The sequence below is a fragment of the Macaca fascicularis genome, chromosome 2, assembly GCF_037993035.2.
Source record: "Macaca fascicularis isolate 582-1 chromosome 2, T2T-MFA8v1.1".
In the NCBI taxonomy this organism is placed as follows: domain Eukaryota; kingdom Metazoa; phylum Chordata; class Mammalia; order Primates; family Cercopithecidae; genus Macaca; species Macaca fascicularis.
Window position 1 is genome coordinate 49,240,214 of NC_088376.1, and position 140,811 is coordinate 49,381,024.

General features: G+C 37.2%; 2 protein-coding genes across 15 annotated transcripts; both read right to left on the bottom strand.

The window, feature by feature from the left end:
- Positions 1-34,672: 34,672 nt before the first annotated feature.
- Positions 34,673-68,659, bottom strand: PLSCR2 (phospholipid scramblase 2). Its single transcript, XM_005546024.3, has 6 exons — positions 68,536-68,659; positions 44,930-45,165; positions 43,477-43,519; positions 40,304-40,524; positions 39,048-39,209; positions 34,673-35,048 (listed from the first exon to the last, which is right to left on the bottom strand). The coding sequence occupies exons 1-6, from the start codon at positions 68,657-68,659 to the stop codon at positions 34,827-34,829; spliced, it is 1,008 nt and encodes a 335-aa protein (XP_005546081.3). The 3' UTR covers positions 34,673-34,826.
- An 18,026-nt stretch (positions 68,660-86,685) lies between these two features.
- On the bottom strand, positions 86,686-115,484 carry PLSCR1 (phospholipid scramblase 1). Of its 14 annotated transcripts, none has more exons than XM_045386814.3 (11): positions 115,344-115,484; positions 110,155-110,230; positions 107,480-107,528; positions 107,318-107,343; positions 104,227-104,307; positions 99,451-99,668; positions 96,123-96,165; positions 93,337-93,557; positions 93,049-93,210; positions 88,521-88,682; positions 86,686-87,618 (listed from the first exon to the last, which is right to left on the bottom strand). In XM_045386814.3, exons 3-11 carry the CDS (start codon positions 107,485-107,487, stop codon positions 87,562-87,564), a joined length of 978 nt encoding a protein of 325 aa, XP_045242749.2. In that variant the 5' UTR covers positions 107,488-107,528; positions 110,155-110,230; positions 115,344-115,484; the 3' UTR covers positions 86,686-87,561. The 14 variants fall into 14 exon arrangements, with proteins under 14 accessions (XP_045242749.2, XP_065396151.1, XP_045242747.2 ...); XM_065540079.2 differs by having other exon boundaries at positions 107,480-107,585; XM_045386812.3 differs by having other exon boundaries at positions 110,144-110,230.
- Between the last annotated feature and the right edge of the window lie 25,327 nt (positions 115,485-140,811).

Here is a 140,811-nt window from a genome sequence, read left to right on the forward strand (position 1 = left end):
CTTCTATAAAAGGGTATGATTCGTGGATAGAGCAATGGCAAGAGCACACCTGAACAAGGGAGAGGAAGAGGCTCTTATTCCTGATGCAGATAGCCCCTACTGCTGTGTCATTCCCCTATTGGCTAGGGTTGGACTGCACAGTCTAAGCTAATTCTGATTGGCTATTTTAAAGAGAGCAGGGGTGTTAGTTGGAGTGGTGGGGTGAGTAGTTTGTCAGGAAGGACAGTTACAGAACAGGTGACTCAGGATGATTCAGGTCAGAGCAGGTGAGCAGGGGTGACTCAGAACGGAATAGGTAACCAGGGGAACAGATGTGAACTACTGATTAGAACTGGCGGGAAAGTTGTTTACTGAAACTAGAAGCAAGAGGGCAAAGAGAACCAGGAAGTTAAACTTTAAAATGGAGAACAAAGAATAAGAGAGCTGAACATACTAACATACTGATTCTTTGAAGAGAAACATGAAGTTCACTATATTTAACAGAACCAAGACAGCCCTGAGCAGTGAGCTTGTGGAGTGTTGTTTGGATCCATCTTCCAAAAACATTTGGTGCTCCTGGAACTCTGGGCCTGTGATGGGAGGGGAAGCCTCAAAGCTCTCTGAAATGCCTTCAAGGCCATTCTCCCATTGTCTTGATGAATAGTACCTGGCTCCCTTCTATTTTTACTAATCTCCTTAACAAACCACTGCTTGGCTACACTTTTGGTTTGCTCTCCTAAGCATACCTTTTTACTCTTTATATGGGTACTCTGTGAAATCTCCATAGTTTTCCATTCTGTTTCTCTTTTAATTATAAATTCCATTTTAAGTCATTTCTATCCTCTTGCATCTTACTGAAAGTGGTGAAAACTAATCATGCAGCTCCTTCAATATTTTGCATAGAAATTTCTTCTGCTAGATATCCTCATTCATTATACTTAAATTCTACCTTCCCTAAAGCTCAAGGGCATGGACATAACTCTGCCAAGTTCTCAGCAATTGTATAATAAGTATGGCCTTCACCCCAGTTTGCAACACCTTGTTTTTCATTTCTATCTACGACTCATCAGAATTGCCTTTGCTGTGTATCTTTCTACCAATGCTCTGATCATAGTCACTTAAGTAATTTCTAAGAAGTCTCAGACTTCCTTATAGCTATTCTCTTCTGGGTCCTCACCAGAATCACCCTTAATTTTCCACTGATGGCAATCTAGCCTTTTTCTAGCTTCCTTCTCCAAACTCTTCTAGCCTCTACCCATGACCCAGTTCCAAAGCTGCTTCCACATTTTCAGGTATCAATTTTCTATCTTAGTCTGTTTGGTATTTCAATAAAATAATACCACAGACTGGGTAATATATAAAGAAGAGAGATTTATTTCTAAAGTTCTGGAGGTGGTGAAGTCCAAGAAGGTGGGGCTGGCACCTGGTGAGAGCCTTCCTGCTCCATCATATGGTAGTGGAAGGCATCACATGCTAAAAATGTGTAAGAGAGAGGGGGAGGAAGGAGATCAGATGCATCCTTTTATCAGGAATCCACTCCCACAGTAACTAACCTAACTCCCGAGATAAAGGCATTAATTCATGCATAAGGGAAGAGCCCTCATGACCTAATCACCTCTTAAAGGTTCAACCTGTCAACACATTACATTGATGGTTAAGTTTCCAGCACATGAACTTTGGCGAACACATTGAAACTACAGCAAATATATTAATTCCTCACACTTCAGAGGAAGTTCTTCAGTGCAAGCCTGGATCTGACTCTTCCTTGATTCTCTCAAAATGAGTATCATATGCCTTGTTTGTTGTAATAACATATGGTGTTTCTGTAGTAAATGATCTTTCATAAATTAAAGCAATTTAGTATAAATTCAGCAAGAAAAAAAAAAAAAAAAAAAACAAAGAAAGCATTCTTTTATAATATGCCAAAATGGAAAAGCTTTCATGAGTTAAACAAATCATCAATGCCCATGTTAGTTTTAGAATCGCTAACGCATAAGAAAGGCAATGATAGTACTATTTTTTTTTTGTAACTAGATACTCATTTCCATGCATTTTAGTTTCATCCACATAAAAGAAATACTCATACTAAGTTGAGATAAAGGTAAACAGTTAAATTCTAAAGGACAGTTTAATTTTTCAGACTTGGGAGCACAATTGGACTATCCAGAAACTTACCTGCATTCTGCTTCTATTAACAAAATTTCTGAAGAATTTAGAATTATTGTTTCTCTAAAATACCTGTATTTGAAGAAATCAGGGTGGGCAAACCATTTCAGGAGTTGTACCTATGTTTAGCATACTAAAAGGGCAGGAATGATCCTGAAAGGATCTACTTTAAGAGAAAGCAAAGTATAAGAAAAAAAAGTATTTTTTTCCTTTCCCATGAGAAGACTATTGCTGCATTTACCTTCTCATTATCTAACGACCTTCTATACACTCTCTTCATGTTTGCAAGGTTTAGTTTCCTTAAGAAACACTTTAATTTATGGGGGTTGATCTAACTACAACAAAATAAGTTATAACTTCAAGAATTAATATATCAGTGTGTTTGGTACATACCTCCCAGAGGATCAAAATATTGGCACACTGTTAACTGATTTATCTATTAGAGTAAAAATAAAGAAGGTGGTTATGAAGTACTCAGACTACATTTAAAGCACATATCAACAGATAACTTATTATTTACATTTAGGATATTTAAAGTAATTGATCCATTGTCAACATCTCTGATTTTTTCTGTCACTTGTCTTGTATATCATAGTAATCTAAAATTAAATTTTATTTTACTTCACCATGGAACAGGCAAATGAAAAATTATTATTACAGTCTATAAGGTGTTTTGTGTTGTCTCAATTGTTAACATACTCAATAATTTGGTTAACAAAAATTTAAAATACATATTATAAATATTTTTGAAATTCAGATAATATCTATACTATCATTTGAATATTTTAATATAGTTTTTACCCAAATGTTAAAAGGTTTTATTATATTTATATCATAATTTATGACAAGTTTATAATTAAGCATTGAAAATGTAAACAACCTTTTCAAGAAGTTACATATATACTATTTTATTTTTAAAGTATTACAAAATAAAATGTGGCCAACGATTACAGACAACTAAGTTGTCAAAGTTAATTATTCAAGAGACAATATCACAGGAAATTAAATCAGAATTGACATCATAAGCTTTAATTTAATTGTATTCAATCTAGTACAGAATAAGAGACATTTTCCTAATATTAATGTTTATATTTTACATTTTCATACCAGGCTTCTAATGCACAAGCAATAGATGAAGTGAGGATTCTCGAGGTTAGTATAAGTTACATTCTCAAAATACAATTTCCTATTTTAAAAGTAGGCATTTATTTATTTACTTTATTTTATATTTTGAGACGGAGTTTTGCTCTGTCACCCAGGCTGGAGTGCAGTGGTGCGCTCTCGGCTCACTGCAACCTCCGTCCCCTGGGTTCACCCCATTCTCCTGCCTCAGCCTCCCGAGTAGCTGGGACTACAGGCGCCCACGACCATGCCCGTCTAATTTTTTATATTTTTAGTAAGGACGGGGTTTCACCGTGTTAGTCAGGATGGTCTTGATCTCCTGACCTCGTGATTCACCTGTCTCAGCCTCCCAAAGTGCTAGGATTACAGGCATGAGCCACTGCATCTGGCCAAAAGTAGGTATTTATTTTTAAATGAGATTCCTAGGAAATAAATTTGTAAGTAACAATATTATAATATGTAAAGTGTAAGTTTACTATCTCAATCAAAAATAAAAATTTAAATGTAAATAAAATACAAAAATCTTAGTGGTAAGGTCATAGTATTTTAATCCATAGTCAAAAATGTTTATAACAAATTATATTCTGGAATGATCTAAATTCATGTTATTGTGGATCAAATAAGTTGAGAAGCACATTGCCATACCTGATACAAGTACTCCAATCCAGGTGGACAGCTGGTTATTGTCTCTGGTGTAGACAACCAGGGTCGTAGGTCATAAATAGCCATAATCTGGATTATGTAAGTGCTTTAGAGTATGACAAATTGAAAATATTTAGCCTTTAATATTTAACATCTAACATTATCAAAACGTATTAACTTGGTTAGAGACAGGAATATACAACTACAGTTTTAGCTTTTCTACATTTAATGGCGTAAACATGATTCATCTCTTATTTTATAAATTGTTTTTAATATATGTGGCTTTATATATGAAGTCCGTCTCTTATGAAGTATCAAAAAGGAATTTTAGGAGTACAAGTATCAGTTAATACAGTCATGATAAACTGAGTGCAAATTGATATTCCCATGTGACTTTAATCTATTTAAACAAAATTAAATCTTTATGTTTCGGAATCATTTGAAAATGGCTGGATTTTACCCACACCAATCTTGAAGAATGAGCATTGGTGAACATGGAAACATTGTATCCAAAGTAAAGACAAGATAAATCATCTTAAAATGAGGTTTGAGTAGGTCTCTGTCTCCAGCACCACGATTCTAACAAAATTAGAATGAATCTCTATGGAGCCAAATTTTCTAATTGGCCCTAATTAGGATTTTTTTTATTCTCTGTGTTTTCCTTAGGTTGCTCAGAATAAAACTTATAAAATAAATCCATCTACAAACCCTGTTTCCAGCTCAAAATTTAAGGGGAGGATTTTAACAGTGCCTATAAATACATTGAAAATATTGCAGAACCTGCATTATTTTGTGGCAAATATTGTATGAGCTACTCTCAAATAGCTACAAGAAAAAAAAAATTGAACTTTTAACTAAGAGGCCACAACACGTAGACAAGAGACGAATATAAATAATGACAAAGAAGAAAACATACTTTTGAAAAATGTTTACTGCCAAAAACAAGAGTAAATTTTAAATAGCAGGTTTGCATTCCAAACATACTGACTATGAAATAAGAGGTGAGGTAAAGAGAAGTAAAGAAAGAATCCTAGCAAAAGAGAGGATGATACAAACTTAAGAGTTACTATTGTTATTATTTTAGATGGGTCAGATAGCAACTGTATGTTTAAATTTATGAGAAACTGCTAAATGTTTCCAAAGTGGCTACTCCATTTCACAGGTTCTAATGTTCAAAAGGAAAGCTTGCTGACTTTAGTTAGCAACATGTGTTGTATATTTCAAAGTAGTTAGAAGAGAGGATTTGAAATATTTTCTACATAAAGAAATGATAAATATTCAGGGTGATGGATAACTCCAAATACCTTGAACTTTATCATTACACATTCTCCGCATTTAACAAATACTCACATGTACCATCTAAATATGTAAAATATTAAGTATCAATTTAAAAATTCAGCACAAATGTATTGCTTTACAATTTCTGGTGGTCAGAAGTCTGCGATGGGTCCTCAGGGTTGCCTTCGTGCTGGAGGCTGTAGGAATTATATTTTTCTTTCTCTTTTCTAGTTTTACCTTCTGATCTTGTATTCTCTCATTAGGAGCCTTTTAATGACATTTGATCCACTCAGATAACACAGGATAATTTGCCCTGTGTTAAAAGATCTTAAGATCCTTAATGTAATTATGTTTGAAAAATACCTTTTTTCATCTAGGTAATATATCTATTGGCTCTCTGGATTATGATATAGGTATGTTGGGGAACCATTGTTTCATCTACAATAGTTCTCTCTTGGTTCCCCCAAAGGAACAGTTATCCCACATGCAAAGCATACAAACCCCATATCAAATCTCCAAAATCTCAACACTTTCCAGTATCTACTTAAGTCCAAAATCTCAAATAAACCTCATCAGCTTAAACATCCAAAATCTCACCATGTAAATCTTGTATCAGTTGTGACTGTGGGTATGATCCATTATGGGTCAAAATTTCTGTTCATACTTTGACTTGTAAAATAAGAACACATGTTACTCTTTTCATAACACACTGGTAGGACAGGCATAGTTTCCCTGTTAGAGGTATTTCTGTTCAAAGAGGGAGAATACAGAATGAAAAAAGGAATCATTAACCCAAATAATTTTGAAATCCAGCACGTGAGGTTCTATTAGGTTTTGAGGACTTGAAATAATCCTGTGGCTGTCAGTGTCACCTTCTGGCTTCAGGATTCTGCCCTCTTGTCCTGCAGCTCTGCTCTCAGAATCATTCTTCATTTTTCTTAAGGGGAAGCATGTGTTTTCAGCTAAGTAATATTATTAGGCAGTTTTCATTTGCAATTCTAGTTAATTTATTTTATTTCTTCCTTTCCCTGTCATTTGCTCCTCCATTGATATTTCCTTCATAATGCCAACTTCCTTCCTGGTTTCTGCTTAGATCCAAAAGTCACACACCTAAATTCTTCAAAGAGTCCTTTGCGTGATTGAATACTCTGAAATATTGCTACTTCAGAAGCACTAGCAGAAGATTGTCCAGCCACTCCCTTTGCCTTCTCTCCAGAGCACAGTTTCCTGACATTGAATGTGCTCATTTTAGTGTCGTGTGCAATCTGGATAAGATGAAAATCTTCTAAATCATCAAGTCCTGATTCCTTTTTGCTTAATATTCTCTCAAGATTTTTTTCTCTCTCTCTCTTCTTTTTTTTATCCCCCACATTGTGCTATAAGCAAAAGGAAGAAACCAAACCACAATTTCAACACTTTGCTTGGAATTTCAACTAAAAATCAAATTTATCTTTCAAAATAACATTATGACACAGTTCAGCTAAGCATTCTATCATTATATAAGAATACAGTTTGTTCATGTTTCCTGTAACTTCCTTCTGATCTCTCACATACAATACTGTTAATAAATATATTTCCACTAACAGTCTTGTAAAATAATCCAGGAATGTTCCATTATGCTCCTCAAAGTTCTTCCAGCTTTAACCCGTTACACAATTACAAAGCGACTTATGTATTTTTAGGTACTTGCTACAGCAAACAATGTCCCACTTCCAGGTACCAAAACCTGTATTCATTTCCTATTGCTGCTATAACACATCACTACACTACATACTTAGTGGCTTAAAACAACACAGGTATGATATTGCAGTTATGAAGTTAAGAAATCTAAATTGAATCAGCAGGACTCTGTTCTTTCTAGGGCCTCTAAGGAAAGAAAAACTATGTTTTGTTGCAGGTTTTGTTTTGTTTTGTTTTGTGGCCTTATCCATCTTCCAGAGACTGCCTGCATCCCTTGGTTTGTGGCCCCCTTCCTCCATCTTCACAGTCAGCAGCATAGTGTCTCCTTCCCTCTTTTACTTTCTGCCTTCATCCTGTAAGGATACCTGTGATTATATCAAGGCCTCATAGATAATACAAGATAATTTCTCCATATTAGGAGCCTTAACTTAATCACACATGCACAGTTACTTTTGTCATTTAGGACAAAGTAATTATAGCTTTGGGGGATTGCGATATGCACATCATTGGGGACCATTATTCTATCAGTCACATCTTGGCTACTGTGACTTCAAAGTAGTTGATTTTCAAGGCTTCTGTAATGCTGAGGAGAAGGTGATGAAAATAAGGTAAATCAAAATGTTACAAAGCTCACTCTTCTTACTGAGATTTTCCCATTTTTCTTGAATAAATCTTCTTCAGATTGTTGCAAGCCTTTGGTTAATTTTCCAAGTTCTGAAAATTGATGTTGACAAGTTTTACCAGTGTTCTGATTGCTTTTATTGAGGAGCAGATTTTCAGATACCCTCACTCTAAATTTGTGTAAAATAATCAACATATGTAGGGAGACTATTACTAGGAAACAAATCAAAATATAGCATCTGTGTGCACTGGTTAATATACAAATATATAAATGACAAATACACTTCTAAAAATTTTCAATTACCCACTTATTAATTTTTCTATATTTTCAATAAATGTATTGGTTTCATACAGTATAATATTGTATATATATATAGTTGTATATGTACATATAAATATATGTGTTTTTAATGTTTGCTAAGTAACGCTGTGTTGATTTTTTTAACACTCGTAACCAAGCAAAAAGATATAAAGCAATCATGCTGATAAATTGGTTATCTTTCAAATGTTTTCTCAAAGAATCTCAACTTTAAATTGTTGCTCTAGTATTGATTATCTCTAGTTTAATAAAGCAATATATTGCTGCTGGTGAACATTAAATACAAACAATTTTTAAACATTGTCATGATTTAAATACTTTCTATGTCATGGATCTTCAACAACAATGATGATCACATAATTATATAAAATGGATAATTTACCTGAATCCTTAGAGAGAATAGGCATATTGTATTATGCTTCAGCCAAATTATAGGTTTGTTAATTCTAGAAGAAAATTCTGGCTGAATTCATGAAATCTCATACATACAAACAAGATTTGTAGTTGGTTCAGTGTGGGACCTTATAGATTATTCCTAGTTCAACTCTCATCTCAGTTTAATAGATCAAAAACATAACCCTTAGATATATTGTGTGGTCACTTAGATTTATTAATGGAAGAGCTAAAAAGAGAACTCAGATATCCTGAAGAGAAACAGCAGAAGCAGCTGTGATGGGTCATGGAAGAAGAGTGGGGAGTATAGATGGAGAAAATGTATCAAGGCAGGAAAAAAGAGGCCTGTACATATATATTTTACACAAATGTTTAATCATAAATCAGAAGAAAGATGGGGTTGAAGGCTTTTTTACTCTGCATCTATGTTGTTTATTTCTGTGTTCCCTAGATACAAACATAAATGTCTGCTTCCTACTTTGTATACCAAAGATATATGTGGGTGTCTCATATTTATAGTATATTAAACCCAGAAACCTAGGCATATTCTACAAAAAAAGAGCAGGATTTTATCTCATATTAGATCAGCAGCAATGAAGCATCAGAAAGGTTATAGATTCTTTAGCCTGAAGACTACTATTTCTTGGTGCGAGTTACATAAAATCTCAATTAGATCAGAAATGAAAAGGACTATAGACATAAACACAGGGTAGTTGTCAGTTATGGACATCAACATTTGAAACAGAATAGTTTCTGGAAACTACATATGGAATTGGGTACCTGACAGGTAAGTTGAAACGCGTTGGTCCTCTGCCTGGCCCACAACCCACTGTGTCTCAAAGTTGCTGTTAGGAAGAGTCTAAGATGGGCCGATCCAAGCAACCACAACAATAAACATTCCATTCAGAATTTTGAAGGTAATTAGTTCTATGAATACTTGCATGTGTTTTTAAGTCATCTGCTCCTGAAAGTAGTGAATGGGTGGGACAACACAATTGGTAGGTCAGTGCAAATGGGGACCTTTGGGTCAAATCAGGCCAGAACAGGTGAGGGCTTAGCCAGAAAAATAGTTTTGTGTCTTTGTTTTTAATTTGAGGGACATTAGCTGAGCTGCACTTTCAGTGTCCTACCTTTGTTATTCTTGTCTGTCTTTTAAGACATCTACAGTATCGTGTATTTATATTATTTGCCTGGCCCCAGCAGGCAGCTGAGTCATGAGCCCTGGCTAACAGATTCAGTTCTGGTCAATATGAGTCATAAAACAAAGCTCTCAGAGACATACAAGTGCACAGATATAAGATATTGTCTTTAATCTTCTATTGGCATCAGGGTTACCTTGTTCTACCCATTCTGGCTGGCACCTCCATGAGGAGTTTCTCTGAGAGAATCTTGTTCACATCATTCATGCCTAGAAGTCAGAGTGTGATCTGGAATGGGTAATATTAAACAAGAAAACCAATAGGAATCTGTAGGAATTGCTTGAGAATTCAAGTGTCCAGGGTGATATTTTAGACTCCAGGGTGATATTTTAGATTTTGAGTCACAGATTAGAAAACTGGCCAATGAATGTAGCTGATCCAAATCCCACACAAAGTGTTTTTGTGGTTTTTTTTTTTCTTTATTTCTTATTTATATAAATTGTGACTCCTTTTTCTCCACCCACCCAGCCTGCAGGTGACTGAAATTCCTGGTAAATAGAGAGGACAGGGACAGCAACCTAAGTGAAGACTGCTATGACTGATGTTATCACAGTCATCAGAAAATAAACTTTCATCATTCCAGTTTCCGGGTTTCCCATTGATGGAACTGGTTATACATGGTTCCACTTAGCAGACCAAGTTGGAACAGCTATGCACTGCATAATTTATAAGCTACACTGGTTCTGACTTGAGCCAGCAAGAGAAAAAAGAAGACTGAGATTCTTAGTGAGCAAGCCGGTCAATGCACTTGACATGTTTCAAATTATTTATTCTCTTTCTTCATTTGTAGAGCAAATTTCTCCTAAGACCTTCCTCCAACGGAACACAAATAAGTCCACATGTGGCTGTAACTCAAAATTGCTCTTCACTTCAGTGCATATAAGTCTCCAAATATTAAATCCCAAAACCTAGAAGCATAGGGGTAGACCTGGTATAATAACAGGTTTGTGATCTGTGAAATAAAGCAGGACACTGCCACAAATGAAGCCGAAAATAAAAATGGATCACCCTTTAGATAAATCAGAGGTCTATATTTCTTATAGTATTTATAATGCTATGATATTGTAATATTTTGCTTATTAGGATGTCAGCAGTGTGTGTGGGCATCCTATTTGGAGGGTCTGTGGGAATGAAGTTTGCATATATTTAGCTGTGACTGAGACCTAAGCCCAGATTGGCTAGACTCCCACTGGATTCTTATGTCCTTACACTATTGTGGGCTCAAGAATGCAAACATTCTTGATTCTTTGGTTCTGTCTCTTTCCTCTCCTTATTGTGCATCTCTCTCTCCCTGGTTAGATTCTCACGAGAAACTTAATACTAACTCTACTTAGTTAACAGTATTTTAACTTGCGAGTAAAATTGATAACTTTTTCTACTTCTGTTCAATATCAGTTATTTCATTTGCCTCAATACTATCTATAACACATTACTTATTTAGGCTCCACTAATGTTAGGTATGACTGTAAAATAAAGATTATTCTAAAAGTCACATAAAGTAGTCATTCATTTGATCCACACACACAAAATATTCAAACTTCACACTTAAAACATATGCTTTTCATCATTATTTTCTAGTAAAGAGCTTTAATATCCAATGACTTATAATATGATTTGTGTACCTTAAAATATTTTAGATAATGCTAATCAGGTACCCTTAAAGTAGGTAGATTATCCTGCATCATTCAGGTGGACCAATGTAATTCCAAGCTTCCTCTGAATGTGGGAGAGGAAAGTAGAAGAATTGAAGTCAGGGAACAGAAATGTTGCAGTGGAAGCATTTTCTGGTTTTGAAGATGGAAGGAGGATCAAGAAATAGAGGTGGCCTCTAAAAGTTGAAAAGATAAGGAAACAGATTCTTCCCTAGTGCTTCCAGAAATAACGAAACTCTTCCAATAAGTTGATGTTAACCCAATATATTAATCTTCTCAGGCTGCCCAAATAAATTACCACAGACCAGAGAGCTTAAACATAGAAGTTTAGTTTCTCACAGATCTGGACGTTGGAAGTTCAAGATCAAGGTATCCTAATGTAGGTGACAGGTTGATGGGTACAGCAAACCACCACGGCATGTGTATACCTATGTAATGAAACTGTACATTCTGTACATGTAACCCAGAACTTAAAGTATATATATAAAAAAAAGATCAAGGTATCAGCATGGTAAGTTTCTGGTGAGATCTCACTTCTTGATTTATACATGACCACCTTCTCACTATGTCCTCTCTTGGTCTTTCCTTGGTGCTTGTGCCCAGGAAGTGACAGAGCTCTCTGGTGACTCTTCTTATAAGGACAGTAACCCTTTGGGATCAGGGTCCCATCCTTATGACCTCATTTAATCTTACTTCCTTCCTTATAGGCTCCATCTCCAAATACAGTCACATTGGAGGATTGGGCTTCAACATCTGAATTTTGAGGGAGCACAGACATTTCGTCCATTACACCATGTAAGACTCATTTTAGACTTTTGACCTCAGAAATCATAAGACAATACATTTGTTTTATTTAAAGCCACCAAGTTTGTGGTAGATGGTTATGCCAGCAATAAAATCCTAATATAAATCTTGGTACAGGAATTCCAGCTTTTCTGCTGTTTTGCTTTCTATAGTTTCAGTTACCAGCACGATCAACTGAGGTCCAAATATATTAAATGAAAAATTCCAGACATAAACAATTCATAAGTTTTAAATTATATGCCAGTCTGAGTAGTGTGTGAAAATCTTGAGCTGTCCTTGTGGGATGTAAATAATCTCTCTGTCCAGCAGATCCACACTATCTCCACCATCCTCCCATAAGACATTTTCATTATCAGTTTGACTGCCATGTAGCACAGTGGTTGTTTTCAAATAACCCCTGTTTTAATTAATAAGGGCCCTAAAGTGCAAGAGTAGTGATGCTGGCAATACAGATATGATAAAGGGAAGACATAAAGTGCTTCCTATAAGTGAACAGGTAAAAGTTCTCAACTTAAGAAATAATATATATGTGGGTATATATATGTATACACACATATCTGTGTGTGTGTATATATATATAAAGAACCTCAGTGTATATATATACTAAGAACAAATCTTCTATCCATGAAATTATAAGGAAGGAAAAATAAATTTGTGTTTGTTTCACTGCTGCACCACAAACTGTAGAAGTTACAGCCATAGTGCATGATAAGTGCTTAGTTAAGATAGAAAAGACATTAAATGTGTTGCACCAGAAAGCGTTGAAGACTCCAGCAAGGGACCCCCTGAAATGAATGACATCAAGTCATTTATTGCAAGTTAGAGGCTGTATCTGCCCATTAAGAAGCCGCTACCACATTTCCGGAGGAGTTAAAGAAGTTAAGGGGAAAGTATACCACCCAAATGTGGCTCTTCTGGAAGAAGATGCCTGAAAGAAACTACATTCATAAAAGTGCAAAAAAGGTACCAGGACATAAACCATGAAAGGACATATTAACTCTGGTCCTATGTGGCAAGCCATATGTAGAGTTTGGTACTATCCACTATTTGGGGTTTCCACCATGGGTGTGGCTTGGGTTTCCTGCAGACAAGAGGGTGGCAACTGTATCTGGAAGTGGGGTGCTGCATTTAACAAATATCTAAAAATGTCAAAGTAGCTTTGGAATTTGGCAATGGGCCAGGCTGAAAGGATTCTGGGGAGTATGATAGAAAAAGTAAAGATGGCTTAAACAGATATCTCATATAAATATGATGTTAATGACTGCTGGTCAGTACTCGGAAGAAGTGAGGTTCATGAAAATAAAATAAGTACTATTTTAAATAATATGTCATCATGAGCAGACTGATGATAGAAATATGGAGCTAAAGGCATGGAAGGGGTACAGGCTCAGATAAAGATGAAGAACCTATTATTTGAAACTGGAGAAAAGTGGATTTTTGTTATATAATGGCAGAAAGATGAGCTAAATTTTGTGCTGCATTAAAGTTATTACTTTATTCTTTGTAAATTAACAAGTATCTTATTGAGTGCTGCTTTAAGACAATGTAAATACACTTTTACTCCTCGAACTTTCCACTACTGATTATAGAAGCCATTTATGATTTATTGCTAGAATGAAATTGTTGTCATGATTGCCAACTGAGAATTTTTTGAATTCAATCATTTCTTCTACTTCTAATTAGCTTTTCTGCAAACAAAGGAGCATTCTATTTTTTTCCCTATTCCTCCCCTCTCTGTCTCCCCCCTTTATTTCCTTCCTTCCTTCCTTTCTTCCTTCCTTCCTTCCTTCCCTCCTTCCCTCCTTCCCTCCCTCCCTCCCTTCTTTCCTTCCTTCCTTCCTTCCTTCCTTCCTTCCTTCCTTCCTTCCTTCCTTCCTTCCTTCCTTCCTTCCTTCCTTCCTTCCTTCCTTCTTTCCATCAAAATCATACACGAAAGTGTCTGATTATTCTACCTATTCAACTGCTGGTGAATATTGCTTTTATTGTCAAACAAAGAACTTCAGAGGAAGTCAAGATAGGCATTCCCTTAACTGATCTTTACTTACCCAAATTATGGGTTGACTTTGTAAACTCTTTATAAAACCAACCCATGATGCCCAAATTACACTGAATGTGTGTGACTAGTACATGAAATTTGTCCCTTTCATTCTCTAATTGTGAGGGTACATCTGCCCTAACAAGTTAAGTTCTACACCTACAAAGAGTGATTTGTATTTTTTCTTAAACCAGTTTATGCAAAACATATTCATTAATATTACAGAAAGCAGATAAATATTATTTAGTACTTTAATTAAAGATTAATTTTAAAATATTTTCTACAAGAACTAACCTGAAGTCTTTGAAAACACCTATTAAAGCTAGTTGCTAAAGTTGATATGAAACACTAGAAAATGGTAGTAAAGATCTAGTATTATGTGTCTTTAAATTCTGGTTCCATTTATACAAAAATAAAACGTGTACCTTTATGGAAGAAAGACAAGGTAGAACAGCAGGTCCACACTTGGCCTTTGGTCCTACATCCAAAGACTAGAAAATAAATAAATGATATAAAAAGAATAATAATAGTAGTAGTAGTAAACTTCACCCTAAATTTATTTAAAAGAATGCATGCATTTAAAAATATTATTCTTCACTTTTTATTGATATTTTATTTAAACAAGTGCTTATCTCAATATTTTCACATAAATGGACTTTGACAACTTTGAGAAATTTCAAGATTTGCAATACAAATCAATTCACCCTATAAATTTGAAAGATGGATAATTCAACAATTTTAGGCCATATACTGTGTATCCAGTTTTAGCATGTTCAAAAAGAACTTCTCTAAGTCTAGAATCTATACTAGTTCCTAGAGAACAATTAGTCAAGCCATGGTGCTAAAGAAAAAGGTACAATTTCAGACAAGCCCACCATCAAGATTTCTAGAGACTGAAAGAGAGCTACATGGAGGAGGAAACACTTGATTTGATCTTTCAGGAATGGTTGGAAGATCTAGGAAAGTCAGCAGTCAAGAGAAAGAGCATGAATAAGATGGATGAACTTCTTAACATGGCTAACAAGGCACTGCATAATCTAGCCTTCCTTCACATGCCTCACCTCCCTCCCTGTCTAGCACCTGCAATGCACACAAGAATACAAAGCTATTGGTCCAGCCACATTGCAGAGGACCGATGTGAATTCTGTCCAAGTTCTTTCCTCTGTCTAAAATTATATTCTCCCCAATTCACTTGTGCTGAGCAAACTTTCTGTCTTAGTTTAAAAGTCACCATTCTGTCTTAATTTAAAAGTCACCATCCACAGGAAGAATTTCATTAAAATTGAGTTCAGCATTCCTAATACTTAGTTTCTATATAGTTTTAACTCGATCATAACACTTTTCACATGTATGCCTGTACTTAAGTACCTTGAGGATAATTTTGGTTCATTATTGAGGCCAATATACCTAACAAAACCAGCAGCCCAGAGCAATATCTTTGTATATATTTATTAATTGATTGATAATCAACTTTATCTCCTTTAAATCTATCAATTTTATATTTTTATATTGGTTTCCCCCTCAGTTCTCATGGAATAAATGCCACAAATGCATTTATATGAGTGACTATCTTTTCACACACACACAAAAATTAGATCTGCAAAACAAAGGATTTTGCAAATAAATCTACTTCTGCTGGTGATTAGCAACAATGGTGAGAAAATTCTGGCAGTACAATTTAAAAGAAATGTACTTAGAAGGTACATGGTAGATCCAACTTAGGGTATCTGAGGGTATCTGAAACATAATTTCTCTGGATTATCTCTGAATTACTACTGTCTCTTGGCAATATTTGATTCAAGTTGAAATGTTTCTTAGCAACTGATTCTCAAAAGAAAATGCAGTTTTAGGAAGAAATAAACCAATATTTGTTTCCTATCTCTGCCAGACAGAAATAACCTCAATATGTTAATGACAAGAGACCAGAATCCACAGGCAGAAACAAATTGCCATTAGTAGGCAAGTAGATTTCAAGTATCAGTTTTCCAAATCTAGTTCATTTCCAAATTAGATAAATTTATAACCTGTCATTAATAGGATATTTTCAGCCACAGAAGTGATAATGTTAGATTAAAATTTGACTTCAGTGCTTTGTTTGTGGGAATAGTAAGTTCAGAGCTCTGTGTATTGTTTATCATTCTATAGCCCTCCCACCTTGTAAATCCCGAGTTCAAACCCTATATTGTTCAGTTATGTTTCATCTGGCTTTAGGGTATGAGATTGTTACTACCTCAGACAATGGCTTCTGCATTTTGATACTACGAGGCTAACAAAAAACAGTCTCTAGCCCAGATGCTAGTTTACACTTCCGTGAGATGAGAATCATTCCTTAGTTTGGCATCTTGCATAAAGACTTATTTTCTCTTCTGAGAGGATAATCAATATTCATTGTAGGGTTCAGAATGGTTTTGTATCCATTAAAAGTTGCAAAACAGAAATTTAATGTAGCCCAAATATTCCACATTGACTTTGAGTCACCTCCCTGTGTTTTAAAAACTGTTGATCTTTACCAACACACAGTCCTTTTTATTTTCTATGTTTGTTCTGCCGCAGGAACCTTCTCACGTCCCTAAACCCGTATTAGATCACTAAATCTTCACACTGACCTTATGAGGTAGTGTATTAATCCATTTTGCATTGCTTTAAAAGAATACCTGAGGCTGAGTAATTTATAAAGAAAAGAGGTTTGTTTGGCTCATGGTTCCGCAGGCTGCACATGAAGCATAGTGCCAGCATCTGCTTCTGGTGAGGCCTCAGGCAGCTTACAATCAAGATGAAAGGTGAAGGGAACCAGCATGTCACATGGCAAAGGAGAGGGCAAGAGTTTGGAGGGCTCAGAAGAAGACAAGAAGACAAGGGAAATTTGGAACTCCTTAGGGACTTGCTAAGTGGCTGTGACCAAAATGCTGACGGAAATACAATCAGCGAAGGTCAGGCTGACAAGGTCTCAGAAGGAAATGAGGAATTTATTGGGAACTGGAGCAAAGGTCACCATGTTATGCCTTAGAAAAAAGAACTTAGCTGCATGGTGTCCATGTCCCTGGAATTTGTGGAAGGTTGAACTTAGGAGTGATGACTGAGGGTATCTAGTGGAAGAAATTTCTAAGCAGCAAAGCATTCAAGATTTACCCTGGCTGCTTCTAACAGCCTACACAGATGTGGGAGCAAAGAAATGACTTAAAATTGGAATTTATTTATTTATTTTTATTTTTTGATGAAGCCTCCCTCTGTCGCCAAGGATGGAGTGCAGTGGCATGATCTTGGCTCACTGCAAGCTCTGCCTGCCTGTTTCATGCCATTCTCCTGCCTCAGCCTCCCAAGTAGCTAAGACTACAGGTGCCCATCACCATGCCTGACTAAGTTTTTGTATTTTTAGTAGAGACGGGGTTTCACCATGTTAGCCAGGATGGTCTCGATCTCCTGACCTCATGATCTGCCCGCCTCATCCTCCCAAAGTCCTGGGATTACAGGCATGAGCCACCGTGCCCAGCCAGAATTTATATTTAAAAGGGAGGCAAAGCATAAAAATTTGAAGTATAGCCATGTAGAAAGAAGGAAAAAGCATTTTCAGAAGAGGAATAAAAGAGGGCTGTAGAGCCACCACTTGCTAGATAGATTAGCATGACTAAATGGAAGCCAAATAAACCTTTTTTTCTTTATAAATTACCCAGCCTCAGGTATTTTTTGTAGCAACACAAACAGACTAATACAAGTACACACTATTATCAATGACAACTATACTATTGAAAATTAAGGAAAATTAAGGCACAGGGAGAAACACAGAGCTTGAAAGAGATAGGGCCAGGTGCAGGAAGGTTCTAGGAAAGTCAGGCTGCTATTGCATGGTGGGTAATAACAAGGGCAGGGGTAGGGCAGGACTTGGAGAGAACTTCTGTGCATTCTTCTGGCACTTCATAGCAACAGTAGCACTTAATTGTGCCCAGAGCCATTTAAAATCATTCCATCCTTAAATGATAGCAGTAATTCTCTATTGAGTTTTTTCTAATTACACTAATGTTACAGTAGCTCCTGTTGGGCCCAAACTCAGCTAAAACTTTAACACCTAAGCTGTAGAGAGATGCTAATTAACTTGATACCAGGAGTCCACACAGTGATTTTCGGCAATTTAACTGCCTATATATTCTTTTTGGTTCCTGTTCTCAGTCTTGTCTCCAGTCTACACTTTCACTTTCCTCGACCCCCAAGTCTCCTCCAAGAGGTACTCAGGTCAGGCAGTCACATCTCTTAGCCTTGTCCTTTCCCGCCTCTTTATTCTCCCCTTTCCCCACTGATCCATGTCCCCAGAAATTCCTTCCCAAGACAAAACACAGCTCCATCCCCCAGCCATCACAACTCCTCCTCCTCAATGTTACTCCTAGTCAGGGATACCCACTGACCTTCCATTCACTGTTACAACCACCCCACAGTGACACAGGTCCTAGCATGAGGCAAGCACCCAAACTTTTCTCCTGGGTGTTAGACCTTCATGGAACAAGAAAAGAAACGTCTCACTCATTGCCTTCCCCCTCAGGTCAAGGATGCTTGACTTCCGGGGAAGGGGTGGGAGCAAAGAGGGGCGAGAGAAGGAAGGGCTGTGTAAAGGAGGCACTTTCTGTCCTAGGATAATAGTAGAGACAATACTCTAAGCAGTTTCTCCCCACTAAACCACTTAAGGGAAGGGACCATGAAAAGGAGCTTTCTCAGAACTTTTTTACTCTAGTTTTTTCTACCCCAAATCACTACATCTGCCTGCTTGTTCATTATCTTTTGCCTGAAAGTTTTATCAACTTTCTCTTCTCCATCCCACAACTCCCTTCACATAAACATACCCAGACACAACTCAGACTTTTAGCCAGCACTGGCCTCTTAGTGAACGCTTGCTGCATGATGACACGATTAAAGCAGCAAGTTGGCCAAGACCCTACAGTTTCTGACTTCAGGATCACATTGAATTGGGGTGTGCCTGCTTAAGAGGAAGGCTTAAACCAAAACATCCGGGAATATTCTGTCCCCCATCTCCCACCACCAGCTAACTAACTAACAATAATTAAGTGGAAAGAACAGTGAATTACAGCTAAGAATAACACAAGATACAGATTATCTCCAAGGAGCAAACATGCGGTAAAACCCTCTGGCAAAGTAGCCTACATCTTGAATAAAAGTTATCACTAAAAGAATATGAAGGCTGGGGTGCAACAAAGGTTAACTATACAACATACTTGAAACTAAGTCAAGCTATGGACTGCATAAACACAATTCGCAGGCCAAAAGGTTTACCACAAGGACAGACAAGCTCATCAAGCATTAAAAAAAAAAAAAAGACTTTATTATCTTCTTTCATGTACACATCAAGATCCATGTAATGCTGTGTCCTAGTGCATCCTATTAGGTGGTACTTGATTTTAATTGATCCCGTTACTGATGTTTACTTTAATCATTTTGCTTTAAATTTACTTTAATGGAGTTGGCTGCTAGACATTCACTAAAATGTTACTCATTTTCCCTCTGAAATTGAAAGAATTTGAGGGAAAATAAATTGAAACCTTGTATATCATGGTCTTCATCAAACCTTTAATTAACTTGTAAGAATATCTGTATGAACTTACCATGTCCAATTTTATTCAGGAAGTAAGAATATTCTAAATTTTGTCCGGGAGAGCCCTTTCAAGTTCCTTCCTTTATCCTTTTGACATGTCAGCATCATTACTTGAGCATCTTCTTGATTTTCCACAAGTTGTACAAAGTTTGTCTTGTACCTTTCCCTACCAAAATCCTGGGATCAAGCATTCTCAAAACAAGCCCAGCTGATTTGAGTGGAAAATAGTATCTAGAAGCCAAGATTTAGGACTTGGTGGGCAAAATGGTGGCCTGATATGTGATGCATTTCCTTTGCTTTTTCAAGGTAGGAAAGATGGGCAAAGTGAGCCACTGCTGGGAATGAGCCTAGGACACCATATCTGCATAAGTCACAGCATGCTGAAGGAAAACATTCCTGCAGTGGTAAGGTATCAAAGGCAGGTATGGGAAAATGGGGGGCAAGGACAAAAGTACTTTTACAGAATCTACCTTTTTGTTCTAAATCCTTTGGTTCTTTTAAATGCCTGCTATTAAAGTGTGTTGAATTTGATTAAACATTGCTGGTGAGGTAGAAAAAATAATAAACTAGAATGTGGGTATATCACGGAAGTTAAGCCACGGAAACCATTCTATTACTACCTAACAATGTCTTCCATATACCAGCTATGTAATAATTGTTTTTTGAAAAATAATCATAAGTATGTCATTTTCATTCATTTTTGTCTGCTTTATGGTAAATCTATTTATTTAAAGACTACAGTATGTCTTTACTGCAAATACATTTTTTTACATTAAAAATATATTCTCTTGCCTCCATCTGATTTCTGCTTCTGGAATTCTTATTGTGCATGAATTGAAATTGACATATTTGTTTGCTAGGTCTTAACTTTTTTTCTTTATATTTAGTGTTTAATCTTACTTCTGGCAGAGTTTCCAAAACCTATTTTTCATTTATTGTGTTAGCTATCTACTTTATGCAAACTGTTGTTCTAGTGCCTCCATCATACTTTAAAATATGGTCATCATATTTTTCAATTTTATTAAAATTTGGCACATCAGAATGTTCTTTTTTCTCTCTGCCTGTTTCAGAAACAAATACACACCATTCTGTCAAATCTCACTAAGATTCAAATTAAGCCTTTTTTGCAATTCCTAGTATTTTTATTAATTGACTTGATAATTGATGATGTTTGATGATTTTTCTCCATGTAAATATTCAATGCAAAAATGTTTATCTAGTATTTGAATTTAAATGAGTTCCACAGATAGTGTGCGAGTTTTTCCTTATGTCTTCCTTGCGCAGTAGAAGAAGGAAGAAACCGTTTCGATCAGTTATAGTTTCATTTTGCCTAGCCAAAGATCCGGAATCCTATGCAGAGAGAGAAGAAAGGAAAGTAAGATATGGTTGTAAAAGAGATAATGTCAGTACTTCTAATCCTCATTTTGGGTTGGTTTTGCATTTGACTGCCATATTTGCAAGTCCTCCCCTTCTCTAACTGGCACAACTAAAGGCACATACAAATACCTCAACTTGACTTGGCATACTGTCTATACTAAGCATATGCTAGACATGAGTGCCCTGGGTACCCTTCATCATTGGAATCTGGCATCTGATGAATTATTTAGGCTGCTGGGAGGTCATCTAGACATTGCTTTTTCTGTAGCTCCACTGCCATACCAATGTTCTCATCCATCATTTGCCATTTGGGGTTATTGGCCTTGGTAGAGTTCTGCTGGTGGTAACACTTATGGGGAGAGTGGCTGTTGGAAGAGTTTGCTGAAGATGAAAGGGATACCCTTATTTCCTAAGCACACTTTTCCTTTGCATGAAGTAAATTGTGGGTTGGCCGTCCCCTCTCTCAATTCAATCTTTCCACAAAACAAATTACAAATGCCTTTAAGTTTCTGACAGCTGGAAATCCTAGTTTCCAACACTGGTACAGATTTTACTACAAAATATTATAAGTCTTCCCTTTCTTTTTTAATGCTGAACTTTATTGAAAGTGAGATAATAAAAAATTTAAACTATGTCAGGATAACATATCTCACTGTATTGGAAACCACACAAAAATATAATAATATATACCCAATGGCTCAAGGCAACTGAATACTGTTCTAAATTGCTGATGGGAATTCACAGAGAAATAAATTCTATGGAGGATAATTTGAACAGATATTCCACTTTTCAAATCACTTCCAAATATGCACTAGGAAAAATATAAAATATGTATGCCTGTTTATTCATGAAAGCTTACTTGGAATAGTAAAAAATTTCAAAGAAAGTGAAAGTCCAATTGTAGGGAATTGTTTGAAGAAACTGACATAGCCACTTAATGAGATACTATGCAACTAGTAAAAGGAATGAAAACATCTCTATGTACTTATGTAGAATTTTATATGTATCTTACAATATAACTTTGCCCTGAAAACTTATAGGTCCTTAATATATACAAAAATAAAATTAGAAGAGAAAATTCAATCCCTAAAAATTAAGAACAAATGGAAACAAATGATTTTATTTATTTTTACAAGAAAGTCATTTCATTTTGTTTTATTTTCAATAGTGATTTAGTGATTAAATTTTTCTTTTGCTGCTCTTTTTAAAGGTGATTTTATTTATTATTATATTTTAAGTTCTAGGGTACATGTGCACAACATGCAGATTTGTTACATAGGTATACATGAGCCATGTTGGTGTGCTGCACCCATTAACTCGTCATTTACATTAGGTATATCTCCTAATGTTATCCCTTCCCCCTCCCTCCACCCCACAACAGGCCCCGGTGTGTGATGTTCCCCATCCTGTGTCCAAGTGTTCTCATTTGTTCTCAATGTTCAGTTCCCACCTATGAGTGAGAACATGTGGTGTTTGGTTTTCTGTCTTTGCTATCGTTTGCTCAGAATGATGGTTTCCAGCTTCATCCATGTTCCTACAAAGGACATGAACTCATCGTTTTTTATGGCTGCATAGTATTCCATGGTGTATATGTGTCATGTTTTCTTAATTCAGTCTGTCATTGATGGACATTTGGGTTGGTTCCAAGTCTTTGCTATTGTGAATAGTGCCGCAATAAACGTAAGTGTGCATGTGTCTTTATAGCAGCATGATTTATAATCCTTTGGGTATATCCCCAGTAATGGGACAGCTGGGTCAAATGGTATTTCTAGTTCTAGATCCTTGAGGAATCGCCACATTGTCTTCTACAATGGTTGAGCTAGTTTACAGACCCACCTACAGTGTAAAAGTTTTCCTATTTCTTTACATCCTCTCCAGCATCTGTTGCTTCCTGACTTTTTAATGATCACCATTCTAACTGGTGTGAGATGGTATCTCATTGTGGTTTTGATTTGCATTTCTCTGATGGCCAGCAATAATGAGCATTTTTTCATGTGTCTGTTGGCTACATAAATGTCTTCTTTTAAGAAGTGTCTGTTCATATCCTTTGCCCACTTTTTGATGGGGGTCGATTGATTTTTTTCTTGTGAATTTGTTTAAGGTCTTTGTAGATTCTGGATATTAGCCTTTTGTCAGATAGGTAGAGTGTAAAAATTTTCTCCCATTCTGTAGGTTGCTTGTTCACTGTGATGGTAGTTTCTTTTGCTGTGCAGAAGCTCTTTAGTTTCATTAGATCCCATTTGTCAATTTTGACTTTTGTTGCTGTTGCTTTTGGTGTTTCAGTCATGAAGTACTTGCCCATGCCTATGTCCTGAATGGTATTGCCTAGGTTTTCTTCTAGGGTTTTTATGGTTTTAGGTCTAACATTTAAATCTTTAATCCACCTTGAATTAATTTCTGTATAAGGTGTAAGGGAGGGATCCAGTTTCAGCTTTCTATATATGACTAGCCAGTTTTTCCAGCATCATTTATTAGAGAATCCTTTTCCCATTTCTTGTTTTTGTCAGGTTTGTCAAAGATCAGATAGTTGTAGATGTGAGGTATTATTTCTGAGGGCTCTGTTCTGTTCCATTGGTCTGTATCTCTGTTTTGATACCAGTACCATGCTGTTTTGGTTACTGTAGACTTGTAGTATAGTTTGAAGTCAGGTAGTATGATGCCTCCAATTTTGTTCTTTTTGTTTAGGATTGTCTTGGCAATGTGGGCTCTTTTTTGGTTCCATATGAACTTTAAAGTAGTTTTTTCCAATTCTGTGAAGAAAGTCATTGGTAGCTTGATGGGGATGGCATTGAATCTATAAATTACCTTGGACAGTATGGCCATTTTCACAATATTGATTCTTCCTATCCAAGAGCATGGAATGTTCTTCCATTTGTTTGTGTCCTCTCTTATTTCGCTGAGCAGTGGTTCACAGTTCTCCTGGAAGATCCTTCACATCTCTTTAAGTTGGATTCCCAGGTATGTTATTCTCTTTGAAGCAATTGTGAATGGGAGTTCACTCATGATTAGGCTCTCTGTTTGTCTGTTATTGTTGCATAGGAATGCTTGTGATTTTTGCACATTAATTTTGTATCCTGAGACTTTGCTGAAGCTGCTTATGAGCTTGAGGAGATTAATATTGTTATGTGTGAATGATCCTGTCATTATGATGTTAGCTGGTTATTTTGCTCATTAGTCGATCCAGTTTCTTCTTAGCATTGATGGTCTTTACAATTTGGCATGTTTTTGCAGTGGCTGGTACCGGTTGTTCCTTTCCATGTTTAGTGCTTCCTTCAGGAGCTCTTGTAGGGTAGGCCTGGTGGTGACAAAATGTCTCAATATTTGCTTATCTGTAAAGGATTTCATTTCTCCTTCAATTATGAGGCTTAGTTTGGCTGGATATGAAATTCTGGGTTGAAAATTCTTTTATTTAAGAATGTTGAATATTGGCCCCCACTCTCTTCTGGCTTGTAGAGTTTCTGCCAAGAGATACACTGTTAGTCTGATGGGCTTCCCTTTGTGGGTAGCCCATCCTTTCTCTCTGGCTGCCCTTAACATTTTTTCCTTAATTTCAACTTTGGTGAATCCAACAATTATGTGTCCTGGAGTTGCTCCTCTTGAGGAGTATCTTTGTGGCATTCTCTTTATTTCCTTAATTTGAATGTTGACCTGACTTGCTAGGTTGGGGAAGTTCTCCTGGATAATATCCTACAGAATGTTTTCCAACTTGGTTCCGTTCTCCCCATCACTTTCATGTACACCAATCAGATGTAGATTTGGTCTGTTCACATAGCCCCATATTTCTTGGAGGCTTTGTTCGTTTTTTTGTTTTTGTTTTTGTTTGTTTGTTTGTTTGTTTGTTTTTGTTTTTTTACTCTTTTTTCTCTAAACTTCTCCTCTCACTCCATTTCATTAATTTGATCTTCAATCACTGATACCCTTTCTTCCACTTGATCAAATCGGCTACTGAAGCTTGTGCATGCATCAAGTAGTTCTCATGCCACAGTTTTCAGCCCCATTAGGTAGTTTAAGGTCTTCTCTATGCTGTTTATTCTAGTTAGCCATTCATCTAATCTTTTTCAAGGTTTTTAGCTTTTTTGCAATGGGTCTGAACATCCTCCTTTATCTCAGAGAGGTTTGTTATTGCTGATCGTCTGAGACCTTCTTCTCTCAACTCGTCAAAGTCATTCTCCATCCAGCTTTGTTCCATTGCTGGCAAGGAGCTGCATTCCTTTGGAGGAGAAGAGGTACTCTGATTTCTAGAATTTTCAGCTTTTCTGCTCTGGTTTCTCCCCATCTTTGTTGTTTTATCTACCTTTGGTCTTTGATGATGGTGATGTACAGATGGGTTTTCGTGTGGATGTCTTTTCTGTTTGTTAGTTTTCCTTCTAACAGCCAGGACCCTCAGCTGCAGGTCTGTTGGGAGTTTGCTTGAGGTCCACTCCAGATGCTGTTTGCCTGGGTATCACCAGAGGAAGCTGCAGAACAGCAAATATTGCAGAATGCAAATGTTGCTGCCTGATCCTTCCTCTGGAAGCTTCATCTCAGAGGGGCCCCCAGCCATATGAGGTGTCAATTGGCCCCTACCGGGAGGTGCCTCCCAGTTAGGCTACTCAGGGTTCAGGGACCCACTTGAGAGGCAGTCTGTCCATTCTCAGATCTCAAACTCTGTGCTGGGAGAACCACTACTCTCTTCAAAGCTGTCAGACAGGGGCATTTAAGCCTGCAAAAGTTTCTGCTGCCTTTTGTTCAGCTATGCCCTGTCTCCAGGGGTGGAGTCTACAGAGGCAGGCAGGCCTCCTTGAGCTGCAGTGGGCTCCACCCAGTTTGAGCTTCTTGGCCGCTTTGTTTACCTACTCAAGCCTCAGCAATGGCAGATCCTGCTCCCCTAGCCTTGCTGCCACCTTGCAGTTTGATCTCAGACTGCTGTGCTAGCAGTGAGTGAGGCTCCATGGGGTGGGACCCTCTGAGGCAGGTGTGGGATATAATCTCCTGGTGTGCTGTTTGCTCAGTTGGAAATGCAGAAATCACCCATCTTCTGGGTCACTTACGCTGGGAGCTGTAGACTGGAGCTGTTCCTGTTTGGCCATCTTGGAACCTCCTCCTTAAAGGTGATTTTAAAGGAGGTAAGTGTGTATGGTCTAAAATGCCACCTGGATGGATTATCCAGTTTTGTTAATAACAAAAATAAAATATGCAAAAATTATATCAATAAATTTTATTTTAGGAATTTGATTTTTGGCATCAAATAACCTAAGACCACTGATGAAATATGCTTTGTAAAGATACACATTTTTTTATTTCATTTACACCTGATTAATCTTGTAACTAACATATTCTGGGAATGATAGAATACAGGAGCCATGTGATAATAAATAACTTCAAAAGTGATAACAATACCAAATTTTAGAATGAGTCTATCTTTTGGATAGACTCACATAGTCATGTCTGTCTTTATTTACTGAAAACCATAAAAAATTGTTAATTTATCATGTAATCATTATGAAAATCTTATTTATAGTACTACTTAGCTGATAGGAGAAGTTAAATATAGTGTGCTTTCCTGAAGATTAAAAAATACTTCAGCCTGGGTGACAGAGTTAGACTCCATCTCAAAAAAAAAAAAAAAAAAAAAATTCACATTTACTTTTGCTTGAGAATATGCATATTAAATATTTAGCATGGTAAAAGAGACTGAAATTGTGTCAATTTTAAGTTGTTTTCTGAGTATACAGCATTTGCATATTAATTTTTACTATAAAATAAATTATAACTAGCTTTAAAATGTAAAATATAATGATACATTAAAACTCCTTTAATAAGCCTTTAATTTTTGCTCATAAAATGGAAACTCAGACTATAATTCAAGTTGTCTTTCAAAGGAGGTTTGTGTCTAAATTTAAAAATTCCTATATTCTTTTCCCCAAATATACAATGAATAATCTAATAAAATATATAAAACATTTATAACCCACTGATAAAATATATGTTAGAATTTGAAAAGTGAAATTATGTACTCAGAGCTACAAACATCACAGCTTAACTCACACAGGTGTAAGTCATTTAAGTAAAGAAAGAAAAAACACTGAATTTTTCTTTTAGATAACCCTAATCAACATACAGACTTCAAATTTTCTGAGGAGACTTACATTAATCCACTCCCACACTCTGACATTCCAGTGATTACCTAGTTCTTTCAAAAAACATGTAGTCCTAGATAAAAACAAAAATACAGAAATGAGTTCTCAGAAACCAGAGATCAGACGCAGAAATGCTAAGGGATCTGATGAAACACAGTTAAGTGTCCATTAAATAAGAAAAATTAACTATAATAAGTAATGGGAGAAAAGTCTACAGGCATAAGATCTCTACCTTCAGCTATCTATTTTAATAGAAATTAAAACCTATAATCCTATGTATTTATTGACACCTGCATTAATTTAATTAATCCTATGTCAATTTCTGTAAGTGTCACTTTTATCCTCCTGAAATCTTTCTTATTTAATGTTTTGCAGTCCTTCTCTAGTAATATAACTCTTCTTGTAATTTGAATTCATTCCATGTACAACAAATTAAGAAAATAATTCCACTTACAACAGCATCAGAAAGTATTAAATACTAAGGAATACGTTTAACCAAAAAGGCAAACATTCTATATACTGAAAACTATAAGACAATCTGAAGAAGGCACAAATAAATAGAAAGATATTCTGTGTTTCTGGATTGGAATAATTAATATTGCCAAGATGTCCATACTACTGAAAGGGAACTACAGATTCAATGTCATCTCTCTCAAAATACCAATGAATTTTTCACAGATGTAGAAAAAAATCATAAAATTTGTATGGAATCACAAAAGACCCCAAATAGCCAAGCAGTCTTTAGCAAGAGAAACAAAACTGGAGGCATCACACTACCTGATTTCAAAATACATTACAAAGATATAGTTATCAAAACAGCTTGATACTGGCATAGAAACAGACACACTGACCAATGAACAGGAAAGGAAGCACAGAAATAAACTCAAACATTTATAATCAACTGATTTTTGACAAAGGTGCCACCACCACACAATGACACAATGAGGAAAGGACAGTACCCTTAAATAATGGTGTTTTGAAGACTAAATATACATACAGAAGAATGGATTTCGACCCTTATTTCACACCATACACGAAAGTAAAATTAAAATGAATTAAAAACTTAAATGTAAAACCTGTACTGTAAAACAACTAAAAGAAAATATAGGGGGAAATCTCCATGAAATTGGTTTGAGGAATGATTTCTTGGATATGACCCAAAAAGCACAGACAGCAAAAACAAAAAGAGACAAAGGGAATTTCCTCAAATTAACAAGCTTCTGTGCAGCAAAAGAAGCAATAAACATAGGAAGGAGACAGCCAATGGATTGGGGGAAAATATATGCAAACCATATATCTGATAAGTGGCTATATCCAAAACGTATGTTGAACCATTTTTGCTTATCTGGAATAAATCCCACTCAATCATGGCAAATGATCTTTTTGATGTATTGTTGATTTTGACTTGCTAGTATGTTGTTAAGGATTTTTGGATCAATGTCCATCAGGGATATTAACCTGTAGTTTTCTTTTTTAAATATGTCTTTGGTTTTGGTATCAGCATAATACTGGCCTCATAGAATAAGTTTGCATGTATTCCTTCCCCCTCTATTTCTCCATAACTTGAGTAGGATTTGGTATTCATTCTTTAAATGTTTGGTAAAATTCAGCACCGAAGCCATTGGGTCTTGGGTTTTTCTTTGCTGGGAGACTTTTTATTATGGCTTTGATCTTATTACTTACTGTCTGTTCAGGTTTTACATTTTTTCATGGTTCAATCTTGGTAGATAATATATGTCTAGAAATTTATCCATTTCTTTTAGATTTTCCAACTTATTGGCATACAGTTGTTGATAGTAGTCTTTAATGATTCTTTGAATTTCTGCAGTATCAATTAAAGTGTCTCCTTTTTCATCTCTGATGTTATTTATTTGGGTCTTCTCTCTGATTTCTTAGTTCCTCAGGCTAAAGCTTTGTTGATTTTATTTATCTTTCCAAAAAAACAATTTTTACTTTGTTGATCTTTTTGTATTTTTTTATTTCAATTTTATTTATTTATTTTTGCTCTGAACTTTATTATTTATTTTCTTCAACTAATTTTGAGTTTGATTTGCTCTTGCTTTTCTAATCCTTTAAGATTCATTATTAGGTTATTTATTTGAACTTTTTTCTACATTTTTGATATGGGAGCTTATTGCTATAAACATTCTTCTTGGTACTGCTTTTGCTGTATCCCACAGCGTTTGGTATGTTCTGTTTCCATTATCATTTGTTTCAATTAACTTGTTAATTTCCTTCTTTGTTTCTTCATTTACCCACTGGTAATTTAGGAGCATATTGTTTAATTTCCATATGTTCTTTTTTGTTGTTTAATTTCCACAAGTTAATTTCCACAAGTTCTTCTTCTTATTGATTTCTAGTTTTATTCCATTGTCGTCAGAGGAGATATTTAATTTAATTTCATTTTTTAAAGAATCTTTCAGACTTTTTTTGTGGCCTAACATATAGTTTATCCTCAAGAATGAGCCATATGCTAAGGAGACAAATGTGTATTCTATAGGCATTGTATTAACTGTTCTGAAAATATCTTTTGGGTCCATTTGGTTTATAGGGCAGATTCGATTTGATGTTTTTTTTTGTTGATTCTCTGTCTGGAAGATCTGTCCAGTGCCGAAAGTAGGGTGTTGAAGTCTCCAGCTATTATTGTATTGGGGTCTATTTCTCCCTTTACCTCTAATAATATTTGCTTTCTACATCTGAGTGCTCCAGTATTGGGTGCATATATATTTACAATTGTTACATCTTCTTGCAAAATTGACCCCTGTATCATTACATAATGCCTTTGTTGCCTCTTTTTACAGTTTTTCTCTTGAAATCTATATTGTCTATGTATAACTAGTCCTGCTCTTCATTTTCATGGAATTTTTTTCCATCTTTTTTATTTTCAGTCTATGTGTGCCTTTAGAGGTGAAGTGTGTTTCTTGAGGGCAACAAGTGGTTGGGTCTTGTTTTTGTTTTTGTTTTTTTTTCCCATTCAATCATTCCATGTCTTTTGATTGGAGAGTTTAGTCCATTTATATTCAATGCCATTATTGATAAGTAAGGACTTATTCCTGTCATTTTGTTATTTTGTTTTCTGGTTATTTTTGTGATATTCTCTTCCTTCTTTCCTTCCTTCTTGTCATCCTTTTAGAGAAAGGGATTTTCTCTGGTGGCCTGTTTTAATTTCTTGCTTTTGATTCTGTATGTATCTTTTCTATGTTTTTGATTTAAGATTACTCTGAGGCTGGCAGATAATATCTTACAACCCATTATTATAAACTCATGGAAACTTAACACTGATTGCATGAACAAACAAAGAGAAACGTAATAAAAAAATCTACACTTTAATTTCATCATCCCATTTTTAAATTTGTTGTTGTTTCTATTCATATGTTATTATACTGTCTATGTCTTAAAGAGTTGTTGCAATTTTTATTTTTAATAGGTTTGTATTCTAGTCTTTCTACTTACCATGTGAGTAGTTTGCACACTACAATCACAGTGTTATAATATTCTGTGTTTATCTGTGTACTTACTATTTATTACCAGTGAGTTTTGTACCTTCAGATGATTTCTTGTTACTCGTTAACATCTGCTTTCAGATTGAAGAACTCCCTTTAGCATTTATTGTAGGACAGATCTGGTGTTAATGAAATTACTCAGCTTTTGTTTACCTGGAAAAGTCTGTATTTCTCCTTCATGTTTGAAAGACAATTTTGTTGGATATACTATTCTATATAAACATTTCTTTCCTTCAGCACTTTAAATATGCCAAGCCACTCTCTTCTGACCTGAGAAGTCTGCTGCCAAATGTATCGGATCTTGCTTTTATGTTATTTATTTATTTTTTTTCTCTTGCTGCTTTTAGGATCCTTTCTTTATCATTAACATTTGGGAGTTTGAATATAAAATGCCTTGAGGTAGTTTTCTTTGGGTTAAACATGCTTGGAGTTCTATAACCTTCTTGTATTTGAATATTTATATCTTTCTCTAGGTTTGAAAAGTTCTCTGTTATCCCCTTGAATACACTTTCTACTCTTGTCTCTTTCTCTACCTTCTCTTTACGACAAATAACTCTTAGATTTGCCCTTTTGAGACTATTTTCTGGATCTTGCAGGCAAGCTTCATTGTTTTTTTTATTTTTAATTTTTGTCTCCTCTGACTGCATATTTTCAAATATCCTGTCTTTTTTTTTTTTTTTTTTTTGAGACGGAGTCTCGCTGTGTCTCCCAGGCTGGAGTGCAGTGGCGTGATCTCGGCTCACTGCAAGCTCTGCCTCCCGGGTTCACGCCATTCTCCCGCCTCAGCCTCCCAAGTAGCTGGGATTACAGGCGCCCGCCACCACGCCCTGCTAGTTTTTTGTATTTTTAGTAGAGACGGAGTTTCACCATGTTAGCCAGGATAGTCTCGATCTCCTGACCTCGTGATCCACCCACCTCGGCCTCCCAAAGTGCTGGGATTACAGGCTTGAGCCACCGTGCCCGGCCTGAAATATCCTGTCTTTAAGCCCACTCATTCTTTATTCTGCTCCATCAGCTCTACTGTTTGGAGACTCTGGTGCATTCTTCAATACATCAACTGCATTATTCAACTCCAGAATTTGTGCTTGTTTCTTTTTAGCGATTTCAATCTATTTGTTAACGTTATCTGATAGGATTCTGAATTGCTCCTCTGTGTTAACTTATATTTTGTTGAGTGTTCTCAAAACAACTATTTTGAATTCTCTGTCCATAAGTTCACATATCTCTGTCTCTCCATGATTGGTCCCTGGTGCCTTATTGAGTTCATTTGGTGAGGCCATGTTTTCCCAGATGGTCTTGATGTTTGTGGATGTTAATTCATGTTTGGGCATTGAAGAGTTAGGTGTTTACTGCAGTGTTTGCAGTCTGGGCTTGTTTGTACCTGTCCTTCTTGGGAAGGCTTTCCAGGTATTCAAAAGAACTTGGGTGTTTTGATCTAAGTTTTGGTTACTGCAGCCATATGTACTTCTGTGGATACCCCAAACCTAGTAATGCTGTGGCTCTTGGAGACTCATAGAAGTAATCCCTTGGCAGTCTTGGGTAAAATCCAGAAACACTCCCTGCGACACCAGCAGACTCTTGTTCTCTTCGCTGACTTTCCCCCAACAAGGAGCATCTCTGTGCTGAGCTGCCTAGATCTGAGGGAAGGGTAACACAAAAACCCCTGTGACCACCACCACTGGAACTGCACTGGGTCAAACTCAAAGCCAGCACAGCACCGGGTCTTGCCTAAGTCCTGCAATGACCGCTACCTGGCTACCACCTATGTTCACTCAAGTCCCAAGAGCTCTACTATTGGCAAGTGTCAAATCCAGTCAGGCTTGTATCCTTTCTTTCAGGGCATCAGGTTCCCTCCTGATCCTGGGTAGGTCCAGAGATACTATACAGGAGCCTGAGTCTGGAGTCAGGAACCTTAGGAATCTACTTGGTGCCATATTCTGTGGCTGAGCTACAACCCAAGTTGCAGGGAAAAAATCTTCACATGATTTTCTTCCATTTCCTTAAGAAAAAGTGTCTTTCCCCTTGGCCACCACCACCCCAGGCCCATAATATATACTGTTTAGCTGCCATTGATGTTAAGTATTACCTAGCTACCACTGATGTTCACTCAAGGCCCAAGGGCTCTTCAGTCACCTTGTGGTGAATTATGCCAGTCCTGAATATCTCCCTTCATGGCAGCAGGCTCCCCTCTGGCCCAGCACAAGTCCATAAATGCCATCCAGGAGCCACGGCCTGGAATCATGGACACTAGAGCCCACTTGGTGTTCTCTCCCACCGTGGCCAAGCTGGTATACAAGCTGCAAGACAAAATCTTCTGTCCTCTTTCCTCTTCTTTCCTCAGGTAGGAGGGTTCGGGCATTGAAGAGTTAGGTGTTTATTGCAGTGTTTGCAGTCTGGGCTTGTTTGTACCTGTCCTTGGGAAGGCTTTCCAGGTATTCAAAAGGACTTGGGTGTTTTGATCTGTTTTCGGTTACTGCAGCCATATGTACTTTCCCATATCTCCCCATATCTGCCATAGCTGGGAATGTGCTGGGCCATACCTGAAGTAAGCATGTCTTAGAGTCTCCCCTAATGCCCACAGCAAGTACTGCCTGGCTACCAACAGGACAGACATTAGGATCCAAGGGCTCTTTAGTCAGCAGGCAATAAATCCTAGCAGGACTGGGTCCTTCCCTTCAAGGCAGTGGGCTCTCTTCTGGCCTGCAGTGTGTTTAGAAACATTGTCTGGGTGCTAGGGGTGGTATCCAAGTTGCAAGAAAAAGACTTCTTTATTCTCTCCTCCTCTCTCCTCATGAAGAGGGAAGGAGTCTCTACTGGAACTGCAAGCTGTGCTGCCTGGAGTTGGGGAAGGGGTGATAAAGGCACTCCTTGTGCTGCCCTGGCTGGTGTCTCACTAGGTTATAGGCACCGTAAGTCCAGTGGCTCCATGCCCAGCACAGCACAGCACCGGGACTTGCCCTGGTATTGTAGTCCTTGTGGCTTAGAGTGTCTTTCAAGTTTATTTAGAAGCCCAGAGCACTTTAGCTCATGGTAGCAAGGTTTGTCAGAACTCAGGTTCTGAATGGTGGGATGAGCAATGCCCCTCTGGCTAAGGCTGGTTTATATGCTGTCTCCGTGAGTGCTATGCCACATGTTACCTTCTGCTATGACAGGGAAGCACAGAGTTCCAATGCAAAGTCCCACAATCACTGTGTTCTCCCTCCCCCAAACACACGGATTCTGTCTCTCCACCAGATAGCCACTGCCAGGTATGTGGGAGGAGTGGTTTAGGCAATTCAAGACTCTCTGTCCTACCCTCCTCAGTGCCTTTTTTTAAATGTGATCTTTAAACCAGGTACAATGATCAGTCAAATGACTGATTTTTAGTTCTTATGAACTTGCTTTCTGTTGTGTGGACAGTTGTTCAATTTGGAGTTCCTGCAATGGGGATAATTCTCAGAGCCTTCTATTCAGCCATCTTCATCAGCTTCCCCTGTTTAACTTTATCCCATTATTTTCATTGCCATTTACTTGTTGAAGGAGCTGGGTCCTTTTTGCTGTATGTTCTCTGTTAAGGTTTTCTGATTATATCACCAAATTAATGTTTAAGATATCTATCTGGCGTTTCAAACCTTGATTGAATATTGGAATCACCTGGGAGCTTTAAACAGCTTGAAGTCTTCATCCTAACTCCAGAGATTTTAGTTTAGTAAATTTGGATGGACGTGAGGAGTTTGAAAGTTACCCAGGTGTTTCTACTGTGCAGCTAAAGTTGAGGACCATTGCGCTGTTTCCATAAACCTCAACTTTGGCTGCATGTTCGTATCATCTGGGGCACTACACAAACTTCTGACTCTGAGCTTCTTGTTTAGTTGAAGTGGGGAATGGCCTGGTACGTGAGGGCTTTCAAAAAGTGTCCAGATAATTCTAATATAAATATACATTCAGAATCACCGCTTTACCCTATGTATTTCCTGTAAACTGGTAGTTAGGTTTAGAGGCTTGATTGAATGTATACTCTTATTGCACTTTATAATCCCATGTTAGATGTTTTAATTTAATGAGTCAGGATGAAATTTCTGTGTTTCACTGAGTTTTATTCCACGTAAGACTAGCTTCAGATTTTTCTCCTAATAATATATTTGATTTTTTAATAACCCTCCCCCAAACCAGAGCTTCTTCTTAGCATATAAAGTTATTCTCTTGCCATTTGAAAGTGTGTAGACTCCTCAGACATAAACTAACTGCCTATAAGTCCGGAGAATCAGAATCAAATATAATTTCAGTGCTGGGATTAAATGAGAACATTTTATAAAAACTTTATACTCTAAATGGTTATCTTACAATGTATAATTTATTAAATTATTTCAGAATGATTCTAGAGAAAACATCTGTAACCAAGATTAGCAGGAATAGACTTACAATGAGGAAACAGGCACCAATCATCACGGCTTTCATTTTAACATCAAGGTCTCTAGGGAATTGGATTCCAAAGTTGTCAGCATCTGTAAATGCCTCTCTTAAAAGCCCAGACCAGTGCTTAGAAATCCTGCCAACCACTATTTGTTCATCAAGAGATGTAATCTAAATTGTAAAAAAAAAAAAAAAAAAAAAAAAAATCTTAAAAATTTATAGAAAACTTATAGCAAAAGTACTTTTAAAGTTGGAGTAACAGGAAGCATGTATAATTATGAGCATACAGTTAATATGTTACATTAGATGCATATAGACTCCTGTATATTTATAGATACATAAAAAAACTGTTCTATTTTATAGAAAACTTACATAAAAGTAGTTTTACTGAAATTTTTAACATTTTCTATTTTATATTAAGATAGACATTAACATATGTTTTATTTATCTGAATTGACCCCAAACAAAATTTAAGCAGAAAAGGATATAAATTTGAAGTATTTCTTTGATATAATTTCTAGAAGCCATCAGTAAGGAAATAAATGAAACTCCTATTAGACTTCTGCTTTTTAGAGACGCACAGAGCGTTTACACAGCTGAACGTTTAAATATGAAGAGAGGCCTCACTACCACCCACTGTCAGTAGGAAAACATAAAATGCTAAGAGCCTAGAAAAGAAGAATGACAGTTTGAGTGAAGAAGCAACCAATAAGTAACTTGATGGGATGCCTCAAGTCAAGGGTGTGGGCAAGACCAGATAACTAGTGGGGTGTGAAGACCAAAAAAAAAAAAAAAATAGGTAGAAAAGATCTCCAACGTAAAACTTTTCTATTTTTGTGAAAAAAAAAAATAAAGGTTGTAAAAATTCTGCTGAGGAAACCTGGGGGTCATCATTAGAGTTGAAAAGAGCGTGCTCAGACAAAAACACCTCACCAGATGGGCAGGTAGTGGCTGAATATAGCTAACATTCACCAAACTACATGTAAGAGTTATGTCAACCCAAGTCAGGAATGTCGTTTGCAAATTTGAACACAGGATCAGAAATATAAATAATGACCTACATATGCAGATCATTATAAAGTCTAGATAATTTTTATGAAAAAAAGTTATAAAGTCTAGATAATTTTAGCTAAATTCTGTATAACATTTTAAAAACAAAACAGAAAATAAGGTAAAATTACTTCAACCTCTGGAAATAATACATTGGTATTTACAATATCATAAGAACTATACATTAAGTTTTTTTTCTTTGTTTTTGTTTTTGTTTTTTTATTTTTGGTTTTTATTTTATTTATTTTTTTAGACAAAGTCTCACTCTTGTCCCCCAGGCTGGAGTGCAATGGCACTATCTCCACTGACTGCACCCTCCGCCTCCCAGGTTTAAGCGATTCTCTTGCCTTCAGCCTCCCAAGTAGCTGGGATTACAGGTGCCTGCCACCATGCCCGGCTAATTTTTGTATTTTTAGTAGAGACGGGGTTTCACCATATTGGCCAGGCTGGTCTCGAACTCCTGACTTCAGGTGATCCGCCCGCCTCGGCCTCCCAAAGTGCTGGGATTACATAAGCCACCACACCCGGCCTACATTGAGTTTTTATCCCTGCTTCCTGACACAGAATTTCTAAAATTCTCTTAACTTTCTAAGTTACTAGGGGTAATAGAAGAGTCTTGCTTTAATATTTGGTGTTTGTCCCAGATTGCTGGCACACAGCTTCAAAATCCTTAGAATCTTCTAAACAATAAGTCTTTTGTATACTAAGATGACTAGTGGTTTTTGGTTGGGGTTCCTGATAGCTTCAGTATTAGGCTGGACACCAGAAAAACCAAGCAATGCTTAGAGGATTGAACCATTCAGTCCTGTCCCCAACTTCCAGAGATGAGAGTAAGGCTGGAGTTCGTTATTTACCAACAGTCAATGGTTTAAATCAGTTATGCCTACATAATGCAACTTCCTAAGAACTCTCAACAACAGGTTCAGAGGCTTTCTGGATTGGTGAACTCACGTGCCATGAAAGTGGCTTACCCCAGTTCCACAGGGACAGATCCCCCTTTGCTCAGGACTCTTCCAGAACTCATTCTATTAACCTCTTCATCTGGCTATCCATCTGTATCCTTTATAATAAATCAGCAAACATAAATAAAATGTGTTCCTACATTTTGTATATAGTTTTAACAAATTGTCAAACCCATGGAGGAGGTTGTGAGAACACTGATTTATAGCCAGTTGGTTAGACGTACAGGAGATCTTGCATTTGTGGTTGGAGTTTGAAATACGGAACAGTTTTGTGGGACTGAGACCTTAACCTGTGGTGTCTGCATTAACTCCAGGTGAGTGAGTGTCAGAATTGACCTGAGTTGTAGGGAACCCAGTAGATATCTGTAGAGAAAGAGAATTGGTTGACACTGGGAAAAAATATCCACACATTTGGTATCAGAAGTATGAGTAAAAAAAGAATTGTAGTGTATTATATTAGCATGAAATTTATAAGTCTGTAAATTTAATACTAATAATTGGTAAAGATAGTCTAAAAAAACTAAATATTTATTTGCAATGTAAATTATAAATGCAAAAAATACAAATAGGCCACTAGCACATAGAACCTAGGTAAACACCAAAAATAATATATTAAAATAATGTGTAAGATACTAGAGGAGCTACATAAGTCAAAACATATAATTTATGAAAGATTACTGAAAAGGTATTTTTAAATTACAAGCTCAAAATTGCTATAAAATTTACTATATGCATTATTTTCCTGCATTCTCAAATCATATGACTTTTAGTTACTCTTAGAATCTGGTGTCTGCAGACATAGAGAATTGAAGAGCTACTGAATGAAATCTAAATTTTTAGTATTAAGAATGTTTCACAATTTGTTAGTGATTTACTCATTTCTTAGGAATAAATTATATTCCTATTAGACTTTTATTAATATCATTCCTAGAAGGAGAAATAATCTTTCACTTGTCTGGATTTTTATGGGCATGAAAAGAGAACTATTATTATACATATCCCTACATAAGTTTCCTGTACATACATATTACACACTCACATACCCACACACCCATATACATCCACACACATGCGCATATATCCAATGCATATTATCATACATTTTATATACACATATTATCATACATTTTATATACATATATATATATCCTTTTATAACAGCATTTTAAGTCTCTACAACACATGTGTTTTCTTAGAATTTCCCATCTCTGTCATCAGATTATGAAGTTGAAAAGGGGAAGCATTCATTTTTATATAACTAAATTCTAATAGAGAAATTAAAAATCATATTATTAGAGAAGAAAGGATGCAACAGAATGAAACTGGATAGTGCAAAACCTTAGAAAGATGTGGGGACACTGTCAGAGTTCCCACATTTTATCATAAGTGAGGTAGCCCTACTCAACTTTAGGATTTTTATTCCTTATTTTGTGGAATTGTGGGCCTAGTTTACCAAATTTTCTGATTTTCCAAGAGAATCAGGAAATCAAGATTAAGTTATAAAATCTTCTGATGGTTAAATATTTGCAGCTAAATGATTTGATTATAAGGCTAGGCTGTCTGTTGGAGAACTGCTGTAATGAAATTTCTGCAGGAATTTAATATAGAGACATATTGTGGTTTCCAATGACCTAATTTAATACAGGGTTAGAGAAGAGACCACAGAGAAGTATAATTGGGTAATACATATTACACTGACTTTCTTAAAACTATCTTTGCATGATTGGGCTTTCTGTAGGAACTCAAAGATGTCAGAACTTCTGGACATGGCCTGGAGCACTGGCAGCCTATATTTCAGATTAAGGAAGGATCCATATGCTTTGGCAATCAGAATTAGATGACAAGGTTAAAGTTTTATTTATAATGGATAATATATAGTGTCACCACACAGAAACCAACATGTTTAAGTGTTAGATGATTTGCTTATTTTTATTTGACTACAGAGCTCTGCTTCTTTTTTCATCCATTTATCATTATCAATACTGACCTTTAGTCAGTAATAACCCCCCCTCTGATCAAAGTTAAATATATGGGAATATTATCTTGCTATTGAGACATCAGTACACAATACTAATTTAAGGCATTCATAACATTCTGCAAAATTATATTCTTCTTATATTAAACAAGCAAATTCTATAAACATTATGACATCTCTTACCTCAAAATCAACACCTGCAAAACAGCTGCACACAATACATGGACCACTAATTTTTAGTACATCCTCTCCTTTCTGATTTTTAATTGTAAACTTTGTTAGAAATGGGTGCCAGGTCTGAGTAACATAACCTACTGGTACACCAGGAGGAGCTTGGATTTCTATCTACAAAAGTAAAATATGTGTGAATATAATAAATCATCATACTAAAAATATCTAATAATAGCTCTAATTTACTGAGCATTTCCTAAGTGCCAGACATTGTAAGTGAGGACTTCCTAGGACTTTTTAAAAAATGATCAAACAATGTAACATATTTTAATGTGCTATTCAAATTATAGAGCATTTCCCATCAAATTCTCAGTTTTTCCTCAGATAGATATTCTTACAAATATATAATTATACCTAACCTAAATGGCATGGAAAACAAAGCAATTCACTAATAATAACTTCAATTATCCTCTCAAAATAAGTACAGTATTAGACTTTAGATAAGTCTATGCCTTTATCTCTATCTGTGTGATGTTCTCACAGCAATCTGTATGCAAGACTAAGTTACTCAGGCAGATATGGTGTTGGGCCAGTGGGATCCTGGAAAAGGCCAACCTTCCTAAAACATCTCTGAACCCCAGTGTCTTCCCTGAAATCGTATTCTCTAGGAGTAGGCTGCCATGCAATATGAAACAGAGATATCTGGTCTTTACAGAGCTGAAGATACTCCCATTTAGGACATCCCTTTTGCAGATGACACAGATATATAGGTTTTTATTTTGAAAAGGAGAAATGAAAAACATAGGAGATAAGACTTTGTCCTAGGTTTGTCCCTTAGTAGGTTGGCCAAAATTATGAGATGAACACATCTGTTCTTTCCTTCATTCTTTTGTCTCCATGATCCTAGAATGCTATTTTAGGATATTTTCAATGGTGCAACTCTGCTGGTTTCGACCATGCCTCTTGTAGTCATCTCTAAAAAATGATTTGAAAAAGGTGCCCTATCTGACCTTCCCTTGAATATCAAGAACTCTCATATCTGAGCAGTTGCTCAACCCCATGAGGCAGACTGCTGCAGGACACGAGGCTAACTATTCCCTGTTGTTTACTTGCCTTCCTTCCCTTCTTATACAATTGATTCAGAAGCCCAAACATATAGCTCATGGAGCCATATTCCTTTAAATCTCATTTGATTATACAGATTCAATGAAAGGGCGGAAATCCTTGCTGAACTACTTTACGAAAAGCTCTAGTAATTGCTCACATACCTCCTGAAGGCAGCAGGGGCAACAACAACAGTTACATCTTAGTGGTCTTTCCAGAGTTATGACTTCTTGACCCACATTATCAGTAATCCTCAAAGTAAAAGGTCTAGACCGCCCACAGCAATTTCGGGTACAGAAATTAGTATCTTCTGCTGCAAAATAAATCCTCTGCCCAAAGCTGTTCTTGATTTCATACACGTTACTACTTTCAAAACTGAATAGGACTAAAAATGAAAATAAAATCAGTTGCCTTTATGTTAAAATTATTGAACCTATCTTAAGACATTATAATATCTAGCTAGTTTTAGATGATGCTCCAAGTATCATAGAAAGAATAAAAAGGAATGATATTTGGAATTGATCAGGCAGAGGAAAAAGGCAAAGGGAAAGGAGGAAGCTAGGCTATTAATGCATGGAGAAATTGAGTCCTTCTGTGAGACATGGAAAAGAAAGCAAGTCATATTTTTCTAATCCCATAGACTCCTGTGAGAAGAGACATTTCACTGCTGAGGGTTGGGGCAATGCTGCAGGTAAGCACAGTGGTGCTAGGTGTACGGATAAAACGTCCATTTATTTGGTATAGTTATCGCATATTATGGAGAGGAATATAGGATGATTGCAAAAAATATATTAAATCAATTGGTTTAAGATTTCGTTTTATAAGCCACACTTATGTCTTGTTTGTTTGCACTGTTTGATGAAAGGCAATAGGAGGGTTAATTCTCAAGACACATGCATAAAAAGTGAGAGGCAAAAATGGAAGGCAAATTAGAACATCACATTGGGCTCAGGGCACCCTTATTTAGCTCTGCAGTAATTTGAAAGTAAGAGATGAATATTAAACAAATGGGGAAGGTGCTTGGCAATCAGGGCTTCAACTCAGAATATCTAGACTGTGAGCATCCTAAGTGAACTCTGTACCTTAGACAGGCTAACGTCTTGGGGAAACAGAAGAACGCAAAATGCTGACGCTCACATGGTATCTTACCAAGGACTTCCATATTGAACCACACATTGGAAACCTCTCCTTGTTTAAAGCCATGAAGGAGCAATGAATTGTCCCACTATCCACAGAAGGACATCACACAGAATTGTTCCTCACAAGTCCTATTACCATAAACTTCCTTAAGAATCTATGGTGGGACTCAAACAGGTCCTGGACTGTGCCTATATAGGAACTGCACTTGACCTCAACATCTGCCATAGACAAAAGTTTGTGAAAAAATTGTAAATCGAATTTAAAAAAATTAATTCATGTGTGGGCATCTGTTATCCAACTAATTGTTTAATTACGTAACTTGCTTGCAAAAAATCTTAAGCTCGTTTATCTATAAAATGAGATCAATGGGGTTACACAATCTTGAAGTTTCCTTCAAGTTACTTGAAAAATGGAGACAAAACAAAAGACTGCAGCAATTATATTTTTAGAATCTATTAACTTTTCAGTCATGGTAAGGTATAAGTACTTGTCATAGTCTCAGGTGCTAAAAATAAACTGAGTAATCATCTTTTTATATGCCTTGATGTTAGCAAACAATATAGACTTTCAATTTGAGAAAAAAAGAAAAGAAAATTAAAAATGTCTTTTTAAAAAATTAAAAACTGGTAAATGTGGAACTTTGTATTTTTCAATGAAGCACATATATTGTGCAAATATATATAAAGCTTATAAATCTAAAAATTGTAAACATAACATTGTATAATGTATACTGTCTGGCCTTTTGGATTTTATAATCTCTATTATATATTCCATAAAATAAAACATTTTAAATAATTCAGAATACAAACTATTACAGAACATAGTGCTCCTTTCCAGAGCAAACTTAATTTAGCAAAACTACAAAAAACCAAGAACATTACAAATATCTAATCACGTATTTTAAAAGCAGTTTAAATGTAATAGGTAACAATTGTATATGTTAATGAAATTCATTACTCTGCTTGTACAATTCAAGTTATAATTTCAACCAGTTAAAGCAACTGCAGCTATGCAAAAATGAATTTATTTAACAGATATTTTCTAAAAACCAGCAGTTTTTATAATACATAGAAGAAGTAACTTTATTATATCAGAGGGAAGACACGGTGGTTCATAACTCTACCTAGGCTCTCATTCCCCTAGCGGCCGTTCTGAAGCATGTAGAGGCTTACTGAACTTATTCTTGCACCTAGGAAGCACTGGACCCAAGAAAATATCTGGTGGCATCAGGAATATTCAGCAGGAGCAGGAGTGCTCTTCTAAGAAGACAAGCTGGAGGCCTGCTGGTCAGCATCCTCCAACACTGCAGTGCCCCTGCACCCTGGCTAGTAATCTACAGTGCATGGAACAAAGATTCTACTGGATTCATCTGAACTCCCAAGAGAAACTGTGGGCAGGAACAACAATTTTTCAAAACACTCCCATCCAAATTCAAAAAGTTTACTCACTTGGAAATGTACTAAGGTAACTAAAATATTGGATGTGGCTCTGTGCCATTCTCAAGGTGATCACAAATTGGAGAGAAAAGAGCTGAAGTGGTAGAAGTCAGGTAAAGTGATTGAATCCCTTAAAGTTATTTGGAGAGAGACAAGAGAGCAAAAGTAAGTCTTGGCTGTATTCTTTCTACATTAGAGTTTATAACATCAGGACAGATGCTTATCGTAATAGTGCAGTCATCCCACAGTATCCGTGGGAGATTGGTTCTAGGACCTCCTGTGAATAATAAAATCCTAGGCTTCTCAAGTCCCTGATATAAAATGGCGTGGTGTTACTATATAACTTATGAACCTCCTCCTGTATTATTTAAATCATCTCTAGATTACTTATAATACGCAAATACAAGGTAAATGCTATGTAAAGAGTTGTTATATTGTACTGCTTAGGAAATAGTGACAAGGAAAAAGAAGTCTGCACATGCTCAGTACAGGTACAATTTCTAAAAATATGGTTTTGATCCATGGTTGATTGAATTCACACAGGTGGAACCCACAGATAGGAAGGGCCAACTGTATTTTACCATTTCACTTCTAATGTTCAGAAATAGACTACTGATTTCATTATTGTTAAGATAGATATTTGTAAATAATCAGGTTTACCATCCCACATCCCTCGGAATGCTATATTTATAGTTTTTGATATATCTTTATTTGCATAAACTTCTCTTTTTAGATATATAAGCAATACAATTAATACATACCTTCCAGAAGTTCAATTTGCTGATGAATTAGTATCATATCTATCTATTATAGTAAAAAGAAAATTAAGTTGTATGTTAAATATTTTATAGAGAACCAATTACTATTCATGTTTTTATTGTTTAATACTGCATATAATCAGTTATTGACATTTATCATTATCAACTCTTAATAAGTTTGTTACCTTTTATTGTAAAACTAAAGTTAACATATTCTTAATTAAAAATGCTGTATGTTTATTGAAAGCATTCACTACTAATATTGTAAACTTAGGTAAAATAAACTAATATAGTGGAATCCCTATAAAAGTTAGAAAACAATGTTCTTCCTAAATGAGGATTTAAAATATAAAGACTTTTTTATCAATTTAAATAAGTTTTTATTGTAAGTCTCAGTTACTCATTTTATGTCTACTTCATATAATCATTTTATAGTAACTGACAATTTCTTCTATATATTTTTGAGACTCTCATTAAAAAAACTAGGGTATTTCTTAGAGAAATATGAACTACTACTAAACATTCTTATAATATTCACTGTGCAAGTACATTGTGGGAAATTAAGTTATAAAGAGTAAAAGAGAGATAATTCATTTCCTGAAAACTCATTGACTATCACAGAAATACTTGTTTATAGATTGGAGATATAAAACTTTATATTCCTATTTTACCAATCCGTTCTCTAAGACGAAACCAATACTAAACCTCGGTTTGCTGAGGTAAGCTATCATGTAGTACAGCAAAATCCAGGACTTTTTTTTTCCTTATTGGTGACATTTGTAAAATTGGATCTTCCAAAAAATAAAAGCATCATAAAAATGTAATTTTACTAATTGGAAGAAAAAGATGACTCAAATCCCACACAACAATATTAAGTCATTTTTGGTACTACTTACTAAAACTCAACTCTAAACTTTAGATGTCTTTTAAATGTCAAGAAAATTATTCAGTATTGGAATTAAAAAGTACAGAATCCAGAATCAGGGTACCAGCCCCTGATTGGTGATGAACACGGCACCCCCAGTTCATTAGGTTTTTAATCCTGGGTAAGTTATGTAACTGCTCTGGACCTCAGTTTCCTCTTGTGTAGGGTGATGATGATTACAACGCCTACACATCATAGAGATTCTGGAAAGAGTAAGTGAGGTAATACATGTATAATGCTTAAAAACAAAACCTAGAAAATAGTGCTTAATAAATTTTGACTTTGGACTATTATCACATTATATAAAAAATCTTAGAAAACAATCACCTGTGACATTCATATTTTGATTTAACAATGAATCGAACCCAAAAGAACCAGTAACTTGTTAACAGAATGTGTTGTTTACCATTTCTGACATTAATTAATTAATAAGCAGTAAATAAATAAATATCACTCAACCAAAATTACTATGGTTCAAAAACCAGAAGCACAGTTTTATTTTTTCTGAGTATTTTACGTATTTGAAATTACCTGACTTAAGTATTCCAATCCTGGTGGACAGTTTAATGGTGGTGGTGGTGCTGGCATCCATAGGGCCCCTGCAGGTCTACCTGGCTGATTTTGAACAGGAATGCCAGCTGCGCCAGCAGGTGGGACTAGGTAGCTATGCTGACGTCCAGGGTAGAAGGCCTGGGAGCCCAGGTGGCCAGCCTGTTTCCCAATGTGTCCAGCCTGGTGCTTAGGGTAGACAGTATGTCTGGGAGGTCCTGAAATAGGAGCAAGTAAAATAATTTGTCATCAATCCTTTTTAGAATAACCCTAGTTATCTACAAACTGACCTCTCAACTCAGAAGTCTTATATCTGTGAAGCTTGAGGTATGTTTTCATCTTCAGATATGTTTCAATGAAATATCTGTGGTTCCACATTCACTTCTATATTGAGGGTGGTTCGCTGTGAATAGTGTCGGCCCAGAGCTTTATCCTTACTATTTAAAACTCAGATAGAAAATATGCTTTTATACCTGTGAAAGTGAAAGTAAATCCACTGATCTAAAGTGACCTATATGAAGATTCTGGCATGCCTTCATGGAAAAGAGAGATGAAATTTGAAAAAAAAAAAACAAACCAAAAATAATGGCTATGTTTCAGCATTCCCAGAGCCCAAAAGCACCCTGTGAAAAATTATAATTGTGGAATTATAACAAATGACATATCCTATATGTATAGAAGTCAATGGGGAGGGGGGTTGACCCATGAAGGGATATTTGTCAAGGTCTGGATCCATTTTTAGTTGTCGCAACTGGAGGAGAGACTGATATTACCACCTGGTTGGTGGAAGCCAGGGATGCTGCTAACATCCTCAAATGCCCAGAACATCCCCGTGGAAACAAATAATTATCCACCCCAAAATACTACAGTGCTGAGAAACCCTAATACAGAGGTAAAATCATGTCATTCCTCCTAGCAGTTTTCAGATGCTTGTCTGGGCCAACAGGTTACCAGGAGTTTTAATCTACAGCGTATTTCTCTCCTGTTTCCCTTGATAATTTTCTTAAAACATCAATTATGATATTGCAGTTACAAAATTAAATTTCACAATTTGTCACTCTTAGATCTTTAGAACATACAATTTGATAAAATTCAACAAAACAAAAGTAAAAAAATCAACAGACTTTGAAGCAAAACATTGAACAGATGAAAAGTTCTAAAGTATTTAGCAGAATAGAGAAAAATGTAATAAGTATAATCTTTATATTACATGCAAATGTACATTGCAATGATGCTTCATAAGCTTATTTGTATAGTCCACAGTGTAGTGATTCCATAGGAATGGAAAATAATTTCAAGGGACTATGTTCCTCAATATTTTAAATGAATACTTAATGCCACATAAAATATAATACTTAGAATAGGCAGTACATTTAAGTGGAACACTGGTGACAGGCTCATATACTAATAAAAATAAGGCTTAGCAAACAGATTTAGCCTAGTACTAATGCACTGTAAATACAGCTTTTATAATTTATTCCTCCTACAATTAATGAATATAGATGATGCATGATGTGATTGGCTGTGTTGCGGAATCAGGGGATACAGCTATCAAAAAGTCAATATGCTGTCAATGAGCTTACAGTCAACTTCTGGAGGAAATAAACTAATTTTTTTATTAAAAAAACTTCATATTGGTATGATGGGGAAAACCTGGGAGAAAGGGCAGAGGAAGATGGATATAATTTATGTTGAAATCAAAAAGATGAGAAGGGGAAAGCTTTATGTGAAGACCTGCAGAGAATGCTACAGGAGGAAGGAAAAGCCAATGTAAAAACCCTGACTCTGTAAGGAATTTAGCATGTTCATGAGAGAGGAGAGTCATAAGAAAAGAAGAGTATGCATGGCTGTCACCAAAGCAATAGGAAGAAGTTCATCTAGGGAGACCCTTAGTAAGGAGTTTGGATTTTATCCCAGGTGTCATTGGTAATTACTGGAGGAATTTAAGCAGAAGAGTTAACCATGATCTCGTATATATCTTGCAAAGTTTTTAGGAGTGCCCAGTACTGGGATTTGCAAAGGAAAACATAGCTACAAATAATATCCTTTCGTAAGCTAAAAAAAATACAACAAAGAACAAGTCAACAACACATTTAGTATTATAGGGAGGAAATTAAACACTTAGTAACTTACTTTTATTGTTCATGGATTGAAATAGTTCTGAAAGAGACCTAATATTAATATGTTGTCTATACATTTGTAGGTCCAGTATAACTGTTGGAACAAGATATTCTAAAACAATACAGTCACATTCACGGGATATTCCTCTTTATTCATCGAGTAGAGCCTTATCTGGCCATTTAAATCCTTTGGGCTTGACCTCATTCCCCTTGCTGTTTTCACAGTAGAATTTATTATTATTTTATATAGAGACAGGGTCTCATTATGTTGCCCAGGCTGGTCTCAAACTCCTGGACTCAAGTGATCCTCCTGTCTCGCCCTCCCAAAGTCTTGGGATTACAGGCACAAACCGCTGCATGTGGCCTCGGTAGGAATGTAGAAATTGTTGGTCAGCCCATGATGATGAACGCTTTCTTTTTTTTTTTTTTTTTTTTTTTTGAGATGGAGACTTGCTCTGTCACCAGCCTAGAGCGTACTGGCATGATCTCGGCTCACTGCAACCTCTGCCTCCTGGGTTCAAGCGATTCTCCTGCTTCAGCCTCCTGAGTAGCTGGGATTACAGGCACACGCCACCACACCCAGCTAATTTTTGTATTTTTTAGTAGAGACAGGGTTTCACCATGTTGGCCAGGCTGGTCTCGAACTTCTGACCTCGTTATCTGCCCACTGCGGCCTCCCAAAGTGCTGGGATTATAGTCGTGAGTCACTGCACTTGGCTGATGGTGATCATTTTCTAGAAGACTTTAGGAAGAGAGTCTAATCAGGAAGAAATGCTGCGAGCTAAGACCCCAAAGGGTAATTGAGCTAAAACTTCAGTCTTCACGGCCTGCACAACCTAAATGAAGTGTGTGGTTCATTTCCAAGCCTCTGGGCTTGGGCTCCAGGAATGGTCCAGGTAAAGAGCAAGAAAGGTTAATTATCAGATCACACCACTGCAATTATCTCGTAAAATTTCAGGTCCTGTGGACCTGTCATTCCAATCCTGACCTGTAAATTTGAGAAGTTGTGACATTACTCTGTTCATTAAGAGATGTATTTTTTTTTTTTTTTTTTAATCAGAGAACCCAGTCTCAGGAGTTGTCAGAGCTATAGCTGCCACAGCCTCCGGAGTAGCTGGGACTACAGGCACCCGCCACCACGCCCAGCTAATGTTTTTGTCCGTGCTAGCCAGGATGGTCTTGATCTCCTGACCTCGTGATCTGCCTGCATCGGCCTCCCAAAGTGCTGGGCTTACAGGCATGAGCCACCGCTCCCTGCCTGTACTTGGTATTTCTATAGAAACATAAAGGACAGCAAATATTCTACTCAGTAATTCTGCCTTCTGATGCCTTGACCCCATCCTAGTCTTTCCCACTACTATCCAGTCACTATTTTCTCCATCTACTGTAGATCCCTGTGCTTTTCATGACTGTTAATTACAATGAACACATCAGGCAAATCTCCATTACCCAACATTTTTATCTTTGACCCATATGCACTAATGCAAACTGCCCTCCCACTTCTCAGGCCCACTCTGGTGTTGGCTGCCCTTTCACCAACTCCTCCTACTGTGCAATCCTAAGTGGCAAATAAGTCAACTGATCCCTCCACATCCTCAAATAAAATATAGAGTTCTCAAGAAGAAACCACCTCCTTCCTTGCCATTTCAAAATTATTTTTTATGATTACCAACTTTAAGCACACATTTTCATAATATAGTGAAACTCTTAAGAATGCTCCAATTACAGTCACCTCTTAGTTACATCTAAGAAGTTCAGCAAAGGTTGAATAATTCCAAGTGGGTTTATTTGTCCCTGAAATAAATCAAAAGATGTATTTGTGTTACTGATTTAACTTCCTGGATTGTCTTAGAACAATAGGAATCCAGTTTGCGTTAACTGGTCAGAAATCAATGCTGTGGACCTCATCAAGTCAGAAGAGTAGAAATATTAAATCATATTTTTCTGCAATTAATCTATAAGGTGAACAATAAGCTAGTAAACATGTGTAACTAGGGTAGACTAACTAAGGTGGACCAGTAGCTTTCCTGGGTCTCCAGTTTACAGACTTCTAATGTGGTGGGACTTTTCGGCATACAAAATTGCATGAGCCAATTTTTTATAATACATCTCTTCGTGTGTGTGTATATATATATGTGTGTGTGTATATATATATATATCTCCATCCTAGTTCTGTTTCTTTAGAGAATTCTGACTAATATGATGAGTCTATTCCAAGAAATGACATAACTCAGTTTGGGAAATGATTGGGCTGTGTCCTGAATAAATTAGCTAATTAATCTAACATGATAACTTTAAATCATTGCTTCCAGCACTTTTACTAAAAGGTAAATTTCAGAAATAACTTCAGAGTAAAGGAAAATCATATTTTTATGCTGTACTAAAAGAAAATAAATGTTCGTGATAAAGTCATATTATATATTGTACCATTTGAATTATAGTTACTCCAAAACAAACACAGAACTTCAAGTTACAATCTGATTACTACACACTTCTTTCTAACTCTCTGGTAAGTGATAAATTTGGAGTAAATTGAGGTAGCACATACTATATACACATTAGTACATCTCTTTTAAAGTAATTCTATCAGAAATCATGTCTTCATTGCTGCTCTGGACTATTTGATAATTATAAACCTCCGCACTCAGGGAAAGGGAGAAGCAGCACAGAGGATTTCCAGTTCTGACTTCACAATTTGTATTACAGTTGTTAAATATTAACAACTGTATAGGACGACATCGATTTGGTTTGAGCTCCTGCACTAGGCTTCAACAGATCAAATCAAAATGCAGTAACTAATGCTAAAGTTCCGCATTAGCAAATTGAAACTAAGTTGTTTATTTGACCTTCCAAGAAATCAGGAGAGAAATGAAAGTCTAGCCTCCAAACAGGGCAGTTTCAACCTACATAATAAAGAAGTTCCCACACTTTAGCCCTTATAAAGAGAGTAACCTGAACTAATTTAATGTTAACTAATCCACTTTTTGTATTATGCTATTTCTTCATTGCTGCTCAAGGTACCTTATAAAAACTGACTATTCTGCAATGCCCCATGTAGCATCTCTCTATTTTTAGATAAGATGCTGTCATATTCACGAATTCCTAACATAAGTTAATTACATCTTTAAATTTGTTGTAATTTATCTTTTGACACAGCTAAAGCCTTTTGACCCATTTCTTAAGGTCTGAAATTTTTGTCTTACTGCTTTCAAACATAACTAAAGTAAAACCTGGACCCCACAGGGAAGTCATACTTAATTCTGGAAGATCCTAAAATTACTATGCCTGTAACATAGACAATTAACAAATAAATTCAGATTAATAACCTAAATCTAGTTATGCCTAAGCACAACTCTCTCTAGCCACATTCACCCACAAAAAAAAAAAAAAAAAAAAAAAATCACAATATAGAACAGTTCACATTCTTCTCAAGCCCCAAGCAGAGACATAGGTTCTGAATGATTTTAGTAAAATTCTACCGTTCTGAAAACGATCACAAGAATTCTAGGTGCCTAACTTCCTACCAGTAAGTAACAATGAGACATTATGCTATGCCAGAGAGGAACTGTGAATAGCCCAGGGAGAAGGCAACATTTATTGAAGTAAGTCACAAATTAAATAGCTTTCATGTAATTCAGTTACATGATATGTAAATTTTATGCACATAAAAGATTTGGTTACTATCTAAGAAGACAAACATTTCATCCGTTGAACTGTGGTTTCAGTCAAAGTAAAGCAGAGCAAGCAGAGATGCATTTATACAAATATGTGGGGCAAGAAGATGGTGAGCCTTTGAGTACAAAGCCCACCATATCTGTGAGGTATGAGATTGAAGTAGGGTGACTGAGGCCAGTTATTAATGCAAAGTACCTCGTAACCAGGAGTTTTACCATAAAAATCCACTTCAGCATATAGGCTCAAGAAAACAAAACACATATGCTTAGAACCAATGTAAGATAGCCTTTTACAGTTTTGTTTGTTTGTCTTTTGGTTTTATTGAGACAGAGTCTCACTCTGTTGCCTAGGCTGGAGGCCAGTGGCATGATCTCGGCCCACTGCAACTTCTGCCTCCCAGGTTCAAGCAATTCTCGTGACTCAACCACCGGCATAGCTGAGATTATAGGCATATACCCCCACACCTGGGTAATTTTTGTATTCTTAGTAGAAATGGGATTTTCCCATGTTGTCCGGGCTGGTCTCAAGTTATCTGCCTGCCTTAGCTTCCCAGAATGCTGGGATTACAGGTGTGAACCACTACACCTGGCCTATAGAATTTTATATGAAACCTTGAATCAAAATGTAGATACTATATCAACTAGACCCAACTGAAACTGTAGTAGTAAAGTGTTCTACAAAACTAACAAGTAAACCAAGGAGACAAAAGAAACAAAAATGAGTCTTAAAGTCAGTTATTCTCATTTGATTGCTTTATTACTGCTCAAAAACCTTTCCTTACAATGCAGACCTCCCTCACAAATCTGAGTTTTCCTTTCTTCTTTATAAATGAGAAAACTAAGCCCATAAAGATAAAGTGTTTACTTAATGCTGTACAGCTCACTGACTAGCTGAATTGAAATTATTCATGATTCGTATCTGTTGCACTCATGTTCCCATTTCGTTGAATAAAAAGAAAAAAAACAACCCCACATTCTTCCAATGTGCCAAATTTCAGTGAAAGCTGTTAGAGGTTATCTTTAAGGTATCTTTCTTATGTAAGATAGAACTATGTTGAATTTCAATTTAGTCTCACAACCAATTAGTTTTTAACTAGGATAGGCAAAATTTTTTTAAAAGCAGTTTTTAGCAACAAAATTTGAGAAATGAAAAGCACAGTTGTTACTACTGATTAACAAGTGCTTTGGCTTTTAAATTTAGCACTGTTCAAGGCAGTGCTATAGAGCGTGTGTATAGGTACACATATGTGTACCTACATATATCCACATATATGTACACATATATAAATATGTAAGTACATAAATACTTAACATAAAGCTTATTTTGTTTTTCAAGGAATATTAATCAAAGGCATAGAGCATGAAAGGCATTATACAGGCACTAAAAATGGAGGAGACGGGCAGCTAATACAATTAAATATATTCCAGCACATCATATTAATTAAATTCATTATAAATATATTATGGATAACACATATATAACAATACAAATGTATTTGTATATATACAAATATATTAAGTACTATGAATACAAATAATGGTGCAATAAAAAGGATATGGAGTCATTGATTTAGATGGAGTAGTGATGGCATTGTCAGGAAAGTCAGAGCAGAGAGCTGAAAAAATTCTAGAATCAGCCAGACCATGGAGATGTGTGAGGTGCGGGGTAGGGCCTCGAGAGGGCCTTATAGAGAGAGGGAAATTCACTGGTAGAAGTCCTAAGCTGCAGGAAACAGGGCTCATTCGGGAAATGAAAATCTATGAAATTACAGAGCAAAAGATGGAGAGACCCTCAGAGATGAGGATGGAAAGGTGCACAAGGGCCAGTTCATAAATGTTTAAAGTCGCTCTACCTGCACTTTAAGCCCTCAAAGGCCAGAGCTTGGTTTGTCTTGTCCAAGACAGGCCACTTAATCTGTGTTGGTTAATTCAACAATAAGTGGACAGTATTATTTTGTTCTTTTCAGTCAGTAAGAATAGTTCCCTTAAAGATCTGAAGGCTGCTTGATGTACAGTGAGACCCAGGTATTTTACGCTTGTCTATCCAACTGCAGCAATCCACTCATTTTCCTTTGTATGTGTTTTTCATTTCCTTGTGCTTGTCCATTGCTCAAAACCCTTCTACTGTAAACATCAGGGTGGCAATAAGAGAAAGGTTTGCTCTTAGGAAAAGTTCAAGAAAGAAAGGAGCCCCCAAACCTCCTGACACTTCTAAGTGTCACTGGTACTAATCATGTATCTCAATGTGATAACCTGGAAGAAACAACGACTGCCTGTTCCTGGAACTGGGAAGTGGCCATGGCAAGAAGTCCAGAAATAACAGTGCATGAATGAAACCACATGGGAACCAGAGAGTCAGTTTGCAGAAGCAGAGACTTTGTCAAATATTTAAAATAATAAAAGCTAACTTTCACTGAGTACTTTCTGTAGTGCCAGGCACTGCTCTCAGAACTTTACATTAACACATGTAATACTCTGTAGCTCTTTTAACAGTTACACAGTTTCAGAGATGAGGCAATGGAAAGAACATATATGAAGAAATTGGCTGACAGTCCACAGATGGGAACCAGTAGAGGCCGAATTGTCTTAGCAACCGTGCTAGATACCGCTATCTTTTCCAAGCTGGTATTGTAGAGGGCCTAGCATAGATGTGGGCTCCAGGCGGACTTCAGTGAATACTTACTGATAAACGACAGCTTGCAGGCTGTCTTAACCGTCCCTTCTAATAGCGCCACTATACTAGCACATGGTCCTGAGCCCAGCCTCTGCCCAGGATTCAGGGCCGCTCTCTGCCTATAAAGCAGTGTAGCTAAGGGGAAGCCGAGCCCCGCGAGGCGTTTTCAGGCAGGACACCCCTTTTCATTCGAATGGTTCTGGGGTGAGCCCGGGTGCCGCTGGGCCGCCTGAGGCCCCTTGCCGAGTTCCTGTTCCACTTCAGGTGTCGGTTCCCGAGGCCCATCGACCCTTGCCTCGCCCTCTGACGCAAACACAGTTATGGGGCGGAGCGTCGTCCCCACAAGCCGCGCACACCCCAGTCCCATAAGGAGGCGACTAAGAAAGCCTCCCCCCTACCACACCACCACCCGCGGCTGCAGCTGTTTCCGCACAGCCCTGAGCGAGCCGAGGTCCTAGTATGGCTTCCTCCCCTCCGCCCCTTGACTGCCAGGCCCACCTGTTGCACAATCCTCCCTGAAGTTGGCGGGAAAGCGGCCTGGACCAGCCTCAGAATCTACACCTGCAGCAGCCCCTCGTTTAGCTTTCTGGATACCAAGGGTACAAGGCTTCCCTCCCCTGGCCCCTGCGCGGGCACACGGGATCCGGCTTTGCTGCTGGAGGGCGGCCGAGCTGGGGGTACGACTGAACCCACCACCCCGTGTGCGGCGCGGAGCTGCCCTCCAGCCCGTCCCGTCTCCCCCTCCCCATCCCCGTCCCCTTTCTTGCTCTTCCGAGAGGCTCCGGATACGTTTGTCCGGTGGTTAAGGGCAGAAGGGCAGAAGGGCAGAGATGAACTGGGACCTCGACACCAGCTGGAACTGGAAAATTATCAGGCAGGGAGTGGCCTCCCCCGGGAACTTCCTTAACTCTGGTCTTGACCTGCATCCCTCAGAAGCCTGCGGCTTTTCAAGGTGAGGGAGCTTAGACTACAAATGAGGAGCGGTCGAGATTATTTTGTTTGTAGCCTTTACCCTCTTCCCTTTTCTTTCCATCAAAAGGCATTTTTAACCTGTTTTAAGAGTGAAAATGATGAGGTGTGTGGAATGTTTAATTTTTCAGGGCGTGCCTTTGATTTTTCAGGGTGTGCCTTCAACTGGCACACCCTCATGCAATAAATAAATACATATTGTTCTGACGTTTTTACTGATTTTTAAAAAATTTATTTACACGCCTGTAACCCTAGCACTTTGGGAGGCCAAGGCAGGCGGATCACTTGAGGCCAGGAGTTCAAGACCAGTCTGGACAACATGGCGAAACCCCGTCTCTACTAAAAATACAAAAATGAGCCGGGTGTGGTGGTGTGCCCCCGTAATACCAGCTACTCAGGAGGATGAAGAAGGAGAAAAATCGCTTGAACCCGGAAGGCAGAGGTTGCAGTAAGCCAAGATCGTGCCATTACACTCCTGCCTGGGAGACAGAGCAAGACTCGTCTCAAAAAAAAAAAAAAAAAAAAAAAAAAAAAAAAAAAAAAAAAAGTAGCACGTGGTCTTCCAAACAATAACACCATATATGGAGAAAAATGAAACCTCACCCTCTCCATTTTCTCCCGATTACCCTGCTAACCAAGGTTGACACAGACATTTGAAGACATACTAAGAGGTGGGAGGAGGGAAGAAAAAAGGGAATGGAAGGCAGGAAGGTGGAGAAAGAAATTGAGAAAATAAGATACAAAAGGGAAGAAGGAAAATCAAGCTACCTGAATTTGAATTCTTCCTTTTTTACTTCCTGTGCCTGTGACTTGTGAAAAATTACTTGACAATCTTTGTGCCTGTTTTCTAATAGTTAAAATGAGAGTAGTAATGGTGTCTACCACATAGGATTTTTATGATGATTAAGGAAGTTAAAATATATAAAGAATTTAGAATGATGCCCGCCATAGAGTAAGCGCTCAGTAAATGTTATATACATACAGATATGTATATACACAGCTACACAGTATTTTGTTTGTGTGTTTTTTGTTTGTTTGTTTGTTTTTACACAAAGAGGATTATTTTACACAACTCTTCTCTGATGTGTTTTTCACCTAACTATGCATCTTGGAAATCTCTATCCCTCTAATACAGAACTGTATCATTGATCTAATAATCTAGGTGCTGTTTCTAAGTTTTATCAATTATAAATTATGCTCTAGTCATCATCTTTGCACATATCTTTCTGTATACAATACAAAAAACCATATCATTTTATTCTTTTACCAATAAGTCATGAGATTGATAATTTTTCCACATCTCTTCAATTCTCAAATACCAATTCTAAATGTTTCCTACTGTGAATGGCAAGTATTATATTATTTTTTGTTTGTTGATTCTGATTGTTAATGAGAATGAGGACTTTTTCATATGATTACTAATTATTTTACAGTTTTATTCTGTGATTTGTCTGAAATATAATGCTCATTTGTTGTTGTTATTGGATTGGGATTTTTTTCCCTCTTGCTGATTTGTTAGTGTTCTTTATATATTGTGGGTATGTTAAATAATATACAATTCTTTTTTTTTTTTTTTTTCTTTTGAGACAGAGTTTCACTCTGTTTCCCTGACTGGAATGCAGTGGCATGGTCTCAGCTCACTGCACCCTCCACCCTCTGGGTTCAAGAAATTCTCTTGCCTCAGCCTCCCAAGTAGCTGGGATTATAGGCATATGCCACCATGCCCTGCTAATTTTTGTATTTTTAGTAGAGATGGTGTTTCCCCATGTTGGCCAGGCTGGTCTCAAACTCTTCACCTCAGGTGATCCACCCACCTTGGCCTCCCAAAGTGCTGGGATTGCAGGCATGAGCCACCATGCCTGGCCAAGATACAATTCATTTGCCCACTGGGTCTCTGGCTTGAACCTTATTTGAGGTTGCTTTCACCATATAGAAATTTTTATTTTCAGTGATTTTTACTTTGATTTTTTCATTTTGACTTCTGGTCTTTGAATCTTATTTTAAACTGCCTGCTGTACCCAGGACATTTTTATATTTCTTCCTTGATGTCTGTTCATTTCCTTATTTCCAAGTAGTTGGGAATGTCTAGTTGTCTTTTTATTATTTGTAATTTTATTGTAGTGCACGCACATGCTGTGTATGGTTCCAGTCATTTGAAATTTTTAAGACTTACATTATGACCTTTTGGCACACAGTCAATTTTTATCAATATTTTATATGAGAAATAGGTGTATTCTGCAGTTGTGTATGAGTGATGTATTTTTGTTCTAATGGGCTGGGTCAGTTTATTAATTTTGCTGTTACTTTAACTAAATATTTGGCTTGATTGATCTATCAATTATTCAAAGAAGTATTAAAATTGAGAAAGTATCTATTTATATTTTGACTTCTTTTCATGTAGTTCATTAGGGCAACTAAAAGAAAATACTATAGCCTGGGTAGCTTATAAACAACAGAAAGTTATTTCTCATAGTCCTGGAGGCTGACAAATCCAACACCAAGGTGCCAGGAGATTCAGTGTCTGCAGAGGGCCTATATTCTGACACATACATGGCATCTTCTTACCGTGTCCTCACAAAGGGGAAGGGACGAGGGGTCTCTCTAAGGTGTTTTATTCTTTCTTTTTTTTTTTTTTTTTTTAAGGGTATTAATCCCATTTATGAGAGTTCCATTCTCTTGACCTAATCTCACAAAGGCCCCATTTCCTAATATATCACATTGGTGATTAGGCTTCAACGTATAAATTTTGAGGGGACAAAAACATTCAGACAATAGCAACATCTGTCTTAGTTCCTGTTGCAAGAGCAAAATAGCATAGTCTAGGTGACTTAAACAACAGACATTTATTTCTCACAGTTCTAGAGTTTGAGAAGTCCAAGGACAGGGAGCCAGTAAAATCACCATCTGTTGAAGGCTCTCCGATTGGCTTGTAGACAGTCCCTTTCTTGCTAGGTCCTCACGTGGCAGAGAGAGGAGGAGCTCTGGTTCTTCCTCTCCTTATAAGAACACTGATCCCATCATAGAATTTTAACCTTTCCTTAATTTGGCATCACCAATCCCTCCTTCTCTCTGGGGTACCGTGGAAATAAATTGGATCTCTTTATTATATCTGTCTAGACACCCTTTGTGACTTCCTGTGTCTTGCAAAATGATTTGCCACATCTACCTTTTTTCATATTCTCAAATTAGTTGAAATCTTATGTCCTGCTATACAATCTCATCTTTCTGTCATACTTGGCTTGGGTTTTGTTTGTTTTGACTTTCGTCACTTTCATTGTATTATAATCCTGAAGAAAAGCACTATCTTTTTTTTTTTTTTTTTTTTTAAGACAGTGTCTTACTCTATCATCCAGGCTGTAGTGCAATGGTACGATCTTGGCTCACTGCAACCTCTGCCTCCCGGGTTCAAGCAATTCTCCTACCTTAGCCTCCCAGAGCTGGGATAACAGGCTCCTGCCACCATGCCTAACTAATTTTTGTATTTTTAGTAGAGATAGGGTTTCAGCATGTTGGTCAGGCTGGTTTCGAACTCCTGACATCAGGTGATCCACTCATCTTGACCTCCCAAAATGCTGAGATTACAGGTGTGAGCCACTGTGCCTGGCTGAAAAATACTATCTTAAATTAGAACACATCTCGGTATAACATAAACACACTGTTGGTTGACTAACCAAAACTCAGTATCTGCTCTTATGTGGTAAAATAGTGGTTTTCAAATTTTAGTATCCCTCAGATTCACCTGGAAATCTTGTTAAAACTCTATATGTGTTCCCCACATTCAGAGTTTCTAATTCAATATATTTGAAATGGGGCTTGAGAATTTGCTTTTCGAATAAATTCCCATGTGACGCTGATGATGGTTTTCCAGGGACTTCACTTTAAGAACCATTGCTAAGTGTTCTATTTTGTTCAGTTCTTGAAGAACAATGTGTTCATAAAAGGAATGTCCTAACCCAAAGAACAAATATTGGTTAGTTGTCAATCATAATGAATCCAAGCTCCTTTCTCTGTTATTGGCATGCATTTGGTTATATTACTTACATTTGGCTAAAGAAGAGTCATATTGGGAATTTCTAGGAGTTTCCTGCTTACTTTTGTATATGTATGTGAATGTATTAATATGTATCTGTGATGTGCGTAAGTACATGTACATGTACAGCCCATATGTACACTTATGTGAAGACTGACTTATGGCTATAGAATCTATGAGGATATTTATTTTTGTTCTTTCCACAATTTCATACTCAAAACATGCCTTTTTTTTTTTTTTTTTTTTTTTTTTTTTTTTTTTTTAACCTGTTGTCCTCTTCTACATGGAGGGTTTTATTTCTTTTCAAAAGCTCCAAGACTTCCACAGCACCGAGGGGTAACTGGTATAACACAGCTTTATGGGAAACAGTAGCAGAGGACGATTTCACTTTGCATCATGGTTCTAACATGTGAGTTAAAACTCTGGGTTGGAAATTCTTTTCTTTAAGAATGTTGAATATTGGCTCCCACTCTCTTCTCACTTGTAGAGTTTCTGCTTAGAGGTCTGTTTTTATCTGATGGGCTTCCTATTGTAGGAGAACAGGCTGTTCTTTCTGGCTGCCCTTAGTAGTTTTTCCTTCATTTCAACCTGGGAGAATCTGATGATTATATGTCTTGGGGTTGATCTTCTCATGGAATATCTTAATGGTGTTCTCTGTATTTCCTGAATTTTCATGTTAGCTTGTTTTGCTAGGTTGGGGAAATTCTCCTGGATGATGATATTGTGAAGTGTGTTTTCCAGCTTGTTTTCATTCTTCCTGTCTTCTCCTGGTACTCCAATCAATTTTAGATTCAGTCTTTTTGTAAAGTCCCATATCTCTTGGAGGCTTTGTTCATTTCTTTTCACTCATTTTTTTCTCTATTCTTGTCTGCATGTCTTATTTCAGTAAGGTGGATTTCAAACTCTGATATCCTTTCTTCTGCTTGGTCGATTTGACTATTGATACTTGTGTATGCTTCATGAAGTTCTCATGCTGTGTTTTTCAGCTCCATCAGGTCGTTTTTGTTCCTCTCTAAACTGGTTATTCTAGTTAGCAATTCCTCTAACCTTTTATCAAGGTTCTTAGCTTCTTTGCATTGAGTTAGAACATGCTCCTTTAGCTCAGTGTAGTTTTTTATTACTCATCTTCTGAAGCCTACTCCTGTCAATTCATCCATCTGATCCTCCGTCCAGTTTTGTGCCCTTGATGGAGAGATGTTGCAATCATTTTGGGGAGAAGAGGCACACTGGTCTTTTGGGTTTTCAGTATCTTTTCATTGATTCTTTCTCATCTTCATGAGTTTGCCTAGTTTCAGTCTTTGAGGCTGCTGACCCTTGGATGGGGTTTTTGTGGGGGCCAATTTGTCGGGGCCATTTTTGTGGGGACCATTTTTGTTGTTGTGTCAGGTCCCTCTTCTGTAGGGCTGCTGAAGTTTGCTGGGGGTTCACTTCAGGCCCTATTCATCTTCCATTCCTACTTCTTTACATGCTTCATAACTTGTTGAAAGCCATATATTTAGAATAATATAATATGACAACTCTGGAAACTGTATTTGCCTCTTCCCCAGGCTTTGTTGTTGGTGGGGTCTTTCCTATTGTGCATTTGTTTGGTTACTTTCCTCAACTAATTATATTAATCTATATTCTTCATTATGTGTGACCACTGACATCTCTTCAGTTAGCTTAGTGGTCATTCAATAAATGGATATCGTTTTCCTTAAATATGCTGCATAAGTGTATCTCCCAGCCTTTTCCAAAAGGTCGTTTGTGTGTTTGTGGGCACTATTTCAAAGATCCAATAGATGATTTGCAATACTGGCTTAGCTTTCTCTCATTGCTTGCACAGAAACTTAAGGTCAGCCAGAGGAGAGAGATTATTTCTTTTTCAGGTCTTTTCTGGGTATGTGTACAGTTCTGTACAGGTATATTTCCTTCTAAATTTTCAGGAATATGTCAGAACTTTTAAAAGCCCCTATTAATATCTCATTCTCCAGATTGTCTTTTTAAGAGATTTTGGTCAGCTTCTTCTATGCCCCAACTATTATTAAGGCCTCATTCAATTGTCATGTTAAACAATTATCACTAATTATTTCCCAAAACTGTTATATAGCATGGGTAGGTGAGGGCAGGGCCAAGATGGCTGACAAGAAGCAGCTGCAACCAAAGGATCTCACCGAGAAGAACCAAGACAGTGTGTGAATCCTGCACTGGGAACCAAGATACCTCCAGGTTCTATCAGGACTGACTAGGCAGTTGGTGTGACTCACAGGAGCAAGGAAATGCAGGGTGGTGCATTGCCTCACCTGAGAGCCACATGGGGCAAGGGGAGCTCCCATGCCCCAGCCAAGGCAGGCGGTGAGTGATCATGCTACCCAGCCTGGAGATCTGTGCTTTTTCCATTGATCTGTGCAACCCATGGATCATAAGATCCCACTCATGAGCCCATGCTACCAGGGCTTTGGGTCTCAATCACAGAGTTGCATAGATTCTCAACAGCTATTTAGTTGGCATCTGCCTAGGACTGCTAAGTTCCCAGGGGGAGGGGAAGCCTTCATCCCTGCAGCTGCCTGCTGCCTAAGACAACTGAGCTCCCCAGGAAAAGGACAGCAGCCCACACTGCAGCTGCCAGGCGCCTAAGATACTGAACTACTGGGAGGAAAGGGTGGCAGCCATCACTACAGCTCCAGCCCACCGTATTTCCCCTGCTGGTGCCTGGGAGACTCAAAAGGCATTCCCCACAGTGCAGCACACCAGCTGTGACAGATCATGGCCAGATTGCCTCTTTAGGCCATACCCTGATGCATCCTTCCTTAATGGGTGGGGCCTCCCTGCAGAAACTTCAGCAACTCCAGCAAGGGACTTAGGGCCAAAATTCTGGTCTCCCTGGGCCTGAGCCCCTAAGGGGAAGGGTAGCCATGGTCTCCATGGACTAGCTGACTTAGTCTGTCCCCCTGCTAGCTCTGAGGAAACCAGGCAGCCCAGATGATTGAGATTCCCCCTAGAAGAGCACATCTGTTTGACAAAGGGACAGCCAGAGTGCTCTGTTAAGTGGGTCTCAGATCCCGTGCCTCCCAACTGGGTGAGAACCACCACCAACAGAGGTCACCAGGCACCTTACACAAGAGTGTTCCTGGAGTTTCGTTCCAAGATGGCCAAATAGGAACAGCTCCAGTCTGCAGCTCTCAGAGTGATTGACACAGAAGGCAGAGGATTTCTGCATTTCCAACTAAAGTACCTGGTTCATCTCACTGGGACTGGTTGGACAGTGGGTGTGGCCCATGGAGGGTGAGCCAAAGCAGGTCAGGGCATCGTCTTACCTGGGAAGCACAAAGGGTCAGGGGATTTCCCTTTCCTGCCAAGGGAAGCCATGACAGACTGTACCTGGGAAAAGGGACACTTCCTCCCAAATACTACACTTTTCCCATGGTCTTAGCAACCGGCTGACTAGGAGATTCTCTCCTGTGCCTGGCTTGGCAGGTTGCACACCCATGGTGCCTTGCTCACTGCTAGCACAACAGTCTGAAATCGACCTGCAAAGCCACAGCCTGGCTAGGGGAAGGGTGTTCACCACTGCTGAGGCTTGACTAGGTAAACAAAGTGGCTGGGAAGCTTGAACTGGACGGAGCCCACCGCAGCTCAGCAAGGCCTACTGCCTCTATAGACTCCACCTCTGTGGGCAAGGCATAGCTGAACAAAAGATAGCAGAAACTTTTGCAGACGTAAATGCCCTGTCTGACAGCTCTGAAGAGAGCAGTGGATCTCCCAGCATGGCATTTGAGCTCTGAGAATAGACAGACTGCCTTTCAAGTGGGTCCCTGAACCCTGTGGAGCCTAACTGGGAGACACCTCCCAGTAGGGGCTGACACACACCTCATACAGGCAGGTGCCCCTCTGGGATGAAGCTTCCAGAGGAAGGATCAGGCAGCAATATTTGCTGTTCTGCAATATTTGCTGTTCTGCAGTCTCCACTGGTGATATCCAGCCAAACAGGGTCTGGAGTGGACCTCGAGCAAACCCCAGCAGACCTGCAGCTGAGGGACCTGACTGTTAGAAGGAAAACTAACAAACAGAAAGGAATAGCATCAACATCAACAAAAAGGACATCTACACTGAAACCACATCTATAGGTCACCAACATCAAAGACCAACACAAAGATGGGGAGAAACCAGAGCAGAAAAGCTGAAAATTCTAAAAACCAGAGCACCTCTTCTACTCCAAAGGATTGCAGCTCCTCATCGGCAATGGAACAAAGCTGGATGGAGAATGATTTCTACGAGTTGACAGAGGTAGGCTTCAGAAGGTCTGTAATAACAAACTTCTCTGACTTAAAGGAGCATGTTCTAACCCATCACAAGGAAGCTAATAAAAACCTTGAAAAACGGTTAGATGAGGTTTGATGCCCTGAAGGATTTGACTGTGTTATAAGTTGGGTTTAGCAATTGGCTTCATTTCTGAATGCTTACATGGTGCCAAGGCTCTGATCAGCACTTCTCAGCTGTATGTTCTGACATTACTGACCTGGAAACAGGCCTTTAGTTTTACATGCTGGCCCCTTGAGATCAAGTACTCACTGCATTGGAGAGGCTGAGGTGTTCCCAGTCCACTGGCAACAATACTCTGCAGAAAACTAATGAAGCTATTCAGGACTTAAACTGAACACTTCACCAAACAGATGTAACAGACATCTACAGAACACTCCACCCAATAACAACAGAATATACATTCTTCTCATATCCACACAGCACATACTCTAAGATCGACCACATACTTGTGCATAAAGCAATTCACAACAAATTAAAAAAAAATCATACCACAGTCTTGGACTACAGTGCAATAAAAATATAAATCAATACTAAGGAGATACATACAAACCCTACAATTACATGGAAATTAAACAACTTACTCCTGAATGACTTTTGGGTAAAGTATCAAAAAAAAAAAAATTGAAACTAATGAAAACAAAGTTAAAACACACCAGAATCTCTGGGACACAGTTAAAGAAGTGTTAAGGGGAAAGTTTATAGTGCCAAACACGTACATCAAGAAGTTAGAAAGTACTCAAATTAACAACCTAACACACCTGAAGGAATTAAAAAAAAAAAAAAAAAAAAAAGAGGAAACCAATCCCAAAGCTAGCAGAAGAAAAGAAATAACCAAAAACAGAGCTAACTGAATGAATATGAGATGTGAAAAACCATACAAAAGATTAACTTAGACCAAAACTTGGTTTTTTAAAAGAAAAATCAAGCTTGCTTTGATAGACCACCAGCTAGATGAATAAAGATAAAAAGAGAAAATCTAAATAAACTTAATCATAAATGACAAAGGGGACCTTACTATGGACCCTACAGAAATACAAAAATACTCCAAGACTGTTACAAACCCCTTCTACGTACACATACTAGAAAATCTAGAAGAAATAAATAAATTCCTGGAAATATATGACCTCCCAACATTAAACCAGGAAGAAATTGAAATCCTGAACAGACCAAAAACAAGATCCAAAACTGAGTCAGTAATAAAAAACCTACCAAGAAGAAAAAGCCTTGGACTAGCCTATTTCTACAAGATACATGAATAAGAAATAATAACAGTCGTATTGGAACTATTGCAAAAAATTGAGGAAGAGGGCATATCTTCTAACTCATTTTAGGAGGCCAGCATTATTCTCATACCAAAACCTGGCAGAAACACTACAAATGAAAATCTTCAGGCCAATATCCCTGTTGTAAAGCCCCTCAACAAAATAAGCAAACCAAATCCAGCAGCACATCAAAAAACTAATCCACCATTATTGAATAGACTTTAATCCTGGAATGCAAGATTGGTTCAACATATGCAATTCACTAAATGTGATTCATCACATAAACAGAACTAAGAACAAAAACCACATGATCATTTCAATAGACATAGAAAAGGCTTTTGATAAAAATTCAATATTCCTTTGTGTTAAAAACCCTCAACAGCTAGGCAGTGAAAGAATATACCTCAAAATAATAAGAGCCATCTATGACAAACCCACAGTCAACATCCCACTATTAACAAAAGAGCAAATGCTGTAGTCATTCCCCTTGAGAACCAGAACAAGACAAGGATGACCATTCTCACCACTCCTGTTCAAAATAATATTGGTGTAATTCCAACAGTTTGGGAAGCTGAGGAATTGCTTGAGCCTAAGAGTTTGAGGCCAGCCTGGGCCACATGGCAAAACCCCATCTCTACAGAAAATGCAAAAATTAGCTATTATTGTGGCATACACCTATAGTCTCAGCTACTTGGGAGGCTGAGGTGGGAGAATCATCTGAACCTGGGAAGTTGAGGCTACATTGAGCCATGATTGCACCACTGCACTCCAGCCTAGACAACAGAGAACAATCTGATCTCAAAACAATAAAAATTTTACTGGAAATCTTAGCCAAATCAATTAGTCAAGAGAAAGAAATAAAAGACATTCAAGTAAGAAGAGGGGAGGCCAAACTATCTCTCTTTGCAGATGATATAATTCTATGCCTATAAAACCCCATAATATCGGCCCAAAGACTACTAAAACTTAAAAAAAAAAAAAAAAAAGAGTTCAGTAAAGTTTCCAGATACAAAATGGATATATAAAAATCAGTAGTATATCTATACATCAATAATGACCAAGCTGAGAGTCAAATCAAGAGCACAATATCATTTACAAATATCCTAATAAAGAATAAAATACCTAAGAATACAGCTGACCACAGAAGTGAAAAAATCTCTACAATGAGAATAAAAAAACTCTGCTGAAAGAAATCAGAGATGACACAAACAAATGGTAAAATACTCCATGCTCATAGCTAGGAATAATTAATATTGTTAAGATGGCCATACTGCCCAAAGCAATTATAGATTCAATGCTATTCCTATCAAATTACCAATGTCATTTTTCACAGAATTAGAAAAACCTATTCTAAATTTTATATGGAACCCAAAAAGACCCTGAATAGTCAAAGCAATCCTAAGGGAAGAGAACAAACCTGGAGACATCATGCTATCTTACTTCAAACCATATGATAAGGCTATAATAACCAAAACAGCATGGTACTGGTACAAAAACAGGCACACAGACCAATGGGCCAGGTTAACGAACTCAGAAATAAAGCTGCACACTTATAACCATCTGATCTTCAACAAAGTCAACAATAAAATGCAATGAGGAAGGACTTTCTATTCAATATTGGGTGCTGGGTCCACTGGCTAGCCATATGCAGAAGATTGAAACTGGATCCCTTCCTTTCACCATATAAAAAAGTAAACTCAAAATGGATTAAAGACTTCAATGCAAAACCAAAACTACATGCCCTGGAGGAAAACCTAGGAAATACCATTATGGATATAGGCCTTGGCAAAAATTTTATGGAAAATACTTCAAAAGCAATTGCAACAAAAACAAAAATAGACAAGTGGGACATAATTAAACAGCTCCTGCACAGCACAGCAAAAGAAACTGTCAGCAAAGTAAACAGACAACCTATAGCATAGGAGAAAAATATTCACAAACTACCTTGCATCTGACAAAGGTCTAATATTCAGAATCTATAAGAAACTGAAATCAACAAGGAATTAACAAATGACCCCATTAAAAGTGGGCATTTTTATGTAAATGTAAGTGGGAGCTAAACACTGAGTGTACATGGACACAAAGGCAGGAACAACAAACACCAGAGCCTACTTGAAGGGGGAGGCTTGCGGGAGGGTGAGAGTTGAAAAACTACCTATCAGGCAATATACTTACTACCTGAGTGACAAAATCATACCAAACTCCAACAACATAAAATTTACACATGTAATAAACATTCACATGTATCCCCTGAACCTAAAATGAAAGTTGAAAAAAAAAAGTAAGCTTGTGTTTTCAGCTGAGTAATTTTATTAGGAAATATTCTGTTTATACAATTTTGGTAGTCCAGTGAATTTCTTTCATTTCTTCTTTCTGTTTTTGTCTTTCAGTCCAAGGTGGCAATTTTTTTTTTTTTTTTTTTTTTTTGGCAATTGTAAAAACTTTAAGAACATTGTGTCTCTAAAGTATATGTCACTGGATTCATTCAATTAGACATTATGTTGACATATATGATAATGTATAAGATAATATGTTTATGGTTTTGGGAAATATGACACACACACCTTTAGGTGGAATTTTTCTGTTGATTACATTATGGCTACTGTGACTACAAAGCTGTTGGTTTGCAAGTCTTCTGTGAATCTGGGGGTTGGGGGATGGAATTAGAACAAGTTGAAATTCCACAGCTCACTGTTCTTATGATAGTTTCACAGTTTTCAAAATGACCTTTATATTGTTTGAGATCACTGCTTAATGTTCAGAGTTCTAAAATTTTGGTTTTGCCCATTTTTTCCTGGATTCTTACTGCTTTCTTTGAGGCACAGATTTTTGGAGCCCTTACTCTGAATTTTTTTGTGCATGTGAAATTGTATATAGACAGAGACTATTATTTGAAATGAAAACAAATAAGAACTACATCAAATCTATGTACATTGGTAAGTACATAAATATTTCATATACATGAATGACAATGTACTTAATTTAAAAATCCCAAATATGTATTTATTAATTTTTATGTTTTATTAAGTATATTACTGTTTTCCATATTGTCTACATGTGTGCATATATAGTGCATATATGTATACATGTTTTAATACTTGCTAATAAGTATAACTATATTGATTTTTAAACATACATGTCACCAGACAAAATATATAATTATGCCAGACAAACAGGTGGTCTTCTAGTTATTTTGCCAAATAATCTCAATGTTACATTGTTGTATTATTCATAAATCTATTTAATTTGATAAAGTAATATATTGCTGTCAGTGAACCTAAAATACAAACACTGTTTATAAACACTCATGGTTTAAATACTTTCTAAATCACAGATCATCAAAGAATAGTAATAATCACACAATTATATTAGTTGGAGAGTTCTCCTGAAGTCTCAGAAGGAAAATGCATTTTGCATTATGCTTCACCCAAATATATAGGTGTCTTAATTTTGGGAAGAAAATTCAGACTTTCCATCGTGAGGTCTCATACTTATGAAACATTCTCTCTCCAGAAGCGTTTTCTAGTGGGTTCACCTAGTAGAAACCTGCAGATCATTTGTAGGTTACCCTTCATCCCAGTTTCACAGATCAAAATATGAGCCTCAGAGATGTTGTGTTATCCATTAGATTTATATATGGAAGAGCTATAAAGTGAATCCAGGTATCCTAAAGAAGAGGAATAGCAGGGATAGTTGACATAGACAATGGATTAGGAAAGAGGGGTATCAATTAGAGTAGGAGAGAAGAGGGTCATTCAGGGTCAGATATACTTCATGTACATGGTGATTTTCAAGTTAGATGTGAGGTGAATTTGGAGGCTTTGTTACACTCCAACTATGGCATTCGTTTTTGTTCTCTCTAGAGAGGAACATGAATGTCTTCTTCCTAGTTTTGGATACTTTGTACTGAGTGGTAGCTTAGAGATTCGTCCCAAACCTGGAGTCCTAGGCAATGTCTCTAAAAATACATAAAAATATTCTTTTGTATTATATGTGCAGCAATGAAGCATCAGCAAAGTAATAAATTCTGAATACTACAGTTTCCCAGTCCAAAGGACTGAATACACTCTGGAATTAATATGTTAAAGTCCTAACTCCCAGTGGTTTTAGGAAGTAGGGATTTTGGCAGATGATTAGGTCACAAGGGAGGAGTTCTCAGAATTGGGAGTAATGCCCTTATAGAAATAGATCCCAGAAAGATCCCTCCCCGTTTCTGCCCTGTGAAGTTACAGTAAGAAGTTGGTCATCTGTGAGGAAGTGAACCCTCATCAAACACCAAATCTGTTTAATTTTGGGCTTCCCAGCCTCCAGAAGTACAGAAACCAAGAGAAAGAGAAACAGAAACAGAAACCCCCAGTTTATGTTACTATAGGTCACCCAGTCTATGGTATTTGTTGCCCCAGCTCAGACTGTTTAACATACCGAGTATGAGTTTAAGGCCCCTATTAGGTAGTTCATGAATGGGAACATATACATAAACAAAAGGGAGTACGTAGTAGTTATAGAGACCAACATTTGAAGCACGTTAGTCTCTGGAAACTACATGTCATTGGCTACCTGGGAGGCGAATTTGAAAAGGCTTCATTCTCCATTCAGCCCACAATCCATAGTCTCTCAAAATTATTGCTAGGAAGAATCTAAGATGGGCAGATACAAGCAACCACAACAATATACATTCCATTTAGAACTTTGAAGCTAACTAGTTCTATGGATAATTGTATGCATACCAGGATATAAAGCTTATAATTCTCCCATGGTTTTGGAATGGCAGTAAAGGCTCAAAGCAGTGGCCATGCTTCCTGCAAGCAGTGTGCCACCTCAAAGCAGTGTTCACACCTCAAAGCAGTATGTCACACCTCCTATATTCCAATAATTGATCAATTGGAGCCAGTTCCACATGAAGTTTCTGATACCTAAGGCTTTACCACTACACGTTAAACAAAAAAATGGAACAATAAAATAATTATATGATGGTGCATAAAATGGTTTCAGAGCATTGTACGTTGTCCTCTGTTGTACTAGTTTCATTACCTTGCACTTTGTGCAAGAGGACACTGTTACTGAGAGATCTTCTCAGTCATATAGAAAGAGAGAAAGCCTAAGTGGAAAGTAAATTAGAACATTATGTTTTGTAGTAGGGTTTGAGTAAGAGGAAAGTACCTCTTTGGTATCTCAAAATAGGAGGGAAAAGTATTCACAATATATGAAAGATGAAACAACCTGGATACATTTCGATTACAGGCTCTAGAAGCAGAGTGGTAAGGATACTATGGTAAGTCACTCTCTTGTGTGAGCCGATTTGCCAAGCTTAGCTATGGACAGCACAATAGCCTTGGGTGTTTGTAATCCCCTCTGAACAAAGTGAAGGGATCTGGCCTCCTGTGAAGGTACATGGGCATGAAGTTACTTCTTCCACTGACCATGATGTCAGTGAAACCCAGGGTGGTGGTGGGGGAGTTGCATTTCCTGTGAATAAGGGCACAGGTTTCGCACCTCACAGCAGCAGCTGGTCAAGACAGATAAGAACCTACTGGCATTAATCAATGGAAACAATAAAGGGTAAAGGCTGCCACTTCATGAAAGATGAGCTTAGCCTGTCCAAAATAAATTGTGTAACTTCCCCATGGAGAAGACAAGAGAGGTCAAATAGATCACAGGCAAATAGCAGTCTCATAAGCCCTCAGCCAGATTAGCATGTTGGAAACCTCCCCTTTATCTGGATCAGTAAAGAGCAAATTAGCCTCCCAGAACTGGGTCCTCTTGTACCCACTAACTTAGGATATAGGTTTCAGAACACTGACATAAAAGTGATGAAATGAAATATGGAAACAACAGTGTCTCACTCCCACAACTAGTATATTCAGATTTTTTAAAGAGAAAGTGCCTCAAAAGCTTCTTCACCCAAAACTGCCCTTTTACTTTTCTCTTTTTTCAGTCACCGAAAAGAATATTGTATGTTCTCTGTTTTTACCAGAATCATGAGGTAATATAGACACCTCAAAGTCCAGAATATACAATGAGTAATATTAATATAATGAGTTTTAACATTAACTTAGTAACATTAAAACTTCAGTTTTTGTATTTATAAATTATACTGCAGGGTTTCTTCTGGTAATAAAATTCTCTGGTAGTGCATATAATCCCAAACACTCTTTTTTTTTGAATTCTAAAGGAAGTGATCATATTTTGATATATAGATATTAAACTGAATTAAAATTGTAAGCTTACAATTTTAGACAAAACAAAAAAACTAAAATTTGGAAATCTAAAATTGGAAAGCAGAGCTGAAGCATGTGTCTGTTGTTAAGTAAGTAGATATACACACAAATAAATGCTTTTCATTACATATCAAGACCTGAAATTATGTCACAAACCTGCACCAGTAGTTGAAGAGAGCTCTTACCTCCTCAGAAGGAAAATGCTAGATTAGATATATCCAATACCAAGAATGAATAAATATTCTTTTAAAAAATTATTCATCAGTTAGAGTACTACCTACGTTATATGAAATTAATAAAAAATGGTTTGCAGCATAATGTCATCTAAGTAGAACTGAAAATTAATGGTGCATTAATAATAAAAATAAGAAGAATAATGGTAAAACATGCTTACTTTATCCTAATAAAAACTTTAAAATGAAGAAGTTATTATCCTACTTTTAGAGGTAAGAAAACCAAAGCTTAGATAACCTTTATTAATATTTTTGTTCAAATTGAGCTACAAAGTTCAGGTGCCTGAAATCAAATCCTTGTCATATTTGGATTTCAGAAGCAACAATGATTTACTTTTACTTATTTCTTATGGTCGATAATATAATCAAATTTAATTATCCAGCACTTACTTTTGCTACAGATGGATGAAATCAATTTATTATTAGAAAAGTAGTTTGATTAATAATTTTCAAAATGCCGTTCAGAGGCAAGGAGGTGAACTGGGTACTTATTTCTTCAATTGGAAAAGCTGGATCAGTTACAGATTTCACATGAGTTTTATGACCTGTACAATAAAACAGAATGGTGCCCTAAACCAAGAAACTAACAAAAATGGACCACCTTTTAGATTAATTGGGCTTCACAGTTCTGTTTGTTTAAAGCTGATATCCTGTGATCTTGAATGGGAGATGTGGGAACATTGTCTGATGACTTGGCAGAATCCTAGGACATACTGTTTTACAATTTGGCCACATGGAAACACCTAGATTATTTTATGTTCTGAGACACTCTATACATTAACAGTGAAAAGAATTAATTCCTTCTCTTAAGAATGTAGTTGCTTCAATAAAACATACCTATATTTTCAGCAAGATAAGAAAGTATAATATGATTTTATTACATTTTATTACATTTGGTGAGTTCATGGGTTTAAATCAGACAGTAGCTCGAATCACCCAGTTTTTCAAAGTTCAAATACTAGTTCCCTCTCACTTTTTATAAAAGAAATAATAGCTGGGTGAAGTGGCTCATGCCTGTCATCCCACTTTGGGAGGCCAGGGCAGGCGGCCTGGGAGACCTGAGGTGGGGAGTTAGAGACTAGCCTGACCAACATGAAGAAACCTCATCTCTACTGAAAACACAAAATTAGCCAGACGTGGTGGCACATGCCTGAAATCCCAGCTACTCCGGCGGCTGAGGCGGGAGAATTGCTTGAACCGGGGAGGCAGAGGTTGGGGTAGGCCGAGATCGCGCCATTGCACTCCAGTCTGGCCAAAAAGAGTGAAACTCCAAAATTAGAGCATTATGTCCCTGGATATGAGTACTTCACTGCCAGTTTTACCACAAAGGGAAGTTCAAATAAATCTTTCACATGTTATCTTGCATTTTAACTTATGCACATCTATACGTAAGAAAAACTCAGTTACAAAATACAAGCTCGCTCATTAGTGTTTTGATTGGCCCTCCTCTTCCTTACATTATTTACTATTACTATGCCACTAATAGTTATTAAAGTTTTCATATTACATGGCTTTATATTCTTTCCAATTATACTGTTAAAGGAAAATACTCTTCATTAAAATAAAATCTCAAAAATCTCATATACATACACAATCACGCACCTGGAAGCCAGAAAAGTTTTCTGTTTATTCATTGTTTTATTTTTTTTCCCAGACCTTTACCAAGGTGAGCAGGGGCCAGGAACGGGCACGAAGGAGGTCATCCAGGAAGGCTTCCTGCCCCAAATGAACAGTGATTACATACATATCTGTCAGACAAGGGTGAATGAGTTAATTAGTCATTTCAAGAAATTAAAAAATCCCATGTTTATGAAATAAAATATTTTTTAAACATGCCAATGATGGCAATTTAGAAATGTTATATGAATATTAAACATCCTACATATTCATACTACATGATTATTTAATGTCTTTTTAAATGCACAGTAAATGATAATTTTATATATCTATTAAATTATATATGTGAATGTGGATGGATGTATATATACACACATAGAGGAGTAAATTTACTGTTTACCTTTTCAAAATTCTTTACCAAACAAACATTGGATGTCATTTGCTAAGACAATGGTTCTGAAGTCTGGTCTCCAGATCAGCAGAATCAATATCACATTAGAAATTGTTAAAATGCAAATAAATTCTCTGGGAAAATCTGATACCCACTCAGTCAGAAACGCTGTGGATGGGCCCAGCAATCTTTATTTTATCAGGTTCTCCAGGAAATTTATATATATTGTAAAATTTGACAACAATCCCTGTGCCAAAAGATCCCTAGCTTATAGGTTACGTGTCATGGATATACTTGCTCCAAATTTTAACTAGAAATGATATTTTAAAATAAGTTTTAAAGGCAAGTGGTTAAATGATTTCAGAATAACTGAACTCTGTATCTTAATTTGTTTTGTGTTGTTGTAACAGAATACCACACACTGGGTAATTTATAAACAAATAGAAATGATTTCTCATAGTTCTGGAGTCACAGAAGTCCAAGATCAATGCATTGGCAGGTTTGCTGTCTGGTAAGGGCCTAGTCTCCACTTCCAAGATGGTACCTTGAACCCTGCATAATCTGGAGAGGAGAAACGTTGATTCTTATGAGACAAAAGAACAGAAGAGAGAAAATCTGTTCCCACAATCCTTTGTATAACAGCATTAATTCATTCATGGGAGCTCCATCCTCATGACCTAAACACTTTCTAGTAGGCCCCACCTTCTAATACTGTTGTACTAGGGGTTAAGTTTCAATATGAGTTTTCAGGGGACAAAACATTCGGACCATAACATTATGCAAGTATGATACTCAGATATCAAACAGACTTTCACTTTAAAGGGGAAAAGTGAGTAACATAATAATAGATAATGTCATTGTGCTGCTTGCTATCAATATGCCAGACATGGCTCAAAGGAGTTTTCATATCAAAACTCATAAAATTCTTAAAACAACCCTTTGAACTGTATTGAAACTATTTAGAAGTATGGCCTCTGCGGACTAGTTGGTTCCCCCTGTTAACAGGCCTATTTTACAGATGGGAACATTAAGACATAGAAAAGTTATGTGACTTGCCCAAAGCACAGAACTGCTCAGAGGAAACTGAAGCACAGAGCTCAAATGCGGCAGAGCTGAGATACTAATTCTAATGGGACATTTCCACAGTCTCCACTTTCAATCATGAGAAAATGCTGATGTTTATAATAAATCATTTTAAAGACTTAAATTTTATTCATGAACCATTCTCTTCTGAGGAGCATTTTATGGATATGACAAAACTACTGGTAGGTGGGTACAAATGGAGACATTTAGGACTAGTTAGGCCAGACTACATTTGAGAATTTGGCCAGCAAAGTAGCCTGCTTGTGTGTTTTTAATTTGAGAGACATTAGCTGGGCTGCAGTTTTGGTTCTCTACTGATACGGTTTGGAAGTATGTCTTCTCTCAATCTTATATTAAAATGTGACCTTCAGTATTGGAGGTGAACCCAGTGCAGGGTGTTTGGATCATGAAGGCAGAACTGTCTTAAATGGCTTTGTGCTATCCTCGTGGTAATGAATGAGTTCTCACTCTATTAATTCACATGAAAGCTGGTTGTTTTTTATGCCACCTTCTCCTCTCTCTCTCTTACTCCCTCTCCTACCATGTGACATACCTACTCCCTCTCTGCCTTCCACCATGAGTAGAAATTTCCAGAGGCCTCACCAGAAGCTGAGCAGATACTGGTGCCATGTTAGTATAGCCTGAAGAACTATGAGCCAAATAAATCTCTTTTCTTTATAAATACCCAGTCTCAGATATTTCTTTATAGCAATGTAAAACAGACAAACGCACCTACCTTCCCTCATTCCTGGATGTCTTATACCTGTAGTACTATGCATTTATCTTACTTGTCTGGCCCAAGCAGGAAGTTGAGTCATGAGTCTTGGTTATCAGGTTTAGTCCTAGTCAATATGAGTCCTAAAACAAAGCTCACAGAGACATACAAGTTCATGATGGGATATATCTCCTTTATTTTTTTACTGGCATGGGATTACTTTGTTCCCTTCTCACCCCTACCCATATGAGGAGTTTCTCTGTGAGAACTTCACATCATTCTCCTTAAAGTCAGAATGTAATCTGCTATGAGTTATGGCGAACAAGAAAACAAATAGAAATCTGTAGGAGTTGCCTGATAATAATTCAAATCCCCAGGGTATACATTTTCCATTTGAGTCACAGATCAGAAAATGATTCAATAAATACAGTTGATGCAAATCTCAGGCAGATTTTTTTTTTCTTTTTTCTTTTTTAATAGTCTACTAAGCTTTGTTAACTGAGATTCCCTGTTCTCCAACTACCCAACCCATAGGTGGCCTGCAGCACCTGGTAAACAGAAAGGATAGATGTAATTGAAGGACTCCTTTTATTGCAGAGCAATTGACAAAAGTGACTAGAAAATAAATTCCCACCATTCCCAAGTGAAGGGATTTCAATCTGGTGGAACAGGCTAGACTACATGGAACTATACTGATTCTGATGTGACTCAGCAGAGAGAACAAAAGGCCTGAGATACTCAGAAACTTTAGTGAGTATACAAGTCAAGATGCTTTACATATCTCAAATTCTTTTTTTACTTTCTCAGCCTTCATTTGTGAAACAAATTTCTCCTAAGACCTTTCTTTAGTGGGGCACCAGTAAGTCCACCGGTGGCTACAACTGTAAATACGCTTGAATTCAGTGCACATGGATTTTCCTTATTATAACATCAGCAGTGTGTGGTTGGTGACTCATTTGCAGAGTCTGCGGGAGTGCAGGGGCTCGTGCAGACTCAGCTGTAACTGAGACTTAAACCCAGCTTGGCTAGACACCCACTACATTTTTACCTCACTACACTGTTGTGGGCTCAAGACTGAGTCTCGCTCTGTCTCCCAGGCTGGAGCACAGTGGCGCCATCTTGGCTCATTGCAAGCTCCACCTTCTGGGTTCACGCCATTCTCCTGCCTCAGCCTCCATAGTAGCTGGGACTACAGGCTCCCGCCACCACACCCGGCTAATTTTTTTTGTATTTTTAGTAGAGATGGGGTTTCACCATGTTATCCAGGATGGTCTCGATCTCCTGACCTCGTGATCTGCACCGCCTCGACCTCCCAAACTGTTGCGATTACAGGCGTGAGTCACCGAGCCCGGCCGAATGCAAACAGTCTTGATTCTGCTTCCTTTCCCTCCTTGTTTTTTGTCTCTCTGACTATATTCTCTTTGATAGCATATTTAATATTTACTCAGTTTAATTAAGCATATTTTAATTTACTTGTAGGTTAAGTTGATCCCTAGTTTTGTTACTGGAAAGGGGTCCTGATCTAGACCACAAGAGAAGAGTTCTTGGACCTCACTCAAGAAAGAATTAGAGGCAAGCCCATAGACTAAAGTGAAAGCAAGTTTATTAAGAAACTAAAGGAATAAAACAATGGATACTCCATAGACAGAGCAGTGGCATGGGCTACTTGACTTAATATTCTTATAGTTATTTATCAATTATATGTAAACAAGGGGTGGATTATTCATGAGTTTCCTGGGAAAGAAGCGGGTAATTCCCAGAACTGAGAGTTCCTTCCCTTTTTATATCATGTAGGGTAACTTCCAGATATTGCCACAGCATTTGTAAACTGTCATGGTGCTGGTGGGAGTGTCTTTTAGTTTGCTAATGCATTATAATTAGCATATAATGAGCAGTGAGGAAGGCCAGAGATCACTTTCCTTGACATCTTGGTTTTGGTGGGTTTTGTCTGGCTTCTTTATGGCAACCTGTTTTATCATCAAGGTCTTTGTGACTTGTATCTTGAGATACCTCCTGTGTCTTCCTTTGACTAAGAATATCTAACCTCCTGGGAATGCAGCCCTATAGGTCTCAGACTTACTTTATCCAGCCTCTATTCAAGATAGAGTTGCTCTGGTTCAAATGCCTCTGACAGTTTCGTATGACAGTGACTCTCCCACCTGCATCAGTTCATTCTATAAAACATTACTTGTTTAGGCACCACTTGTATTAGCTAAGTAGGTAAAATAAGAAAGTATTCTACAAATTATATAAACTAGTCATTTGTTAGGCCCACAAAACTTCAATACTTAACCCTTACCCTTACAACTTCAGCTTTGTATCTTTTTTTTTTCTATTAAAAAGCTTTAAAATCAAGTGATTTAAAAACATGCATAGTATATCCTAAAATATTTTACATTAAATTAAAAATGTTGAGTAGGAATGTATGTTAATTACAAGATTAGATGCATCTTTAAAGTCTTATTTTTCCTCCCACATTTCTTCTTTACTACAATATAACTAGCTTGTTTACAAACAAAACCAAGATCACTAAATAAATAATATATAGCTGTTAAAATACTAAAGGTTGATCTATTTTTTCAGGATATTAAATGAACTTTGTATCTTGCTCCTTCCCTTTGCCTGTTTTATGTTCCATCAATAAAATGCAGCTGTTTAAAGAGACCGGACCAGAATAATATTCAAGAGGAAATACGTTGTCAGGAATGTTTGAAGGGAATTGTTTATACAAAAATATTGAACAATAGAATAGGAGAGGAAGCTTGAAAACAGATCTACAAATCCATGAAAAGTTAATAGCTGGCAAAAGTAGCATTACAAATCAGTAGAAAAGATGAACTCTTTGCTGTTATTGGAGTGATTAGCTATTTATATACAATAAAATTGGATATCTACTTATAACATACATTTAAAAAGTTCCAAGTGCAATAATGACCTGTGTATGAAAAATAAACCTGCAAAACAAAAGAAAAAAAATACAAACCTTGAAAAAATTGATAAATATGATGATTTAAAATTTCTCTATACAACAAAAATATTATTTCACAAATAAAGTGAATTGAAAGCCATATCCTGAGAGAAGATATTTACAATGCATACAAACTTATAAAAGATTTGGTTGCATAAAAAGAAACTCCTACAAATTAATAAGAAAGTTGACAGCAAACAAATACAAAAATTATTAAAGTATGCAAAAAGATGATTCACATTAGAGGAAACATGAACGTCTAATTAACAAATGAAAACATACTCAACCTCACCATTTCATGCAGATGAAAACAAGAATGAGATTCCCAGTTAAAAATATTGGAAATTCACCAAAACAAAACATAACCTAACAATACCAGATCTGATGGGAGATGTAAAGCTGTAGTGATGGTCATACACTGGTGTTCAGACCATAAATTGGTATTATTTATTTGGAGAGCAATATTACAATATTTCATAATGATGTTTAGACCCTTAGAAGCAGCAATTTTACTCATAAGGATAATGATAAATGCTTTTTTTTGACATGAGCAAAAGGATACATGTAGAGAAATATTCACTGAAGTTGATTATAGAGGAAAGTTGGTATATTATTCAAGGTTCTCCAGAGAAAGAGAACCAACAGGGGAAAAAAAAAGTGAATATATACCGTGTGTGTGTGTGTGTGTGTGTGTGTGTGTGTGTGTGTGCGTAAACAAAAACTGTGGGCGGTCATTGATTTGGAGTGAGCTCACGCACTAGACTCCAACAAACCAGATTAAACCACAGCAGAGTCAGTCATGCCAAATGTCACGTAATCATACTGCAACTTTAAGGAAGCAGATAGATCCCAAGCAGACCATTTTTTTTTTCCTGAAAACAGGAAATTTCAATCTGATTGAGTCAGCATAATAAGGAAGTTGCTCTGCTTTAACCCTTACAAAAAAGTAACCTGAAGTAACCTAATGTTAACCAATCTTTTTTTTTTTAATTGTTCCATTTCCTTGTTCCCACTTTACAAGGTCCATTGTCCTTTTATTGTCTAGTCAATGAGAATGATGAGAGTTTATTTTCTGGTGACATTTGTAAGTTGGCCTACAATAAGAGGAGTAGCATCAGCCTTCAATTACATTGCTATCCTTTCTGTTTACCAGGAGCCACAGGCCACCTGTGGATTGAGTAGCTGGAGAACAAGGAGTCTCAGTTAACATAGATTAGTTGATTATTAAAAAAAATTTAAAAAAACTGCATGAGGCCGGGCGCGGTGGCTCAAGCCTGTAATCCCAGCACTTTGGGAGGCCGAGGCGGGCGGATCACGAGGTCAGGAGATCGAGACCATCCTGGCTAACACGGTGAAACCCCGTCTCTACTAAAAAAAATACAAAAAGAAATTAGCCGGGCGTGGTGGCGGGCGCCTGTAGTCCCAGCTACTCGGGAGGCTGAGGCAGGAGAATGGCGTGAACCCGGGAGGCGGAGCTTGCAGTGAGCCGAGATCGCGCCACTGCACTCCAGTCTGGGCGACAGAGCGAGACTCAGTCTCAAAAAAAAAAAAAAAAAAAAAAAAAAAAAAAAAAAAACTGCATGAGATTTGCATCAGGTATATTCATTGATTCATTTTCTAGTCTGCGACTGCACTGTAACGTACTTCATTTTCAGGAGCCAATGTTTCTCTAATGATCGTAACAAACTTTTTGCTAGAATAAATTCTTTAAGACTGAATTCTGATTCTTTTGATTATTTCAGATTGACAGAGCTAAAGACAATGGAAACAGTATCAATAGAAAGAAAGCTACAGGACTTCTTACAGGCCACAGTACCAGAACATCAAGCTATTTGGCTGCAGATGTGTACTACTCTTCAAGATAAGAAAAAGCAGTAATCCTGAAGGCAATTCGGAGGTCATCAGGTCTGCCTCCTTGGTTTTCAGTGGGGGAGAGAGCCATTGCCTTGGTTTCAGCAGGCTAGACAATGGCAGCCTGGAGCCTGGAGAATGAGAATTCCACTCAGCTGAGCCTTGGGAGTGGATGTGACTCTCACATTGCAGAGCTTTGAGGGCACAACCCCCACCCGAAAGAGCCTTGCAGGACATGGGTCTCGAAGACAGAGCATCAAACTAAAAAGAATTATTCTTGAGCCTCAAGATCTAATGGCATTTGTTTGCTAGGTTTTGAACTTGATTTGGATATGTTACTCCTCTCTTCCTCCCAACTTCTCCATTTTGTAATGGGAAAGTCCATTCTATGCCTGTCCCACTATTATAATTTGCAAGTACATAACTTATTTGGTTTCACAGGCTCACAGCTGGAAAGAAATTTTGCCTCAGGATGAATTTGTACCTTGAGTCTCATTCATATCTGATTTAGATGTTTCTTAAGTGAGATTTTGAAGTTCAGAGTTGATGATAGAATGAGTTATGGATTTTGGTACTATTGGGATAGAATTAATACATTTTACATGCAAGAAAGACATGAATGATGGGGGCCAGGGCTGGAATGTTATGAACTAAATGTTTGTGTACCTCTCCTGCCAAATTCATATGTTGAAACTCTCACCCCTAATGTGATGATATTTGGAGTCAAGGCCTCTGGAAGTTAATTAGGTTTATAAAGGTGGGGGTCTCATGATGGGATGAGTGTCCTTATAACAGGAAGAAGAGAAACCAGAGCTTGGACTCTGCCATATGAGAACACAATAAGAAGCTGGCTGTCTCCAAGACAGAAAGAGGTCCCTCACCAGAAACCAGGTCTGCTGGTACTTTGATTTTGAACTTCCCAGGCTCCAGAACTGTGAGAATCAAGCATCTCCTGTTTAGGACAGCTTATGATATTTTGTTGTAGCAGCCTGTGCCGACTAAGACAAGACTGAAGAGATATGGGTGTCAATGACTGTTGAGTCCACAAAAGGAAGTGAGGAGCATGGTGTGTATTTTCTCTAAGAAAATGTTGATCATCTTAGAGAAGATTTACATCAACATGAAGAGACCTATGGTAGAAAAATACAGAATTAAATGCACTGCAGGTGAAAGTTCAGATGAGTGCCAAAAAAAACTTGTTTTTGGAAACTGGAGGAATGGAGATCTTTTCCATGTCATGGCAGGCAGCTCAGCTGAATTGTATCATGCAGTAAATGTAAAGTTACTTACTATTTTATTCTTTTGAAATAAATAAGTATCTTATAAGAAGCTACTTTGAGACAATGTAAGTACTGCATACTGCTTTTCCTTAAAGGATCATCACTAATTTTAGCAGCCACTGATGTTTCCTTGCTGGAATAAAATTATTGTGATGATGACTGTCAAATGGTCTTTTCCTACCTTCATCATTTCTTCTATATTTTTTAGTTGACTTCTACTGCAACAAACAAACAAAAACCCCTTTTCTTTCTTCTTTCCTTTTCATCTAATCCCTCCCTTTCTTCTTTCCTGCTTTCTCCTTTACTTTTTGGAGCAGATAAGTTCTTGAGGGAGCCATGAATCATATCAAAAAAGTGTCATATTATTTTAGCTACTGGATTGATGGTGACTATTGTTTTCCTTGTCAGAAAATAATTACTAAAGAAAGTAAAATATAGACACTCTCTTAACTGATCTTAATTTACCCAACTCCTTGGATTGACATTTCCTATTCTGTCGGTAAGACCTAATTATTAGCTCAAATTATGCTGAATGCGCTTGACAATTACATCAAGAGAGTCCCTATTGATTCTCTAGTTCTAGGGTACATCTACTCTCTCAAAAGTTCTACACCAAATAAAGGTGATTTGTATTTATTTGTAAATCAGTTTATACGAAAGATTATTGTAGTTACAGAAAGGAAATATTTTTACTTGCTTTGATTAAATATTAACATAAAAGATTGTTTCTATGTAAATCATAGTAAAAATTTATTGTTTTACACTAAGATACCTTTGAAAGTGTCTTAGAATTCGGACTCTATTGAAACAAAAATAAACTGTGTATTTTTATACAAGAAAGACAATGCAGAATAGTAGACCCACACTTGGCCCTTGCCCCTACTTAAAAGACTGATAAATAAATAAATGATAATAACAAAATAATAAAATTTACCCTTAATTTATTTTAAGTATATTCATCTTTTTTACAGATATGCTTCTTCATCTTTTGTTGACTTTTTTACTTACACAACTAATTACTAATACCAATCTCCTCAGATAAATGAACTTTGGTTATTTTGATAGCTTTCAGGACCTGAAATGTATTATCAGCTCACACTGTAAATTTGAAAGATAGATAATTCAACAATTTTAGGCCATCTACCATGTATACAAGTTTTTGGTGATGAGGGAGATACCAAATCACCATGAGAAAATTTCTGTGTAGACAAAGTAACTTTTCCATCTGAAAAGGCTAGACTAGTTCCTAGAGAATAATCAGGTAAGCCATGCTGCTGGGGGCGGGGGGGGGGGGGGGGGCGGGAAGGAGCTTTAGAGAAGTCTGCCACCAGGATTCCTAGAGACTGAGAGAGAGCTATGAGGAGGAAAGGACACTTGATCTTTCCCACCTCAGCCTCTCAAAGTGGTGGGATTACAGGTGTCAACCACCACGTCTGGCCCCAACCTGAACTTCTTAATGTGACTAGGGCACTGTATGATGTAGCCACTCTTTAGATGTCCCACCCCCTGCATGTCTTTCACTCATGAAGGAACACAAAACCAGTGGCCTAACCACATTTCAGACCCCTGAGGTGACTTCTGTTTATGTTCTTTCCTTTCCCTGAAATAATCTTCTCACTTCCCTTTTGTCCAGCAAGCTTTCTTAGTTTAAAAGTTACTTCCCCTAATTTCCTGACCATTAAAACTGAGTTCAGTGTCCCTACTAACTCTCTCCATAGTACTCTGAATCCTATAATCACACATTCCATAGGTATAATTGACCTTAAGCACCTTGTAGAAAATAATTTTTGTTGCTTATTGAGACATCGTACCTAGCATAACTCTTGGCCCAGTGTAGAAGCTCTGTATGTACTTGTTAAATAGTTGATGAGCAGTTTCAGTGCCCCTAAATCAATCAGCTTTACATTTTTTATATTCATTTCCTCAATTATAAAGTTTACAAATACATTTATGTGAATTATTTGAGCGAATCTATCTTATTCATAAAAACCAAAATAGATTTGCAAAAAAAAAAAAAAGACTTTTGTGAGTAAATTATCTTCTGCTTGTGACTTGCAATAATGGGGAGAGAATTCAGACAGTATGATTGAGCAGAAATGTGCTTAGTAGGTGCCATGGTTTAAAGGCATGTGTCCCCCCAAATTCATTTGTTGGAAACTAAGACCCATTTTGACAGTATTCAGATATGAGGTCTTTAGGATGTGATTAAGTCATGAGGGCAACATTCTCACGAATTGGATCGGTGACGTTTTAAAAGGGCTCGGTTGGGTCCCTGTTGACCTTCTGCCTTCCACCATGTGAGAATGCAGTAACAAAGTGCCATCTTGGAAGCAGAGAGCAGCCCTCACTACACACCAGAATCTGTTGGTGACTTGATCTTGGACTTCTCAGCTTCATGAACTATAATTAACAAATTTTAGTCATTTATAATTACACTGTCCCTGTCTAAGGTGTTTTGGTATAGAAGCCCGAGCGGACCGGGTAGTAAACTAAGATCTAATTAACTCTGTAAAGTCAATATAACTGAGAATTTCTCTAAGATATTTCCAGGTGGTTGCAGTCTATTGGCAATGCCCGATTAAAGCTGAAATTTTACCTAGCAACTAACTCCTTTGCTGAAATAAATAGGTCAATGTTTGTTCCCTATCACTGCCAGACAGAATAACCTCAATGTGTTAATGATGGAAAACTCCCAGAATCCACAGGTAGAAACAAATTGTCCTTAGTAGGCAAGCAGATCAATTTTCCAAATCTAGTCAGAATTCAATGTGGGTAAATTTATAATCTGCATTTTGGCATAAATCTGATGTTTCCTACCGTATAAACATTAACAGTAGATTAACGTTAACTTGAATGCTTGATGTGTGTGTCTGTGTGTCGGGGGTTGTTAAGTGCAGAGCTCTGTGACCAGCTGTACTTATTGCTTATCATTCTATGGCCCTCTCAGTTTGTAAATCATGAGTTCAAACCCTGTATTGTCAGTTGTTTCATCTGGTTTCAGGGACCCAGATTATTGTTCCTCTCTCTCTCTTTTATTTTCTTGAGAAGCAGTTTCACTCTTGTCACCTAGGCTGGAGTGCAATGGCGTGATCTCGGCTCATTGCAACCTCTGCCTCCCAGGTTCAACCAATTCTCCTGCCTCATCCTCCCCAGTAGCTGGGATTACAGGCGCCCGCCACCATTCCCAGCTCATTTTTGTATTTTTAATAGAGACGGGGTTTCACCATTTTGGCCAGGCTGGTCTTGAACTCCTGACCTCTGACCTCAGGTGATCCACCTGTCTTGGCCTCCCAGAGTGCTGGGTTACAGGAAAGAGCCACTGAGCCCAGCTACTGTCCCTCTCTTAAAATGGCTTGCCACATTTTGACACTATAAGGCTAAGAAAAAAAAAAAAAAAAAAAGGACTCTAACGCAGAAGCCAGAGACTGTGTTCTCCCCATGCCTTAATTTCCTTTAATCTACACTTCTGTGAGATGAACATCATTCCTTAGCTTGGCATCTTGCATAGACATCTTTTTTTTTTTTTTTTTTTTTTTTTGAGGAGATAGTATTCTTCCTAGGGTTTAAATGAATTTTATTTGCTATTCAAATCATAACACAGAAATTTAATTTAGCCCAAATCTTCCTCATTGGCTTTGAGACACTTCCCTGTGTTTCGAAACCCATTGATTTTTATCAACACATAGCCCTTTTCATTTTTTACACTGGTTCTACTGCAGGAACCTGCTCAGGTCTCTGAACCTGCATTAGAATACTGAATCTTCACACTGACCTTATAAGGTAGATAACATAATCAATTGACAACGATACTATTGACTATTGAGGGAAATGAAGGCATAAGGAGGAGCACAGAGCTTGAAGAGACAGTGCCAGGTGCAGGAACGTGGTCCTAGGAAACTCAGGCAGTGTATGCTGGGCTAGGGACAGGAAAGGAGAGAGGCAGCATATGGAGGGAAACCCTGTACACTTTTCTGGCACTTTAAGCACTCGGAGCACTTCATTGTGCCCAGAGACATTTTAAATCATTCCATTCTTACTGATGGCAGGGATTCTCTACAGAGTCTTTTCTAGTTACCCTAAAGTTACAGTCGCTCTTTTAGCCCAAATGCAGTTAAAGCTTTAGTACTTATGCCTAGAGTAGCTAGCTAACTTGATGCTGGGAGCCCAGACACCGATTTTCTGGCAACTTAATTGCCTGTGGCTGGTGCTTTTTGTTTTTTCCTCTCCCAGCCTTGTCTCTGCTTTCACTTACACGCCCCTCACTCTTCAACCCTCCCCCAAGAGGTACATAGGAGAGGTACTGACATCCCTTAAATCTTGTCTTCCTCCTCCCTCCCCATTCTCCCCATTCCTCACTGACCACCTACCTAGAACTTTCTTCCCAAGACCAAAAATACAGCTCCATGCTTATCCATTGCAGCTTTTCCTCCTCAACATTTTCCCTAGTCAGGCACACGCAGTGACTTTCCATTCACTGTTATAACTCACATAGCAGAAATAAAAAAATATGCAACATTTCCTCAAATCTCTCATTAAGATTACAGTTAAACTTTGAAAAACAATTCCTGGTATTTTCTTAATTAAATATCGATTTTTTCATGTGTGATTATTTTTCTCTATGTAATTATGCAATGATAAGATATTTGTCTAGTATAGGTTCTGCAGAAAATATGTGGGGTTTTGCTCAGATCTTCTTTGCAGAGTTGAAGAAAAAAAATGTTTAGATCAGTTTAGTTTTATTTTACTTAACCAAAGATTCAGAATCCTGTTTAGAGAGAGACAAATAATGAAAGTAAGATGTAGCTGTCACAGAGATAATGTCAGTACTCTAAGCCTTATTTTGGGTCAGTTTTGACACATTAGGGCCAGTTTGGAAATCCTATTTCCACTCTCTTCTGTAACTGGCGTAACAATGCCATTGGGATTCAGCTATGCAAGTACCTCCACTTTTCTTGACATGCTATCTCTACCAAGCACACGCTCTGAGTGAGTTCCATGGGTACACTTCATCACTGGAATGTGGCATCTGGCGATTTGTTTAGGCTTGTGGGAAATCATCTAGACTTGGCTTTTCTTGAAGATCTCCTGCATACTAATGTTCTCACCACTTGCCATTTGGAGCTATTGAGGTCTAGGGCACTAACACCATGAGGAGAGCTGCTGTTATAAGAATTGTGCTGACTATGAAAGAGAGACTCTTCCACATGCCCTTATCGCTTAAGCACACTTTTCCATTGCATGAGGAATATTGTGGGTTGTTCATGTCATCTTTCAACTCAATCTTCATTACAAAAGAGATTACTAAATTCTTACCAGCTTCTGACAGGTGGAAAACCTAGTTTCCAACTCTGGTACAGATTTTACTACAAAGTGTCATGTACTTGCTCCTTTTTAAAGGAGATTTGAAAGGAAAAGGCAGTTAAACATGATGGGGACAGGAGGCAGAGAAATTCTAGGCAGAAAAGGGTGAGTCCCCAGTGAAAACTCTACCTCCAAGCTGAAATGCCTGAAACCCTGGCCCAAAGTGAGAATTTATATCCATGTTTTTCTCCTTGAATGTTGCCTTTTCCTAAACTGCCCATGGCTCTCCCTGCCCGCAATCCTGTGCCTACAAAGACCCCAGACTCAGTCAGAGAGGAGTGGAGACTATGGCTGGACATTGGAGAGAAGCAGCTTGACTTCAGAGGGATAGCTTGACAGTGTAACTTCAGAGAAGAATCCAGCTGGAGATGGCTAGACTTCAGGGGAAGATCACCTACCCCACTGTCCCCTTTTCAGCTCCCTTTTCCACTGAGAGTCACTTTCCTCAGCAATAAAATCCCCGCATTTACCATCCTTCAGTTGTTTTTGTGACCACATTTTTCCTGGACGCCGGACAAGAGCCTGGGAGCCATGAGTGCAGATATAAAAGGCACTAACACTCGCCCTTTGCCCTTGCTGGTGGAGGGCAGCTGTCCCACGTGACAAGACAAAGGGCTCACGGAGCTGTTAACACTTAAGCTGTCCACAGACTGCAGAGCTAAAAGAGCACCGTAACACACCTTCTGGGGCTTCAGGAATCGCAGGCAACCGCACCTGGTTGCTACCACAGGGCGTGCACGGAGTTTGCTCTTGCCCGTGCCAAAGCGGTCAGCCAGTTCCAGTGCTTGTGCACTCCAGTTCCTGCCTTGTTTGCCTGCGCACTCCCTCCCAGGAGGAGTTGAGAGTGGCAGGCTGAGTAAACAAGACACCCCTTCTCGAGTCCCAGGAAGGGGTCAGGGAAATATCCTGCTTCAAATGTACCATCATTTAACTGAATGAGTGTTCAAAATACCATCTGAACACATTTTGTTTAAAAACAAAAGTCAAATATACAAAAAAATCAAGTTTTTATTTCAAATATTTGAATCTAATAGATCATTATTTAGGTTTATTTTCTGTGAATATATATATATATATAATATTATATTTAATTAACATCTGAAAATTACCATTTTCTAGAAAGGATAGAGTATAAAAGCTATACATTTCATATATAAATATTAACTTTCAAAATTTATAATAGTACGAGTTTTAGAGTGAAGGAGTGTTTAAAATGTGCCTTTCTTTGGACAAGAATCATTTTGTTCTTTATTTTGTTCTTTATTTAACAATAATTTAAAAACTGGTAATTTAATATCTTGTGAACATGAATGTATCATTTATGGTACAGCTTAGCTTCTAGGAGAAGTTAAGTGTAGCATGATTTCTTGAAGATTAAAAAAATACATTTAACTTTTTAAAGATAATATACATATTGAATATTATTTGAACATAACAGTAAAGAAAATTATCTTTGAACTTTTTTGAATATATGGCATTTGCAAAATAACATTAGCTATTATGCATGAAATAAATTGTAACTAGATTTAAAATATAATTTATATAAAAATTAATAAGGCCTTAGTTAATATTCGGTAGTAAAATGGACAGTGGATCAGAGATCATAATTCAAAGCAGTTTTTTATAGGAAGTTTCATTAATAAATGCAAAAACTCAGATGCCCTTTTTCTCAAATTCACAATGAGTATTAAAAAATGTACAAAAACCTTTATAAATCAGTTATACAGAAGATAAACTATAATTTGAAAAGCAAAAGTATACAACCAGAGCTACAGGCATTACAGCTTAATTCACACAGGTATGAGTTTAGATAGTCTCAATCAATTTACGGACTTCAGATTTCCTGAGGAGACTTTCACTAATCCACTACCACACTCCTGATTTTTGTTCCTGGCTGCCAGTGCTTTCAAAAAACATGAAATCCTAGATAAAAACAAAAATATACAAATGAATTTTCAGCAACAAAACAGAGATCAATGATCAGATGCAGAAATACTAAGGGATCTAGTGAAACACAGTAACATATCTGTTAAAAAAATTAAATGTAATAAACACAGAAAAGCTCTATAGTTATATAAGTTCTACCTTTAGCTTTCCATTTTAATAATAAATTTTATAATTCTATTCATGTATTGATACCTGTATGAATTTAATTAATCTTCCGGTTATTTTCTCTAAATGTGACTTTTTCTCTATCCCCATAATTCTCATCTGTGGCTGCATATTGGAACCACCTGGAGCACTATACGAACTTCGAAGTTTGACTCAGTTGAACTGAGGTATGGACTAGTACTTACAGTTTTTAAAGGTCCCTAAGTGATTCTAATGTGAAGGCAATTTCAGAATCACTGGTATATCCGATTATCTCCTGTAATTTGGTAGTTAGGTCTACACACTTGAGTGAATGCACACTCTTACTGTAGTTCATACTCCTATATTAGATGGTTTAATTTAATTACTATGAGTCATGGTCAAGTTTCCTTGTTTCACTAAATTTTTTCCACATATGCCCGCTTTCAATTTCTTCAAAGCATGTAGGAGATGGCTGATTTAAGGGGAGACTAAAATCTCTCCTCAGTACGCCTCCTTAGTCCCTCTCTTGCCATGTGAATATTCATAGACTCTTCAGACAGAAACTAGTCACCCCAGAGTGTCAGGATCAAATAGAATTTCAGAGCTAGGATTAAATGGGAATCCTGATTTAAAAATCTATAAATTTTAAAAAGTCATTTTGAAATATACACTTTACTGAATCATTTCAGAATGATTAGTAGAAAGCATATAGAGAAAGCATCTATAATCAAGATTAATAAGAACAAACTTACAATGAGGAAACAGGCACCAATCATTACAGCTTTCATTTTAACATCAAGGTCTAAAGGGAACTGGATTCCAAAGTTATCAGCATCTGTAAATGCCTCTCTCAAAATTCCAGTCCAGTGCTTGGAAATTTTGCCAACCACACACTGTTCATCAAGAGATTTAATCTAAATTGAAAAAAAAGTATTACATATTTTTAGGAAACTTATAGCAAAAGTACTTTCAAATTTGAAGATGAAACAAATATGGTATTAAAATTATGTACCATATGTAACCATGAACATGTAACCCTCATTAGATAACTAGAGGCTCCGGTATCTATTTATAGATATATGAAAAAAACTGTTTCATTATATAGAGAAATTATATGAAAGTAGTTTTTCTGAAATATTTAACAATTTCTATTTTATATTAATAGACATTAATAAATTATTTGAATTGACCCAAAATAAAATTTAGGCAAAAAAAGGTATAAATATGAAATGTTTATGTGATGACATTTCTAGAAGCCATCAGGAAGGTAATGAACAAAATTCCTATTAGACTTCTGCTTTAGGAGAAGCACAGTTTACACAGACCGAAAGGTTAAATATGATGAAAAGGCTTATTACCACCCACTGTGAGTTACCAAACATGAAATGCTAAGCGCCTAGAAAAGATCAGCAGTTTGGAGTAAAGGCAAATACCAGTAAGTAACTTGATGAAATGCCTCACGACAAGGGCTGAAGTAACAGTGGGTAACTAGTGGGGTGTGAATAATAAAAGACGAAGAGTGTATAAACAAATGAGCTCCAAAGTAGCAATTTTCTAATTTCACAATTCTGCCTGAGGAAAGCCCAGGGCCATCATATAGGGTTGAATGGACTGTGCTCAGACTAAGGCAACTCCTCTAGGAGGGCAGGTGGGGACTGAATGTAGCTGAAATTCACAAAACTAGGCGCATCTATAGTTGTGTTTAACAGAGGAGTGTCCTTTTCAGCTAAATATATGTGGGGAATCTAAAAACACTTGACTCACTTTATTTTAGTACAAGTGGAGAGTTTGTAAAATACCAGAAATAAACATCTAATATGAAACTGATAGCATAATACTGTTCATCAAATATTCATTTCATTCCCTTACCTTCTGTATGGCCAGTATACTTCCTGTTCCTTCATAATTAGGCTTGGCCATGTTACTTGTTTGAACAATGGATGTTAGCAGATATGACATGAGTAGTGTCCTTAAACTGGGCTAAGTGCTTTGGCCTGGCTTATGATCTTCAGTGACAAGCCACTAGAAAAGCATGACTCAGGTAGCTGCTGCTGCTACAGCCACAGAACAAACATACCTGGAGCAGACTGAGGTTAACATGCAGCCCAAATCACTACTTAAATACATCCACTGAAATACAGTTGACCTGCACACCCCTAAGCATGAGCATAAACGCTTGTTGCAAGCGGCTGAGTTTTAGGGATTATGTGTAATGAAATACTACTGTGGAAAAATAAATGAATACAAATCCTTTCTTGTACATGTTAGTATTTTTCTGCTAATAGCTGTCATTGAAGCATTTGAAGCTAGTAATGAAAACTCTGGTTTATTTTTTAATTCTGAAATTTAAAAAAAATGAAAAATGCAGCTGACAACTTACTAGCCACTGTAAACCTAACACTATACAAAGATATTAACATTTGCCCTTTTTGATTACTACAGCAAGAAATTTAAAGAAGTAGAGAATACATTTTTTTATGGCAAGGATAAGAAATGCAAATAATGATCTTCAACCAATAAATTATCAGGACTAGATAATTTTTAGCTAAATTGTAGACATTTTGGAATAGAAAATTACTGTAATAAAATTTCAACATTTGGAAATAATAAATTGGTATTGTATAATGTTAAACTTTTAAATCCATAAACGTAATACTAATTGGTAAATCATTCTAAAAAGAAAACCATAGATTCATCTCACAATGCAAATATAAATGCAAAATACTGAAATATAACGACAGTATATAGGATCTAGTTATGTAGCAAAGAAATATAAGTGTATCGTGAGTATATTAATAGTTGCTGGTAAGCTATTTTATTTACTTGCTAATTATTTATTTATTTACTGTTATTACACCCAATTTTCATGTAAAAAAACTAAAGCAAAGAGAAGTGAAAGAATTTGTTGAAAGTCACACAGGTAAGTGTTATGAAGATGGGTTTCAAACCTGGGTATCTGGCTCCAGTGTCTATACTCTTGACCATTATGATTGCCTGCTTTTTAAAAACATATTTATTGAATACTAATGAAAATCTAGTTGAGAGGGCAGGAAAAAAAATCTGTGGGCTGTAGTTGACCATATAGAATTTATTACCACTCAGGATCAATTTCTGTATTTTGAGATTCCTGAAACACAACAGTGGCAGGAATTCAAGCTCATAGACAGAAGTGACTTGGTATGTCAGTTTCGTGTGGCCATATTTTTCCCCTACCAAGAGTCCTTGAAGGAGACAGACTCTCTTATTATCTATATTGGATAAAAGGTCTACTAGGCTCTCTCTTACTCACCATTGAGATAACCTTCTTAGAGATTCAATTACTATCTGTTTGCTGAAAACTCTCCATTCTTTTCCTCTACATAACTAAAATCCAACATGACTGTAATTCAAGTCATTAACTTCCCATATATATTTTATATAATCAACTAGAGCCCATTGATTACATTTTGCTGGTCCCTGACCTAGATGTGTATTAGTATTTGATACCTTACTTTTTAAAAAGCAGACTATCATAATGGTCAAGAGGACACAAATCAAGTGTTTTTCCTCCAAGATTCTTAACTTGGCCAATGTAATATCAGAATAATAACACATCAAGTTTATCTCCAAAATTTTTTTCATCCTCAATTGACATCAAATCCATGAATTAGTTCCACATAGTACACCGATAAAATGCCTCTTGAGTTATTCTCTGTTTTAGAATGACTCCTGCCCCTGCTGTGGAACAGGATTTTATCTCTTTTATTATTCCAAGTTTCCATGCCCAGTGGCACCCTGGTGGATTTCCTGTTCCTTAGTGGTCCCTCATACCAATAATTTCTGCTTTGAGGTGTCACAGTTTCCATTGTCAACCCTACGGAAAATTCTTCAAGTGACTATTTCTCAATTCTTTCCATGAGAGTACCTTGATATCATCATTCTGGATAAATAGAAGAAAAGTTAATTTATTACATGGAATGGATGCTTCAAGGTATCCATCAAGGAAGGCTGCTACATGAAACATAAATTCTTTAGTATCAAATATAAGGATTACACAATGCTTTTCCAGTGTTTACATTTATTTACTAAAAGTAAAATATATGCCAGCCAAACTTCTGTCAATATTGTTCCTTGAATGAGAAATTACTTTTCACTTCTCTGGATGTAGGATAGAGATTCCATCCCTTACATGAAGAACTGCTATTATGCATACCCCTATATAAAATTTTATACATGCATATTATGCACACATATACATACACACACTATACAATCCCTTTATAAGAGCCTTTTTAAAGTTTCTACATCACCTCCTCCTTAGAACTGCAAATCTCTGTCATTAGATTATTAAGTCAATGAGGGAAAAGGATTCATCTTTACATAGCTGAGGTCTGACAGAGGAATCAAATACCATATGATTAAAGAAGGCAGACAGATCATGTAAAGGAATGACACTGGATATTGAAAAACCTCAGTAAGGGGTGGAGACAGTGATAGAGTTCCCATGTCATTATTACAAGGGGCAGCCCCACACATCTTTAGTAGATTTTTGCCCTTTCTGTGGAAAGGTGGGACCAGTTAACCCAGTTTTCTGATTTTCCAAGAGAAACAAGAAATCAAGATTAAGTCATAAAACCTTCTGATTTTTAAACATTTGCAATGAAAAAATTTGGATTGTAAAAGTAGACCATCTGTTGTTGAAGAACTACTGCAATGAAATTCTACAATATATTACAGTAAATATACAAATATTAATATGTTGCAGCTTCCAGTGACCTAATTTAATATAGGGAAAAGCAGAGAACACAGAGAAGCATAATTGGGTAGTATATATTATACTAATTTTCTCAAAACTATCTTTGCATAATTGGGTTTCTAGTAGGAATTCAAAGATGTCAGACATTCTGAACATGGCCTTGAGCACTGGCAGCTGATATTTCAGATTTAAGAAGGATCCATATGCTTTGGCAATCAGACTTAGATGACAAGGTTAACATTCTGTTTAAAATGGATAATATACAGTGTCATCACACAGAAACCACCACATTTAAGTGTTAGATGATTTGCTTATTTTTATTTGACTACATAGGTCTGCTTCTCTTTTTTCCATTTATCATGACCAACAGTGACTTTTAATCAAGAGTGATAACTATCATTCTGACCAAAGTTAAATATATGAGCAAATTATCTTGCTGTTGAGACATTGGCACACAATACTTATTTAATGCATTTATAATATCCTGCAAAATTACATTCTTCTATTAGGAAAGCAAATCTTACAAACATTATGACATCTCTTACCTCAAAATCAACATCTCCACAACAGCTGCACACAACACATGGACCACTTATTTTTAGTACATCCTCTCTTTTCTCATTTTGAATTGTAAACTTTGGTAGACATGGGTGCCAGGTCTGAATAACATAACCTACTGGTACACCAGGAGGAGCTTGGATTTCTATCTACAAGGCAAAATAATATATGTAAATGTAATAATCGTAATGCCTATGTTTGATGAAAGGTTCAATGACAGGGTAGAAATTCTTGCTGAACTACTTTACAAAATGCCCTGGTAATTGCTCACCGACCTCCTGAAGGCAGCAGGGACAACAGCAGCTGTTACATCTTAGTGGTCTCTCCAGAGTTATGACTTCTCGACCCATATTATCAATAATCCTCAGGGTAAAAGGTCTAGATGGCCCACAGCAATTTCGGGTACAGCAATCAGTATCTTCTGCTGCAAAGTAAACCCTCTGTCCAAAGCTGTTCTTAATTTCATATTTGTTATTAGTTTCAAAACCTGTTAAAACTAAAAACATAAAAGACGAAATCATAATCACCTCTATGTTAAAAATATTGAATTTATCCAAAGATGATATAATATCTAGCTATGCCAGTTTTAGATGATACTCCAAGTGGCATAAGGAGAAGGAGAAGACATGATGTTCATAGATGATCCAGGCAGAGAAAAATGGCAAAAAAAAGGAGGAGGAGAGATTACCAATGTATAGAGAAATTAAGTCCTTATGTGAGACACAGGAAACAAGTTATATTTTCCTAATTCCATAAATGTCTGTCAGAAGAGAGACTTTTCTGCTGAGGGTTGGGACAATGCTGTGGGTGGGCACAGTGGTGCTAGGTGCATAGATAAAATGTCCACTAATGCATGATAGTTTTTGTGTAATGTGGAGGGGAATATAAGAGGATTGCTGTTTATGTGCTATGAAATTTTATATTAAATCAATCGGTTTGAGACTGTCTCATAAACCATACTTGTCTTATATTTTGCAATGCTTTTGAAAGAAGGCAATGTACGTGCATAAAAACCGAGGGAGTGAAAAATGAAAGGTGAATTAGAATGTCACAGTGGACCCAGGGCATCCTTATTCAACTCAGCAGTAGTTGTTCAGAAGTGGGAGGTGGGTATTAGACAAAGAGTGTTTGGCAACCAACACTTCAACTCACAGAATATCTAGACCATGGGAATCTGCACCTTAGCTGGGCTAATCTCTTCATGAGTGAAACAGATGGCTGCAAAATGCTGACGCTCACATGCTTTTGTATCAAGGGCTTTCCATATCTAACCACACACTGGAAAGAAACCTCTCCGTATTTAAAGCCAGAAAGGAGCAATAACTGTTCCACTTGTACATAGCCCTCAGTAACTGGGGTCATGGATGTCAGAAGCCTGACTACAATAATGAGTGATTAAAATAAATATATGGAGGAAAAGTCACTCTACAATGCCTATGTGGAAAGACTCTGAGTCAGAGAAAGATGGCCTTCACAAGTCTTAGCACTATGAATGCCTTTAAGAGTCCTTGGTGGGACACAGACAGACCCTGTACTCTGCATTTATAAGAACCACTTCTGATATCAACATTTGAAATAGTCAAATGTTTAATGAGAAAAAAGTTAAGCTGATTTTGAGAGGGCATTTATTATCTAATTAATTGTTTCATTAAGTAGCTTAATCTCAAAAATCTCCAGCTTATTTGTAAAACAACATTGCTTTACATAACCTTTAAGTTTCTTTTCATTTACTTAAAAATACAAATTGTTTATGTCTTTATTGTCTTCTGTGTTTTGAACTGAGAAAAAAAGTAAGTGCCTATTTTATGCTCAGATTCTAAAACACTGAGTAATCTTCGTCTTTTTTATATCACTCACGAAAAAATAACATAGACTTTCAATTTTGGAGAAAAAGAAACAAAAAAACCTTGAGACATTTCTTTTTTGAAAAATAAGCATAATTAAAAACTATTAGATTTGGAACTTTCTATTTCATAATTAACACATTATTTAACAATATCTATAAAGCCCATAAACCTACAAAAAAAGATCAATAGTGTGCTGTGTAATGTTTGGTTATATGTCTGTTTGGATTTTATAGCCTTATTAATATATACTATAAAACATAAAAAATTCAGAATACAAAGCTGTCTTCCAGAGAAAGCTTTGTTTACATACACTAAAAAAAAAAATCAAGTAAATTATAAATATCTAATATTGTGCTTTATAAATAACTTCAATGTAATAGATGACAATTGTATATTTTAGCCAAATCCATTATTTTGCTTATACAATCCATGTTCTAATTTTTACCAGTGGAAAGAAACTTTGGAGACAGGTGAAAACGAATTTAACAGACATATTCCTAAAAACTGGCAGAGTTTTTACTAAACCTTTTATATCTAGAAGGAAAACACTATGGTTCATAAATCTACCCGGGGTCTTCTTCCCCTGGCAGTCATTATAAAACATTACTGGCTTCCTAAGTTTATTCCTGCACCTAAGGAGCCCTGGACCCAAGGAAATGCCAGGCCATTCAGCAGGAGCAGGAGTGCTCTTCTATGAAGCCAAGCCTGCAGGCTAGTTGGTCAGCATCCTCCAACACTGCAGTGTCCTGCATCCGACCTGGTATACAAAGGTTTTATAGCATTCATCTTAACTCCCAAGAGAAACTGTGGGCACAAATGATAATTTTCCCAAACTTCCTCATCCGAATAAAAAAGATAACTTACTTTAGAATGTGGCTCTGTGCCATTCTTAAGCTGATCACAATTACGGAGAAAATAGCTTAAGTGGCAGAAGTCAGAAAAAAAGTGATGTATGAAGACAGGAGCAAAATAAGGGTTTTGATTATTTTTCTTCTAACTTAGTGTCAATATCCTGAGGGCAGGTGCCCAACATAATAGCATTTTACCTTTTGATTCCTAAATTTTAGAAACGGATTGCTGATGTTTATTACTGTAAATAACCGGCTTAACTGTCCCATATAAGTGAGAGTGTTATATTTGTGGAGGTTTATGTGCCTTTACCTGCATAAACTTCTACTCTGTATAGAAACAGGATTAAAACAATGAATACATACCTTCCAGAAGTTCAATCTGCTGATGAATCAGTATCTGATCTATCTGTCACAGGAAAAAAAAAAATGAGTGGTAAGTATATGTCAAATGAAGGTTTTTATAAGCTAACCAAATTAAAATTCATGTATTTATATTTTTTAAAGTACATGTAATCAGTTATCAATATTTAATAGCTTATATTACTTTTTAGTATAAAACTGAAGTTAATATTTTTAATTAATAAAAGATTTATTGTGTTCATTATTAATGTGGAAAAATTCAGGTCAAATATAATTGATTTACACTGGAGTATCTTTAACAATTAGTAAATTGAGGTGGCTCATGCCTGTAATCCCAGCATTTTGGGAGGCCAAAGTGGGCAGATCACGAGGTCAGGAGATCGAGACCATCCTGGCTGACATGGTGAAACCCTGTCTCTATTAAAAATACAAAAAATGAGCTGGGTGTGGTGGCAGGCGTCTGTAGTCCCAGCTACATGGGAGGCTCAAGCAGGAGAATCACTTGAACCCAGGAGGCAGAGGTTGCAGCGAGCCGAGATTGTGCTATTGCACTCCAGCCTGGGCAACAAGAGCGAGACTTCGTCTCAATAAATAAATAAATAAATACATACATACATACATACATACATAGATATAAATGGCCAGTAAGTTTATGAAAAAATGCTCAACATCACTAATCACCAGAGAAATGAAATCCAAACCACAATGAGATATTATCTTTGTCCAGTTAAAATGACTATTATCAAAAAGACAAAAAAATAACAAATAATGGTAAAAATGTGGAGAAGGGGAAATCTGTTGGTGGGAAAGTAAATCAGAGCAGCCATTATGGAGAACAGTGAAGAGGTTCCTCAAAAACTAAAATTACAGCCACCATATGATTCAGCAATCCCACTACTGTTTTTTTAAAAAAGGTATTTTTTCAAATTTTTCGAAATTTTCAGAACAAAAATTTTAAAGGACAGGAAATCAATATGTCAAAGAGGTATCTGCAATCTCATGCTTATTGCAGCATTAACAGTCAACATATAGAATCAACCTAAGTGTTCAATAGATAAATGAATAAAGAAAAATTCATTCTTGATACACACAATGGAATAAAACTCAGCCATAAAAATGAATGAAATCCTATCACTGGCAGCAACATGGATGAGCCTAAGGGACATATTATTATTATTATTACTATTATTTATTTATTTATTTTTTTGAGACGGAGTCTCACTCTGTCGCCTGGGCTGGAGTACAGCGGCCGGATCTCAGCTTACTGCAAGCTCCGCCTCCCGGGTTCCCGGGTTCACGCCATTCTCCTGCCTCAGCCTCCCGAGTAGCTGGGACTGCAGGCGCCCGCCACCACGCCTGGCTAGTTTTTTTGTACTTTTTAGTAGAGATGGGGTTTCACCCGGTTAGCCAGGATGGTCTCGATCTACTGACCTCGTGATCCGCCCATCCTGGCCTCCCAAAGTGCTGGGATTACAGGCTTGAGCCACCGCGACCGGCCAGGGACATATTATGTTAAGTGAAATAAGCCAGGCACGGAAAGAAAAATACTGAATGTTCTCACACATAAGTGGAAGCTTAAAAAAATTGATTTCTTAGAAGTAGAGAGTAGAGGCTGGGCACGGTGGTTCACGCCTGTAATCCCAGCATTTTGGGAGGCCAAGGCAGGCGGATCACAAGGTCAGCAGTTCGAGACCAGCCTGACCAATATGGTGAGACTCCGTCTCTACTAAAAATACAAAAACGAGCTGGGTGTGGTGGGGCGCGCTTGTAGCCCAGGTACTTGGGAGGCTGAGGCAGGAGAATCGCTTGAACCTGGGAGGCGGAGCTTGCAGTGAGCTGAGATGGCGCCACTGCACTCCAGCCTGGGCAACAGGGCAAGACTCCATCCAAACAACAAAAAAAAGTAGATAGTAGAATACTGGTTACTAGAAACTGTGAAGGGTAGAGAGGAGAGTTATAAAGACAAGTTGGTTAATGAATACAAAATTACATTTAGATAGGAGGAATAAATTCTAGTGTTCCACAGCTATGTAGGTTGACTATAATTAACAATTTATTGTATATTTTCGAGAGGATCTGGAATGTTTTCGACACTAAGAAATGATAAATATTGAAAGTGATAAGTATGCTAACTATCCTTATTTTTCATTACACATAGTACATGGGCATTAAAATGCCACACTGTACTCTATAAATATGCACAATTATTATGTGTCAAAAACAATTTGAAAAGTAGAAAACAGTCTTCCTTCTTGAGGAGGCTCAAGAAATATTGATAACTTCTTTAGCCATCAAAGAGATTTTTTTACAAGTTTCAAATTTGTATTAAGCATACTTAATATCAGCCTTTGTCATATGTGATAACATCCTTTATGTATTTTATGAGACCCTGATTTTTAAAATATCTATTTCTGTGTATTTCTTGCATAATACAATAATGACCCAAAATTCCTATGATTGTGCCACTTAAGTGCATTGTGGGAAATTAAGTTACTAAAGATAGTGCAAGAAAGAAGTGATTTATGAAATGAAAACTGGCTGGACACACGGAGTTTCTTGTTTCTATTTGATCTACCTGATTTTTAACACCAAATAAATGTTAAACCTCTTATTGCTGAGATTAATTATAATTCAGTGCAACAAAATCCAGGACTTTTTACTCCTTTATTAATGGCATTTATAAAATTGGGTCTTCCAAAGAACAAAAGCAGCATCATAAAAATGCAGTTTTATTAGTTACAATAAAAAGGTGAGTTGTATTACACATAAAATATTAACCCCTTGTTTGGTGCCACTTATTGAAACTCAAAAATAAACTTAATTTAAATTTTATTTCAAATTATAAAGCAATTATTCAGTATTGAGATTAAAGAGCACTTTGCTCAGTACCAAAGTTTGGGGATTAAAAAAACAGTCTCAACTCTTTAGGTTCTCACCCCAGAGGGAGCTATATAACTTCTCTGGACCTCAGTTTCTTCTTTTGAAAAATGGAGATAACTGTAGCACCTATACATCATAGACTTTCTATAAGGATTAAATGAGTTAATACATGTATCAGGCATACAACAAAGACAGGAAAACAGTGTTAATTAAATGTTTGTTATTGGCCATTATCATAGATTGTATTTAAGATCACAGAAAGTACAATTTTCTAAGGCATTTGTGTTTTGCTTTAAAACTGAACCTGACCTAAAAGAATGAGAGTAATCTCTTAGCAGAATATATAGTTTTGCCATTTCAGACTTTGGTGAATTATTCATTTGTTAATCTGGTTAAGCAAGCTGGAAGCACAGTTCTGTTTTTTATGAGTATTTTGTGTCTTTGAAATTACCTGACTTAAATATTCTAATCCAGGTGGACAGTTTAATGGAGGCGGTGGTGCTGGCATCCATGGTATCCCTGCAGCTCCACCTGGCTGATTATATACTGGCTGATTATACATTGGCTGATTTGGGACAGGAAAGCCAGCTGGGCCAGGACCTGAATGGCCAGCTGGTGGGGGTGGGTAGCCAACCTGGGGCCCAGGGTAGCCATTATATCCTGGAGGTCCTGAAATACAAACAAGTGAAATGATTTATAACTGCACCAAAGATGGAATCATCAACCATTTTAGGGTTACGCCATCTATCTATAAGTTGACATTTCAGCATAGAAATCTGTATCTGTGATGTTTAAGATATGCTTTTATCTTTCTGAGATTTTTCAATGAAATATCTGTGGTTGCATATCCACTTCTGTTTTGAGGATAGCAGGCAGTGAATAGCCTTACCCTTACCATTCAAAACTCAGATGGAAAATATGCTTTAATATCTGAGAAAATGAAAGTAAATAACCATGATCTACAGTCACCTACATAAAGATTCTGGCAAGCCTCAAGGGAAACAGACATGGCATTGGTAGAAGGCCCAAAATAATGGCTTTGAGTCAGCATTTCTAGGGCCAAAGTACCTTGTGAAAAATGATAATTCTGAAATTCTAGCAAATGACTTATAATGTATGTATAGAACTGGGGGTAGTTTTGCCCCCTCTCTGCCAGGGATATTTGACAAGATTTGCAGACTCTTTTTGGTCACAACTGGAGGGGAAGATAATACTGCATCTGGTGGGTGGCGGCCAGGGCTACTGCTACACATCTTCAAAGACTCAGAACAGCTCCCTAACAATGAAGAATTATCCAGCCCAAAATATTATAGTGCCACTGTTGAAGGTGAAAGCATGTCATTTCTTTCAGTACATTCCAGATACCTGCTTGAGTTAATCCTTTGCATTATGTTTTAATCCATAATGTATTGCTTTCCTAAGTCCTTCTTCATTAAAAGAAAATTTCATTGTAATATTTAGGTTAGAAATTTAAATTTCACAATTTAAGATCCTTTGGTCTCTGGAAAATATAATTTGAGAAACAAGGATGGGAAAAAATTGTAAGAGGCAGAGTAGAGGCAGAAATTTAATAAGAGTAAGTGTACTTCATATTCTCTATGAATATGTGATTACAATGAAGATTTATATGCCTGTTTGGATGGTCCACAAAATTCCATAGCAGTGGAATATAATTTCAAAGGACTGTGTTTCTCAATATTTTAACATTAAAGCCTATGCAAAATGCAATACTTAGAATAGGAAATGTATACATTCTTTTAAATGGAACATTTATGACAAAATTCATTTGCCTTTAAAAAATAAGGCTTAGAAAAACAGATTAAACCTCACAATAATGCATCATAAATAAAGTTTTTATAATTTATTCCTTTATGATGAATGAATATTTACAAATGATCCATAATGTGACTGGCTATGTTGTAGAATATGAGGACACAAATCTCAAGGAGGCATCCTGCTGTCAGAGAGCTTACAGTCAACTTCTGAGAGAAAGAAAACACATTTAGAACAAAAAAAATTCATATGAATGTGATGGAGAAGAATGTATGTCAGGGAGGGCAGGGCATGAGGCAGTTACTTTAGGTAAATATAATTTCCATCAAAGTCTAAAAGATGAGAAAAGCTTTATATGAAGATCTAGTGAGAAATGCTTCAGGAGGAAAGAAAGGCAAATAGAATACCTCTGACTTTGTAATGAATCTGACATGCTGTTAGCAAAGCAATAGGAAGCTGTTCATCAAAGGAGGCCTTAGTAAGGAGTCTGGATTTGGTTCCAATTATGATTGGCAAGTACTGGAGGATTCTGAGCAGAAGAATGAGTTCCATGGTCTTATTTATATCTTACAAAATTTTCAGGAGTAGAAAAGTATTAGAATTTACAATGGAAGACACAGATGCAATCCCTGTCCATCATTGTTTAATGAGAGAGACAACTTTAAATCCCCACTTATTCTAGGGAGCTATAATACCAGAGTAATTAATTGATTAATTAGAATAAGAGATAAATGCTTTCAAGTAAGAGACCACGGTTTTATGACTAGAGATGTCAAAGGTCGCTATTGAGATGGGAAGAGAAAAAGGGAAGGAGTAGGAACAGCTGCCCTGAGGGGTCACCTTTACGCTGAGATCTGAAGGATGCACAGGAGTTCAGGAGGCCAGAGTCATAGAAAGAACATTTCAGAGCAAAGTCCTGGGACAATAACTAACATAGGCCTTTAAAAATCTGAAAAATAGCCTGTCTAGCTGAATAGCAGCAAGCCAGGCTCAAGAGGAGGTTAAAGAGAGAGCATGGAAAAGGCCATCCTGGGTTTAGTGTTACCCTTTATCCTAAAAGTAATAGGACACTAATAAAATAGGGGTTATACACTCTCTGTAATATGAGCAGATTTACATTTTTAAAGATCACTGGCGTCAGCACGGAACCCAGACCATAGGCAGACCAGTGGGTATGTGGAGATGTGATTTAATTTCTCACATTTTTAACATCATCATAATTTCCCCCAGACTCTGAAAATATGATTGATTACTCATCAAATGAATGAATTAAGCATAAAGAATTACCTGAAATTTGAATACTAGTATCATTTATGTAAAGACTAATTGATTTAAAATATTTTAAATATGTTAGCAAATACTTGTCATTTCTTATTTGCAAGCATTGTGCTCAGTGTTTTACATATACTCTCATTTACTCTACAAAGCAACCTACATTGAAAATATCACCCTCATTTATAGATAGGAACACTGAGGCTTCGAGGTACTGCAACTTGTTTAAGACTACCACATAAGTATCAGTAAAGAAGGCAGAACCTAGTTTACCAGCACATTTACCTATACATTTTTTTTTTTTTTTTAAAGCAGGCAGAACCTGAAGTCTGATCCAAACTCCCTATGCCTCAGCTTTCCCACATACACAATGGGGATAACTAACAATATTTACCTCATAAGAGTATTCTGAGAATTAAATGTATTAATCCACATTAATTCCACATTTAAAACAATAACTAAAGCATGGTAAGCTCTCAATTTTAAATTATCCTTACTGTTAGCATCATTGTTATCTTAAGACTTGTGCTATATGTAATCCTGGACTTGAGAAACAAAATAAAGCTGTAGAGTGATATATATATATCAGCAAACTCTCAAGTCTGATTATATCTGAACTGTATTATTTATGTATATCCACTTTTAATTTAGTGATAGGGTGGATTACGTAATTCTCTTAAGTGCCTTGGATGACTATTATAGACTTACTAATGATTTTCCAAACAGCAACCCTGTAAGAATTTGGAGCAGAGGCTCTCAACCCTGGCTTCACATTAGAATGACTTCGGGTGTTAAAAGATTACTATTCCTTAAGTTCCACCACCAGAAGCTATGATTTAATTTTTCTGGAATAGTGCCCTGGCACTACTATTTTGAAGTGGTTCTGGGTGATGATACTTCAGTGCAGGCATGGTTCCCATGAGCCACCACCTGAGAGTCTTTGAGCTTATCTAGCTCATATTCTTTTAGTTGCAAACATCTGGATGAGATCCGGGACGCAGGGAGGTTTCTTGCTAGGCAATTAAACATGACATTCAGCTCCTAAGCACATTTGTTTACTCAGGGAAGAGCATACAATGGGTACATCCTTCTATCCAACCCACATTCCCTTTGATCCTAAATCCCCAGGATGCTCTTTCAAGATCTGGGTAGCCTGCCTGCTTGTAAATCTGGACATGCTATGGCCTTTGCTATTTTTAAAGTTCTAGTATTTTGGATAACTGCATTTGCCTAAATGAAAATCTCTGAATTCTTTCAGGCATTGGTTGAAAAGAAAAAATGTACTCAATTGCATACGTAGTCAAATGACTCAATTATTTTTCTTAGAAATACAGGGCTGAATCAGTATATATACAAAAATAAAGCTTTCGGCCGGGCGCGGTGGCTCAAGCCTGTAATCCCAGCACTTTGGGAGGCCGAGACGGGCGGATCACGAGGTCAGGAGATCGAGACCATCCTGGCTAACACGGTGAAACCCCGTCTCTATTAAGAAATACAAAAAACTAGCCGGGCGAGGTGGCGGGCGCCTGTAGTCCCAGCTACTCGGGAGGCTGAGGCCGGAGAATGGCGTAAACCCGGGAGGCGGAGCTTGCAGTGAGCTGAGATCCGGCCACTGCACTCCAGCCTGGGTGACAGAGCGAGACTCCGTCTCAAAAAAAAAAAATAAATAAATAAATAAAGCTTTCATATATATTATAAAATTAAAATGAGAATTATTCCCACGTAACTGAATTTCTATTACTTCCAGTTTTAAGCAGTCTTATCATTTTGATGTGACTCTCACTGAACACATGCCAAGCTACATGACTCAATTTATCAGAAATAAATTTCCTAAATGTGATTAAATGATCATAATTTTCAGAACAGATGGAGGATCAATAAAATATTTTACTTAACATTTGTGTTTTGGATGTGCAGTCTTGTATTTCATTTGCTAAATTTAAACCTAATGCTGTTTTTACTAGCTTTCTTTATACCTTTACTGTCCTCTATAAATAAAAATTACTTCTATGGAAAATGTATAGCCAAATAAAAATAATCAAGAACAACTAGGCTGCCAAAATTTCATTAATATAGTTTTAAAAAAAGAGCAACTAAAATAAAAACAAATGCACAATTCTCTCTCTCTCAAGAGAGACTGATTGATTAACTTTCATTTTTCTTCTTTAATCAACTACTTTACCTTGGAACGCTGTCGGTGGATACTGAGGAGGATACCCAACTGGCAAGTTTGTTTCAGGGTGAGAAGCATTCATCTGTGTGTCTGCAATTCAAGGAGAGGTAAATAGATGTCTGATTAAATAAAATACATATTAGAAAGAAACAATGTATTGTACTCAGATAATTGTCACTTGTGTGGTCTTATGCTATATTGAAATAGGGGAAGTAAAATTTTCACTTAACATAAGCTATGCCTATTATCAGAGCTAATTTGCGATTAGCAAATTTGTTTCAAACAAATTTTCCTTTAGATAAAATGAGACAGCTAAGTTACTGGGGCTGAATCACCAGTTTTTGAAACATCCCTGATGAATGTTCAGTTCCATGTTTTGTTGACAATAAAATAAAGATAGCTTTAAAATTACATATAGACTACGAAGAAAGAGATAAATGAAATTAATGGGATGTGAGGATGGTAGAATTATGGATGATTTTAAAGATATCTATCGTCACTGCTATAAGAATTATTATTTTAAATATTTAAAATAATGAATATACTTCAGTATTTATATATTTTATGCTTACTCTGGAACTATACCAATAAAGTTGAACCATATGAAATTCCCCAAATATGACTCTTTTTGACCCACAAAAGCCATAATGTTTAATTATAATACACTAGCATATTAAACTTTGTTACTTGCTAAGAAGGCTTGAGTAACCTTAATATATGCACAAATGGTTCAGCCTCCTAAATATTAATATTCATGTCCATCTAGTCATTCAGTTACCTACCACAGCCAGCCTCTAAATATTTACTGAGCATGTCCTGTGTCACCCTTGAATTAGGCTCTGTGGCTAAAATGGCTCTGCTTTCATACAGCTTAAGGTATAGCAGACACTACACTTATCTCCTTATCTGTTTCCTTATGAATTACTAACTGTAAATTCAAAATATTTTTTTAGAATCATGGAGGCATGGCATCAATATGGAAGAACATATAGGTCAAACTTTCACTGTAACATTTTTTTTGTATGTGTCTCTATTATGAACTTTCAAAGACCACTCAACTTGCTAATCATGTGGTTTTATCAGGAAGATTGGATTGTTCTCCTCACCCCCTGCCCCGGCCTTTCTCCTTCATAAATGGCTTCATCATGACTTCAGCAGAATGCAGTGCATGGTGATTGTGTAAAATCAGGCAAAAAAAACTGCTTTCCTTCTCGTTCAGGACTAGCCTGGCCAACATAATAAAACCCCATTTCTACTAAAAATGCAAACATTTGCCAGGCATGGTGGCATATGCGTGTAGTCCCAGCAACTCAGGAGGCTGAGGCAGAAGAATCACTTAAACCCGGGAGGCGGAGCTTGCAGTGAGCTGAGATGGTGCCACTGCACTCCAGCCTGGGTGACGACAGAGAGAGACTCCGTCTCAAATAAATAAATAAACAAACAAACAAACACAAAACAACAACAAAAAACACATGAAGGCTTTTCCCTGGAAAAACACTGCAACATACCCTGTGATCTGAGTCATTACAAATCTCTGAAACTCCCCATCATTCTTTCCCATTCATTTTCTTCTATTTCTCAGCATTAAGTGACTGACCTAACTCCCTAGTTCTCTAGCTAATAAGGCCCTGCCTGCAGCCCCTACTCCAAACTTAAGTTGGAAACAACAGCATCAGACTCAGAAAAGATTTCAGGAAAATACTCTCCAAGTGTGAAATAAAGATCTATCCTTGACAGGTATGTCACATTGTGATACCTCTTAATAAGCAACATTGTTTGAATACTAGAACATAGAACACACACACACATACACATATCCAGGAGCAGACAGACTCAAGAAATCATGAGCTCACAATCTCTGGGCTTTTGGTACCAAAGCAATGATTCTGATTTCAGGCATTCCAGGGGGAATTCATACAAGGAGAATGAGTGAATGGGCAGGTGTTCAAGTAGAACAAAGAGCATGCTAACTATGGTTTCATTTTTGCATTTTTGAAATGCAACTTAAAATGGCTTATAAATAGTACAAGTCTATCGCATTGTCTTAAAGATATTTTATTTTTATGTCTACATGTATGTATATATACATATATACACATTTATTCACACACATATACACATTTTATTTCTATTTAGGCAAATGCATTCATATATACATACAATTATATATACAAAACTGAAAAGTTAAAAGTTGACTATGACCATGACGAGATAAATTTTTGCAAATTCAGTGGAATCAACTTAAAGCTTGTGGCAAATAAAACAGTGTAATTCTATATAAATTTATATTTAAAAAGCTTTGAGTTTTGTAAGTAAAAAGAAAACCATAAAACTTCACATGGGAAAAGTGAGGAGTCTAGTCCTAGAGATTATTTCATATATTTAATAAGGCTGACACTGTAGCAATAGATAAATATTTTTTTGTTACCTCAACAAAGATGAAAGAGAGAATAAAGAAAAGCATTTTAGAAAAACAGGATTTAATTTTTGAATTTAATTTTCCCTATGTAGTAGGAATTTTGAACATAATTTTCCCTCTGTAGTGGTGTCCCTCTTCAGAACCTTAATATCTTAATAAGACAAAGTTTTTATTACTTGCTTGATAAATATCCATCTTACTTAGAATTTTCTTGAGAAAAAAAGCCAGAACATAATAACTGGTATTTATTTAAACATACAAACATGTGTCTGTGATGAAATATATGTCGAAGTGTATATCTGAGGAGTTTATTACAATGAACTGAAATCTTATTATCTGTTAATTAGCATGACTGAATAATCTTTATAGATAGAAAATACATAGAGAAAAGAGAATATTGTTCTGGTTTGAATATATGTTACAGAACTTATTTCCCAATAAATCTAGCATTTCTTAGCTTTCCAAAAGGTTTTCTTATTTTTAATGAAGAACCTGGTGGTAGTGGTATTGTTGTACATCTTCTCTATAGTCAAAATACTGAACTAGACATTGTATTCTGGAGCATAAACAACAGAAAGCAAATTATATACTTTCAGACGCTGAATAAAACATTATGACAAATAACAAGTTACCAACAGATTAACATTATAGGGAGGAAAGTAAACATTTAAAATAACTTACTTTGTTTGTCCATGATTAAAACAGTTCTGAAAAAGAAGATCTGATATTAATACACTGTCTACAAGGCCACAAGTCAAATGTTAACCGTTGAAACAGGATACTGTAAAACTACACAGTCACACTCATAGGACATTCCTCTTTATTCATCCAGCCCAGCCTTACCTGGTCATTTAAGCCCTTTGTGCTTGACTGCATTCCCCTTGCTGTGTTTCTGAGCAGGAATTTAGAAATTGTTAGTCAGCTCATGATGGTGAACACATTCTAAAGCCTTTTGGGAAGAGGGACCAGTGAGGCAGAAAGCCATAAAGACACACTATGAGCTAAGACTCCAAATAGTAACCAAGCTAATAACATCAACCTTCACAACTTGCACAATCTAAAGGAAATGCGTGGTTCAGTTCCCAGTCTCCGGACTTAGGTCCCAGGAATGTTCTAGCAGGAAAGCAAAAAATGTTAAGTATCAGGTTACACTACTGCAATTTAGGTCTTGTGGACCTGTTCTTTGCAAATTTGAGAAGGCCTGAGACTATTCTGTGCATTTGGAGATTTTTTTTTTTTTTTTACTAGAAAACTCACTCTCAGGAGTCGTCACAGCCATAGCACCTTGACCACCCAAGTGAAACGTTGTACTTGGTATTTATACAGAAACTTAAATAGCAGCAAACATTCTACCTAGTAATTCTGCCTTCCAGTGCCTTGATCCGATTCTAGTTTTTCCCAGTACTATCCAGTCACTACTTTTTCCATCTCCTGTAGATCCTGATGCCCTTCATCCCTTTTAGCAACAATGCATTAGGCAAAACTCTGTTACCCAACATTTTTATCTTGGACCCACGCACATTAACACAAACTGCCCTTCCTCTTCCCAGGCCCATTCCCGTGCTGGCTACCCTTTAACTAAATTCTCTTACTGTGCGATCCTAAGTGGTTAGTAAGTCAACCGATCCCTTTACATGCTCAACTAAAATCTAGAATTCCTGAGAAGAAACCACCTTCCTCCCTGCTGTTTCAGAATTATTTTTTGGCCAGGTGTGGTGGCTCTTGCCTATAATGCCAGTATTTTGGGAAGCTGAGGCAGGAGGATCACTTGAGTCCAGAAGTTTAAGACCAGCCTGGGCAACATGGAGAGACATTGTCTCTACTAAAAAAAAAATTAGCCAAGCATGATGGCATGTGCCTGTAGTCCCAACTACTCAGGAGGTTGAGGTGGGAGGACTGCTTGAGCCTGGGATATTCAGGCTGTAATGAAGTATGATGACTTCCCTGCATTCCAGCCCGGGTGACAGAGCAAGACTGTGTTTTAAAATAAAAGTTTTTGTTTTGTTTTTATTATTGCCAACATTAAGCACAAAATTTTATAATCAACTTAAAGTCTTAAGAACATTCCAGTTATAGTCACCTCTTAATTACACATACTCAAGATGTTGAGCAATGGTTGAATAATTCAAAATGGGTTTATGTGGTCCTGAAATAAATCAAAAGATGTGTTTGTGTTACTGATTTAACTTCCCAGATTTTCTTAGGACAACAGGAATCCCAGTTTGCATTAACCAGTCAGAAATTAATGCTGTAGACCTCATCAAGCCAGAAAGGTAGAAATATTAAAATTTATACTTTTTTTTGCCATTAATCTATAAGGTGAACAATAAGCTAATAAACACATGTAACCAAAGTAGACTAAAAGTTTTGAAGACATTTGTGTTTTAGATTCCATCATAGGAAGAATTGTATAAAGAAGACTAAATTCATACATATAAGAGGACATGATTTTTGTCAACCTCACATTTCTACCATCAAAGACTATACTTTAAAATGCCAATTTTCTTAAAATATGCTAAGAGTACTTTAACAGATATATCAGAAAAGATGAGTAATTCCGGATTAGAAATAGGTAGTCCCCTCTAATTAATATACTGGACTACACATCTCTAAAATCTTTACCTGCCCCTTACTTCTTATAGGATACCTCTCTCAATAACATGCTTAACTTAAAAAAAAAAAAAAAGGTTCTATGGCCTTTAACCAATTTTAACAGAAATTTTAAGAAACTAGTGTTTCAGTTATTCTCACTTTCCCTACAATGTCAGAAAAGCACTAAATAATGTCTAAGGGCAAATCCTAAATAAAATGTACGAGAAGAAACATAGGCAAGTTTTTATTTATTTATTTATTTATTTTTTGGCAAACAGACTACTCAACTGAAAAAAATTCATAGTTCTGGACTGCAGATCTATATATCTGAAATAAAAAAAATTTGTCATAATTTTAAAAACAATTTTTCTTAGCATTTAGTTTGTTTTAGGCTTTCAAGTCCCATGCAAGCCAGAAATAAAGGATGTGCTGCAAAGATGGGGAATTTATAAACCCACACTATGTATTCTGGTAAACAGTGGTCCCCAACCTTTTTTGGCACCAGGGACCAGTTTTGTGGAAGACGTGGACGGGTGGAGTTGGGGATGGTTTGGGGATGATTAAAGCGCATTGCATTTATTGTGCACTTCATTTCTATTATTGTTATATTGCAATATATAACAAAAGAATTATACAATTCATTATAAGGTAGAATCAGCAAGAGCCTTGGGCTTGTTTTCCTGCAACTAGACAGTCCCATGTGGGGGTGATGGGAGACAGTGACCAATCATCAGGCATTAGATTCTCATAAGGAGAGCATAACCTAGATCCCTCACACAAGCAGTTCACGATACGGTTCTTGCTCCTATGAGAATCTAATGCTGCTGCGGATCTGACAGGAGGTGGAGCTCAGGCGGTAATGTATGCAAGTGATGGGGAGCAGCTGTCAATACAGATGAAACTTTGCTCACTCACCAGCTGCTCACCTCCTGCTGTGCAAGCCCAATTCCTGACAGGCCACGGACTGGTACTGGTTGGTGATCCAGGGGTTGGGGAACCCAGCTGTAAAAAATAGGTGGAGGATCTTAAGCAGGGAATTTCAAGTCCTTGCCAAATGAGTACCAACCAATGATTATATTGTCATATAATATAATAATTATGTAATAAAATACCAACACATGGTATTTGCCTTTCACAAGGTCAGAGATGATTCTCTTCTTGCACAGAAATACAGGAAAGGAAAAGAAGCAGATTTCAAAACAATGACAATTTCTTCATATTGGCTCTTTTTCTTCCCACTTGGTTACATTGTTCTTCATCTTAAAAGGTAAGTTAGTAAGGATGAGACCTACTGGCAAAACTACTGTAGAATAAAACCTGGGTCTTTGCTTTACTATAGGTTTTAGAATTTTAGCATTTACGTAATACCCAAAGCATTGAAAAAGGTATATAATAAGCTCTGGTGCAAAATGTTAAGTGTTCCTTGTACCTATACATGTGCCAAGTAGATAAAGCACTGTGTGCCAGGTCATTAAAGTCATCCACTATGTGGATGCCTACATTCTTGTTTGCTGTTATAATGATCCTTTGGGTTTTCTCAAGGTTAATGTGTCTATTACAAGATACATGTCACTCAGTTTGGGGAATAACTGGGTGTGCCCTGAATAAATTAATTAATGAGTTAATTAATTTAGCATGATAATTCATAAATAACGGCTTCTACCACACTTACTTTGTTTTTCATTTCAGAAATACTTCAGAGAAAGAGAAAATCTTTATGCTATACCAAAAAGTGCATTAAAGTTATGTTGTATATTGCACCATTGGAATAATAATTACTCCAGGATGAACACAGAACTTCAAATATAATCTGATTTTTTTCTAACTCTGTTAACTAAGACTTTGGAGGAAACTGAGGCATCACACATTATTTGCATACAAGTACACCTCTGTTAAAACTTTTCTATCAGAAATCCTAAGTTCTCATTGTTTCTCTGGACCATTTGACAACTGTAACCTCTACCACCATGAAGAGGAAGAAACAGCACAGGGGATTTCCAGTTCTGGCTTCACGATTCGTATTACAGTGAAACTCTTTTGACCCATCTCTTGAGGTCCTGAAATTTTTATCTTACTGCTTTCAAAAAGTATTAAGTAAAATCTGGAACCCAAAGGGGAAGCATACTTAATTTTGACAGTTCCTAAAATTTGTTTACCCACACCAGATTTGGATTATTTATTTACATTTACTTGTTAATTGGCTAAGAACAACCTCCTTCCCTCATTCCCGCAAAACAGAGGATAAAGCATTTCACATTCTCTTCAAGTCCCAAGATAGGGATATATGTTTTGAATTATTTTAGCAAAATGCTACTGCTCTGAAAACAATCACAAGAATTCTAGGTCCCTAACTTCCTCCCGATAACTGAGAATATAGATACTAGACTAGAGGGAAGGGAGGAATTTCAAGTAGGCCAGGAGATTACACAGGTAAGTCATGAATCAAATAACTTTCATGTCATTTGGGTTATGTTTGTATGCAAACTTTGTACATTTAAAAATGTTTAGTTAACATCTAACAAGGAAAAATATTCATCTTTTGAACTCGGGTTTTGGTAAATGTTAAGCTTAGAAAAAACTGATGCATTTAAGCAAATGGGTGGCGCAAGCAGCTGGTGAGGCTTTTGAGTATACAGCACATCATACCTGTAAGCTATGGAATGAAACTGGGGGGACTGAGGCTGATTATAAACGCAAAGTACCTTGTAACAAGGAGTCACTCCATAAAAATCCTCTTGCGTATTTTATGCTTAACAAACAAAATAAATATGCTTAAAACCAGTTTAGGATAGCCTTTTATAGCATTTTATAGTACACCTTGAATAAAAATGTAGATGATACATCAACTAGGACCAAGTGAGATGGCAGTGATCAAGTGTTCTACAAAACTAAAAAGTAAAAAAAAGAGACAAAGGAAACAAATATTGAATCAGTTACTGTCATTTGATTGCTTTACTGCTCTGAAAAGCCTTTCCTGACAACCCAGAGCTCCCTCACAAATTTGAGTTGTTTCCTTTCCTCCTAATAAATGGTGAAACTAAACCCATAGAAATAAAAGTGACTTTAATAAATGTGATACAGTTCACTAACTAGCTGAATTAAGATGATCAATAATTCATATTCTTTGCATCGATGTCTCTAATTCACTGAAAAAAGGAAGACTGACACCCTTCAGTGAAATTTGTTAAAAGACTCTTTTAAGGTATCTTTTTTATGTAAGACAGAAAAGGCTTGAATTTCAATTTCCTCTTGTACCACTTAGCTTTAACTAGGTCAGGTGCTAAGTTCATGTGTTGGAAACTTAATTTCCAATGCAACTGTGTTGGGAGGTGGGGCCTAATAAAAGATGATTAGTTCATAGGCACTCTACCTTCATGAATAGATTAATGTTGTTATCTTGGGAGTGGGTTCATTATTGCCAGAGTAGTCTTGTCAAGTTCCATTCTCTCTTGCTGTCTTGCCCTTCCACTTTCCACCATGGGATGATGCAGTAAGAAGACCCTCACTAGATGCTGGTTCCTCCATAGAGTCATGCACCACAACAACAGATCACATATATGATGATGGTCCCATAAGATTATTTTTACTGTACCCTTTCTATGTTTAGATACATAAATACTTGACATTGTATTATACTTGCCTACCATATTCAGCACAGTAACATGCTATACAGGTTTCTAGCCTAGGAGCAATACCTTATTCCACACAGTCTAGGTCTAGTAGGCTATCTGCCATCTCACTGGTCATTCCTTTGCTGGAATGAGCCAAGTTCCCCCCAGCCCAGGACTTCTACCTGTGAAGTTCCCTCTGTCTATAATGCCCTCCACCACTACACACACACACACACACACACACACACACACACACCCCCAGCCCAGGACTTCTACCTGTGAAGTTCCCTCTGTCTATAATGCCCTCCACCACTACACACACACACACACACACACACGTCTATAGACTAATTGATTTGAGACTTCCTTCAGCTCTCAATCTGACTCTCCTCAACACCCCCCACGCCACCACCCCAGCCTAAATAGAAGGCTGGCTATACCATCCAGGATTGTGTAAGTAAATTCTATGATGTTCTCACAACCACCAAATTGCCTCATGATGCATTTCTCAGAATGTATTCCTGTCTTTAAGTAACACATGATTATGTTGGACTTCCTAGTCTCCAGAACTGTAAGAAATAAATTTCTGTCCTTTATAAATTACCAAGTCTCAGGTATTCTGCTACAGCAGCAGACAACATATGGAGACATCATTTTTTTCTAATGACTTATTAAAAGAACATATGGAAAACTGAAGAGTGCAACTGTTCTGATTAACTAAAAAGTGTTTTGGCTTTTTAATTTAGCACTATTCAGGGTAGTGCTATAGAGTGTGTATATACACAGATACACATATATACATATAGAAATACTTCCTATATAAATATTCACTAAATATAAAGCTGGTGTGGTTTTTAAGGAATTAATTGAAGGCATAGAGCATGCAAAGCACTATACCAGGCACTAGAGCACAATACCTAGACACTAGGGAGACAGACAATTAAGAATGTAATAGATTATTATAAACACTCTAAGTGCTATCAATAAAATTAATGTTGCTACAAGAAAGGGTTACAGGACACTAACTTAAACAGTGGTAGGGGGTTTAAGAAAAGTCAGACTGGGAGCTGAAGGAAATCTCAAATCAACTAGTCTACGGAGGTATGGTGGGTGGGGTGTTGGAGGGCATTATAGAGACAGGGAACTTCATAGATAGAATTCCTGAGCTGGAGGAACATGCCTCATTCAAGGAAAGGAAGACCAGTGAGGTTACAGAGCAGAAGAGGGAGACATTCTTAGAGATGAAGACGGAGAGGTACATAAGGGTCTGCTCACACACATTTGATGTCTCTCCACCTGTACTCTAAGCTCCTTTACAGATCTAAAGGCAGTTTGATCTATAAACCAGCTATTTCACATGCCACTTTGCTATCCAACTGCAGAAATCCATTCATTTCCCTTTATATGTCTTTCATTTCCCTGCATTTTCTCGTTGTTCAAAGCCCTACTATGGTTGTAAACCGGGTGGCATTAAGGGAAAAGTTTGCTCTTAGGAAAAGTTCAAGAAAGGAGGCCCCAAACTGCCTGACACGTTTAAGTGTCACTTGTAGTAACCATGTATCTCAATGTGATAAGCCAGAAAAAAAACAACGACTGCCTGTTCCTGGAACTGGGAAGTGGCCATGCCAAGACTTCCAGGAATAACAGTGCATGAATGAAACCACATGGGAACCGGAGAGTCAGCTTGGAGAAGCAGGAACTTTGTCAAATATTTAAAATAATAAAAGCTCACTTTCACTGAGTACTTTCTGTAGTGCCAGGCACTGCTCTAAGAACTTTACATTAACACATATAATACTCTGTAGCTCTTTTAATAGTTACACAATTTCAGAGATGAGGCAATGGAAAGAATATATATTAAGAAAGTGGCTGACAATCCACAGATGTGAAGCAGTAGAGGCCAAATTTAAAGTCGGGGAGCCTGACTGGAGCTAATGGTCTTAGGAACCGTGCCAGATACCGCCGCTATCTTTTCCAAGCTAGTATTGTAGAGGGTTTAGCATAGATGTGGGCTCCAGGCGGACTTCAGTGAATACTTACTGATAAATGCCAGCTTGCAGGCTGTATTAACCGTCCCTTCTAATAGCCCCACTATGCTGGCACATGCTCCCGAGCCCAGTCTCTGCCCAGGATTCAGCGCCGCTCTCTGCCTGTAGAGCAGTGTAGCTAAGGGGAAGCTGAGCCCCGCGAGGCGTTTTCAGGCAGGACACCCCTTTTCATTCGAATGATTCTGGGTGAGCCCAGGTGCCGCTGGGCCGCCTGGGGCCCCTTGCCGTGCATCTGCTCCACTTACAGGGTCCCTTTCAGAGGTCTCTTGCATTTCTGGCCCCAGCCTTCACCCCACATCCTCCACCCCCAGAGCAGCAAACACAACCGGCTGGCCCTCGCGCCCGTTCCCCGTAAGTTGGCCCCCACACCTGATCCCGGCCCTGGCCCCAGCGCAGGCTCCGCGCAGTTCTCGCGCCCGAGCCCCGGGGAGGCGGCAGAGAAAGCCGCTCGCGCACCTGTGGCTGCCGCTGTTTCCGCTCCCGAGAGAGCCGAGGTCTAGAGAGCCGGGGTCAGGCGGTGGCTTCCTCTCCTGCGCCTCTAGACTGCAAGGAACGGCTACTGCGCAACCTTCTCGGAAATCAGCCGGAACAGGGTCTGCGAGTAACCCTTGCGCCAACAGCCGCGGCTACTGGTTTCGTTTCCTGGATCTTACGTACACAACGCGGTTTCCTTTTCCTGGTTCCCGCGTTCGCGCCGGGGGACCCGCGGGACTATTGCAGGATGAAGAAGCTGGAGGAGGGACTGCACCCACCACCAGGTGTGAGGCCCCTCCCCTACCCCCGACTTGCTTTCTTGCTCATTGGAGAGACTCCAGAGACTTTTGACCGGTGGTTAAGGAGAGGAACTGGGACTCTGTCACTAACTGGAACTGGAAAGTCATCAGCTGGGGAGTGGCCTCCCCCGGGAACTTTCTTTACTCTGACTTTGACCTCCATCCCTCGGAAGCCCGTGGCTTTTCAACGCAAGGAAGCAGAGGCAGCTTAGACTACAAATGAGGAGTGGTCAAAATTGTTTTTTTTTATGGTGCCTTTTCTTTCTTGCTGTCTTGCTCTTTCTTTCCTTCTATTAAATTATGTGATATTATTTTTTATTTTTTTAGGCAGTTATTTAAATGTTTTTAAGAGCTCACCTTATTTTTTAATAAATATTGTTCCTTTTTAAACTAAAATAGTTTTTATTGTCTGTATTTAAGTTATGTGTATGACATATCCATCAACTCCTATAATTACACATTTCCCCCCTTGGGGCAAGAGCAGCTCTAATTTACTCATTTAGCATAAATCCTGAATACCACGATCATTAACTATAGCCCTCATGTTGTACATTAGGTCTTCCCATTTGTTCATCCTACATGTTTGTAACTTTGAATTCTTTGGCCTAAATTTCCCCATATCTCCTGACCCTACTCCAACCTGGATGACCCTGGATAAACCGGTGGTCCCCAACCTTTTTGGCACCAGGGACCAGTTTCACGGAAGAGGATTTTTCCATGGACCAGGGTCGAGTGGCAGACGGTTTCAGGATGATTCAAACATATTGTATGTATTGTGCACTTTATTTCTATTATTGTTACATTGTAATATATAATGATGCTGTCAGTGCAGACACATTTGATGACATGGTGGCCTTCAATAATTGCTTCTATGTGTTCTTTGTGTTCATGTTTTCATGGTTTCTGTTTTTTTGTTTGTTTGTTTGTTTGTTTGTTTGTTTTAACAAAACAAAACAAAAACTCCAAAGGCTTGTCTTTTAACGCAGGGTGCTTGGTCTCCATGTGGCAAAGCAGTTTTGCAGGTTTCGAGGCTTCATTGCATAGTCGATCATCACATATTATACAAAGCAGGGTTGGAGAATGTGAACCACCTGTTGCAGTGAACCTGTAATTTAAGTAGGACTCTTGGCATTTTCCTTTAAATGTGGCTTTATTTTTTTTAGCAGTTTTAGAGTCTTCTGTTGTCTCATCATTGGGTTTTCCCCATTTTCAAAGAAGCTGTCCAGTAATGTTTGTTTTTCACTCACTTTGGCTAGGCTAGGCTTAGCTTGTGGGCTTAGCAAAACTGTGACTAAGACAAGTGCACAGTGTGGGAAAGAGGTGCGGATGGAAGTGGTAAAATAATGGGTGAGCCATGCACAGACTAAAATAAGTGTTGGATTCTGACTGAAAGCCTGCCACCAGATGCAGCTGTACAATTGAAGTACATCAATTTTCCACTATAAAGCCTGCCTCCGGACACAGCTTAATTGTCACTTGTCACTTGCTCCTCACTGATAGGGTTTTGATATGAGTCTGCAATCAATGTATTTATTATGGTCTCTGTGCAGTCAAAACTCTCTGCTAATGTTAATTTGTATTTGCAGCTGCTGCCCAGTACTAGCATCACTGTCTGAGCTCCACCTAAGATAACCAGGCATTAGATTCTCATAAGGAATATGCACCTAGATCCCTCACATGTGCAGGTCTGTGGCCTGGGGCTTGCAGACCCCTGCTATAAACCACTGCTGTATATATTTGACCTTTTGTTAATTTCATGTAAATGAGATTGTACAAAATTTTTCTTTCTGTGTCTGGTTTATTTCATTTAGCATAATGCCTTCCAGGTATATCCATGTGATAGCACCTGGCAGAATTTCCTTCTTTTATAAGGCTGAGTAATATTCCATCGTGTGTGTGTCTGTGTGTGTGTATACACACACAATGGAATATATGTATCTTTCTTTATACATTTGTCCATTGGTGGACACCTAGATTATTTCTATTATCTTGACTATTCTGAATAATGCTACAATGAACATGGGAGTGCAGCTATCTTCAGGAGATGGTGATTTCATTTTCTTTTGGTATATACCCAGAAGAGGGATTTCTGGGTCATATGGTAGTTCTATTTTTAATTTCTGTAGGAACCTCCATACTGTTTTCCATAATGGCTGTACCAGCCTACATTCCCACCAACTGTGTACAAGGATTCTCTTTTCTCTACACCCTTGCCGACACTTGTTATCTCTTGTCTTTTTGATAATAACAATCCTAATAGGTATGACATAGTATCTCATAGTGATTTTGATTTGCATTTTTCTGATGAATAGTGATGTTGGGCACATTTTCATATACCTGTTGGCTATTTTTATGTCATTTTTGAAGAAGTGTCTATTCAGGTCCATTTCCCATTTTTAAATTGGGCTATGTCTTCTTGCTATTGAGTTGTATAAGTTCTTTATAAATCTCGGAAACTAAACCCTTCTCTGATAACATGGTATGCAGATATACTTTTTTCCAAACTATAGGTTGTCATTTCATTTTGTTGATTGTTTCCTTTGCCGTGCAGAAATTTTTGGTTTGATGTAGAAATAATATTGTTAAAATTTTCATGCTACCCAAAGTAATATATAGATTCAATGCAGATTTGTATGAAACCACAAAGGACCTCAAATAGCCAAAGCAATTCTGAGAAAAAAAAATTGAAGTCAGAGAAATAACACTTCCTAATTAAAAATTATATTACGAATTTATATAAAACAGAATGGCACTAACATTAAAACAGACAGGTAAACCAATGGAACAAAATAGCTCAGAAATAAATCCAAACATACACGGTCAACGAATTTTTCACAAGGGCCCCAAGAGAACACGATGAGGAAAGGATAGTCTCTTGAATAAATGGTGCTGGGAAGACTGGATTTTCACATACAAAACAATGAAATTGGACTGTTTTCTTACACCACACAAACAAATCAAAAACAAAACGGATAAAAGACCTACATGTAAGACCTCAAACCATTAAACTCCTGGAAGAAAATATAAGAGAAAAGCTCCTTGACATTTACCTTGGCAAAGATTTCTTGACTATCACACCAAAAGCTCAGGCTACAAAAACAAAAATAAATAACCGAGACTATATCAAATGATATTTTAAATATGTTTTGGAAATCAAACCAACCAGATTTGCTTAGAATGTTTAATTTTCCAGCCCTGCAGCTGGCACAGAGACATGTAATAAATAAATATTTATTGAACTGAAGTAATAAAAATTTCCTTTAACATTTGTTACTTGCAAAAGTAATGTGATTTTTCAAACAATAAAGCTGCAAATGCAGAAAAGAAGTGAAATCTTGTCCTTTTCACTCCCTAGTTTTATTCCCATTATCTTAAACCCACGTTTGAAGATTTACTAAGAGAAGTGAGAGGAGAGAACAGGAAGGTGGAAAAGAAATTGAGAAAACACGATGGAAAAAGGTAGAAGGAAAACAAAACCACCTAGGTTTGATCTCTTTCTCTTCAATTTACCATCCCTGTGACCTCATGAAAGTTACCTGACAGCCTCCGTGCCTCTTTACGAAATCTATCAATGAGGGTAGTAATAGTATCTACCTCATAACATTTTTTGAAGCTTCAGGAAGTTAAAATACATAGAAGGTTTAGGGTGGTGCCTGCCACAGGGTAAGCATTTGCTTTGGGTTTACTGATGAACTTCTGCTGCAGAAGGGCAGGAGGCTGTAAAATTCCAGTAGCTTTCATTTTCTATATTTTTCAACCTCTCCTTCCCTGATGAATAGTGTATTTTTGACCCAAAACTTTTCTGTCAATTTTACACAGAAGAATTCTCCTATCCTTTGCTTAGGGTGGTACCACATTGTCTTCGTGGAGGTAGTAAGTTAGGCTGGGTTAATTGGCTTGTGACTAGACCTTCAAGCATCCTCTATTTACTTTCTAATTCATAAATTTGTTTTTTTATTTGACATCACTAAGTCCTCAACCTCTTTGGATTTCTGTGGTGTTAAAGTAGATCTCCTGAATCTTATGTTCCTTTTTACACACTTTAGGTTATGATTTTCTGAGTCTTGCAAAATCAGTTTCCACTTTTGCCTCTTCCTCCCATTTTCTCAAATTTTTGCAATCTCACTCATTACAGTAAATTCTCATCTTTTCATAGTCTTTGTGGCATTTACTGCTTTTGGGTTCTTTATTTTGTTTTAACTGTCTTCATTTTCATTTTATTATTGTCTCTGAAGAAAGATACCATGTTTAATCAGAAAACATCCAGGTACCGTATAAATTATTGTTTGCCTAAATAAAGCTCACTATTTGCTTTGACATAGTAAAATAGTGGTTCCCACATTTTAGCATGCATAAGTATCACTTAGAAATCTAATTAGAACTAAATTTGCAGAGTCCCGTCTTTAGAGTTTCTGATGGTGTAAGTACAGGTTGTGCTTTGAGAATTTGCTTTTCTAACAATTTTCCATATGATGCTGATTATTGTTTTCAACAGACCACATTTTAAGAAGCATTTGCTGAAAGAACTCTTATTTTTTTCAGGTATTGTGGAACAATGCATCATAAGAGGAGGGTCATAGCACAAAGGATGAATTTTGAGTAGTAGACAATCATAGTGATTCTATTCTCCTTTGACTGTAACTTGTATAACTGAGGGCATATAATTTATATTTAGCTAAGGGAAAATCTTCTTGAGGGCTTCTAGGAAAGGGTTTACTGCTTACATTTGTGTGTGTGTGTGTGTGTGTGATTGCATGCATACACACATAGATACACATACAAGTATATATGTGCCTCTTTCTCTCTTGTATAAGGCAGTGATATGTGGAATTATGGCAGTTATCTTCAGATGACAGAATATGAGAGAACAAGTCTTAAGGATGGTGGATCCAAGATGTTCTACGTATCTTTCTAAGGACGCCTGATGCACTGATGACCCACTACACTCATGGAGGACTCACATACTTCAGATGACTCATTACATGAAAGCTGGCTTGTGGTTATAAACTCTATAGATATTTCTCTTTGCTCTTGACCTGATTTCATATTCAAGCAAGCTTCTTTATTGCTGTTCTCTTCTGCATGGTGGAGTTTCTTTTCAATTTTATTCTATGGTTGTAGTTCTTTGTGATTATGGCTTTTTGTTTGAGCTATAAAAGTTTATTTGTAGTCAAAATCATTGTACTACTGAGGGTTTTAATTGTATTCCTTCTGAAATCTTTAGTGCTCTTAACTCTGCTTTCTGGCTTAGAATCAATACTTCCAAGACTCCCACAGCTCCAAGGAAGAATTGATATAACAGAGCTTTATGGGAAACAGCAGCAGAAGGAAAATTTCACTTTGAATCACTGGTCCTGACAACTGGGTGCCTGAATGTCACCTAAATTACACAAAATCTTTTCTTTTTTTTTTTACGGAGTCTTGCTCCGTCACCAGGCTGGAATGCAGTGGTGCTATCTCGGCTCACAGCCACGTCCACCTCCCGGGTTCAACTGATTCTCCTGCCTCAGCCTCCTGAGTAGCTGGGATTCTAGGCATGCGCCACCATGCCCAGCTAATTTTTGTGTTTTTAGTAGAGATGGGGTTTTACCACGTTGGCCAGGATGGTCTTGATCTCTGACCTCGTGATCCACCCGTCTCAGCCTCCCAATATTTTGTTAATCAACATTGGGCTATATTATATTGGGTAATGCTGGGGACATTACCATCAACCCCAAGACTTTAATAACAAATAAAATATTAAAATTAGGCTATAAAACAATTACATAGAAATGTTCCTCTTTGTAAGTGGAGGACTCTGCTTCACAGCATCATTTAGAAATCCAGGTTAATGAAAACTCTGGAATCTTTAATATATGGCTTCCCAGGTGGCTCTGGGCTTTGACATTGAGTCTGTAGTCAGAAGATGGGAGAAAAGGGTTGTATAGGGGAGATTTTTATGAACCACACATGAAATTGACACATATTATTTCTGGTTCCATTGTATTGGTTTGAAGTCAGTTGGATAGCAGCCACACTTAATGGAAAAGGAGGCTGGAGGATGCTGTCTAGTATCTGCCCAGAAATATGAGGAAATATATTTGTGATTAATTAAGAAATATTTACACCATCTTCTGAAGATTTTCACTAAAGAGTAAGGCCAAAATAAAAGCCCCTCTTTAACAAGCTGCAGCCAGATATATGATCACAAGTATTTATAAAATCTTAAATCCTAGTGCTGTAACAAAAACACTTCCAGAAGTTTGTAATAACCATCATTTTTAGCAAGCCAGATTTTCAATACCCATGTTTTCAGGTCCCTCTGAGAAAGAGAAAATGGATATTTTAGAATAATAATGTGTAGAAATTACAAATGAACCTATCAAGATTTTCCAAGCACCTTATTGCAAGAGAAAAATATAGAATACATAAGGAGGGTATTAATGCAGAAATAACATTTCTGTGCTGACCTTGTGAAGGAAAAGTCTTCTCAGCTAAGTTTTGAAAGAAGAGTAGAAGATATTCACAAGCAAAAGACAGCAACATAAGCAAAGGAAGGCCATGGTGTATTTTAAGAATACAAGAAGTTAAGTATGACTATAGTGCAAGATGGAGCAAGGTATGGAATTTACAGAGACTCTGGATCTTGAGGAAGAGACACTTAACTGTGAATCAAAATTAGTGTTCTCTCTTTCGTGGAATAGAATTGTTGCTGAGAAGTGGCTGTCTAGCCTGGGACTGTATTTCCTTGCATAGAGGTGTGGCCACGTGACTGAATTCTAGACAATTAGAATGTGAGAAGAAACAAGGGTTTAAGTTCTAAGCAAGAATTTTTAATAGGTGAGCCTTCACTGCTATTTTCCATCCATTGGTTTGATGCAGAAGATGATGAGCTCTTAAGGGATGGCTGAACTGCAAAACAAAGAATCCCTCCACCCTGAAATTCCACATGAATAGAAATTGTCCATTAGCCAGAAACTCTCACCTTGATAGTCATATAAGGGATAAACAAATTCTGTTGGAAAATTTGTTATAGCAACTAGCACTATCCAAACTAATAATCCTGGAAAGATTGAAAAGGAGTCGTTGGTATAAGGCCGTATACCATAGAGAGGACATTGGCTTTTATCTTGGAGGATAGATTGAAAAATGATATAATTTTAAGTATCATAAAGACACTATTAAGCTCTTGTTTTAAAAAGACTAAATTAGTGACAGTGTGAAGAATGATTTGTATGATAGGAGAAACAAACAGCTAGATCATTTTAGTTACAATTCAAAATCAAAATAATGTAATCCTGAACTAAAATAGTGAGGTGGTGTTAAGTAAAATTAAAAAGGAGGGAGGTCTCTAAGGAATTTTTAAAAAAGAATAGACAATGCTTGGCCACTCAATCGATTTGGGGGAGAGGAAGGAAGAGAATTATCTTAAGAATGTTTCCACCTTGGGCAATTGATGGTACCTGTATATATATGAGGGATTGCAGAAGAAGATTTGGGGGAACAGTCTGGTTACATTAATTTAGTTTGAGAGGCTTATGGGACATCAAAGTGGGAAAAACTGATAGCTTCTTCAGATAATCTTGCTTACCTCTTAGGAGTGAAACAGCTATATGCACAGTAATTGAACCCATGGATTAGACAGATCAACACTGCTGAAATGTTATTGCATGAAGAGGAAGTTCAAGTATGGGAAATGGGGACACTTGTGTTTAAAGATCATGGGTTTGTTAATCTTTCCTAAAGCAAATGAAAGAGAAGACCAAGAAAGATGTGTAAGACAGCAATGTGGTTTTTATGAAACTAAAATATGACAGACTTACATAAGGAAGTGATGAATGGTGTCACAAATTGAAAGGAAATAAAAGAATTTGGAGCTATGGTCGTCAAGTCCTGCCTCACAGTTCACATAGTATCATGTCCTTTTGTTTTTACCTAGTGACAGTGAAAGAATACTTACATATACCTTGTGGTAAAACACAATGTCTGATTGACTATGCTCCCCATCCTCCCAGTTCCATAAAGGAAAAAATGTCAATAATCAGAAGATATATCCCACAATGTTATGCCACAATCTGAAGCCTACTGGGCAGATGCTATCTGAATGGAAAGAAAGTAGGAACTCACAGTGTAGTTTCTGGTTTTACTAATGTAGTTACCATGTTTTCTTCAGGCAGGGGAGAGAAAGAGAGCATTCTTTTAGCCAGCAGGAAGGGAGTGAGCGTGCTGCTGCCTCCGGTTTCTCTGGGAGGAGGCACAGGCTGAATCTATCTATGAGGCTAGCCAGTTGCAGCTATGGTTTTATCAAGCACCACCTGATGAACTTGACTGCTTCATTTATTCACTTTGCAAACAATTACCACTTACCACAAATCCAAACCTCCCAAACCAAACAAAATGGTTAGATTTACGGCCTAAAGGTTTCTACTTATTTAGTCAATTGTTGAGTGACCATCTTAAGAGACAAATATTATAGAAATTGAAGCACACACAGAAAAGAATTTTCATAGATTTCTTCTCACTTTTAGTTCAATATTTAAAAGTTTACTTGAGCTCTAACAATTAAAAAGCCATTACCAATTACAGAAAGGTCAATTTTATTTAAATGGTGGGGGTAGAAACTATATTTCAGTTGTTTGCAGAATAAAAGGGAAGATAATGAAATACAGCAATACATTTCGAATTTTTTTTTAAGTTACTTCAATTACTGTTAACCAAGCTTACTCAAAAGACATTATAGGCAAATATCATGATCACTAACCATAATATGTAATGAAAACCTAAACCTCACCGTGAATCCATTGAACTCTACATTTATTAATTGGAAACATAAATTTTCCAGGAGGTATCACAAGCAAAAACAAGGAAAGAGACATTTTAATATAAAGTTCTGAGACCACTTTGAAACCCTATTAACTGAAGATCCTAAGATTCAGATATAAGGTGTATTTGTCAGGGCTCTTCAGAGAATCAGGACCAACAGGAAGCATACAGGTGATAGAAAGGATTTATTGTGAGGGATTGGCTACTGGGATTATGGAGGCTGAGAAGCTCCATAATTTGCCATCTGGAAGCTGGAGACACACAAAAAAACCAGTAGTGTAGTTCCGATCCAAGCCTGAAGGCCTAAGAATCAAGGAAGCCAGTGGTGTGGGTTCCAGAGTCTAAATGCCTGAGAACAACAAATGCTGATGTCTGAGGGCAGGGGAAGATGCATGCCCTAGCAGAAGAAGAGAGGGCAAAATCATCTCTTCCTTTGCCTTTTTCTTCGATTTCGTCTGTCCTTCAGTGGATTGGATATTGCCTACTCACTTTGGTGAGACAGACCTTTACTCAGTCTGCTAATGCAAACAATAATCTCTTTGGGGAACGCCCTCACAGTCTATAAGAGATAGAAAAAAAACAATTTGTTTTTCCTATTCTCACCCACTACTCAGCACTCACTTTCTGACAATGGATGTTTGTGTATTTTTCTTCACATGCCAAAAGGACACCAACTGGGTATCCTATAATTCAATTTAGTTCTTACACTGTCTACCTGGAGTTAGAGTCAGATCCTACAGGTTAAGGGATCAGTCCCCCAAAAATGTCGCCCCCACTTCTGATGCCAATCACGAGGAATAAATTGTCACTTATACTTCTTACCAACAGGCTATAAATTGGGTTCTCATGACCCACTCCTAGGTTTGACTAATTTGCTAGGATGGCTCACAAAACTCAGAGAAATACTGCCATTTACTGATTTATTATATAAATGAAGGATATGATAAAGGATACAGATGAACATATGAAGAGATGCACAGGGTGAGGTCTGGGGTAGGGAGAATGGAGTTCCCATTACCTCTCTGAGTGTGTTACCCTCTAGGTTCCTACATGGATTCAGCAATCCTGAAGCTCCCCAAACCCAGTCCTTTTTTTGGTGGCTTCATTATGTAGGCATGATTCACTAAATCATAGGCTGTTGCTTATCTACTCAACTTTCAGCCTCTCTCCCTGTGTTCCCAGGGGTTGGGACTTTAAAGTTCCAACCTTCTAATTACATGGTTGTCTCTCTTGATAACCACTTGCTCCTGAGGCTATCTGGGAGCTCATCAACAGTTATCTCACTAGAACAAGAAATATTCCTATCATACAGTAAATTCCAAGGGATTAATGAGGGTGTCTGCATCAAGAACCTGGATCAAAGACAAAAAATCTAGCAAAGGATGCATCTAACACTCCCATTGTTCAAGAAATTAAGAGAGTTTTAGGAGTTCTGTGCTGAAACCTAGGGGCAGACACCAAATATATATTTCTTATTACCTCATGATATCACAAATCACACTCAGAAATAATGTTCAACAAGCTATTGGGCATTTCTTGGCCCAGTCAGTTTGACACATACAATTAACCATCACAAAAGGGTTCATACTTCTGAAGTACAAACATTTGCTTATTCAGTCAGAGGCTGAGATTAGATGTGAAATTCATACTCCTTTATGAATGCTAAATTTAAACAAAGTAAAATATCACAAAAACCCAAAAAGGGTCAATAATGCCCTTAGTTCTTTAAAATCATTATGAATCTGTCATATATAAATCTAACCTGAGTTCAATATAGGTAACATATTACATAAGGTCTATAGATAAACATCACAATTACTTATACTCTATCTTGTTTGCCCCTTGCTTGCTGTGTCCTCTGATCACTTTACTCTTTATTTGTAACACCTACACCCAGGTCACCAGTGGAATCAAAATTGAAAACAAACAGTAACATGTGGCAACCACATATGGTTTCTTAGATGTTAGCTCTCCTTTCACAAGTTCGGTACTGGTGGTTGTCCGAAATTTTATCTATATTTTAGAAGGGTAATATTTTAATCTTGAATTTTCCAGTAATGATAGCTGCTAGTTATTTCTTTTGTGATATAAGAAAGTAATTACTAATGTTTATTGCAGGTTTGAAAATTCAGATGGTGACCTGAATTCATCTGCAAACTAATATAATACAAATTTATACCAAAGCAGGAATTTCATTTATAGATTGAGTCATTTATCTGCAAAGAGATAATCATAAAGAAAAAATTTTTCATAGCTAGCTTGATAAATATAATGTTACTTCAAAGAAAGTAACTTTCACTTGTTAGTCTGGCAAGCAGATTAAAACCTTTCCTTCACTGGGTACTGAATGTCTAATTCATTCCTTTGCAAATTGGAGTATTACCAGGTTAAATTTAGTCTGGGCTATAGTAGTTGAGAAATTCAACAATTCGCAATAGATGGTTATAGATTTCATAATGCTCATAATTGTAATAAAATTTAAAAACCGGAAATAAATATCCATCATTTTTCTATTTTTTTAACTTCTGAATCATTTCATGAAGATAAATTTCCAGGTGGGTTTCTGGGTCATAGTGCGTGAACATTTTGATACGCTTTATCATCTTGTCAAAATGCTTTCCAAAAGAATTTTATCACATTTGCTTTTACATGAACATTGATTTATATATCTACTTCTAGGATAATATGCATGAAAAATAAGATGTTTTTATTCATGAAGGCTGATGTGTGCTTAGATTATTAAGCTTTAAATTAGATGGCTAAAATGATTTTGAAGAATAGTTTTGATAAATATAGTCTCTATGTATTTATAAGCGTATCTATAAAATTTTTTAAATAATGAACTTAATTTAAAATTCTTCCTTACAAACATGAGGGCAAGGAACACCTGGCCCACCCAGGGTGGAGAACTACTTAAGGCATTCTTAAACCACAAACAATAGCATGAGCAATCTGTGCCTTAAGGACATGCTCCTGCTGCAGATAACTAGCCCAACCCATCCCTTTATTTTGGCCCATCCGTTTGTTTACCGTAAGGAATACTTTTAGTAGATCTTATGACTAGCTTGCTGTCAATAAATACATGCGTAAATCTCTGAGACTGTCAGCTCTGAAGGCTGTGAGACCCCTGATTTCCCACTCCACACTCTATATTTCTCTGTGTGTGGTGTCTTTAATTCCTCTAGCACCTCTGGGTTAGGGTCTCCATGACCAAGCTGGTCTCGGCATACAAATATTGTTTTCATATGTATAATATTAATACCAGGAAATAATAATAGCATGAAGAATTTGAAAAGGAAAATCACAAATAAAGTACTCTATATAGACGTCATTTACATAAGATGTTACTTAAAGTGAGAAATTAAGATAGCAACTTTCCAGTGATTTGCCTTCTAGTTTGTACTGTCTTAACATACTCAAAATGAAGTAGTAGGATGAAAAATAAAGAAGACTTTATTTATTGTGACTTAGTAGAAGACTCACAGTGTTCAGAATATGTTAATGCTCGTAAGGGACCAGTATAATAGTGACATGAAGGACAGAAACAGCAAACTGCCAAATCGAGGTGATGATTGTAGGGCAATATATCATACACTTAAGCTTTTCTTGAAGCTGCTTGCTATAGTTTGGATGTTTTTCCCCCAAAACTCATGTTGAAATTTAATCTCTAATGTTGGAGGTGGGGCGACAACGAGGTGCTTGGGTCATGGCAGTTGATCCTATGTGAATGGGCTTTGTGCCATCCTTGCAGTAATGAGTGAATTCTCACTCTGCACTTCCCTCCTCTCTCTCTTGCTTCTTCTCTCATCATGTGATCTCTAGAAACACTGGCTCCCCTTCCCCTTCTGCCATGAGTGGCAGCAGCCTGTAGCCCTCACCAGAAACAGATGCTGGCACCATGCTTTTTTTGCAACCTGCAGAACAGTAAGACAAATAAACATTTTTTTAAATATATAAATTACTCAGTCTCAAGTATTCTTTCATAGCAATGCAGTGGACTAAGTGATTTCTAAATCTGGATATTTCTAGAATGTTTGTGTTCAAGCCAATGCTAGGCCTTTTAGGTCAATTTTATTTTTAAATTGCGAAATTGTTAATTTGGCAAGGAAGTATGTAGAGTTAGTGACATATATATAAATAGAAGGCTAATTCTACAGATTATTGTCTTCTTAATTACCTTTTTTATTTTATAAAAGTTCTATATATTACGAAGTCATAATAAATATAACTTTTATAAAATACACAAATAATAAGAATTTCTAAAACCTTACTACATATTAACCTCTCAAACATAATGTTCTTCTTTCCAGTCTTCTCTGTGTGTGCAGTTCTATTTGTATTTTTAATAAAATCGCTTCAGACTGTTGATACAATTTACTTTCCTACTTTCCAATTATACATGACAATTGGATCCCTACAAATGTATTTCAAGGTTTGCAAATTATTTCTTCTAATAATTATATCATAGTATATTTAAACATTATTATTATATATAACATGGTGAGCAACCTTATACATCAAATATATGAGCACCTAGAATTATTTGGGTGAGTTAAAGTCCTAGGAATAAAATCATTAGGTAATCAGTCCTATTTGTTGTTGCTAACAAGTAGTGGTACAAAATGGAACTAGTGTACATGGAGAATGAGGAGTCTGGTATCTATTTTATCCATACAGGCTTGCAGATAGAATGCAGAAATAAATATGCAACAAACAAGCTTTCTGTAATTCAGCAGTTAGTTTGGCAGTACAAAAGTTGTCAGAATCAAAATGGATCAGTAATGATTCCATTAGGAAAATCCTGACAAATAAAGCCTGGAAAGGCCATGAAGAGAAGGTTCTCATGCTTACATGCCTGATAGGAAAAAAGACTCTACAAAGCCACAACCTTGCACAAAGGCCACCACAACCTTACACAAAAAGTCCTTCTGCAAGAACGTCTGCCCAGCAACTGCCTGTACAACCTCAGATTGGTATCACCCATCTTATTGATCTTTGTAGCCAATGATAATTTTTAAAAAATAATTAGGTAATCCTAATTTTTTCCGTTAAAAACCTTTGTCTTTCTTTATATTCCTGAATATGAGCATGGTGTACTACGGTAGGGATACTCTAATTGTAATGCTGTATTCTCAAATAAACATCTTGTCTTTTAGAGAGCCTCTCTCTTTGCTATTTATGTTGACAGCAGTGCTACTAGTTTTAGGTAAAATATTTTATGGCATAGTCTGGGCTGATATTTAGCAGTTATGTGCCTGAATGCAAGTTATGCAAATTGGTTGACACTTATATTAGTGGGTTTTTTTTTTTTGTCATTTTTATTGCTGCTCTAACAAATTACCACTGATTTAGCAGCATGTAACAACGCAAATTTGTTGCCTCACACTTCTGTATGTCAGAAATCTGGGTAGGCTTGAGTGGTGTATTAGTCAGGGTTCTCTAGAGGGACAGACCTAATAGGGTATATGTATATATATGAGAAGGACTTTATTGAGATGAATTGACTCACATGATAACAAAGTAAAGTCCCATGATAGGTCATCTGCAAGTTAAGGAGTAAGGAAACCATTGGTGGATCAGTCCGAGTCCCAAAATCTCAAACATAAGGAAGCTGATAGTGCAGGCTTCAGTCCTTGGCCAATGACTCGAGAGCTCCTGGAAAACCATTGGTGTAAGCCAAAGAGTCCAAAAGCTGAAGAACTTGGAGCCTGAAGCTCGAGGGCAGTCTGATGCATCCAGCACAGGAGAAAGATGAAAGCTGGAAGACTCAGCAAGTCTGCTCTTCCATCTTCTCCTTCCTGTTTTATTCTAGTTGTGCTGGCAGCTGATTAGATGGTGCTTACCCAGATTGAGGGTGGGTCTGCCTCTCCCAGTCCATTGACTCAAAAGTTAATCTCCTTTGGCAACACCCTCACAGACACACTCAGGAACAATACTTTGCATCCTTCAATACAATGAAGCTTACAGTCAATATTAACCATCACAAGTGGGTTCTCTGATTTGGGTCACATGAGATTGAAAGCAGGTGTTGGTCAATTGGGCTTTTACTAGTGGGAAGCCCTGGAAAGAATCCACTTCCAAACACCTTTAGGTTGTTGGCAGAATCCATTACCTTGAGTATGTAGAACTGAGGTCCTGGCTTCCTTGCTAGTTGTCAGCTGGGGAACTGCCCTTAGGTCCACAGGGGCCCCTGCATCTCAGGACCAGTGATTTGTCTGACCTCCATCTCTGATGCAACTTTTTGACTACCTCATCTGCTGTTTAGGCCTCATGTGATTACATTAAATCCCCCCTGGATAATCCAGAATGCTATTCCCATCTTAAGGTCAACTGATTGGTAGCCTTAGTTAAATCTAGACTAATGTTTGATCAAATAACCAGGGTAAAGAAAACTTGGGGAGAAATCTTTATAATTCCATCAATCACAGCATCTATTCTAATTGCTCAGCTCCCATGCCATCCCAGTCATATTTTTGATTATCATTCCTGAATATAATATTTTCCTGATAGCAGTAAGATATGTCAGAACCTGGGTTGTCAGCACTATTCCTCTACTCAGCATTCATGCTTGTGGGAGAACCAGTTGTAATCTTGGTATGACTAGGTATTGAACTCCATTGCAATTGCAGCTGTTTTATCATATGGATGGTTCTGAGTCACTCTCAGCATTCTATCAGAAGTTCTGCAAGCTAACTCCCTATCTAGGAGGCCAAGTCCTCAAGAATCAATCAAGTTAAACTTTACCATCTGTCCTGCCCATAAAAATGCTTGTTTGAAGTTCCAAGATTTGGAAAAATGGTGCTTTTTTGGTGCTTAACCTCGTGCTCACAGGTAATAATTTGGTACAGGTCCACAGTAGCTCCAAATGATCCCAAAAGCTGTCAGTGTCATATGCTGTGGAAATACTTACTTTGGATTAGAGTTTGTGAAAATTCAAAGTCCATTTTTTGGAGAAGACTTGAGACCTTAAAACATCTCATGTACCCCCTAAATATACCTACTATGTACCCACAAAAAAAATCCCTTGAGTCCTGGAATAACCATAGGATATGAGTTTCAGAGGGACCTCTCAAAAGAAGCGCATTTTCTCCCATTACAATAGAGCTGAGTCACCTTTGCAGAGTACTTCGAGAACTCTGTATTAGTCCATTTTCACACTGCTATAAAGAACTGCTCAAGACAGAGTAATATATAAAGGAAAGAGGTGTAATTGACTCACAGTTCTGCATGGCGAAGGAGGACTCAGGAAACTTACAATTATGGAGGAAGGTAAAGGGGAAGCAAGGCATCTTGTTCACAAGGTGGCAGGAAGGAAAATGAATGCAAGAGGAACTACCAAACACTTATAAAACCATCAGATCTTGTGAGAACTCATTCGTTATCATGAGAACAGTATGGGGGCAATTGCCCCCATGATACTATTACCTCCACCTAGTCTCTCCCTTGTCATGTGGGGATTATGTGGTTTATGGAGTTTACAATTCAAGATGAGGTTTTGGCTGGGGATACAGCTAAACTATATCATTCTACCCTTGATTCTGACCCCTTTCATATCTCATGTCCTCATATTTCAAAACACAATCATGCCTTTCCAACACTCCCGCAGAGTCTTAACTCATTCCAGCATTAACCCAAAAGATCCAAGTCCAAAGTCTCATATGAGACAAGGCAAATTCCTTCTACTTATGAGCCTGTAAAATCAAAAGCAAGTTAGTTACTTCCTAGATACAATGGGGATACAGGCATTGGGTAAATACACCCTTTTCAAATGGGAGCAACTGGCCAAAATAAAGGGGCTACAGGCTGCATGCAAGTCCCAAATGGAGAGGGGCAGTCAAATCTTAAAGCTTCAAAGTGGTCTCCTTTGATTCCATGTCTCATATCCAGGTCATGCTGATGCAAGAAGGAGATATTCACAGCCTTGGGCAGCTACACCCTTGTGGCTTTGCAGGGTACAGCCTCCCTCACAGCCACTTTCACAGGCTGGCATCGACTGCCTGTGACTTTTCCAGGTGGACAGTGCAAGTTGTCGGTAGATCTACCATTCTGGGGTCTGGAGGACAGTGGCCCTCTTCTCACAGCTCCCCTAGGCAGTGCCCCAGTGGGGGCTCTTTGTGGGGACTCCAACCCCCATTTTCTTTTTCATACTACCCTGGCAGAAGTACTCCATGAGGGCTCAACCCCTGCAGCAAACTTTTGCCTAGGTATCCAGGTGTTTCCATACATCCTCAGAAATCGTGGAGGTTTGCAAACCTCAATTCTTGACTTCTGTGCACCTGCAGGAGCAACACCACATGTAAGCTTCCAAGGCTTGGGGCTTGTACCCTCTGAAGCAATGGACTCAACTGTATGTTGGCCCCTTTTAGCTGCAGCTGGGACACAGGGAACCACGTTTTGAGACTCCACAAAGCAGTAAGGTTCTGGGCCTGGCCCATGAAATGACTTTTTCCTCCTATTCCTCCAGACCTATGAAGGGAGTAGCTGCCATGAAAACCCTTAACATGCCCTGGAGACATTTTCACCACTGTCTTGGTGATTAACATTTGGCTTCTTGTTACTTATGCAAATTTCTGCAGTCTGCTTAAATTTCTTCCCAGAATATGATTTTTTTTTTCTATTGTATGATCGGTCTGCAAATTTTCCAGACTTCTTTTATGCTCTGCTTCTTTTTTAAACGTAAATTCAATTCCAAATCATCTTTTTGTGAATGCTTAAAACTGAATGCTTTTAACAGCACCCATGTCACATCTCAAACCCTTTGCTGCTTAGAAGTTTCTTCTGCCAGATACCCTATATCATTCTCTCAAATTCAAAGTACCGTAGATCTCTAGGGCAGAAGCAAAATGCCACCAATCTCTTTGCTAAAGCATAGCAAGAATCACCTTTATTCCAGTTCCCAACAAGTTCCTCATCTCCATCTGAGAGCACGTCAGTCTGGACTTCATTTTCCATAGCACTATCAGCATTTTGGTCAAAGCCATTCCACAAGTCTCTAGGAAGTTCCAAACTTTTCAACATCTTTCTGTCTTCTGAGCCCTGCAAACTGTTTCAACCTCTGCCTGTTACCCAGTTCCAAAGTTGCTTCCACATTTTCAGGTATCTTTTAAGCAGTACCCCACTCCCTATGGGTACCAATGTACTGTATTAGCACATTTTCACACTGCTATAAAGAACTGTCCAAGACTGAGTAATTTATAAAAGAAAGAGGTTTAAAGGACTTACAGTTCTGCATAGCTTGGGAGGCTTCAAGAAACTTACAATCATGGCAGAAGCATAAAGGGGAAGCAAGATACCTTTATCACAAGGCAGCAGAAAGGAGAACGAACCCAGGAGGAACTACTAAACACTTATAAAACCATCAGATCTCATGAGATCAGGAAAACAGCATAAGGCAAACTTATTCTATCAGGGAAACAGCATAAGGAAAACTGCCTTCACGATTCAATTACCTCCACCTGGTTTCTCCCTTGACATGTGGGAATTATGGGGATTACAATTCAAGATGAGATTTTGGGTGGGGACACAGACAAACCATATCAAACTCTTTTACAAATTATATATAGTTTTTTTTTTTGTTTTTTTTTTTTTGAAAAATTATCACTGTGTTGCCAGGCTAGAGTGCAGTAGCATGATCATGGCTCACTACAGACTCAACCTCTCAGGCTAACTGATCCTTCCACCTCAGGCTACCAATACCTGGGACTAAAGATGTCTATCATGCCCATCTAATTTTTATACTTTTGGCAGAGATGGGGTTTCGTCATGTTTCCCAGGCTGGTCTCGATCTCCTGGGCTCAAGAGTTCTACTCACCTTGGCTTCTCAAAGTTCTGGGATTATAGGCATGAGTCCACCACATCCAGTGTATAATTCTTTTTCGTAGAAGAAATGAAACATTTTATTTTGAAAAAGAGTGCAATTGTCTCTTGGAATCCTTGGTAGAGTTGTTCCAGAATCCCCCTCAGATATCCCAATCTGTGGATGCTTAAGTCCCATATGAAATGGTCTTGTATTTGCATGTGATCTACAAACTTTTTCCTCTGTAGTTTAAATAATCTCTAGATTATTTACATTGTCTATTAAAATCCACACATTTTACTTCATTTGTGTGGATTCAACATAGTACTCAGCAAAGCAAATTCAAGTTTTGGTTTTTGAAGTTCTATTACATTATTTTTTTCTGAATATTTTTGATTTGCACTTGGTTGAATCCACAGATGCAAAACCCAGGAATCCAGAGGGAAAATTGCCTTCATGAAATATGAAACAGAGCATAAAAAATACCAAGATTAGCGTCTTCTGAATCAGAGTAGCATGGCCTTTTAGTGAGTACAACTTTGCTTGCAATGGTTATTTCTCTTTTTACTGGCCAACGTAAACCTGTGGCCATCTTACAATAGGATATTTAAATTTAATTTTATCTTTTATTCCCATTCTTTCTCTCTTCCTCCCTACCCCTTTCATTTCTTTTCTTCCTTATTTTTCTGTTTTTTTTTTAATTATTAAATTTCTGGCAGGTTTTCTCAATTTATCTTTCTTACCCTAAATTAATTTTAAAATTTAGTTTCCTATTTTCAACTCCTCCTGCCTCCCCCAAATATCCTTTAAAAAAAAAGTTTCAACCAGGCACAGTGGCTCATGCCTGTAATCCCAGCACTTTGGGAGGCCAAGGTGGGCAGATCATGAGGTCAAGAGATCAAGACCATCCTGGTCAATATGGTGAAACCCTGTTCTCTACTAAAAATACAAAAATTAGCTGAGCATGGGTGGCATGCACCTGTAGTTCTAGCTACTTGGGAGGCTGAGGCAGAAAAATGGCTTGAACCTACGAGGTGGAGGTTGCAGTGAGCCAAGATTGTGACACTGCACTCCAGCCTGGCAACAGAATGAGACTTTGTCTCAAAAAAAAAGTTTCTTATCCTTGTTAGGTAGGTTTTTTTTTTTTTTTTATTATTCCACAAGATATTAATTATTAATTGGGATTTTCCCCCACTTTTTTTCTTGCTACTTGCAATGTCTCTGTTTCTTTTATGTTTTGATTTTAGTTTTTCTGAGATCTTTCTTAAACGTCTGGGGATTTTCAGATAGTATATTATATTTATGCCAGAGGAAGTAAAATAGCAGATCTCAGCAGTAGGGTTTGTCCATCAATTTTCCACACCATGTGGTGATTTGTTTAAAATATGATTCTGTGAGGTATTTCCAAAATTTGTAGAGGTTTCTTTTTGTTCTTTAACTATTCAATTTCTCCACAGAACTTTTTTTATGTTCTATTACCAATTTTTTTGTCTCCTAGAAATATCATCAGAATAGTGAATATGTATTATTTAGTCCTCCCATGTGTCAATCAATGAATAACCTGTTTATCTATTGAATAGACATAAAATTGGACAGTTAATACACCTTAAGATTCTGTTTTTAAGTTACTGAGTGACACTCATATTTTAATATTGCCCAAACCCATTTTATGTTTTATAATGTATGTTATATTTATGTGTTCCAAATTCTAAAACTACAGTTTAGATATTTTACTACTGAAGTAAAAATAATCGTAGTGCTTGTAACATCCAAGATGTAATATCATTGTATTAGTCTGTTCTCACAATGTTAATAAAGGCCTAATGGAGACTAGGTAATTTATAGGAAAGAGGTTTAATGGACTCACAGTTGCTCATGGCTGGGGAGGCCTCACAATCATGGCAGAAGACAAAGGAAGAACAAAGACACATCTTACATGGTAGTGGACAAGATACCTTGTGCAGGGGAGTTTTTGTTTATAAAACCATCAGATCTCGTGAAGCTTATTCACTACTATGAGAACAATATGGGATAAACCACCACTGTGATTCAATTATCTCTACCTGGCCCCGCCCTTGACACCTGAAGATTATTGTAATTCAAGATGAGATGTGGGTGGGGACACAGCCAAACCATATCATTCTGCCCTAGACCCTCCCATATCTCATATTCTCACATTTCAAAACCAATCACACTTCCCAACAGTCACCCAACATCTTGATTTATTTCAGCATTAACTCAAAAGTCCACAATCCAGAGTCTCATTTGAGACAAGGCAAGTTCCTCTGCCTATGAGCCTGTAAAATCAAAAGCAAGTTAGCTACTTCCTAGATACAATGAGGGTATAGACATTGGGTAATTACATGCATTTCAAATGGCAGAAATTGGCAAAAACGAAGAGGTTGCAGGCCCCACACAAGTCTGAAATCCAGTGAGGCAGTAAAATCTGAAAGCTCCAAAATGATCCCCTTTGACTCCATGTCTCACATCCAGGTTATACTGATGCAAGAGGTGGGTTCCCATGGTCTTGGGAACTCTGTCCTTGTGGCTTTGCAGGGTTAAGCCCCCCTTCCGGCTGCTTCCCTGGGCCGGCTTTGACTGACTGCAGCTTTTCCAGGAGCACAGTGCAAGCTGTCAGTGGATCTACCATTCTGGGGTCTGGAGGACAGTGGCCCTCTTCTCACAGCTCCACTAGGCAGTGCCTCAGTGGGGATGCTGCGTGGGGGCTGCCACCCCACATTTCCCTTCCACACTGCCCTAGCAGTGAGGGCTCCACTCTCGCAGCAAACTTCTACCTCAACATCCAGGTGTTTATATACATCCTGTGAAATCTAAATGGAGGTTCCCAAACCTCAATTCTTGACTTTCATGTACCTGCAGGCCTAACATTGCATGTAAGCCACCAAGACTTAGGGCTTGCACACTCTGAAGCAACGGCCTGAGCTCTACATCGGCTCCTTTTAGCCACAGCTGGGATGCAGGGAACAAAGTCCTGAGATTGCATAAAACAACAAGGCCCTGGCCCGGCCTATGGAAACCATTTTTTCATCCTAGGTCCCCAGTTTGTAATGGGAAGGGCTGCTGTGAAGACCTCTGTACTGCCTTGTGGACATTTTTCCCATTGTCTTGGTGATTAACATTTGGCTCCTTGTTACGTATGAGAATTTCTGCAGCTGGCTTGAATTTCTCGTCAGAACATGAGTATTTGTTTTCTATCACATTGTCAGGCTGCAAATGTTCTGAACTTTTATGCTCTGCTTCTTTTTTCAACATAAGTTTCAATTCCGAACCATATCTTTGTGAATGCATAAAACCAAATGCTTTTAACAGTACTCAAGTCACCTCTTTAACACCTTGCTGCTTAGAAATTTCTTCTACCAGATGGCCTAAATCATTTCTCTCAAGTTCAAAGTTCCACAGATCTCTAGGGCAGGAGCAAATGCCACCAGTCTCTTTGCTAAAACATAGCAAGAGTCACCTTTGCTCCAGTTCCAACAAGTTTCTCATCTCCATCTGAGACCACATCAACCTGGACCTTATTGCCCATATCACTATCACCATTTTGGTCAAAGCCATTTGACAAGTCTCTAGGAGGTTCCAAACTTTCCCACATTTTTGTGTCTTCTTTGGAGTCTTCCAAACTGTTCCAATCCTTTCTTGTTATCCAGTTCCAAAGTCAATTCCACATTTTTGGGTATCTTTACAGCAACACCCCACTACCCTGTGCCAATTTACTGTATCAGTCTACTCTGATGCTGCTAACAAAGACATACCTGAGACTGGTATAAAGGAAATTTATAAAGGAAAGAGGTTTGATGGACTCACAGTTCCACATGATTGGGGAGGCCTCACAAATCATGGCAGAAGATTAAAGAAGAGCAAAGGGACATCTTACATGGTGGCAGGAAAGAGAGCTTGTGCAGGGGTACTTCTACTTATAAAACCATCAAATTTCATGAGACTTATTCACTACCAGAAGAACAATATGAGGGAAACTGACCCCATTTTTCACTTATCTCCACCTGGCCCCACCCTTGACACATGAAAATTATTACATTTCAAGGTAAAATTTGAGTGGGGACACAGCCAAACCAAATCAATTATTGACACATGCAATGCAATAGCTACCCCTATGTTATGGACATATATTTCTGTCAGTTCATCTCGGTAAACATCTGGCTTTCTAGGCAGTTACCTGAGCTTGTAGTTATGTAAAACTCCTGTTTGTTTGTTTGTTCATTTTACATGGATGGTTGTGATGGAAGATTGACATACTCTCCATTTTGAAATTTCAATGATGAATATTAGTCAAGTCTTAGCTATTACAAGTATCTGCTTACATTTTCATCTGTTCTACAATAAGACAATTGATCTTTATGGAAATTAAATATATCCAAAGCACAGTGTTCTTGACACCATGGGGAACAGACAGGAAAATGGTTCTGAGTCAAATCCTGCCCAGAACAAGCTCACAGTCTAATAAAGAAAGTGCATCAGGGACAGAAAGTAAATAGCTGTAATACACAGTAGAATATGGTAATTTCATAATAAACTTATCATTGCATTTTTTTTTTTTTTTTTTGCATGAAGTGAATGGAGAAAGTAACACACACTGGAAAAAAATTAGAGAACAAGTTTGAGGCAGAAACTATGTTGACATTAAAAGATAAAGTGAATCAGGCATAGTGGCTTATGCCTGTTCAGTATTTCACGAAGCTTGGTGAGAATAGGTTGAGGACAGGAGTTTGAGACTAGCCTGAGCAAGATACTGAGATCCCATTTCTCCAAACAAACAAACAAACAAACAATCAAAAACACAACAACAACAAAATATTAGCCGGGCATCCTGGCATGTGTCTATGGTCTCAGCTATTCAAGGAGGATGAGGTGGGAAGATTTCTTAAGCCCAGAAGTCAGGGCTGCAATAAGCTGTAATCACACAACTGCCCTCCAGCATGGGTGACAGAGTGAGACCCTGCCTCAAAAATAAAAACAAAAACTAAATATGAAGAGTATTTGGACCAGTAGAAAAACAGAAAAAAAAAAGTGTACTAAGGGAGATGGAAAAGCATAAATGAATGCAGGGAAATCAGAGTACCTCAAGCATAGTTAAATTTGAATAAAGTTAGTCAGGCTGAGATTTAAAATTAAGATGTCATTCTTTTTGCTTCAGAATTAAATTTGAAAGGTGTTACACTGATATTTCAACTTTTTAACCTTTAGGTTTCACTGCCTCCCTCTCTTGTAGGCTAATACATGTGCAGGTTTGTTTTTGTTTTCTTGTTTTTGTAATTGTACATAAATGTATGAAGGGCAGGAATTAAAATCTGCATCCTGTGTGGTGATTTTTGATAATTCCTCAGCCCTCACAGCTGTTCAATTTGCAGTCTGAATAACTGAAACATTCCATCTTGCAAAGAGATTTACATTTTGGTATTCTCTGGAAGATACAACCAGGCATAAACACAGTGAGTGATGTGCCTATATAAATGTCTGTTGCAGTCATAAATGCACATGGTGGACCCTATTTTATGAGAACAAAGGGATAGAATTACAACTTGAATATCAAGAGTTGAAATATGTTTTACCTCCCACAATGAGAAAGAATCATAAGTCATAGCAAAGAGTTTACTTTAAGAGTCAGTCACTGTAAATCATTTTATAATTATTGAATACATGTTTTTAAAAATCCATTCTACTTTACTTATAATATTTATTTTTGCAAAATCTATGTTATTTATAATACAAAGCAATACAATAATGTTTCCATACATTCAATCTCATGGAAAAGGTGAGTAGTTCATTCATAGTGGTTATTAAAGACTGTGGGTAAGAAGGAGATAACATTAATTTCCTATAGCTGAAAATGTTTTATAATATATATATGACAGAATTTTATATTTGCTTCAGAAAAGTAATACTAATATCTAAGAAAACAACTAGCAGTTTGTCAATTACTTGTGACAGTTCATGAATCACTCATGTGGATTATACATTTATAATTTTCCTTTTCTTTCTTTTATAGTATTATGAAATAAAGCAAAAAATTAAGATTCTGTTTTATTTTCTTTTACTAATACACAAATCTGGCTCCTAATTCTTGTGCCAAAGTGCAGAGTGACTGGTGCATTTATTAAGCATATGTAAGCAAAATAGTCAGCAACTGATTATACATTTGTTTATGTGAAATCTACATGTTTTGATTACTTTTTCTTGTTTTGGTTAGTGATGTCTTTATTGCTGATACTTACCTTTATTTGAGAATGAAAAGACATAATATTTATAATTTGTAGATTATGCTTCTTACCAACACTTATATTAAAATATTTCCTGGAAAGGGAGTGAAAACTCTTAGTTCAAATAGAAAATAAAAATTTTCTTTGGATTATACTAAATCATAGCTGTTCCAGGAACATAGTAATATGTTTATATTGCATGTGTAATTTACATTTCCTTTTATTTATTTTTCAGACCCTTTTTTCTTCCTTAATGAATGTATTAATTCTTCAAATTCCTCAAAATACAGTAAAACTTTGTTTTTAAAGTTTTTTTA

What these genes read in the sequence shown, in the direction of transcription:
- PLSCR2 (XM_005546024.3), bottom strand. Translation starts at nt 68,659, where the DNA reads ATGGAATGTATATTGTTGTGGTTGCTTGTATCTGCCCATCTTAGATTC. An exon ending in TTTTCAAATTCGCCTCCCAG is followed by an intron (nt 45,166 to 68,535) that starts GTAGCCAATGAC and finishes CTCCTATTTCAG; the next exon opens with GACCTCCCAGACATACTGTC. An exon ending in TTGCAGGTGTTGATTTTGAG is followed by an intron (nt 35,049 to 39,047) that starts GTAAGAGATGTC and finishes TTTACAATTTAG; the next exon opens with ATTACATCTCTTGATGAACA.
- PLSCR1 (XM_045386815.3), bottom strand. An exon ending in TCCACCGACAGCGTTCCAAG is followed by an intron (nt 99,669 to 104,226) that starts GTAAAGTAGTTG and finishes TTTGTATTTCAG; the next exon opens with GACCTCCAGGATATAATGGC. An exon ending in GATTAGAATATTTAAGTCAG is followed by an intron (nt 96,166 to 99,450) that starts GTAATTTCAAAG and finishes TTCCTGTGACAG; the next exon opens with ATAGATCAGATACTGATTCA.